General features: G+C 55.2%; 4 protein-coding genes, 3 long non-coding RNA genes, 1 other non-coding gene and 1 pseudogene across 8 annotated transcripts; 3 read left to right on the top strand and 6 right to left on the bottom strand.

The window, feature by feature from the left end:
• Window positions 1-5,499: 5,499 nt before the first annotated feature.
• On the top strand, window positions 5,500-5,618 carry LOC118611887 (annotated as a pseudogene).
• A 13,218-nt stretch (window positions 5,619-18,836) lies between these two features.
• On the bottom strand, window positions 18,837-23,042 carry SELENOW (selenoprotein W). The gene is made up of 6 exons (XM_016155436.2): window positions 22,929-23,042; window positions 21,538-21,562; window positions 21,385-21,438; window positions 21,146-21,220; window positions 20,951-21,049; window positions 18,837-19,221 (listed from the first exon to the last, which is right to left on the bottom strand). The coding sequence occupies exons 1-5, from the start codon at window positions 22,973-22,975 to the stop codon at window positions 20,969-20,971; spliced, it is 282 nt and encodes a 93-aa protein (XP_016010922.1). The 5' UTR covers window positions 22,976-23,042; the 3' UTR covers window positions 18,837-19,221; window positions 20,951-20,968.
• On the bottom strand, window positions 21,564-22,922 carry LOC118611380. The gene is made up of 2 exons (XR_004954291.1): window positions 22,563-22,922; window positions 21,564-22,465 (listed from the first exon to the last, which is right to left on the bottom strand). It is a non-coding gene; the product is annotated as an uncharacterized LOC118611380 (long non-coding RNA).
• A 9,518-nt stretch (window positions 23,043-32,560) lies between the features above and the next one.
• Window positions 32,561-40,636, bottom strand: NOP53 (NOP53 ribosome biogenesis factor). Its single transcript, XM_016155432.2, has 12 exons — window positions 40,387-40,636; window positions 39,905-39,969; window positions 38,331-38,439; window positions 37,492-37,691; window positions 37,241-37,311; window positions 36,295-36,390; window positions 34,697-34,801; window positions 34,393-34,605; window positions 33,804-33,979; window positions 33,590-33,656; window positions 32,991-33,067; window positions 32,561-32,906 (listed from the first exon to the last, which is right to left on the bottom strand). Exons 1-12 carry the CDS (start codon window positions 40,608-40,610, stop codon window positions 32,846-32,848), a joined length of 1,464 nt encoding a protein of 487 aa, XP_016010918.2. The 5' UTR covers window positions 40,611-40,636; the 3' UTR covers window positions 32,561-32,845.
• Window positions 33,442-33,550, bottom strand: LOC118611559. Its single transcript, XR_004954517.1, has one exon. It is a non-coding gene; the product is annotated as a small nucleolar RNA SNORD23 (small nucleolar RNA).
• Window positions 40,637-42,086: 1,450 nt separating the features above from the next.
• On the bottom strand, window positions 42,087-57,452 carry EHD2 (EH domain containing 2). The gene is made up of 6 exons (XM_016155400.2): window positions 57,322-57,452; window positions 54,853-55,320; window positions 54,233-54,330; window positions 50,687-51,099; window positions 45,438-45,602; window positions 42,087-43,882 (listed from the first exon to the last, which is right to left on the bottom strand). The coding sequence occupies exons 2-6, from the start codon at window positions 55,254-55,256 to the stop codon at window positions 43,331-43,333; spliced, it is 1,632 nt and encodes a 543-aa protein (XP_016010886.1). The 5' UTR covers window positions 55,257-55,320; window positions 57,322-57,452; the 3' UTR covers window positions 42,087-43,330.
• LOC118611379 lies at window positions 51,050-51,715 on the top strand. The gene is made up of 2 exons (XR_004954290.1): window positions 51,050-51,123; window positions 51,444-51,715. It is a non-coding gene; the product is annotated as an uncharacterized LOC118611379 (long non-coding RNA).
• Window positions 57,453-58,076: 624 nt separating the features above from the next.
• Window positions 58,077-60,117, top strand: LOC118611378. The gene is made up of 3 exons (XR_004954289.1): window positions 58,077-58,205; window positions 58,330-58,442; window positions 59,725-60,117. It is a non-coding gene; the product is annotated as an uncharacterized LOC118611378 (long non-coding RNA).
• Window positions 60,118-61,340: 1,223 nt separating this feature from the next.
• BICRA (BRD4 interacting chromatin remodeling complex associated protein) lies at window positions 61,341-130,640 on the bottom strand. The gene is made up of 15 exons (XM_016155399.2): window positions 130,502-130,640; window positions 82,667-82,767; window positions 81,072-81,117; window positions 80,947-80,989; window positions 79,197-79,262; window positions 75,344-77,299; window positions 74,651-74,827; window positions 67,294-67,926; window positions 66,994-67,174; window positions 66,660-66,769; window positions 65,614-65,675; window positions 64,351-64,499; window positions 64,164-64,258; window positions 63,871-63,973; window positions 61,341-63,341 (listed from the first exon to the last, which is right to left on the bottom strand). Exons 3-15 carry the CDS (start codon window positions 81,110-81,112, stop codon window positions 62,236-62,238), a joined length of 4,722 nt encoding a protein of 1,573 aa, XP_016010885.2. The 5' UTR covers window positions 81,113-81,117; window positions 82,667-82,767; window positions 130,502-130,640; the 3' UTR covers window positions 61,341-62,235.
• Window positions 130,641-139,986: the final 9,346 nt, after the last annotated feature.

The raw sequence follows: 139,986 nt of genomic DNA, 5'->3' as shown, positions 1-139,986 counted from the left end.
CTTGGTTCAAGAAACCTCTGTTGTCAGAACCGGCTGGGATAGAGATAGATAAAGAGATAGACAGGTGGACAGTGTCAGGACATGTGGATGGATGGTCGCGTCCATGGACAGACGCGTACATAGTCTGAAAAATGGAAGTAGATAATTTGGGAGCAGGAGGGAAGATCGTGGTGGGCATGAAAGTAGAGAATGTATATGGAATGGAGCGATAGGGTCCCTAGAGGCTTCTAGGGGATAGAGAGCAGTGTCCTGTCCACCCAGCCTGTTGTCCCCGTGGAGGACAGGTGATCATAGTTTCTCACAGCAGAGGGAGGACAATGGGTTGGGAGGCTGCAGTCAGCTGAGACCTTGGCTAATAATTATAAAGCACTTAGAAGAATGCCTGGCACGTAAGAAAAATGTTTGAGTCTTTCCCTCTCCCCCTCCCTCCCTTTGTCCCCCTCCCTCTCTCCCTCCCATGACCTTTAATATGCTTTTTTGTTAGCCTCCCCTATTTCTGCATCTGTCTGTCTTTCCTACCTCTTATCTAGCTTTCATTTTCTAATTCTCAAACACGTTCTCCCTCTTTCCCTCCCTTTTCTTCTCTCTCTCTCCACCCTCTCGCGGTCTTACATGTATAATTTTTGTTTGTTTGCCTCTATTTCTCTATCTATCTGTCTTCCTACCTCTCCCTCTCTTTCATCTTCTCTCTCCCTTTGTGGTCTGGGGACACTATCTCTCCTCCAGGCCCTGGGCTATCTGGCCCTGGTTCATCCCTCCATCCAAGGCCAGGGGTAGGGGTGAGGGGCGGCCGAAGGGGGCTGTCACTTCGAACAGTGGTTTTCAAAGTGTGTCCCACCTCCCTGTTCAGACTGACAGAATCAGCATCTCCTGGGAACCTGGACCCCACCCTGGACCTAGTGAATCAGAAACTCTGGGGGTAAGGCCCCATAATCTGAGTTTTAACAAGTCTTCAGGGGATTCTGACGCCTCCTAGAATTTGAAAATTGTGGGCTGTGAGGTGCTAGGGAGGAAGGCTGATTTTCCCAGGGTGGAGGCCAGGCAGAGCTCCAGTGACTTTGCCCGAGGACACAAACCCTGGAGACAAGGGTGGGTTCTCCCCACTGCTGTGACAGAGGACAGATGTCGGCTCCCAGGTGGGTGGGGGCAGACAATTCAATTGTCTGGGTGGGGAAAACCAGGCCTGGCTGGGGAGAATGACATGGCCCAAGGTCAGGCAGCTGACAACTGATAAGGGCGGCAGAGGTTTCCAGTTCTCATTGAGGTCAAGGGAGTTTCCTAAATACAAGAGAAAAGCCGTCCCTGACCTCCGGGCACCGGCCTGGCAAGGACGGCCAAGCCTCGGTGCCCTCCCGCAGGGTGTGGAGGGACACAAGACACAAAGGGACGAGGTCAGTCGTGTAATCACGTCCAAACGAACACGGAAAGAAACACAAACCATGGAAGAAACCAACGTCCCCCATCCAGACTGACACAAGTGACACTTTCTATATAAATCACCATCTAGCCTCTTTCCATCCTCCTCACCTTCTAGATAAGATACCCAAGCATGGAATTACCCCTACTTTTTGACAACAAATAAACCGGAACAAAGTTACTTTTCTTTCTTTTTTTTTTTTAAATTGTGATAAACTATAGGGATCATAAAGTTTACCATTTTCGCCCTTTTGACGAAAGTGCACAGTTCAGTGGCATTACAAAGCCATGCCGTTCACAGTGCCGTGCGGTCATCGTCCTCGTCCTTGTCCTTTCCAGGGCTTTCTCCATCATCCCACGTTGAAACTCTGTGCCCACTAAACAGTGATTCCCTCCCTTCCCTCCTCCCCCGAATCACTGGTCACCGCAAATCTACTCTCTGTCTCTAAGGGTTTGCCTATTCTAGATAGTTCATAAGAGTGGAATCATGCAATATCTGTCATTTTTTGGTCTGGCTTATTTCATTTAGTGTAACTTTCTAGGTTTATGAACCTCCTTCCCATTTTTTAAATAATTTTAAAAATTTTTTAAATTATAGTGGGCATACAACATTTTATTAGTGTCAGGTGTACAAAGTACTCATTAGACATTTATGTAACTTACACAGCGGTCCCCAGGTGAAGCCAGTACCCATCTGACACCATTCATAGTTCTTACAATATTACTGACTATGTTCCTTCTGCTGTACTTTACATCCCCGGGGCTATTTTGTAACTACCCATTTGTACTTCTCAATCCCTTCACTTTTTTCATTCTCCCAAACCCTCTCCCCTCTGGCCACCATCCAAATGTTCTCTGGGTCTGAGTTTCTTCGTTTTGTTTGTTTTGTTCTTTAGATTCCAGGTGTAAGTGAAATCATGTGGAATTTGTCTTTCTCTGTCTCACTCCACTCAGCACAGTACCCTCCAGGTTCATCCATGTTGTTGCAGATGGCAAGATTTCATTCTCTTTTTTAATGGCTGAGTAATATTCCATTGTATATGTATACTTCTTCTTTATCCATCCGCCCATCGATGGACACTCAGAATGCCTTCATATCTTGGCTACTGTAAATAATGCTGTAATGAACATATAGATTCGCACGCCCCTCCAAAGCAGTGTTTTGGGTTTCTTGGGATAAATACCCAGAAGTGGGATGACTGGGTCCTTCTTTGTCTCTTTTTATAGCCTTTGTTTTAAAGTTTACTTTGTCTGGCATAAGTATTGATACCCTGGCTCTTTTGTTTATTTCCATTTTCATAAAACATCTTTTCTCATCCCTTTACTTTCGGTCTGTATATCTTTCGATCTGAAGTGACTCTTTTGTAGGTAATATACGTAAGGGTCTTGTTTCTTATCCATTTAGCCACACTAACTTTTAATTGGAGTGTTTAATTCATTTATATTTGAAGTAAGTATTGATAGATATGTAGTTATTGCTATTTTATTATTCATATGTTTTTATCTTTTTTTCTTCTTCCTCTTCTTAAAAAAGTCCCTCTAATATTTCCCATGATACTGGTTTGATAGTGACAAATTCCTTTAGCTTTTTCTTGTCTGGGAAGCTCTTTACCTGTTCTTCGATTCTAAATGATAGCTTTGTTGGGTAGAGCAATCCTGGTTATCAGTCCTTGCTTTTCATCATTTTGAATATTTCCTACCATTCTCTTCTGGCCTGCAAAGTTTCTGTTGAAAAATCAGCTGACAGTATTATGAGAGCTCACTTGCAGGTAACTAACTATTTTTCTCTTGCTGCTTTTAAGATTCTCTCTTTGCCTTTAACATGGGCCTCTTTGGGTCCATCTTGTTTGGGACTCTACACTTTCTGGATTTATATATCTATTTCCTTTGCCAGGTTAAAGAAGTTTCCCATAATTATTTCTTGAAATAGGTATTTAATTCCTTACTCCCTCTCTTCTCCCCCTGGTATCCCTATAATACAAATGTTGGTAAACTTGATGTTGTCCCAGAAGCCCTTTAAACTATTCTCATTTTTTTTTGGCGGGGAGGGGGATTCTTTTTTCTTGTTACTGCTCTAATTGGGTGTTTTCTGCTACTTTATCTTCTAAATCACTGATTTGATCCACTGCGTCATTTAATCTACTGTTGAGTCCTCCTAAAGTATACTTCATTTTGGTTACTATATTCTTCATTTCTGACTGGTTCTTTTTCATGTCTTCCATCTCTTTGTTAAAGTTCTCACTGAGTTCATCTACTCTTCCCCTAAGTTCATTGAGTATCCTTATAGCCAGTGTTTTGAACTCTACATCTGGTAGGTTGTCTGTCTCCAATTTATTTAGTTCTTTTTCTAGAGCTTTGTTTTGTACTTTCTCTGTCTCCCAATACTGGCTACCTCCCTGTGTTTGTTTCTATGTATTAGGTAGGGCTGTTATATCTCCTGGTCTTAGTAGAATTGCCTTATGTAGTATGTGTCCTTTGAGGCCTGGTGGCACAATCCCCCTGGTCACCTGAGCCGGGTGCTCCAGGTGTGTCCTTTATATGGGTTGTGTGTGACTTCTTGTTGTAGTTGAGCTTTGGTTGCTGAAAACTCAGATATAGCAGCCACCTGCGTGTTTACACGTCAATGGGAGGGATTGACCCTCGGGCTGACTGGTCGTGAGGACTAGCCAGTGACTACAGTGGAGGAGCTGCTGTACAAGGCTGACCCTACAGAGCAGAACTCATTTTAGCAGGGCTCTGGTGCCTGACCAGTCTGCCCTTTGGGTATGTCATCCTCGAATATGGCCCAGGTTGTGCTCTGGCCCAGACTGAAGCTGGCCACAGGACAGGCTGGTCCCAGGGCCTCCTGCGAAAGGCTCTGCTGGAGGTCAAGTTCAGCTGCAGCCTGCGCCCTTCCTTGGGCCACCTGGCATGAGCCACCAAGCAATCCATAGATGGCCACTACCTGTGCTGGGCTTGGATGTGCCTCTAGAGGCCAAGCTGCTAACTGAGGCCAGCTGCTGCTAGGGTTTGCCTTGGGGCTGCTCAGCAACAGGGCACGCCAAGGCCAGATGCTGCTTGTTTAGGTTTTGCAAACATTTGAAAGATTTTAGGAAAGTCCATGGCATGAGACAAGACAGGCTATTTGTATGGAAAAGCCACTGGAAGTGGCTTGGGAGGGTCCACAAGTTGGGTGGGGCGGGGTATCAGGGAATCACCTGGGTGGAGCGACCTGTGCTGCCAGGTTGATGGAGACTCAGATATGGCAGCCACCTGCATCTGCTTGCCGGGAGAGAGGAGGGCTCAACAAAGGAATAACACCCTCTACCGGCACTTCTGTCTGGAAGAAAGCCACCCCTCCAGTGCTCTCCCTGAAGCCAAGCAAATCAGTTCCTCCCCGTGTATCGTGGCACCTTTCGAGCAGCTGCCCCAGCGCTGGAACTCAGAATGAGTGAGTCTGTCAGCATGTAAGTACATGTGCAGGCCCTTTCAAAGGAATGTCTGCAACTCCAGCAGCCCTTCATCTCACTCGACCACAATCTCTGCTGGTTTCCACAGCCAGAAGTTGTGGGGACCTCTCTTCCTGGCACTGGAACTCTGGGTTTGGGAGCCTGGTGTGGGATTGGGACCCCTTGCTCTTCTAGGAGGACCTCTGAATCCGAGATATTTCTCCCGATTCTCAACTGCCACACGTGGATGTGGGACTAGCCCCTTCCATGTCTCTGCCCCCTCTTACCGGTCTTGAGGCGACCTCTTCTGTGTGTCCCTGGTTGTAGGATATCTGTTCAGCTAGACTTCAGGCGACTCTCAATGGTAGCTGTTCTGTAGTTTAGTTGTAATTTTGATGTGGTTGTGAGAGGAGGCGCGCACAGCATTTACCTAATCTGCCATGTTGACCGGAAGCCTCCCTTTCTCTTTTTTAAAGCTGAATGATACTCCATTGTAGGGATGGACCACATTCTGTTTCTCCACTCATCCATCAAAGGACACTTACATTGTTTCCACTCTTTGTCTATTGTAAACAATGCTGCTATGAATATGACTGTATAATATTTCTTTATATCCCTGATTACAATACGTTTGGGTGTAAAAGTCAATCTTTAAGTCTATGGCCATGCTACCCTGAACAAGCCCAATTCCATCTGATCTTGAAAGCTAAGAAGAGTTAGGCCTGGTTAGTACTTGGATGGGAGACCACCTAGAAAGACCAGGTTTCAAAGGCATAAAAAAAATTAAAAAATAAAGGATTGTAAACTGAAAAGTTCCTTGCAATCTGTGAGGTCAACCAAGGGTTGTCACCCCTTAAAAAAAAAAAAAAAAAAGTCGATCTTTAAACCTTCCCAAGAATCATCTCATACAAGCTCAAACATATATAGATCCTTTCAAACACCCTTTTCTGGTTACACCCCTAGAATTTTGGTGGTCCTTGTCTCCATCATTACAATGAAAAAATAAACCAAACTTTTCTCAACTACCAGTGTCCTCCTGATGGTCTTTGGCTGAAGGACATGGGCCAATATCACCAAATGTGTCCAAAATACACTTTAAAAGCATGAAAAGCCAGGCTCCCCATCTCCTCACCCACTAATCCCAGGCATGGTTCATTTTCTCATCTTTGCCAAACTAATCAGCAAGATGCTACACTTAACTTCCTTCAAAAATCACAGAGAGGGTGGCCTCCGCTCACATCTTATAGACCTAGGAAATGGCTAGATTGTCCCCTGTTGACAGCAAGGACATCGGCAGTCTTGGTGACCGCTATGTTCCCAGAGGCCCAAGAAGCAGAAAAAAATGTCCAATTATGGCAGCTAGGAAGTGGCAGCTCAGAGAGCGAGCTGAATCTGCTGACGACGTCTCTATGCTTCGTTTCTTTATGTGTTTGATCACCTAGTTCATGGTCACTCTCATTGGTTATAATAAAAGTCCCCTGGAGATGAGCCTCGTAAGTTGTACTCTCCCCCGACCCAGTCCCCAGCACCCTAGACAAGCGAGGAGTCCAGTCTGACGTTTAGACGCGGGTCCGTGCAGCTCCGAGGGGCTGAACTCAGTGACCAGTGACACAGAGACCAGACCCAGTTCATTCATTCACAAGGGAACTAGGCAGCAGTCCCCCTGCACCCCATCTCCCCTCCAGCATGTAGGAAAACCACCGGGACACCAAACCATGGGCAGGGCCAGTGTGTCTGAGCGCTCCCCATGTCCAGGACCAAGGAGGCAACTTGGAGAATGGACCGAATGGGCAAGAGTGGCCTCTGGGGCCCAGGAGGAGTCTGCTGGATGGCTGGGGCAGGAGAGGATGGTGGCGGGGCAGGGAGGTGGGAGAGGAGGCGCTCCCACGACTGGGGAGGAATAGGGTGACCCTTGGGCACTGGCTGGCCCTCTGGCCGGAACTCTCTCCTGAGATGAAACCCCCCCCCATGGAGGCAATGCCTGGTCCCCCTGATAGAGTTCCCTTAGGACGTGGCCAAGGCTGTCTTGCCAGCTGGGAGGTGTCCCAGCCCCCAGCACAGGGCCAGAGTGCAGTAGCTGCTCAATGAAAGGATTAATCCATTATTGCTTCTCCAGCAGGGGGCGGGGCTTAGGGTGGGCTCAGGGAGGGTGGGTCCCGACACCCTTAGGGTGCGCCTGGTGGGTTCAGCCTGGAGGTGGTATTAAGCCCCAGATCTTGCAGGCAGAGACGCAAACGCAGGGGGCAGAGCAGGAGTGAGGATGCAGGACCCCGGACCCTCCATGGGTGAGTCCGGGCCGACCCTCAGGGGTTGGGGCCAACGGTGCGGCCAGCGGGTGGGATCATGGCTGAGGTGGCGGGCTTCTGGGCATCCAGGGGAGTTCGCGGGCGTGCGGGAAGACTTCATAAGTTTGGGGATGGCCTTAACACTTGGGGGGCGAGGTGAGCAGAGGAGAGGGCCTGGCGCACAGTGCCGGCTCCAAGCGTCAGGGTGGCTTCCGCCATTAGATGGTGGGTGGTGGAGACCGACCTGGGCCACCATCCTGCATGAGCCCGAGGCGCCCGCCCTACCTGCCTTCCCGGTTGTCGGGTAGGGCGTTAACCGGCTCATACTGCGCTGTTATCAGGCCCGATTCAAAGAGGTGGACGCTGAGGCCCAGACAAGTACAGGTACAGGGGCCGGAGCCAGAGCTGGAGGCCGGCGGCAGCTGGTTCAGACGCTTCGCCGCTATCCACAGCGCTGCCTCTCGCCCTCCGGCCTGCGCCCCCACTTGCTCCAGAGGGCATGGCGGGCTGGGGCCTGTCATGGGGCTCCTCTGACCCTGTTTTCCCCTCCGCGGGCCCCCACACCTCCCCAGGACGGCCGCGGAGACGGCGGCAAGAGCGCACGGTGTACAGCGCGGCGCAGCGCGCGGAGCTGGAGCAGTTCTTCGCGGAGAACCAGTACCCGACGTACCAGGAGCGCGAGACGCTGGCGGCCCGGCTCAGCCTCCAGGAGCACCAAGTGCAGGTCTGTCGTGCCCCGGCCATCGCCAGCCGCGCGCCGCGCGCGGCACTGACCATGGGCCACCTCCGTGCCCTCGCGCGCTGAGCTGTGGCTGGGGAGACCCAGGCCGGGGTGCCGTGCCGCCCGGGGTCCCACCACTAGTACAGGGTCCCCCCAGGGCCGATTCAGGGATGAACTCCGAGTCTACTCCTACCCTGCAGACTGCAAGCGGCCAACATGCTCTGGGCCAGACGGACACCCCTGGATCTCCGCAAGCCCAGACCTCAAGGCCTGTGCGACTCCGGGGACCGTGCCCGGCAGACCCCTTTTTAGCTCCTAGTCATCCCCGCCGCGCCCCTCCTGCGTTCTGTACCTCCCCTGAGGCCTCCGGAGTCCCGGGGCCTCTGTATTTGTAGTCCGCGGGAGACGTGGGGGTCCCGTCCTTCTCAGCTGAGCGGCCTCACATCTGGGCAGAAGCGGTGCTCCAGACCCCTCCCCTCCTCACGCTTTCTGTCTCACCCCTCTCTTCCGCAGGTGTGGTTCAAGAACCGGCGCGCCAAACACTCCAGGCTGCTGGGCCAGCCCAGGTGTCAAGGCCCAGGAGCCCACGCTGCGCCCCAGAACCCCAGAGCCTGCGCCCCTGCTCCTGCCGCTATGGGCCCTGTGTTCCCCAGCGGCTCCGCGTTCCCCGGGGGCTCCGCGTTCCCCGGGGGCTCCACGTTCCCCGGGGGCTCCGTGTTCCCGGGGGGCTCCGCGTTCCCTGGGGGCTCCGCGTTCCCTGGGGGCTCTGCGTTCCCCGGGGGTCCAGGTTTCTGCAGCCCCCCTGCACCCAGCTCTCTTGGAGTCGTCCCAGCCCCAGAGTCCAGCGTCTCCAGCTGCAGCCAGGCCTGGTGGGCCCCTGCGCAGGACTCCCTGATGGTCCCGCCGGCCCCGGCCCCGGCCCCTGTCCCCGCCCCGGCTCCAGTGTGGCCTCAGGGCCCCTACGCCCCAGATTTTTCGCCAGACCCTGCTGTGCTCCCTAGTTTCCCAGAGCTGATGTCACCCCAAAACTTCTTGGAGGAACCCTCCTCCTGCTCCACGTCCGCGTACCAAGAGGGAGATGACCCAGCAGATGAGGCCATGGGCCCCACGACATCACTGGGTTTATAGGGGATTCTGTCCCCGCAAAGCCCTGCAGATGCCGCGGGGCTGGGGGACCGAGGGGACCTTCGCCAGCCTGGACGCCCACGCGGGTGCGGGAAGCGGTAGCCGGTGGGTCTGCGCGGCGGGTCACCCTCTCGCGCGTGAACGCGCCTCCACGTATCGGAGCTGCGACGGGGGCTTTTGCTGCGTTCGCTGCATGGCCACCATGCGTCACAGTGCTCTGAATGTCCCCGCCCTGTTATTTAGGGTGCACCAGCGTATTTCTGTGGGTTCTTAGGTCTAGGAGTGGAACTGGGGCTCCCGGCGGATGTCTCGCGTTGGTAGTGCTGCCCGCGACCTTTCTAAGCGTCATAGACCAGCCTGGTGCGCCCGGCAGCCTCCCGTCGGCGCCCGAGCAACATTTGAGACCCTGAGATCCTTCGGTGTTTGCAAATCTGCTGACTCGTGTTGCGGCTTTCTTGTATTTTTAATGTTCATTTCCCTGGCGATTGAGAAATTAAACCCTTCTCAGGTTTAATCCAACATTGAATACTGGCGTGTTCATTTGTTAACCCATTTTTCTTTAGTCGAATTTATTCTTATAGTCTCTTGGTAACGGACATGTTGCAAACTTTTTTCTCATTTGTACTTTTCATAGGTGGAGTTTCATTTTAATGTCTGTGCTTCTCTTTGTCTGTTGTTATGGGCCAGTTTGTTTGTTTTTCATTTCCATCACTGGTGAACTGACACGCTGTGAAACAGTCAAATTATTAATAAAAGTTAAAAATGACTTCCACGGATAAGCCCCATTTTCAGATTGACATAAAAGTCGGTAAGAGCTGATGGTCAACGTGTCTGCTTGTTTTGTTGCAAACCACAAATGGCTCATAGATGACATGCTTCTGAGGTCCCCAGCCTGCTGCTTTGAGTATAGCTCAATTTTGTGTTTTCTTTTTAGTTTTACTTTCCTCCTTGTGTTAATGCTCTCTTTTCTTTCTTTTTTGAATAATCTTTAAAGATGTCCTTTTGTTATGTCAAAGATTTTTGTTCTCTAAAATCTTTATAGTTTTATCTTTCATCTTTAGGATTTTAGTACATCTAGAATCGCACACAATGTGAGGCAAGGGTTTGGGTTATTTTGATTTTGTTTTGTTTTTCTCAAGGATTTCCAACTGTCAGTTTCATGGAGAGGCTGGTCATTTGTCATAGATCAAGGGTCTATTAACATGTAGTTCGGTGTGGGCAGTGTCTATATTTTGGGTCCATGGTCTCTACAGCCTTCATTAAGCACATGCTCTGTCTCCTGTCTCCAGCTTTTTCTGCCGCCCTCTGCGTCCATCCTGGTCCCCGGGGCCCCCCACAGCCGGTTCTCTGACCCTGTCCTGGTCCCATTTAGCAAATGCTCCAATCCTCTTAGGCCGGGCCAGCCTCAGCAAAATATAGGGAGAATTAGCAGGGATTTGGAGGGACATGTGACAGGCTGCGGTTGGAGGGGATGGGACACAATTGCCAGGATATGATGAGACCCCTCCCGCTTACATCAGAGAGACCCTGGTAAGAAAATACACAGGAAAACACAGGGAGACCCCGCAAGGAGGCAGGGACAGGGAGAGAGAAAGAACACGGGGCAGAGAGAGGAGAGGTTGGGAGAGGGGATTAGGAAGAAGGGGGAACAGGCATCAAAATTTCTCGCTTTCAGAACCAGAAAAGTAGGGTGTCCCTAGCACGGGTCACTCTCCGTGGGACGGCAGCTGTCCTACGTGCTCTAATATACTTACCAAAGGTCCTTTAAGGCTGGCAGCCTAATCCCTTGCCTACAGAAGTTCACACCAAACCTCAGAGCACTCAAGTGCCTTTGCAAAAACAGCAAGGGTCAGCGCTGTTTTAGAACTGGGCTGCGGAGCTAGAGGGCCCAGCCCTTCAGCCCTTTGCTCTGGCACATTGTACTTGAGCCCACCCGCTTCTGGGACTATTCAGAGACGTCCATGGGGCTTTGGGTAACTACGGCATCTCTGCGCATGTGGGTTCACACAGGGAGTGTGCCATTTACAGTCTCAGCACAGAGCCTGATTTACGGAAGTACTGAGTAAATGGTCTTAATATGCTGCCATTTAGGTAACGCCCCTCCCACTTCACCCTGCATCTCTTCCCACCTGCTGTCTGTGTAGACCCAGGCTTCCTTCCTTCTCCTCCTCTGGTCTCCCTCCCCCAGTCCCAGCAGGTTTCCTTGGCCTTGACCTAATCTGACTCACCACCCCGCCCCCACCCTCAGGCCAGGCCAGCTCTGTAGAATCTCAGCCAGTTGAGAGGGGAGCTGAAGGGGACAAGGGACATGAGGGCAGATGATGGCAAAACCCTTCTCCAGCCCCTGCTCACCTCTTCTCATGCCCCCTTGGTGGCCGTGAGACTTCGTGCTGTCAGGATCTCTGGGATCCCCTGCCCCATGTATGACCCAGGGAGAGAAGAAGAGGCTGCATTATCTCCCTCTCTGTGATTTAGTGACTGTGGCTAAAGATATTCAGAGACCTCTTGGTTGCCTTTGTGTTTTTAATCAAAAATTGAAGTCTATCTGCCTCCAAACCCATCGGATTGCAGCTATCAAATATACGTGGCTTTTCGTATGTCCATCGTACCTCGAGAGAGTGGTTTTTTAAAAAGCATGCCATTAGCCAGCTCGGCGGGAATACATCAGTCTGAATTGGACTCTTTTATGGTGAAACAGTTTGTATCAATGTTTTCCACACTCATTGCAAGCACTGGCTTTAAAATACATACGCCAGATGCCCCTGGGTGTTTAGGAGGCTTTTTTTTTTTCCTCATGTTGTCTTTTTCTTAAATAAAGTGTTTTACTTCCAAAAAAAGTTTCGAACCCTCCTTTTTTTCTTCTCTTTTGGCTGCATTCAGCTCTCCACCTAGATCTCTTCTCTGGGAAGGAGAATAGGATGGAAATTTATGTTTCGTATTGCATTCATTTCCTTTCGTGCACTTCGAATTTCTTGCCATAGAAGTGGTTTTTTAAATCTTTAAAAAATTGTATTGTAGATAAGATAAAGCTATAATGCTTGTAGCTGACATAGGAAAAACCCTGTGGAATACAACACACACACACACACACACACACACACACGTACACACTGAAACTGATAAATGAAATTTGGAAGATCCCAAGATGCAAAATCAATCAACAAATATTAATTGTATTTCTATATAATAGCAATGAAAAACTGTAAAGGAATATCTTAAAAATAATACTATTTATAATAGCATTGAAAAACATAAAATACCTGGGGAGAAAACCAGTGTAAAGTGTGCACAATGTTGACAATTATCAATGCATTGCTGAGAGAAATTACAGGAGACCTACATGAATAGAAAGGCATCCCATATTCATGGATTTTTCTTCCTAAATCTGTCTGTTCAATGCAATGTCAATGAAAATCTCAGCAAGCTTCTTTGAAGAAATTGTCAAGATGATGCAGAAATTAAATGGCGATGCAGAAGATCTAGAATAGCCAAAACAATCTCAAAAAAAAAAAAAAAGTGGAGAATTTGTGTTACCTAATTTTGAGATTTAATATAAAGCTACAGCAGTCAAGAAAGTGTGTTATGGGCATAAGAGTCAGCAAATAAGTCAATGGAACAGAAGAAAATAGCCAGAAATAAAATCGACTTGTTTTGAACAAAGCATCAAGTCGATTCAATGCGGGGGGGGGGGGGGGGCGGGGCGGGGAGCATAACAATGGTACTGAAATGATTGGAAGTTTATTTGTAGGGAAAAATGACCCTTGACACCCACCTCATTCCAAAGGAAAAGCTAGAACCAGGAAGCTTCTAGAAGCATCTGTACATTACCCATAGTAAAGGATTTTTTGGTCTCTTTCTCTGCCTCTGTGTCTCTACATCCCTCTGCCCGTTGCATCCCTTCAATGTCTTCTTGTCTAGGCTCCCGGTCTCCATCTGCCTGTCGTCTCCTCCCAGGTTCCCATCTTCTTCTTGATCTGTTTCCTGACCCTCCCCCTCCTATTTTCCTTTCTCCATCTTGGACTCTCATCTCTTGCTCTGTGTATCTCTCTCACCACGAATTTGGACAAGAACCCACAGCAGCAGGTGTCTGCTTTGTGACCTGGGGCAAGACACTACGCCTCTCTGAGCTGTAAAGTAAGGATTGAAACATATACCAGGCTGCGCGTAGTGACCTCTTTCCAAAGACTACGGCACAGAAAGGAGAACAAACGAGTAACTTTGTCGTAGAGAAACCCAACAAATTCTACCTTGGCCAGGTGGTCAAGTATATATCCTTGACAAGGTGTGATGAAAATCGCGCTTCCTCCCCCAAACCCTTAACACCCACAGAATCATGAGAAAAACATCAGACAGATTCCAGTAGAGGGATATCCCACAAAACACCTGAGTGGCCCCACTCAACGCTGTCAGGGTTGTCAACAAAATAAATTTAAAAAAAGAGGAAAGCCTGAGAAGCTTCCACAACCAAGAGGAGCCTGAGGAGCCACAACGACTAAGTGTAACATTGTGTCCTGGATGTGAGCCTGGAACAGAAGAGAGACACGAGCTAAAAACAAAGGCAACCTGACTAAACAAAAGACATTGGTTCATAATTAACGTATTAGCAATGGGTTCATTCATTGTAACCCATGGACCAGACTGACGTATGGTGTGGATAATGGAGGAAACTGGGTGCTGGATGTATGGGAATTCTCGCCTCTGTTTTTCTGCCAATCTGAAATCTTCCTAAAACATCAAGTCTAGTCTTTGAAGAAATTAAAATGATTCAGTGGAACTGTGAAAAAGCTGTGTGGGAAAGCTTCGTGTTTTTCTTTCATCAAGTGCCCTCACGTACACGCGGCGTGGGAAGAGTCGACGGAGCCCAGCACCTGCAGCGCTCCGCACAATGGCAAGCACACACTGCGAACAACTTGGACGGCTTCTCTGCCGACCCTCTCATTCTCACACCTCTTCAGTATGTTTTATCTTATGTTTAAATGTCCGTCTGCGGGCCACGTATATTCTGTTAACTGTCATGGTGGGAAGCACAGTCCCCTCTTCCATTACCTGTCCCCTCCCTCTGTTGCCCCCACCTTCTGCTCACCCCCTTCTCTCTGGCCCCGGCTCCATCTCCCGCTCCCTTTGCTGCCCCCTTGTGGCCGTCCTGGCCCCTGGGCCTTTCTGCAACTGGTTCTCTGACCTGGCCCTGGTCCCATTTAGCAAATGCTCCAATCCTCTTAGACCCGGCCAGCCTCAGAAGAGCAGAGAGAGAATTAGATCAGAGTTGGGGAGAGAAGGGACACATGACAGGTTATGGAGGAAGAGGAGGGTGGGCAGACAGAACACGGTGACACCCCTGGGAGTTGCCAGGATGTAACGAAAGCCTCCCCTGCTTATCTGACAGATCCAGTAGGGACGGGACACAGGTGCCCTGAGGATGGGGTACAGAGAGAAGACGGAGGGGCGGGAAGAGGGAGAGATCAAGGGGCAGAGGCCCCGAAGGATTAGAATGAGTCTCTCTCTGTCTGGCCCGCTGAGGGACCAGAGACTTTGTTATCTCTCATCCAGATTTCTAGGGGCACAGATCATTGTCAATAAATCTCATTTCCTTCTCAAAGGAACCCAATTTTTTTGGTGAAAAGACCGACTCTAGGTCTAAGGCAGGAAATATCGAGACGAGCCTGGAGCATCTTGTCACACCGAAAACACGAGGCTCTCAGGTTTCCGGAGTGTGTCCCTGGTCTCGGGGGGGAAGCTGAAGAAACCAAAGGGGGATCGTTTTGAGCTTCAAAAATACAATATCTGCAATGGGTTGAAAGATGTCAACCATGTGAACACCCGAGGGTTCAAAAAAGGGACTTAAAAGAACTAGCGAGTGCAGCAGGCAGACGTCACTAAATCGGGGAGAATCCCGCATTTCTCCCACCTTCCCTGCGCACACTATAAAGGTCAACAAACAGCTAAAGAGAGACGTGTCTCCCTTGCGGAAGAGTTACACCCAGAAAATAAAGAATACGGAATCAAGAACTCTTTTTTTGCATTTCCTGTGAAATAAGGGTAAGTCTAGTCCGGTGCTGACCAATGGAACTTTCTAGAATGATGGAAAGGAATATCCTGTATCTGGCCTGTTCAATATGGTAGCCACTGGAAACAATCTGGTGGCTATCGGGTATTTAAAATGTGGCCGTGGAAATGAATTTTTCATTTGCTGTTATTTTAATTCATTTAACTAGCCACATGCAGCTAGTGGTCATCCTATTGGACTGTGCAGGTGGATGTTCACCCTCGGGCCTGTGACTCTGAGTCCTAGCTGCACACTGGAATAATGTGCCGTAGGGAGACTTCAAAAACAGAGCAGCTCAGGGTGTGTAAAGCAGCTTTATTCGCAGTGGCTAAAACCTGAAAGGAACCAAGACATCCTTCAGTTGAAGATAAACAATCTAGGGTCATTCCAGAAACGAGAACATTATTCAGCGCCAAAACCCATGAACGATCAAGCCATGGAAGACGCGGAAGAACCTTAAATGCGTGTTACTAAGGGAAAGACGCCAATCCAAAAAGGCTGCCTACGGTATGATTCCAACTCTATGACCTTCTCGTAAAAGCACAGCTACGGACACAGGAGAAAGATCAGTGGTTGTAGGGGTGAGGGGGACGGGGCAAGCAGCAGAACACGGGGGCTTTTCAGGGCAGTGAAACTACCCCGTTTGATACCATAATGGTGAACACACGTCACTACACGTTTGTCCAAACCCGTAGAATGGGGAAGCCAGGAGAGAGAACCTGAATGGAAATGACAGCTTTTGCGTGATAACGGGGTGTCAGTGTGACCTCAGGGATTGCAACTAACTGTACTCCTCTGGTGGGGATGTGGTTGGTTGTGGGGAGCACAGCTGTGAGGAGCACGTGGGGCAAACGCAGTGCGTCCTTCTCGTGTGGGATGGCACCCAGACACGCCAACTGCAAAAAGACGTCTCCGTCATCATCATGGAAGGCCGAGTACTGAGCACTGCATGATTGTCAGGAGTGACTACTAATTTCGCTAAAAGCATCAACATCCTTGCAGTCATGTGAAAATGAAAATTAACCCAAAAGAACGGAAAATAAAAACTTGTTTGTGGATGTTCATAGCAGCCCTATTCACAGTCACCCAGTTGTGGAGACAAGCCAGACAAGCCCGTCAACTGATGACTCGACCAACAAATGTCCACACAAAAGAATATTATCCCATCATAAAATGAATGAAGCACTGACACACGCTATGACGCGGACAAACCTTGAAAACATCCTGCCAAGGGAAAGAAGCCAGACACCCCAGTCCACACGTTTCAGATTCTGTTTTTACGAAGTATCTGGAATAGGCGAATCCTGCAGAGCCAGAAAGGGACGTAATGGCAGCTTAATGGGTGAAGTTTTTTTTTGTTCGTTTTTTTTTTTTTTTGAGTGATGAAATGTTCTATAACTATGAAGTGGTGATATTTGCACAACACTGAGAATGTACTAAATGCTTCCGAATCAATCATACACTTCAAAGTGGTTCAACTGGTACATTTTATGTTACGTGGATTTTACCTTGATTTTTAAAAAATATGTCAGGACAGGCACAAAAGGAGAGGGTGCTGGCCGGGTACCTTCTTCCTTCCTGCTTTGAACATGGATGCAATGCCTGGAGCTGCAACGGCCACCTTGCCACCGTGAGCCAAAATACCAAGCAGATGAAAAGCCAACGAACTAAAGAAAGGCGAGAGAATGAAAAGATAGAAAAAGTCTGAAACTTTGATTACACTGTTGAGCTGACTACCAACCTCAAGATTCTTAACAATAAATGTCCTTGAAGTTCAAAATATTTTTTAAAAGGTGGGAGGAGCTGCCTGCCACGAGGCGCTGCTCGGCAGTCACTGAGGGGTTGGACTAAGGGGAGAGAGGGACTCGGTGTTTGCCCTGGGTAGTAAAGAAAAGCAGTTTGGAAGACTTCTTCACGCTACGAAGGCTTCGAGGGTAAAATCCCCCATTTTGTGCATGACCTTGGCCATGCCCAGTCCCAGCCTGGTGTTCCGTCCACCCCCCACCCTCACCCCTTTGCCTCCTTCCTCCACCAAATCTTCACCCAGAGGTGCGGTCAATTGTCTTGAGGTCCCATAGCCAGCAAAGAGAGAATTAGGAAAAGAGAGATTTATTTTTCCCTCTTCTGTACATCTTTGAAAAGTGTCATGTCAATAAGCCAAAAGACGGTGACTCCCTTGACTATACTAAATCTCAGTGACCGGAAGTGATTCCTGGGATGGTATTTTGCTTCCTTGTGACCAGAGATGATACAGGAAGTTCTCACCGTCGGCCACATGGTGTCGCTGTTGGAAAAGAAGGCACTGTGCAGCCTGGTTCCAGGCTGAGTGAAGTTCTTGCTGAGCTCTCTTTGCTTGAAGGTGTAAATTACCTTAAAATTAGGATTGTGGCGCTTTCTTTCTCCACCACACACAAGGTAAAATTAAAACAAAGGGACGGTGGCAGATATCACTAGAGCTCTCCCCCACTCCTGAACACAGGATCTCCGACAAATGAAATTTCGATCCCGTTTGTGATTTGAACGGACTTTTTCGGGACGGGTAGATGCACACGAGATGTAAATGGCCCTCCGTTAAAGAGCTTCTGAAAGCTCTATTCCTACTTTTGAAATGTTTTCATTTGTTAATAGCCACCAGGACTCATCGTTTATAAAGTGGATTATAAGGGAGGTTTTCCAAACCCCGCTTGCCCCACGCTTGCCCCACCTTCGTGGTTTAGTGTCAGCTGTAGGGGGGTGAAATGTCACCATGTTATTCTGAGCAGTGACCGGCTGAGGTTTGTCTGCACGGAAGCAGGACGGAAGCGGCCAGGTGCCCATGGCAGCGACAGACTTGCCCCATGAAATATTAACGGCTGGGCCTGTGAGACTTCCAATGCAGAACACCAGTGTGGACACTGGCGTGGCCCTAGCGGCCACCCCACAGTGATGACTCGACGTGGTGGCCAATGCCTACATGCCCCTTAGGGTTCATAGCTGGACGTCCCTCCGGCTTGCCGGAAGGGGCTAACCACACCCCAGAAATCCCTAATTCAGCTGACAAGGGCTAAAAACTCTCTTAGGATCCAAGTGCCCATGACACTGGGCTCAGACGTGTGACACAGCAGGTGCGAGGCTCAGTGACAAGCACGGAGCCTCAAAAGGCCTCCACTGTGCTCTCATCACCGTGAGGACACGTCCAGCCAAGGCTGGTGGCCTCAGGCACCACCTTGTGCAGACGGCGAGCGCTCAGAGAAAGAAAGCCAAGTGCCTTGTCAGTTTCTAGCCCTGGAGGTTCTCGGGTGTCACTTCCGCCAGTCTCTGTTGGTGGCACCACCAGCCCAGCTGGAGGCAGACAGACCCCAATCCCCACAGGAGCAGTACCACTAGGGGACAAGTTAGAGCCCCTCCCTCCAATTTGTATATCGAAGCCCTGCCAAGAACTCAGATGTCGCTGGAGACAGGTTTTCGAGGCCGCCTGACTGGTGTCTCATGCATAAGCAGAGGAAAACTGGACATGCACTGGCCACCAGGGTACTTATGCAGACACCATGTGATGACACAGCGAGGTGGTGGCCATCCACCTGCCAAGCAGAGGCCTGGAGCAACCACACCCGCCGACACCTGCAGCCTCCAGACTGCTCGTCACAGCAGCCCAAGCAGCCTGATGTGGGAGACGCGCGGCCACAGCGAGACTCATCTGAACAAAGTCTGGGTGCCCGGGTCTCGTTTGAATTTGCATCGTGCTGCAGTCACGCATGTCTGGGAGGCTGCTTTTCTGGACAGAGGCAGGAGCAAGAGGGGGCGTTCCGGGGGGGTGAATGGACACACGTAGACATGTGTACGTTTGGTTAAACTCATCCCATGTTTATTGAATTGTGAACCATTGCAAATATGGCTGAAATCTGCACCTCACTCACCCGGGTCCCTGTCCTGGCTGCCCCCTGGGAAGGGAGTCTGGAGCAGGACCACCCACACAGCAGAGGGGAGACGGGAGAAATGGGGGAATGCAGGGCAGTGGTGACGGGGGTGGGGGGTTGTGGAGCAGTGGGCAAAGGTAGATTCGGGGGAAGACACACGCACTCACACACAGGCAAAGACCGGGCCACGATCTCGGCCCCGCCTGGCGGCTGCAAGAACATCAGAGAGAGACCGGCATCCAGGAGACGTTTCAGTCCGTCCCGTCATGGAGCAGCCGCGGAGGGGGACTGGGCCGAGGCCACTGGGCTGCATGGGCAAAGGGGAGGAGGCGGGTCAGAGTGCAGCTGGGGCCTGTGACGAAGGGAACAGCGGCAAGAGGGAGACAGGGAAATGCAATCCCGGGGAGAAACTGAGGCACAGGGAATGTGGGAGGCCCATGGGGGAAAAGTTCTAGCCCAACAAGGCAAGGTGGACCGAGACTAAGTTCTCCTGAATTTGTCATGAGGTCTGGTGACAGTCCTGCCATGGGAGCCCCCAGCTGGCTTACAGAAAGCCTGACCCAGTAGCCCCGGGGGGAGGTCAAGGTCGGTTCCCGGAGAAGCCCACAGCCCAAACTGGTTTCTCTGACACCCCCATCAGCCTGCTCCAACTCAGACCCCTTCGCTGGTCACCTTTTGATTAGGGAGGACTCACCTCGCCCTAGGACAGGTCCATCTTTGGCCCTAGCTAATTAAGAGTGACTTCAAACCCCCTGGAATGTCCTGCCTGTGTCTGGGTTGACCTGGTTGATCATCTGTGCCCACAGTGAGATGAATGAGGGGGGGCCTTGGTCCTGAGGTGGCAGCTCTTGACCTCCAGAGGTGCTGGAGGCCCGGATAAGCCACAGCCACATGACCGAACTCCAACAAAAATGCCAGAGGCCACAACTCGGGTGACCTGCGCTGGCTGGCGACGCTCTGTGCTGTGACACACCACGGCTGGGAGGAACTGAGTGCTCTCTGCACGGCTTCACTGGGAGATACCCTGAAGGCTCACTTCCTGCCTCCCCTGCCCCCTCCCACGACCTACTTCAGTCTCCACCCCTTCACTGCGATAAACCATAAGCACGGGTGTAACAGCTGTGCCCGATTCCAGGTGGTCGGGGGACCCCAGAAAGTACACTCACAAAACACACAAGGAATCCCTCCCCTATCCCCTCCCCTTTCTCTCATGTCGATCCCGTTTTTGCGTCTGTTGGATGCGATCGCCCACAGACTGCTCTGGAACCCCTGAACCCTGTGCGGATTTCAGCAGCCACCAGAGTTACTGACGGTCTGGCAGTGACACGTGGTGTTTATGCGAGCGATGGGCGACATCTGAGTCACTGAGAATTCGCGTCCCGTGAGTGTGGCACCCCTAACCCTACCCCCACCCCCCCTTACAGCAACAGTCCACAATTCATTCAGCTCCTGCAGCTCTAGAACTACACGATTCTTGATTTTTCTTTCAGTGTGGGGAGAATCACTTCTTTTCAGACCCGCGCACGAGGCATGACGTTTGTATGTCTGCTCTGCATCCACAGAAATTTGCATGCTCGATTTCACACTGAACGTAACCTCACTCTGGTCTAGCAAAGCGCTCTCAGAAATGGAACTTGATTTTAAAAGCATCTGAGCCCCGTTTCTGGTGCAAAGCATGCTGAGGGGAGGTGCCTAGGTAGTACCCTGGGCTAGATGCTCGGTTCTAGAACACGGTGTAGTGGAACCTGGCACTCAAGTCTGGGGCATGGGAGACAGTGCTTTAGGCTCTCAAGGGTCAGGAGCCAGGATGGGGGACTCTGGGCAGGGCTAGTGCCCAGTGCCCAGTTCCAGGACAGGTTGACTTTGGGGCTGATCTAGAATACACCAGCTTGACAACTGGCTCAAAAGGTGCTGACGAGCTACAAGGTGAGTCTTGCTACTTGTTCTGGAATGCACTGGGTGGATCGAGCACTCAGGTTTGGCAGACATTAGGACTAGAAGCCAGCTCCGGTCTTCGGGAGCTGGGCACCCCTCACCTCTGCCTCCAGGGCACCTCAGTCCTGAGCTAAGGCAGCTTTGATGGCGGCCACCAGCTTCAGAAACTTGCTTTCCGTGTCCACGTAGCCATCGCCTCTCTGGGGACGGGAGGGAGAGGGAAAGAGTGAGCTGGGCCCAAGACACCCACCCGGCCCCTGCCCCCTGCAAGCCCCAAACGAGGAGGTGACACGAACCTTCTTGGAATGGACCAACTTCCCTGCCACCATCACTTCGAAGAACCCGGTAACGTGGGGAGTCCCCTCGCCACACTGGGGAGAGGGAGAGAAGCTGCAGGGGCTCAGATGCCCTGTGGGGACACGGCCCTTTCCCAGGGGAGGGCCAAGCCCAGCAGAGGGTGGAGCCGGCCCACATCGCCCCCACTGCCATCCAGAGACTAACCGCCATTTGACTCCTTCCCCGTCCCCACACTCACGATGTCCAGGCGTCCAGGGAACTCATCTTCTAACTTCTTCTTGAGTTGAAGATACTGAAAAGGGCGGGAGGTCACAACGGCAGTCAGCGGGGTCCCGCCAGCTAGCCCTCCTCCCCCATCCTCCAGGAGGGCCTTGGCTGCCACTCTGCTTACCTTGGACTTGTAGCCTCAAGCGCCACTGGCAGGAGAGAGTCCAGGAACACAGGGCCAGGGAGAGGGAGCCGGTGGGGACCGGGGAGACACAAAGAGGGACACAGATGGTAAAACCATGCAGGGAACAGACACCCACGGGAGAGAGGAAAAAAACAGTGTTGGGGAGTGGCACGGAGAAGGGGGAACAGGGACACAGGAAGGAAGTGGACAGCCACACAAGGGAATGCAACACAAAGCAAGGGACACGCGAGACAGAGGTGGACACAGGAAAAGGGGGGAACAAGGAGACCACGAGTAAGAGGCAGAGAAAGGGAGGGAATCGGAGAGCTGGGTTAGGATGAGAATTGCAGAAACAGCACCCCATGCCCCCGGGGATGCACACCCCCAACCCACTGCAGCGGAGGAGTCCAAGAGATGAAATCTAACGCGCCCCCAGCCCCCACGGCAGGCTATTCTGGGACTGGAATCTAGTGCACAGGCCTCTCGGCGTCTCAAAACGTCACTCCCCCTCCACCCCCTCTGCTTTGCCGAGCAGGCATTTTTAAGGCTGGGACAGATCTGAACCTGTCAAACCCCGCCCACCCCACCCCGCACCCCGCCGCGCCCGCGGCCATTTCACAGACACTGCGGCCGGCGGGCCTAGATTCGCATTAGCCCTGTGACCTGCCCCAACTCCCTGCCTCAAGTTTCCTCGCCTGGAAGACAGAGGCAAAATTCCCCTCCCTCGAGCGGTTTCTGGGAGGGACGACGCACTGAACACGGATGTACCCGGCACCGAGACGCCGGGCGCCTGTGCGTGCCGGGGGACAAGGCAGTCAACGAGAGCACGTCCCCTGCCTTCCTGGGGCTTCTCCACTCTAGCGGGGACGCGGATCGAGCGCGTTAAACACCGTTGGGATCACTCTCTCCCCTTCTACAGGTGGGGAAACTGAGGCCAGAGAAGAGTAGGGTCAGTAGCGAAGGGCATCCACTGTATTCATTCCTTTCCAAACCCCTCCCCGCCCCACTCTAGAATATTCTCGAACCTTCTCGACTCTCGGTCTCCACCCCGCGACTGTGATAGTTCACGGCGCCTGGGTAGGGGACACCTAAGCGTGGGCGGCGGTCCCTGTCCCCTCACCAGCGCGACCCCACCCGCTCCTCACACGGAGCGCGGAGTCGAGAGGTTTCGAATGGCCACGCCCGAGTCTCGGGGCCAGCTCTGAGATGTCCAGGAGCTACAAAAGGCGTGGAGGGGGGTCGACGCCCTCGATTCCGCGGCCCCTCCTCGCCCACACCACGCGCACGGGAGTCCTGGCCTCGCGAGGGGTCCCCGTGGCGCGTGCCTGACGCCCCCAGCCCCACCCGGACGGAGGGTGGGTCCGAGCCGGGGCCCCCGGCGTTCCGCTCACCAGTAAACGACTCGGACCGCGAGAGCCATGACCCGCGAGCGCAGCATCCGCGGGAGCGCGGACACCGACCGGCCTCGGCCTCGGACGCGCGGCCTCTGCGCCCTGCGCCCTGCGCCCGCTCCCCGCCCCGCGCTCGGCGATCCGCGGCACGAACCACCATCGCGGGGCGGTGGAGGGAGAAGGGCTCGCAGCGAGGGAGAAGGGCTCGCCCCTGGGCCCCGCAGCCCGCCCCTCGGAGACACCCCCCCGCCCAAACGCCCATTCTCTCCCCGCGGTGGGCTAGGGGTCGTCCCAACAGAGGTGGCCTCCGGAGAAGCCCCGCGAGTACCCCCCTCGATTCCCCTCTACGGGCCGGAATGGTACGGCCCGATGGGGCGGGGCGCCGGGCCTACAGCTCCCGGCTGGAGACCGGTTGCTAAGGCCGTTGCTCAGCGCGGGCGGGGAGGGGGCGGCGCTTGGGCCCCTTCCCTTCCCTGTACGAGGCCGAAGGCCCGCGGCCGAGCGGGTGCGGGGCACGCAGGGTTTGGTGAGTGCGCCGGGGCCCCCAGCATCGCCGTCGCAACCTCTCTTTTTGCCCCTTCCAGCCCTCTTGAGGGGAGCGGTTGGAGAAAAATGCGGGAAGCTGGCGGCTGAGATAAGGGGCTAGGGCGCGGATCCGTCTCTCTGAGCCTCAGTTTCCCCGTCTGGAAGACGGGTGTGATGGCCTTCAAGGACTATATATGTACTGCGCACCTGCCTGCCGTCCAAGTTCTGGGGAGACAGTGATACGAAATAGATCAGGTCCTTGCCTTCGTGGGAATGGTCAGGCTGGTGAGGATAAGGTCCAGGAAGCAACGTGAAAAATAGCCCTCCCGCTGGGGTTCGATGTGAGCATTAAACGCGTTCATACACGTGGACAGGACTAGAATGGTGTCTGGCACCTGGGGACAGAGGGCTCCATAAAAATTAGCTCTGTCCAAGGTCTTACTGCCCCAGCTTCTGTCTTCGCCTCCCTGGTGCTCACCTGCCATACCCCTGACATCTCAGGGCAGGTGGTAGACAAGGGTCAAGCCCCACTCCACCCATGCTGCTGCTGTGCCCTCTGACCCTGGTGGTCTCAGAGCCCTTAACACAGGGTTGGGGCAGACAGCGTCCCTTAAGTGGAGGTCTCAGCTTCCAGAGCAGGCAGAGCACAGACCCAAACCTTAGCCTTATCTGCTCTCTGTCCCTGCCTGGTCCCATTGTCCCTTGTCTCAGTGCCCTAGCCTCTTGGAACCACTAGGGTCTCGTCAGAGATGTTGCCCACTGTCCTGCCTCTGAGCCTTTGCACGTGCTGTATCTGTCCTTCCTGCTGAATCCTGTTCGCCCTCCAGGAATTGGCTCCAACGTATTATAGGGAAATTTTTTGTCCTCAGTGGCGACCTGCCTTTTCTGTAGTACACCTGTATTTGTCTGCTAGGCTGTGGTCTAGCAACCAAGTGGCATAGACCACAGAAACCTATCTCAGTGCTGGAAGCCCGAACTCCTAGATGGAGATGTCAGCAGAGTCGTTTCCTTCTGTGGGTTGCAAGCAAGACTCTGTTCCATACGTCTAGCTTCCGGTGCTTTGCTGGCAATCTCTGACACTCTTCCCCATGTGTGTGTAACTGTGTCCAAATTCCCCCCTTTCATAAGGACACCAGTCCTGTAGGAGTAGGGCCACCCTACTTCATTCAGTGTGACCTCATCTTAACTAATTACATCTGCACTGACCCTGTTTCTAAATAGGCCACATTCTGAGGTCCTGGGGGTTAGGGTTTCAACATATGGATTTTGCGGGGGGACAGAATTCAGAGTTATCTGGTTCTGTGGGATCTTTTTGACAACTCCAAAAGTTGTAAATAAAGGATGGCAGTGCAAAATAATTCTCTACGGAGAATGGATTCTCAAATGGATTCTCTCTGGCAGGGAACAACCTTCTCCCCCATCTCCGTCCATTTGAGCTGATATAACAAAATGCCACAGGGTGGGTGGCTGACAACAAAAATTTATTACTCGCAGTTCTGGAGGCTGGACGTCCAAGATCAAGGAGCTAGCATGGTCAGGCGAGGGCTCACTTTGTGGTTAGTAGCCGGCACCTTGCTGCGTCCTCACATGGCGGAAGGAGGAAAGGGTCATTCTGTGTCATAACAGCACTGACCTCAGTGGTGAGGGCGCCACCCTCACGACCTAACTGCCTCCCAAGGCCATGCCTCCTAACACCGTCACATTTGGGGGTGAGGGTTTCAACATATGAATTAGGGGGGACACAGACATTTAGGCCACAGGACCCCCAAATGTTTTGCCTCCCTCTGCACATTCTCTTCAATATTCCTAATCTGTAAATGTGTCTTCTTTGATATCCTTTGAGTTGGTCGTAACCCCTCACTCACCAGGGTTAAGTCAAAGCCTTTTCACACACACTCACTTTTAGAACCATATGTGTCATGATTTTCCCTTTTGTTCCAAAAAGTGTAAGAATACTGTCCTCTAGGATGCCCTTCCCAAACCCCCCGGGTTGGGTCAGTGTCCCTTTGGGCCCCCCCATCACTGTTTCAGCCACCCTGGTCATCACAGGTCCGGTGCCCCATGTCTGGTGACGTTCCCAGCACACCCAGCAAGTGGCCGGGCACTGGGCAGAAGCTCAGAAGAGGTTTTGCTGACCAGCTTAGGCCTGAGAACTTGCCAGGGGCCTCGAGAGAAAAGGGATATTCCCCTTCTGCCACTGGAAACAAAGGGGTCTCTGTTGTCTGGAAATGGGAAATTAGTAGTGGCTTCTGGGCGAGGTCTCTCTCTCTCTTTCTCTGTCTGTCTATCTTATACACACACACACACACACACACACACACACAGCCAGGGGCAGAACAGTTCACCTCGAGATCCACACAATTACAAGCAGACCACACACTACAAAATTCAGTCACGGGCATCGATACACAATGGCACAGTTGCACACACAGACAGGATCATTACTGCCCCCCGGCGTGCCCCCTCCCCACGGCAACACACAGCAACACACAACTTGCAACTCCACTTGCCCCCAAGAGACACGGCTGCACAATAATACAGTAACAATGTCACGCAGTCATGCCAAGGGGACAAGACACACAATGAGACTACACAACCACATTGCTAGGCTTGGAGGCAGGCATTGGCGCACACAGCGCAGCTACGCGCGCGCACGCACATGCACGCTCCGCATCCTATGTAACTTACTTATGATGATGTTTTGATGTCGTTAGCTGTCTCCACCGGTTAGGATGTGCCCTGCATGTTTTCCTGTGTTGTCCCACTCCCTGGTATGTGCCCAGCATCTAAAGCAACGCGTGGTACGTGGCAGGAATTCAGTAAATGCTGGTCAGAGAAATACATCTTTAAGAAAACACGTAGTAAGTTTATTGTCAAGTAGCTTATATCAAGCGCTACCATCGTGAACGTCATTAATTTTCGCAAAAAAAAAAAAAAGGCTTCAAAACAACATGCCATTTATTTGAATGTTCACAAACATTTTAGACAATTGAATCATGTAAAAACCATATGAGAAACAGGAAGGCAGGCATTTGTTAGCACCAGAGTTCTTATCTTCCTCTCCCGGAGATAATTCTTATCTCTTTCTAGGGAAGTACCAGGCGCTTAGCATTCAGGCAAAGTTGGCGGGGAGGGGGGTTCATTTCCTTCCAGCCTGGCCCTTAGCTGGTAAGAAGCCGATTTGCATCCTTAAAAGGGAAAAGCATATTTCTGATTTAAAAGTAGTACTTATGGGCTCTTCTTCCACTAGGGACAGATTTGTCCAAAGTCCACTCAAGTTCCCATCAGGTCTCTTCCACTTGCAAGAGGCGCACTGTCCCCTGGCCGCCATGCAGACACATGTAGGCGGCAAGAATGGGCGGGGCCCATGGTGAACACGGTATCTGCGGGAGCTAGGGCAAGCATGGGTGGGCGCGGGCACGCGGAGGAACACGGCACCTGCAGGAGCCTGGGAGCGTCGACTGGTGCTGGCGACAGGGGTACTCACTCAGATGTCACCTCCTCAGTGAGACCTTCCTCGACTGCCTTTTTTTTTTTTTTAATTTACTTTTTTTATATACAGTAGAGTTCACAAATCTTAAGTGTACAGCTCGGTCAATTTTTCATATATTTAACACCATTTAACCACTACCCAGAGCACAATATAGATCATTTCGTCCTCCCAGTCAATTTCTCCACGAGCCTCACAACTGTCCTGACCTGTATCACCCTACATTAGCTCGGCCAGTTCTAGAACTTCATAGAAACAGAATCATACAGCATGCACTCTGGATGGGTGGGTGGGTGGGTGGATGGATGGATGGATGGATGGATGGATGGATGGACGGATGGATGGATGGGTAGACCGATGGATAGGCAGACCCATTGAGGAATGAATGGGATGGAATGAGTCTTGCCAGCCCTTAGGGGTTCTGGGTAAGGGATTCTGGGGGAAAGGCTCAGGGCAGGGGAAGGGGAGTGGGGGAGTCAGGGGTGACGCCTGACACCCCTTACCCACAGCAAGGTGACAAGGACCTGTAGTGCAACTGTCTGAACTTTCCGGCCTCCCTCCCACCATGACCTACCCATGCCCGTCATGGGCAAGGAGCCCTGTCCAGCCGGTCATCAACCTTTAACTCCCCACTCTGTCCTCCAGTCCCGGACCCCATGCGCCTCCCATTCCCCCACCCGGACAGGCCCGAGTGGGGGCGGTTTGTGACCAGTGCCGACATGTTCGTCGAGTCTCATAGACGGAGCCGAAGCTTCAAGCCCCAACCTGCAGCTCCAAGACCCCCAGGAGCCCCTCTGGGCAGACCTAAGCAGGCTCCCCTCGGACCTCTCCCCACCCGGGTCCAGTTGCCATCCCGCCTACCGCAGTTTGGCCCCCGGAGGGGTCCTGAGCGAGGGTCGGTGAGTTAGCCACTCAGGGACCGCCCAGGTCGGCTGGCCCCGGACGTGGCTCTTGGCGCCCCCTGGCGGCCACCGTCTCTCCCGCATCTGTACCCGCTTCCCCTCGAACTTGGGGGATCCTGCATTTGGCCGTCTACACCGGGAGCGCTAATGCTCACGCAGGACCGCAGGCGGCGCCACGAGGCTGCTCCCCTCACGGTCACTCGGGGGTCCCCCGCCCTGCATCCTCCGGGGTAGGTGGCATTCGTCTAGCCCCTGGCGTGCCCTCCTGGCCGCCCCTCCGACCTCCTGGAGGTGCTTCCGGCTTGTGGGGTGGGGGTGCAGGCGGGAGTGGCTCATCCACCGCCCCGGCCCGCCCCCCACCAATTCCGGCCGCACGCTCCTGCCGTCCCGTCGCTGCCCCACCTCAGGTCCCTCAACCCTCTCTTCTCCACCTCCCCACCTCTTCTCTCCTCCCCGCTTTTGTCTACACTCGGCACCCGCTCCCAGTGCCTCAGAGGGCCCCAACCCCACGCGCGACCACCCCAGTCTCTCCGTGTCCAGTCCCCTGAGCTCCAGCTGCTGTGTCTCGCCCGATCTAGGAGGGTCATTCCCCTTGTCGGTGCTACAAGGTCCTCAGCTGTGAAAAGGTGGTCACAATGACATCTGGCCCACTAGAACCAGAACAAGGACCTGGGACAGAGAGAGCTTACTACATGTGGAAAAAGCACGAATTTTAAACATGACATTATCCTTAAAGGGAAGGGAGGAGTCTACGACATGACCTGCTGGACTTAGTGTCCTTCCAGCGTCCAGGGCATCAGTCATCACCCTCCCCCATGAACATGTGGGACAGGTACTGGACGAAGGGGTGGAGGTGCCCTCCGTTGTCTGTCTGGGCTCCTGTCTCATTTGCCTAAGGCTGGCCTCTCTGAGTCGACGGTCCCCAACCTTTGGGACACCAGGGAACAGAGCTCCCAGGAGAACCTAACTCCTGAGGATCTGAGGTGGAGCTGAGGCGGTGATGCTGGCGCTGGGGAGCGGCTGTGAACATGGCCCACCTCCTGCTGTGCGGCCTGGTTCCTGACAGGCCAGGGGCTGGCACCCGTCTGCGGCCCAGGGTTTGGGGACCTCTGCTCTAAGTGGAATGGAGAAAGTCCTGGCTGTCCCCCTGGATCACCTCTGCCACCCACCTCTCTGGAGGGACAGTAACTGCTGGAAAGGCATCTAAGAAGTGCAATGGCTGCTCCAGCCTCTGAGTGAGTGGAGGTCGGCCAAGCCCACCAGCATCCCCCAAAATGAAGATTGGGGAGGAGATGAAGGGACAGAAGAGCGGATATAGGAAGAGATTAACAAGCCACCAGCATTCACCATGTGGGTGTGGTCCGTTGACTCTTGTGTGATCCTCCCAGGTGCCCCTTCTGTGTCCATGTTGACATGTTTTAAACTAGTCTGCAGTCTACTGTTATGCCATTTCCCCATTTAACAGTTCTCTGAGACAGCGTATTTCCCCAGATCAGTAAAAATCCTTTTGAAAGCCGTAGTTGTCTTATATGGTGGTGAAATATCCCAAGGACAGACACCCCACTTGGAAAAGCCCATTTCTTACTGCTCTATCTTTGGACAGTTTCTGATCTTCCAAACAGTTCAGTAGCAGACATCTTTGCATGTGAGGGGGAATCTGTCCACAATTTAAAAAGTTTTCTCCATTATAGAAAAGTTGGAGAAGCTGGGAAAAGTCACAGGAAGGAGAAAGCAGCTCTCAAAAGCCCCTGCCCCAGAGACCTCGGGCGTGGGGTCAGTGTGACAAGCCCTGGAGTGTTTGCTTTTTTTCCACGAAGCATCAGGACATAAACACTTCCGGGTTCTTACACGTGAGCCCCAGCCCTGGGGTAGCGGTGGCGGAGGTCGCCCTCCCCCGAGTGGCCGGGCCTGCCCCCAAAACCATTACTGCGTTTCCTCCCATTCTACACGGCACTCTGTGGGACCTGCTCCTGCATCATGCTTCCCCCGTTTCCGGCCACTTCCTTTGGGCACAGTCCCAGGGGTGCAATCAGTGCACCAGAAGGTAAGTCTTTGTGCAGGGCCTTTGGCACGAATTGCAAGTTTCCACACTTTTTTTTTTTTTTTGAAAGCCATTTTTATTTTTTTCCTAACATTGTTTTAATAGCACATGCTCATCTAGGGTCTACTCTCTGCCAGGCCCTGTTCTAAGCGTCCATGTGCAGATTTAGTCCTTGTGATACGCAGGGAGGTGGGCGCTATCATCATGTCCACGTGAAGCACAGAGAGGGCAAGTACCCTTCACAAGGTCACATGGCCAGGAAGAGTCGGGATCTGACCCTGGTCCGGGCACTTCTCCATCCCACGCTGCTGCCCAAAGACAGCCGCCATCTTTTCAACAGCCGAGTCATGCTCACATGAATAAGTGTCCCAGCCATGCCCCAGCTGGTGGGTGGTCTAACTTGTTTTACTTCGCTATCAGAAGCAGATCTAGGTTTTGTAGTACCCGACTTTACATCTTGGGGGAAAATGTCACAAATTGCAAAGGAGGGTAGAGGGCCTTGGAAGGAACCGGCACAAATAAGTGGCCCAAAGCTCAAGTTCCGTTAGCATCACTTAATCTCAAATGTGCCTTTTCCATAATAATTATTAGGAACAAATTTTAAATGGTGAAGCCGTTTCCCACATACCCCATCACCTAGATCCGCGTTTCACTGCACTTGTTTTTGACGCATCCGGTACCTGTCCGTCCCCCATCCAGCCAGAGATCCCATTGTTTTCTGCATTTCAGAGGAAATTGCAGGCATCAGTTCGGCTTGCAAACCGTTTAACTGGATGGAGTTCAGCATTTTAAATATTTCTTTTGCTGTAAAATTAGATGTGACATGCAATTGCATGCACACGTGCCTTTGTCACAGAGCCTGTTTTTTTTGCACACACGGGAAGAGACGCATTTCCCCAGGCAATAAAGCAGTGTGAATTTCCTGAGGACCCTGCCTCACGTCCAGGCTGCAAAACTCGCCCTTGAGTGGCTGTGACTGCCCCGCCCCATTCTCGTATTTGATGGATGCTCCGATGGCCATCTCGGGCACTGAGCTTCTGCCCTTCCAGCAGGTTCCTTCAAGATCATTGGGTCAGAGGCCAAGGCATAAGGCTCTTTAGCAGACCCCGAGTGGCTTTTATTTTCACCTTGATCTGCTGTCTCCTACACCCTATTTTCTTATTTTCCTTTTTTTGTTTTAAGACGGTGGAGGGGAGTACAGTTCCTTAAAGTCATGATGTTTTATGGATTGTGGGGGTGAGGGGGAGGCTCTGACGTTAGTCTCTCCCTTCATCCATTCCTCTCATAAATTACTTGCTCTAGTTTTATAAACATCTTGTCCTGAAGAAACCTTCCCAAAGCTGCAATAAAAAACACAGAAAGACTAACTGAGAATTAGAAACACTGAATACTACTTCTGACAAAATATACCCTCTACAAAATCAAAAGGACTAGCTTGGGAGAAATGCTTGTTAACATGTATGATGGACTTCAGATTCATAACAAATAAAGGGCTGCTATGAATAAATAAGGAAAACCCTAACAGCCCAGGAGAATGGTCAAAAGGTCTGAACCCCCACAGAAGAGGAAAATTCCAGTGACCATAAACTCGATCTCACTGGCAACCAGGTACAGTAAACACAGGGGAATCACCTGGTATGGGAGCCCTGGGCGCATGAGTGGGTTCCCACGTTGCTGGGGAACAGAAATCGGCATGGCCCACATGGAGGACAATTTGGCTGAATATGTCAAATGACCCCTCAGAGACACTGTCCCTTTATACTCCCCCACCCCCGAGATTCACTTCCAGGTTCTTGTTCTACAGACACATATGAAATGACATGAGTACAGCTATGCATTCCAGTGTCACCAGGAGGCACAACACAGGCCTGGCTGAGTGAAACTAGTACTGGTATAGTGCGAGCCTACGCAGCTGTGAAAAAGAACAAGGAAGCACCCTGCACAGACACCGGAAGTCTAAAATGCACTGAAAAGCAAGTCAGAAACCACATGGTGGTACCTTCTATTCAGGACACAGAAAAGTTAGAACAATTCTGTTTTTGCATAGACGTGTAAGCACTTTAATGGAATCACACAGTACGTTACAGTATCCTTCACCCCAGACCATTGACAGCCACCTCTGTGGAGGGGACTGAGTGTGAACGAGGACAAAAATCAAGGGTGACAGTCCTGGTTTTTGGTATCTTTGTGCGCCATATCAACAACTTCTAATGAGGACAGTCCTTTATTATTTGTAGAATTAAGGATTCAAAAAATAGTAAATAGGTGTGGGGGAGGGGGAGACAGCCACCCCTCTGACGTGCTTGTTTTCTGGCCTTTAAAATGGGATAAACTGCAGTCATGGGGGCGGAGTGACTCCGTCTGCAAGCACAGAAGGCGCTCAGCCAATGTCAGCCGCTGCCACCACCAAAGTGACAGTGCTGTCATTGAGACCTGCCTCTCCGTCACGTGGGGCCAAAAGCAGTGGCTATACCCCTAACAGAGACCTCACTTCCTCTTCCCTCCCCTCCCCCAACCAGCCCACCAACCGTTCCCCTCTGCACTCTGGGGACACTCTGCCTCTGCGGGGCGGCCCTCTGCCACACCTGGTTTTGGTGGAGATGAAGGTTCTGGAAACTACATCCTTGTGCGCTAGAGGGGACAACACATGAAGAGTCACACGCCAGGCCCAGGCTCTGGTCAGAAGGTGCTTTATTGAGGGGTAGGGGCTCTGACATCCAGTGGCAGCTATGACCTGGGGACAGAGGGAGGGACCGACTGTGGATGAGGACACTTGCCCATTTGACACTGTCCTTTGGTTTGGGCCTTTCCATTTCCATTTGGGGACCCTTAGCCTCAACTCTGGGTTCAGGGGCATCAGGTGGGCTGCCCCTCCGCCACCCAAGCAATGCTGGTCGCCAGGCCTGGGTTGGGCCCAGAGACCCAGTGGACACCAGCAGACAGGGAAAGGGGGCGTCGCTCACTGGATCTCTCGGAATGCCCGCTTCTCCACGAGCTTCACTTTGTACTTGCGCTTGAACCTGGAGGGAAGGCGAGCAGTCAGTGCCTAGCGGGCTGTGGTGCGCAGGTCCCCCACCCCAATCCCCTCAGCAGCCCGGCCTCACCTGGCTCTCTCCCGGGGCTCGATCATGTTCCTTCTCTGGAAGCTCTTGAAACGGTCACGGAGGATGTTGCCCTCGGGCTGCGGGACATAGGAGGGGGACTCAGGAGGGGCCTCGGCGGGTCGCAGGGCTCAGTCCCCTGCAAGCTCCCCACCAGCAAAGACCCCACTGCCCCTGCGCTCGCGGGTGACAGGTGCCAACCCAGGGGCTGTGTCTCAGCTGAGTTTAGAGAAGGCGTAGGAAGGAGGCTGGTGAGAGTGGGGAAGGCTGGGCGGCCACGGCTGGAGCCCCGGAAGGTTCTGAGTGGAGAAGAAACGATTTATCCTCAGCTCTAGAACAGGTGGGGACCAGGAGCCGCAACACCTGGCTGGGGCGCAAGACCCTCTGAGGGTCACAGGTTCAAGCTTCACATCACCTGGCTCCTGGCCCCAGGGATCCCCATCCCGGGACCCCGTGCCCTCAGCCCCCGGCAGCAGCCCAACCGGCCAAGCCAGGGGCAGCCATGGTGTCGCCCACAGCCCCTGAGGGGCACGGGGAGCAAGGATGGGTGTCATCACTGGGCACAGGGCTCCCCACAGCACATCACTGCGGGTGGCAAGTACCTTCAGGGTCCTGAGCGAGTCCGGCAGCTCGGAGCTGAGCTGCACGTCGATGTCGGGGGCCTGATACCTGGGGAAGATGGGCAGGTATTCAATCCACTTGGCCGAGGGCAGAGCGCAAAGGCCCCTGGGGTGGGGGTGGGGGCGTTTTCGAGAACAGGGGTTCTGGAACTGGGACAGGGGACCGGGCCCCGCCCCCGTCCCTCGCAGGCCTCACTTGAGCCGCCCCAGCCTGCGGGGCTTGTCAGCCTCTGCCAGCCGCCGAGCCCGCCGCCGCTCCCGCCGCCGCGCCAGCTCTGCCAGCCGCTGAGCCACCTGGGCCTTGATCCCACGCAGTCTGAAGAGCTCCTGGCGCCGCAGCCGGGCAGCCCGCACCGCGGCCTGCTCTACACGCTGTGGGATGGCGGAGTCGGGCTCAGCCAGCGCCATCTGGACCCACGGGGCCCGCTCTCCTCCCGGGGCCCCTCCTACACCGCCCCCCACCCACCCACGGGGCCTGTCCCGGCCCCCTGATCTAGTCACATCCAGGTAGCGGCTGTTTCTCCCCATCTGTGTTTTTCACAATCTTCCTCATGCGTCTGGTCGTCAGGAGCCCACACATCCCACCCCTAAGCAAACCCCAGAGCAGCAGGACTAGCGTGTGCCCCCCTACAGCCCCTGACCCCAGAACGGTGCCTGGAGGGTGCTGGGAAAGTCAGCCAGCACACCATCTGCAGATTCCAAAGGGTATACAAAAGCAGGTAGCAGCGATGACAGAAATCAGGCTACGGGGGCAGGGAGGGCAGACCCGAGCCCACAGGGCTCACCAGCATCCGGGCAGCCTTCTCCCGCCGCCGCTGCTGCTCTGTCTTCTTGTCCACAGCGGCCAGACGGGCAGGCGTGGCCGGAGCCTCAGTTCCTCCATCCTGGTCTCCTCCGGCCTCGGGCCCCCTGTCCTGGCCCCTGCCCGGCTCCCCGTCCTTGTCCTCCTCATCTGACTCCTCTAGCAGCCCTTGACACATCTCCTTGAAGGTTGACTCCTGCAGGAGGGAGTGTGCGTCAGGGGCCAGGTGAGGGGCCTGGCTGGGGGCAGGCCCTGGGAAGGAGGGAGGGTGGGCCGGGGTGGCTTACCTGTGTGGCGGCCTGCTCCGCAGTGGGCAGGGCCAGCTGCCGCTCCAGCTTCTCTGCCTCCTTCTGCCGCTGCAGCTCGACCTCATGGGCTTCCCAGAGCAGGGTCTGGGGGGAGCGCGGGGTGAGGTAAGGACCAATGCCCTGGGGGGCTTCCCCTGGGGCTTATAGACCTGGCCCTCGTCTCCCATCTGCCCGTCCTCAGTGCCTGTCATCTGCCTGGTTCCCCAGCTGCAGCCTCACCCCACACTCCCCAGTGGTCAGAGAACTTTCTAACTCTTAACCCCCAGTGGCCCTGCTGGTTTCCTTAAAGGAGCAATTCCCAACCTTTGTGGCACCAGGGACTGGCGCTCCTATGAGAACCTAATGCCTGAGGATCTGAGGCGGAGCTGAGGCGGTGATGCTGGTGCTGGGGAGCGGCTGCAGATACAGATGAAGCTTCACTGGCCCACCTGTCGCTCACCTGCTCTGTGGCATGGTTCCTAACAGGCCATGGACTGATACCAGTCTATGGCCCGGGGATCAGGGGCCCCTGCTGTAAAAGACAGCCTGGTCTCCAAACACCATTTTCATTTATATGAAACGCTCAAAAATGTCAAATCCATAGAAACAAGAGATAGAACGATAGCTGCCTAAGACAGGAAATGGGGACTCTGGGAAAGGGGGTGACAGCTGACGGACATGAGGTTTCTCTCTGGGGTGATGAAAACATTCCAAAATCATCATAATAACCGCACAGCTGTGACTCCACTAAAACCCACTGAGGCGTCCTGTAAGAGGGCGGATCACGTGGCATGGGGACTGTACGTCCATGAAGTATTAAATAAATGAAAAGACCGACTGCCTCGGTTCCTCCGTCTTCCCAGCACCCTTGCCACGTCAGTCCCAGGAGACAGACAGCAGCAGTCAGTGGGTTTTGATGCTGGTGCAGACATGGCCTGTGGGAGGGCCACGCCTGGCCAGCCGAGACTCTCTAATTGTGTACACAGTAGCACCACGCGCGTCCCGCATCTACTCGATGACCTTGATTTCTCTCTGGGAACCTGTGCTCCCTGAGGGCAGGGGGTTTGTCCTCCGTTCATGACACCTGTGCTCAACAAACATCAGCAGAACAAAGTGACTCCCACCGCAGGCTTTTCCCACTGCTAAACTGCCTTCGGCCTCGGAGAAGCCTCACCTGGTCACACGGTTTGCTAATTAATAGTTTGTCATGTCGCCTTGTGTCTACGTCCTGCTGGCCCTGAAAGGCGTCACGGTCTCCCTCGCCTCTGGGCCTCTGCACACATTGCTCCCCTGCCCAAAACACCCATTCCCGCCTTCCCACAGCAAACATCCCTCAGTCTCAGCTCTGATGTCCCCAACTCTGGGAAGCCCTCCCTGACTCCCAGGGCTGGGTTTGGTGACCTTTCTGAGTTCTACCATCCTGGTCCTGCCTACTCCAGGTTGTCACTATCTGGGAACACGTCTGTCCCCACCACTGGACCATCAGTCCCAAGAGGGCAGGCCCGGGAACGTCTAGGACATTCCAAAGTCCCTACCTCTGGATGGGCACAGAAAAAGCACCTGGCAAGGGCACACCGACCCAGGCCTGGGGCGTGTACCTGGTGGTCCTCTAAGGTCGGGTTGTAGGAGGCACCGGCGGGCATCACCTCCACGGCGGGCACCTGTGAGGGCTTGACGTGGAGACGTGGTGGCCGCTGGAGGAGGAGACCGAGGCAGGTCAGGTCCAGGGGCCTGAGGCCCGTGCTCACACTGTCATGAGCTGCAGGGGGATGGGGTGGGGGGGAGGCTGCGGGCAGCCCACAGCCTCGGAACCCTGGTGGCCTGAGTGACACCCCCAGGACAGTGAGCCCCTCTGCCCACCCTTCCTCAAGAGTGCCTGTGGCCCCCACGGTGAGCAGCAATGTGGGATGCTGGCAAAGTCGTGTGGTACGGGGGGGCCTAGGTTTTCGTCACCGCAGCCTGTCTCAGACCCACAGCAGCATCTGTCAGATGCGTCATGGCCGACAGACTTCCGGCCAGACCCCGCTGGTCAGAATCAACATCGTAATGACAGCCTGGTACCGCGAGGTCCAGGCAGCACCGGCCGGTAGTGCCTCCCCCCACCCTGGACCTTCCGCGTCCCTTCCGTCTGGCCTCTCCCCAGCCAAGGCCCTCCGCCTCCAGCAGAAGCTGGGGGTCCCCTGGACACCCCTGCCTTCGTCCTCCCTCACACCGACTCCAGTCCCGCTGCTTCTGCCCAGGGACTTAGTCTTGGGTCGTCTCCCAGCCATGTCAACCCCGCCTCCTCGGAGCAGCCACCCCGGCCATCACCCGCCCTGGCAGACACTGTGGGATGAAACTCCGAGACCTGGATGTGCTCCCTCCAGCACCGCCCGCCGCCCGCCCCCGTGCCAGACTCCCCCAGGTTCCCGCCCTGCTCCGCCTGCCTCCAGCATGTGAGCTCTGGGTCACAGGACAGGCAGGCACTGGAACCGAGGCGCTGCGGCCCCACTGCCCCTGGCCCCTCCTCTGACCCTGTCGCCTGGACACCCGCTGGACACTCACCTTCACACCTTTCTTCTTGGTCTGCTCCAGGAAGAACGCATCCTGGCCAGCCAGGGGCCGCTCCAGCGGGTCTGTAAAGGCAGTGAGGGTGGCTGCTGGGGGCTGTGTGGCGTGGGGGAGGGCCGCGGCCTTGAGGGTATCCCCGAGCCCACCCCCTCCATGACTGGCGCTGAGGCAGGAGAGACCACGGTGCGGCTGCGGTGCCCCACCTGCACGACCGCCCAGCCCCGGGTGACAGCAGTGGCACTCACTGTCCTCGGCCCAGAGATCGTAGAAGGGCCGCGCAGCGGCGTCTGGGGGCCCAGGCCGGGCTCCGCCTGCAGGAGGGCGGAGGAGTCGGGCCTGCGCCCTGCGCACCGCCCGTGGCAGCTCGCCCCGCTCTGCCAGCTTCTGCCATCGCTGCTCCTTCCGCCTGAGCTTCTTGGCGTTGGGGACCTGGTGGGCGAGGATGCTGGAATGGGGAGAAGTGGTGAAGGTGAAGCAGGTGAGACAGAAGCCAGAGAAGGGCCCAGCTCCTCCCACCCGAGCACCCCAGCCCTGCCCGCTCCCCCTGTGGCACCTCCTCCCCACACACCCTTCACGTGGCAACTACCTCCAGGCTCTCCCACCCCCACTGGGCCCGGCAGGTCCAGAGAGTGTCTCCCTAGGTCCAGGTGCTACCCAGGCCTCTCCCCCGAACCCCAGACCCAACCACACAGTGGCCTGGGGGTCCCCGTCCTTAGTCTCCCAGGCTACAGGAGTCTCGCACACCTCAACACTGATGTCGGCATCCCACCCCTTCAGGGGCCAGGCACTGAGCCCGCCTGATCAGCCTCCTGACGACGGCTCGTACCCGTCCCCTCCTCTCCATCCCCAGGCCGCATCCTCACCTGCCTCAGCCACAGCCCCCATCCCCCCACACTCTCCAATCCACTCTCCAAAGCCCGAACCTGACCCCGGCCCTCCCCTCCCAGTGCCCCTCACCTAGACCCCTTCCCTCTCCCTCGCCAGCACTTCCTTTAGAACCAGGAAGTGAGTGGGGCTGCTGCACGCAGGGCACCAGGCCTGAGTGCAGAGAGAAAGAAGGGTCCGTGGGTAGTGGGACACTCACTCTTTGGGGGCAGGGATCCGGGATGTGTTCTCCAGGAGGACCTCAACCCGAAGGGGCTTCTTGAGAAGCAGCGACCTCTTCTGGCCTTTGGTCCTTGTCTTGTTCAGCTCTGGAGGTGGAAGAAAGGAGAGGCCTAAGGCCTCAGGCCTCCTCACACCCCAAGGCCGACTCTGCACTCCACTCCTTATACCTCCGTTGGAGCCATCAGACCCTTATCCAGCAGACTCAGAGTCTCCAGGCTGACTCCGGGTTCCCATCTGAGGACAGAAGCCTCTAAGGACGGGGACCAGGGTGCCTAGGCTCTGACCTGGTACCACACGCATGTCGTGGGCCATCTGGAAGCAACCTTGTGCTGGGAACAGAGTCGGACCCACAGCCTCGCATACCAAGGGCCTCCAGACAAAAAACCAGCGGCACTGACAAACGGAGAGCAGGTGGCCAGCAACACTGCGGCCCAGGGAGCTGAACTCAGGGCCAAGATGGACGAATCTCAGCACAAGGGTTTCTGCCTTTTATTTCTAATCTCTGTGCTTCCCAAATGAGACCACCGATGCCCACCTCACAGAGCTGTCTGGGAACGCAACTATTTCAAGAGTACAAAACACAGTGATCTCCTGCGAAAATGCGTAATTGCTATTATATGCCTTAGGAAAAAAATATCCAAAGTAGAATTTATAAACGGCCTCTGCTGTTCCTCAAAGACTTCCTAGTGACCAGAGGCTTTCAATACTTCCTTATCTGTTCACCATGGCTGGTCCCTGAGTTACCCTTTCTGTCTATGGCCCAGGTCTACTGACCTCTGTGAAAGTCGAGCTCTTTAATAAACCCTTCTTATCTGCTCAAAATCTCCTGTGTCTAAAAACAAAGCCTCTCTTTTTTTGCTCACTGAAATGGGTCCACTCGCTTTGGTTAAAACATGTCCCTTAACTGATCTCATAAGTGATTGTTAACAGTGTCCTGTTATTACAGCAGCTTGCCACTTGCTTATTAGTGCTAATATCTTTCTCATTAAAGCAGCTCCCTTAGGTTGTTCTCTATCTCCTTGTCAAAACAGGCTGCCTAGCCTTAGTCTGGTCTTCCAGATAGTGACGTAAACCCCAACAATCCCTGACCTCTCCGGTTGTTTCAGCATGTTCCAACCCTGCATTTTGGCAAATTACGACAAGCAGGTTAAGACAAGTTTCTCATCCACTTGTTAAAGTGGATCCTCTGCTTCTTATTAAAGCATTTTATTAACTAAAACTGGCTGAATTCCTTACAGCAGGTCCTTGACTTGCTTTTCTGAAAATTAATGAGACCTATTATTTTATGACTTATCTAATCATCAAGGCAGACCCAGGCTGGCTTTTCAGTGCATTGAAATCTCTGATACCTCACAAGGAAAATCTGATTTAAGTTAGTCTCTAGCCTACTTTCTGTTCATTCCAGGTTCTCTTCTTTATAGTAAGGCCCCTTTTTAGCAGATGTTTGCCATCTAAGCCATGGATGGCATTAACACAAATCCTCTCAGAGGCGGAGGTAGGCTAGATGACAACCAACCATCACCCTGTAACACTATGAAAGCCCTTCCTCACCCTTCTCCTTGGCGCCGGTGTCCACGAAGAAGAGTTTTTCATCGGGGGCCTCTGATATCAAGCCACTGAGAAATGAAAACGCAGAATGTCAGCTACAGATGTTGAGGAGGGAGCCAGATGCGGCTGAAGGACTAGGCTTAACCTCTCAGGCCCCAGCTTTCCTCCCATGCTCATTCAAGTATCTCTTACCGGCATGGGGTCCCTCAAGGCTAAGGCCTCTCCCTTCAGTACTAGAAAATTACAATACTCGCCGTTTACCTGAATTCTAATTTAACTGGGCATCCTGTGTCTGGCAACTCTACCAAGTCCCCCAGCCACCCACCAAGAGACAACCGCCCACGCTCTCGGCTTCGCCTAGACTACCCTGGACAGGCGCACCCAGACCCCCTCCCATTCCTCGCTAAAGTCCTCCCGAAGAAGGCTCGGCCTTGCACTCGGCCACACACATGTAACCCAACTGCCGATTGTCCCTCCCCGAATACCCGCTTGTGCGCTCCTGCAGCCGCACGTCCTCTAGGAACTGATCAACCTCCAGTCCCAGAGGCTCCTGAGCGAGCCGCCGCCAGCCCCGCTTCTTATTTCTTGGACCTCGCCGCCGCCGTCTCAGTGCCGGGTCTACCGAAGTGGGCCGCAGCCCTAGGAAGCCGGAATCGGCCTCGCTTTTCGAGCCGAGCTTGTCGCTCCCACCACTGCTTCCCGCCGCCATCTTGTTAGAGGAAGAATGCGGCTACTGGCAGCGGAAATCCGGTTTGAGGCATGCGCGCGCAGACCTCCCGCCCACTTCCGAGACCCACTTCCGCTGGCTGCCATCTTGGTAAAGTGGCTGGAGAGGCAAAGGGGCGGGAAGTCAGCCATCTTGATAAGGGGTAAATGGCTCCACCCTTCTTTGCGGATCCCCGGTGGCGGCGGGATTTAGGTTGATGACTCTAACCCTCTACAAACCTTTCTCGACCTCCCAGGAATATTTTTTAACTCTGAATGTTAGTTTTTTATTTTTTTATTTGCTGATAATCCAGTTTCTTAAAAAAAGAGTCCGTCAGTGGCAGATTTAACGCAAGACACATTCCAGTCTCAGAATGGTTGGCGTCTTAATGTTCCAATCCTGGAATTATGGAAATCAGGGAGTTTTCGGGATGTCGAGGTTGGAAGCGCAGAAATTTATATGCGACGAACGTTAGTGGCACACACTGTCGGGACGCGCGAAGCGCAGCCCCAATCATTAGCCTTGAGCCAGCTAGGTGCTGCCTCAGTTTCCTCGTCTGAAATGGGGATGATGACGATGCATGTGCCATAGAGCTTTTGCTGAAGACTAAACGAGATAACATAGGTATAGAAAGCATTTGTGAGTGTGCCTGGCATCTAGACGTTAGCTATGGCGACTGCCTCGCCCCTGAGACTCCGTTTCAGAATCAACTAAATCTTAACTGTTTACGGATAAGGAAGGAAGCTCGGAGGCCCTCGGGCGCTGGCAACCATCCATGGGGATCCAGGGCCTCGGAAAGGAGAGCAGAGAGGGAAGGCGCCACGCAGGGAGGGAGTCACCCAGCGGAACTGCGCAGAGCATTGGGAAGGTGACCGACCCTGGGTTGTGGCCCCGGAGACTTGAGCACCCATAGCCTCGGACAGGGTTTGAGGCCACAGCTGCCGAGTGTCCGCCAGGGGGCGCCGGAAGCCGCGAGGGCGGGGAGCTCGCGTCCCGCGTCCCGGGGCGCCGTGGGTGCGGTCTTGGGTGTGTGTCCGCTGCATAGCGAAGGCCGAGAGTCCTCTGGGCGTGAGCAGCGCCACCTCTCGCCATCGGGGAGCCCGTCTGTCCGTGGAGCGACGTGTCAAGAGTCGTGTACCCAGGTTGCACGTTGTGCCCGAGCTCGCGCGCACACAGCCCCGCGCCCCAGGGCTCGGTTCCCAGGCCCCCGCGGAGGGCGGGCGGAGCGAGGGATGTCCCGGAGGGAGGGCCCCAGAGTAACTTTTCTTTGGAAAATATGTCGGTCTGGCCCCCAGCCCAGGCCTGAGTCATCAGGCTCCGCGGCATTGAGTCACGGCCTCCAACCCCCCCTCCCCCCGCCCCGGAGAGCTGGAAGGGGACCCTCCTGAAGCCTGCCCTGGGCTCTCCTTCGCCGGGGGGTCGGGGGCAGAGCGAGCCCCCCAACACACACACACACACCCATCCCAAGACAGCCTGGTCCCACGTGGAAAGAAGCCTTGCCTTTATTCGCTCAGTGGGGCCGCTACTCCGTTCACGGGCCCCTCCCAGGCGCGGGGTGGGGGCGGGCATCGGTGAGCGTGGGAATCCCAGCCAGTGTCCTGGCGGGGGCATCGTCCCCACCTAGTTTCCTCTTACCCTGTCCTTCCCATGGGGTCCCCACCAGGGTGAAACACTCATATATGGTGACGACAGGACAGGGGGTGGGGTGCGAGGTCCTTATAGAGAGGGACAGAGAGGGCCGTAGCACCAAGAGCCCATCCCCCCACGGCATCCCTGAAGAGGGGATCGAAATAAAGCCCTGGGGTCTTTTATATCTGGTAGGGGCTCCACGGGGAGGCCTGGCCCCTGCCGCCTACCATTCTGATGCCCAGGAATGGGGAGGAGGGGGCCGTACTGGACTTTCAATCAGGGACAGGTGGGCAGAGGGCAGAAATACCTCCAAGTGGGCAGTTTGGGGGGAGCAAAGATCAAAGGGGCTTTTCTGTTCCCTAAAGGTCGTTCTTAGATAAAGGTGTGCAACCAGGGCTGGGGGAGGGGCCACAGGGGGTTCCACCTGAGAAAGTAGGAGGAGGTTGTGTCTCCCCTGGAGCCCCCAGTGGTCCTGAGGCTAGATGACGTGAAGGGGAGGTCCTTGCCTGGGTGGTCAGGAGGAAGCGGGGCAGGGGGGGGTCCCTGTTAGTAATTTCAACCAAGCAGCTGCTCATTTACAGGGAGAGGCGGGGTCCCCGCCCGCAGTCGGGGGCGGGGTGGGACGGTTAGGGCTGGGCGTGCATCTGTGCGTGCTCGGTGATGTATGTGCTCTCTCCTGAGACGCTGGCTCCCCCAGGGCAGGCATGCGTCTGGTTTGCTCTCTGCTGGAATCCCCAGCGCCTAGAACGAGCCCTCGACACCAAACATAGTAGGTGCTCAATAAATACTTGAATGACTGATGCATGGGTGGATGCCTGTGTGTGTGTGTGTGTGTGTGTGTGTGTGTGTTAGTATTGGTGTGACGTGCCCAGGTGTATGCGAGGGGAGAGGTGCGGAGGGCGGGCGAGAAGTCTGGCCTCTCCCCTGGTCCCCTCCGCCTGGTGGTGTGGGGGGGTAGAAAGACCCCCCCCCCCCCGACAGCTGAGAAGGTGGACAGGCGGGTTGCGTGTGGGCCAGGGTGGGGACGCGTGTGTGGCTGGCCGAAGCTGGGGAGCCCCATGGGGCAGCGGGGGGCCGGTGGCGGTGACAGTGGCTCACTCAGCGGAGCCCTTGTGGCGCCGTTTCGAGGGGGGCACTAGGCGGCGGGGCAGGTTGGCGGGCAGCCCGTGGCCCTCGAGCTTGGCCTCAATGAGGTGGCTGGCCAGCGCGAACTCCTCGTCGTCCAGCATGCCGTCCCGGTCCACGTCGCTCAGCTTCCAGATGCGGCCGAGCACAGAGTTGGGCAGCTTGGTGGCCACCATCCAGCTCTTGGCCTTACTGCCGCTCAGCTTGCCGTCCGCCGGCGCCAGGTTGTAGAAGATCTCGTCGTACTTGGACTTGTCCTTGGTCACCACCCACTCGGCCTCGTCGTCCGAGCCCTCCTCGCCGTCCTCTAGGGCCTCATCGGGGCCCCGCTCCACGAACGGGCCCATGTGGGTGCCCTCGAAGGCGCCGCCCTGCACGCGGGCCTCAGTGCTCTCCAGCTCCTCCTGCCGCAGCAGGGGCATGAGCCTGGCGATGTCGTGGGTCAGCATCTCATCGAGGACCTCCAGCAGCTTTGGCTTCAGCGAGTGGAACTTGGTGAAGTCATGAGCCATCAGCAGCTCCTGTTGGGGAAGGGGAGGCACCAGGAAGTCAGGGGACACCGCCCCTGAGGCCCAGGCCCGTTGGTGGCACCAGGACACCTGGGCTGCTCAGGTGGCAGCTATTCACCGAGAGCTGCAGGCATATTTGAATGTTTGCTTGGACCCTGCTTGGACAACAATGTCCCACGGGCCCCCACCCCCCAGAGCCGGGTGTGCCCTAGGATCAACGGACGGCAGGGAGCCCCCGGGGACCTCCGATGAGTCAGAGCAGCGGCCGTCTGCCAGCTGGTACAGAAGGATTTCAACATTTTGACATCAGCTCCAGCTGTGCCGGAGCCGCGGAGCAGAGCCGGTGCTCAGCCCTGCCCACCCCCAGGCACCATTGCTGTGATGCAAGCTCAAGAAAATCCACTTCCTGCCCCTCCGTTAGCGGCCACCCCACCACAGGGAAAGGGCCAGGGGCTCACTGCCAAACATGGGGCGAGCCCCCAGATGGAAGGAGCATTAGGAGAACCCGGGGCGACCTCCACGCCACCCCCACACCCTCTTCTGCTAGGGCAGCAGCTGTGGGGCTGGGTTTGTGGTACGCCACTCCTCACATGGGCAGCTACAAGTCCCCTGTGCTGGCAGAGTCGCAGCAAAGACTGAGCCATGTCATGGCACCATGTTAATTTCCAGAGCCAAGGCAGAGAAGCCTGCCGAGCGTGACCACAGAGATGGAGGTCTGATGGTGAAGGCTGCCGGCGTTCCCGCCCAGCTCTGCCACTGGTTCATCCCAAGCCCGGACCTGCGAGGAGCCTCTCAGTGGTCTCCCAAGATCCATTTGTCCCTTCTTCCCTGGTACTGGAATCCCACAACGTTACCTGGGCTCCAGGCCACTTAGGGGAAAGACTACACTTCCCAGCTTCCCTTGCAGCCAGCAATACCACATGACTAAGTTCTGGCCAACTGGACGTTAACACAGGTTGGTTGCATGGACTATTCTAGAACTAACTGCCTTGTTCAATGGCGTGGCCACACGTAGTTATTTAAATTGAAATGACTTAGAATTAAATAAAAGCAAACATTTCAGTTCTAATGTGGCCAGTGGTCACCATATTGGACAGCACAGCATAGAATTCTTTCGTTGTCTTACAGAGTACCATTGGACAGCGCCGTTTTAGAAAATGTCCTTAAAGAGAGTGACAGTCCCATCAGCGCCTTCACACCTCGTCTTGCTGGCTAGAATGCAGACACGAGGGCCGGAGTTGGCGCAGCCATCCTGTGCCGTGAGGGTTCCTGGGACTGGAGGCCAGGAATGGGGGAGACAGGTGACTGGGTCCTTGGCTCTGTCAAGAACCAAACCAGCCCCGGTCTACTTTCTGGGACTTTTTTGAAGGAGAGACATAAACTATCCCAACTAAGCCACAGTGGCTTGGGGTTTTCCCTCCCTTCTCCCAACTTAGAAAACCACGCTCCCAGGGAACCAGTGGCGGGAGGTGCTTTCTGGAACCCGCCATCCATCCATCTCTCCCTGGGCTCACCGAAGCCAGCCTTCTCAGCACCCCTTGTGCCCCGCTCCCCGGGGGCCTCCCACCTGCATCTTCTGGCAGTCGGGAAAGTCGCCCGGAGAGATGTGGTGCTCCAGCTGGATCTTGGCGAAGATGACGGGCAGCTTGAGGATCAGCTGCTTCTTCTTGTTCTCCTTCCCAAACACGGAGGGCATCTCCTTCTTCAGGTAGCTGATGATGTACGCGTGGACCTACGGGAGGAAGTTCTCGCCTGAGCCTGCCTCACGGTCCCCCGGCTGGCTCGTTAGAATACAGGTTCCCAGGCCTCCCGTCCAGGGCTGCTGGTATGCTGGGTCCAAGGCAGGGCCTGGGAATTTGCATTTTGATCCATTTACAGGCGAGCCGCTGCCACAGGTAGAAGGGTTCCTCCTCTCTTCTAGGCCATCTCGGCCCCTCCCGTGGCTTAAGCACCCTACAGCCCCATCTACTCCCTGGTCTGCATACCAGCCGAGGCCTCTCCCCAGAGCTCAGGGCACAAGGCTGACCGCTTGCTCAACATTCCTGCACTGCTTCGTCTTAGGCAGCACTCAGGGGACTCTGGGCCCAGTTCCCGGAACTGTGCCCACCTCTCAGCCGTGCCCACCTCTCCCTCCCCAGGGGAGACCAAAATCTGGAAGTCACTCCCAGTTTCATTTTTCTCACTCCCTACTGGCAGTGAGTCCTTTTCTCTTGCCTCCTGAGCTTCTTTTTCTCTTCTCCCTGCCTCAGGGGCCACCACCATCTGTCCCAGCCACCACCCCCAGTCCTGGCCACCACCAGCTCTTGCCTGGGGAGACACATTGGTCACCCACAGGTCTCCTGGCTCTTCTCCCTACAATCCCTTCTCCATGCATCAGCAGGCAGAAGTTTTATGTTCATTTTTTTTTTCTTTCAAGGAACAAACACCAGACCATGAGACACTGCTCCAAAGTCTCCATCTGCTTCTGACGCAGCAATTCTTACCACAGCTGACGAGGCCCTACAGTTGTGGTTCTCAAAATACGGTCCGGGGAACCCCAGGGGGTCCTGAGGGGCCCCAAAGGGGTCTGTCTGCACCATCAAAAGTATTTGGATAATAACATTAAGATCCTCTTTGTCTTTTTTACTCTCATTTTTCTTTCGAGTGGACAGTGGAGTTTTTTAAGGCTATGACATGAGAGAGATTTGCAGAAGTGGAAAACAGGCTTACTGTCCTTCCCAATATTTTTTTTTGTTTGGAAAATAGTTAATTCTCCTAAAACATGTTACTTAGGTTGACCTAGGCTTATTGTTACTTTAAGTGACCTTATAATATTAATCATCACTGATATTTATTGATATAAATTAACGTTGCCAACAACCTGCTGATAACCTTTATAATAAACTACTACTTATTCATAATCATGTAATTACTAGTTGTCAGTTAATTAGGAGATAAATATTAGACGTTCCCTTCATTCTAACCTGTCACGCGATCGCTATAGACAGATTTTCTCCATGGACATACCAAACCCTTTGGGGTCGTTGGCCATTTTTAAGGGTGCGGAGGGACCCCGAGACCGGAAGCTTGGAGAAGCATCGCTCTGCACGATTTGGCCTCTGCTGTTCTGTCGCACTCACTGCTCCAGCTTCCTCACCTGCCTTCCTCAGTCCATCAGCAGACCGACCCTTGCCCGCCTCAGGACCTTTGCACGTGCTCCTCTGCTTGGCGCTCTGCACTGGTCAGCCCACTGCTGGCTCCCTCAGCTCCCATCTGACAGAGGCCTTCCCGTGGGAAGCAGGTGTCCCCAGCCATCACCACCCGGTTACTTTCTATCGTCACCTTCCTTGTTTTGTTCACAACGTTTATCAGAATTCGCCATTATTTTAGTGTTGTCTATCAGTTCACTTATTCTATGTCCTTCCATTGGAGCGTGAGTTCCAGGAGGGCTGGGACCTCATTTGTTCCCTCTGTCATCGGCACCATGAACAACTCGAGAAATATTTGCAGAGTAAACCAATGAACTCAGGAATCTTTGAGCCACAATCTCATGAGTTATCAAAAAACAAACAAGGAGAGGGAAATAACGAGCATAATCTGTCCTATTTTTTTTTTTAAATAGAAAGCTCAATAATTCAAGGTATACACTTAAAGAGAAACAGACTATAACTGGAAGAAAGCACTAGAAACTGTTCGTGGGGCTGCTTTTAGGGGTGAGCCCCTGAGAGCTGGTGGGGTCAGGGGCGGGAGGGAGCACATGCCACAGAACATAAATGCTTTAACGCTCTTACGTGTTCGATTAAAAGCACTTGCTTAATGACTCGTAAGTTTAGAATGCCAAACATTTTAGTGGTCTGGCTGGTTCTGAATTCTGTCTCCTCGGTTAAGCCTGTTCCTGCCTCAGGGCCTTTGCACTGGCTGTCCCCCCTGCCTGGGGTGGTCTCCCCCCAAGATCTCCCATCGATGCTCCCCGCTTCCGCTCTTCCCGGTGTCTGCTCCAATATTGGACATCCTCCCCAATGTCCCTGAAATGGTCCCTCGCTAGTCTCTCATTGCTTTGCTTCATTTTTCTTCATAGTCCTTATCACGTTCAATAGAATATTATACATTAATATCCACTTCTCCATTAGAAAGTAATTCTACAAGAAGAGAAACTTTAGCCAGTTGGCTCCGCGCTGTGTCCCCAGGGCCTAGAACAGTGGGGACGGGCGTGGTAGACACTTAGTAACTGTTACATGTCATTGGGCCACTCAGAGCAGCTGAGCATGAAGGTTCAGGGCATGTGGCCTTGTTAGACTCACACCCTCCCAAGACCTTGGCCTCAAGGATCACAGCACGGTGACATCGCCTCTCGCAGCAGCTCTCACTTCAAGCCAAGGGCAGAGCCGGAGGACTCACTCACACCCCACATCCTACGGAGGGGCAGCTACCGAGAGTCAGGAAAGGCCTTGAGCCCCTGGAAGGGAGCGTGGGGGGAGGCGAACGGTCTGGACCAACTGCGGCAGAACCGTACGTGGGGGATGAGCAGGTGACATGGGCCAGGGGAGGGACAGCGAGGCTTGGTCACGGTGGACCCCGTGCCCTGAGCGGCACTGGGGAACCATGACTGGATCTGCAGGCCCAAGTTGTCTGTAGGTGTGGGGGGGCCAATCAGGACAGGGGTGTGGCCAGGCTGGTGGCCTCGACAGGGAGAGGGCCCAATGGGGAGAAGGGGGCGGGGCTTAAGGGCGGCTCCTCGGGGACCCAGAAGAGGGAAGGCCGGAGGGCGCTGATGACTTTTCCAGAGAGGAAACGGGGGAAGGTGACAGGAAGAGATAAGGGGGGAGCGCGGGGTGGGCCGGGGCGCGGGTCCCGGGCTCCCGGGTTTGTCCGTGTTTCCGGAGCCGCCCCCTGTCCGGAGGGGGACTCCAGGTGTCCGGGCCGACCCCGCCCCTCGCTCTCGCGACCCCTGTGCTCCAGCTCCCGCCACTGAGAGAGAGAGAGAGAGAGAGAGAGAGAAAAGAAGGGAGAGAGGGAGAAGGGGGAAAGGAGAGAATGAATGAGGGGGAGAAGGACAGAGAAAGGGAGAGAGAAAAGGGGTGGGGGAGGAGAGAGGAAGAGAAAGAAAGAGAAAAAATAAGAGGGAGAGAGAAAATGAGAAAGGTAGAAATAAGGAGGGCGCCAGCCAGCCAGATGGTCCTGAGTGGGGCAGGGGAGGAGAGAGAGGTGGATTCTGACGGTTCCAGTCCACACCGGGCGGGGCCACTCCCTCCCAAGGAGGATTCCTGGGGTGGGGGTGGGGGCTCTGACTCACCCCCTTCTCCCTGCTCCTTAAACCAACACCTCGGCCTCCTCCACCTCCCATAACCTCCGGGCCTCCTTGCCCGCCCAGCTTCCTGCCACCCTCCCCCATGAATGTTCCATTTCAGCCTCCAAAATCGCTCTGGAACCAGTGCTCTCCTCCTCCTCCACAAGGCCCCATCCTGATTCCGGCTCCTCCTGGCTCCTGGGTCCCCAGGCCCCACCCCTTCGGTCTGCGGCCGTGGCCCCCTGCCCTTGAATGCACCCTCCAGAAGGCAGGTCCAGTCCCGTGACGTCCCTCCCCTGTCCTGAGCCCTTCTCAGGGCAAAGCCGGGGTCCTGGCCACAGCCCTGGGTGGCCCGACCGGTGCCCACCACCGCAGCCTCAGATTTGGTTGCCCGCCCTGCCTACAGCAGGTTCCACTGACATCTTCCCTCCACCTTGGACCTGCCATGCTCTTATCTCCAGTTCCTGTGCCTACTGCTCCCTCTGTTTAGAATCCCTGCCCTTCTGTCCTCTTCATTCTCCAGTTTGCAGCTCGGGTGCCCTCTCCTCCAAGAAGCCCTCTCTGATTCCCTCTGGGCCACCAGTCTCAGCCTTGACCACACCGGGTCGTCACTGTCTGGGCATGGTTCCGTCTCCTCCCCTGAACTGCCTTAGTCACTGCTGCATCCCCTGCAGCAGCTGGCACAGGGCCGGACACAGAGGAGATTTTGCTGAATGCAACCGTTTGTTCGGTGTCGTTAGTTCAATAAATATTTACTAGGCATCGACTCTGTTCCAGGCTCTGGGGCTGCGGCAGGGAACAAGCTCAGAGAAAGATGGCAGCTTCTGTGGAGCTGAAACGTGGGCGGTGGAGACAGGCAGTCAACGCAGAAGCCCAATGAACGGATCATATGAGGCTAGGAAGTAACGACCACTATGACCATTACGGAAGAAAACTACAGCAGGGGTCTGGTAGGACTGGGGGGCAGGGCGCTTAGAGTCATCAAAAGGGAAGGCAGGCAGGGATGACATTTGAGCAAAGGCAGGAAAGAGGTAATGAGCGAAGCACCTGGGCAGCCAGGTGGGAGGAGACAAGAAGGGGGAGGTCTCCAGGAAGCAGCAAGAGCAAGTGCAAAGGCCCTGAGGCAGAACCCAGGAGGCCTGCGAGACCTGCAGTGAATAATGGAAAGGGCGTGGAAGATGAGGACAGGAAAGGCAGGGTTTGGGGTGGGGGTGGAAGGGGTCCCCTGTGGCTCGCAGGGAGGGCATGCTGTTTGCCCAGTGAGAGGGGAGTCCTGGGTGGGACACGCTACAAGCCAATGGTTGCGAGGTGATGAATACGGGAATAACAGGGCGGAGGAGAGGAGACAGAAGCCGAGGTGGAGGACGGATTCTCCCCCAGGCCTCACTGCGCCCGCGCGGGGATCTAACTCTCTTGGATTCTGAGACAACTTACTAATCAGAGCTGACACGTCCGTGACCAGCAGCCAGATAAGAAGGGTCAGAAGAGCGCCGGAGCTGCCCGCGCCCGCGCCTCACTCCTGCCCCCCGCCGGCCCCCGGGGCTGCTCACCCGCACCAGCCGGGCGCGCTTCACCAGGTCGTTGAGCTTGCGCAGCGCGGCGTGGCGCGGCAGGCCCTGGATGTCGCGGAAGAGGTCCTGCTCCTCCAGCTCGAACAGGCGCCGGTTGTCAGGCACGAGGAGCGGCTGGGACCAGAAGGAGCCGATGTAGACGCGCAGCACCTCGGGCGTGCCCACCACCTTGCCCAGCGCCCACATGAGCGCCCCGTACACGCGCATCAACTGCTGCGTCTCCACCATGTCGGCCTTGTTGAGCACCACGCGGATCTTGTCCTCGTGGCCGCGCAGGGCGCCGATGGCCTCGGAGAACTCATCCGAGATCTCCAGCTTGTGCGCGTCGAAAAGCAGGATGATGAGGTCCACGCGCTCGGCAAACCATCGCAGCACCGCGGGGAAGTCGTAGCCTGGGAGAAGGCGACGGGACGGAGGTCAGCCGCCCCCTACACCCCCCACCCCCGGCCATCCGGGCACCCATTCTTAAGGGTCCATATCGGACTGTCCAGGTGCTCAGGTGGGTAACTATCAAACGCCTTGCCTAGGAGAAACAGCCATGCCCCGGCGCACCCCACTGCTCTGGCTTCGCAGCCCCCAGAACAACCCCCATCCATCTGTCCCGAGTCCCTCAAGCCATCTGGGCACAGTGGGCAATCACCTCTCCCTTTTCCACGCGTTCACTCTGCACATACCAGCGGTGTGCACTGGGCTGCATACATACGGGTTGTTAAAATACTTAACTGTTTCCTAACAGGCTCTCCAAGCTCCTATGGGACCCCGCGGACCTCAAGTGCCTCCAGAACCCCCCAGACCTGTCTGATCGCCCCACAATCCAGCAACGAGGGAGCTATGTACGCTCTTGCCACAGCAGATGTTAAACATTTTTAATTTATTTAACAATATTTATCGAGAGCTTTCCATGTGCAAGGCCCTGTCCAGGACACTGGGGTAACACCGAGGACATGTGGACAAGGCCCTGGCCTTTGTAAGGTCCCCATCTCAATGACTGGCTCCCGGGTTCGTTCATTCATTCATTCGTTCGTTCATTCATTCATTCCTTTCACCCTTCATTTCCTCATTCGTTCATTCATTCCCACCATTCGCTCCTGAGGGAGGCTTGGGAGAGCAGAGAGGTCAGTCAGGAGGACCTGGGTTTGAGTCTCGGCTCTGCCCCCATCAGCCGTGTGACCTTAGGCAAGAAGAAAACCTCTCTGAACCTGTTTCCTCTTCCGTAAAATGGAAACCATAATAGAAAATAACCCACAGGACTGTTGTGACGATTCAAAGGATATAAATAAGCTAATGTATATAAAGAGCTTAAAACAGTGCCTGGCACTGAACTAGACACTTAAGTGGGTGACTTTGGGGCTCCTTGTGGCCACCCGGGATTGCACAGGACGGGTGAGGGACACTGTTCAGGGGGAGGCTGGGCCAGGTCACTAGAGGGACAGCAACTGGGCTCCCTCCCTCCCTCCGCAGCGTCCACGCAAACACACACGCCAGCCAGGATCTGGAAAGTGTGTCTCACGCAGGAGGGAAGGAGTCAGGGAGGAAGGGCGGGAGGGAGGGTGAGTCAGCGTGGGAACGCGAGACACGGCAGAGCAGGGCCTGGGCGCATGCGCCCTCGCGCAGGCCACGCTGCCATGGTCACTGCGGCGCGTACACAGTCTGCTGTGCACCACACTCTGCCTATAGCGCTTCCAACGTTGTACCGTTTCATTTTAACCCTCGGTGCAACCTATGAGGCGGATACTATCATTATCCCCATTTCACGAAAGAGGAAACCGAGGCACGAAAAGGCCAAGGAACTTTTGCCTGAGGTCCTAGAGTTTAAAAACAGCAAAGCCCAGATTTGACCGCGTCAGAGGGCCCCATTCTGTGACAATCACACACGTGCATGTTCACAGAGATGACACACAGAAGCAGCCACACACGCCACCAATGCGCACACATGCGCGTGCACACACACAGGTGTGAGCCCAGTAGCACACACCTGGTCACACACAAGATTCAGAACCCCCGGACACACCCGTGCTCACGATCTAGGACCTACACAGATATTCACAGTGACACAATTACACAGACACTATGAGACCCACGCAAAGTCCCAGACACCAGCACGCACACACAAGCACACAGCTGCACACAGAGACACCATCGCATGCATCAGCAAAGTCCCCTCAGTCCTACGCAGTCCTACACAGCCACACGATGTCGCACAGAGGTACCGCCACAAGCCCAGTCCCAATGTGAACAGACAGACCCACACACCCAGTCTCTCACACACAGACTCACAGCCTTAGAGTCACACTCATAATTACACACTTTCTCAGATGCACTAAATTACACGCTTACACACAAAAGATTCCCTTGCACACACACACTCATGCTCGTGTTTCACAATACAACCACACACAGAGACACAATCCATGGCGCTCAACCCCATAAAGTCCCCCACAGTCCTTCGGAGGCACACAAAGTCACAGCCAGCCACAGCCGCAGACACTCCCAGATACACACACACACATACACACACACACACACGCGCGCACAGCCACACCGACAGCGGGACAGGCTCTCTCTGCCTCTACTCCCTCTACCAGGGAAGGAAACCAGTTCCCACCACGCCCTCCCCTCCACCCCCAGGGCTCCTGGGGCCCCCCAACCGGCAGGCCTGGGGACCCCGTTCCTTCCCGCTCTCCCGGACCCCGCCCCCTGGCTGAGGGCGCCCTGCCCAGCCGCCTCCGCAGCTGCCCCTGCCTTTCTCCCCGCGGGGAACGGGGAACGCACCAGGGCGGCAGCAACCCTCAGGCCCTTGCCCCGCCCCGCACCCAGCCTCCCGGTCCCCTCTGGCGCACACTGCAGCCTCCTTTGCCCCAGTTCCTGGCCTTCGGGTCGCGGGGCGGGGACAGCAATGCTGGGGTGAGGGTGCGGGGCAGATGCTGAGCAGAGTGGGGCAGCGGTGGGGGCCGCACTCTGAAGGCCCTGCTGGAATTCGGCCCCCCTCCCCTGCACAGCTGTTTATAAATTCCAGGCCCGGCCTTGGCCCCCGCCCAGATCCCCCTCTCAGCCCGTGCTCAGCCCCATCTGCGGCCCAGACCCAGCCAGGAGCTTGCAGTGCCCAGGGCCTCCCTGCCCGACTCTGCCTCCTCTCTGGGCTGGAGTCTCTGTCCTTTAGCCTCGCCCTGCGAATCTGTCTCTGACTTTGTGTATGGCTCCGTGTCTCTCTCTCCTGATCTCTTCCGCCGTCTTTCGGGCCCAGACGTGCAGCTGCAGCTTGCTCACACGTGTTCTCCCGCCGCCTCCCCACCAGCAAGTGTGCCAGCTCGGAGAATCACAGCCTCCCCGCAGCTCCGGGCAGCTGGCACAGGGGCAGTCTTAGCGGAGGGTGGGGCCTCCTCCCTGAGACTCAGGGGGATCCAGGCGCCTGGACCCCTTCAGACGCAGGAGTCCAGGCCCCCAGTCCCCGACTCTCTCCTCAGACCCAGGGGTCCAGGCCCCCGGCCCCTCCCTGCTCAGACCCAGCTGTCCAGCCTCACTCACCGCGGCTCACTCTCTGCTTGGCCCCTGACAGGATGCCTGGGGTGTCGATGATGCTGATGCTCTCCAGGACCTGGTTGGGGAGCTGGGCGCACATGAATCTGGGCAGAGGAAAGGGTAGGGTCAGTGCGGGAAGAGGCAGGGGGAGAGGACACACAAGGCGGGAAACCGGGACTGCACAGAGGGCGACTCAGGTCCAGGGGACCGAGGACTTGGAAGTGAAAAGGGGGATCAGGACAGAGAATAGAAACCATAAAAGAATCAGAGCTGATGCTCACTGAGCACATGCTTCGCTTCAGGTGCTGCTCTGAACACTTTATGAGCATTAATTCACGTAGTCCTCCCAACGACCCTATAGAGTAGGGATTACGGTCACCCCCGTTTTCCAGATGAGGGTAAGAAAGGCGCAGAGAGCTTAAGTCACGTGACCAAGGCCACTCAGCTGGACAGGAGTGGAACCCAGGCAGGCCTGCTCCTCTGGCAGGAGAGCAAGGGCTGGACGGGGGCAGGGTCGGGCAGAGAGAAGAAGGGAGTTGGGGCTGACGAGGAAAGATGAGGACGGAAGGGACAGAGACGGGGGCCAGGAACAGGCAGACGCCTCTTCCCAGCTCTCAGCCGCACACCTGTTGAGGAAGGTATTTCCAAAGGGGTTGAGTTTTCGAAAGGGCTTGTCCGGGTCCACGACGAGGGCGTTGCCCGGCACGGTGCCCTCGGTCTCACCGTGCATGACGGCCACGAAGCAGTCAGTGGTGGGCTCAGGCCCCACGCGGGAGCCCGGCACCTCCTGCTCCAGCAGGTACTGGATGAAGCTGGTTTTGCCCGTGCTGTACTGGCCGGCCACCAGCACCATGGGCTTGCCGTCGAAGTCAGCATCCTCCAGGGCCGGCGAGTGGAAGGCCCCAAACCGGTAGTGCTCCTCCAGGGGCAGCAGCTTGGTGCGGTACAGCTCCTTGAGGGCTGAGGTGACCGTGCGGATGGCCTCGGGCTGCTGGCCCCGTGCCCCGCCTCGCTTCAGCCAGCTGAACATGGTGGCTGCACGCTCCCTGCTGGGTTCGCTGCGGGGGGACGCTCAGGGAGAGGGCTGCCTTTGCCTGTGGGAGGAGGAGAGGGTGTTGACGGGAGATTGCCTGGTGGAGGAGGAGAAGGGAAGGTGCTCAGGGTGGAACGCACGGGAAGAGGAAGAGGACGACAGTGGCGTGGGTAGAGGACGAGAACACAGAGCTCCGACGGGGGCTGGCAGGAGGGGATGGCTGAAGGAGGAAGAAGGTGATTATCGCAGCTGGAAGAAGACAGATTAGCGGAAGAATGACTGAAGAAGGGGAGCTGGTGGTGGAAAAATAAGGGATGGACACAGGGAAGGATGCAGAAGCTGCCCGGAAGAGATGTGGTCCATTCTTCTCCTTCCTTCCCCTCTTCCATCATTTCACACGTTGTTACTGAAGTCATCCATGTGTCTGGAGCTATGGACCCAGAAAGATGTCAGAGACCAGCTCCGACCCACTTAGAGACCCCAGTGAGGAGAGGGCCTGGGTACCAAACGGTTACGGAAGCCTAGAAAATACCAGGCAGTGGAGCTGTAGGCACCAGGCATAATGAACTGGGCTGCAGGAACAGCAAAACTCGAGATGGGCTGATTTTCGAGCTGCTTCCTGAAAAGTGGGCATGACAGGGCACTTGGGCAGAGAGGATGGCGCAAGGGCCTGGAGCTGTGAAACGTGGACAGGGTGGCTGGACACAGGGGCACGAGGAGGAGGGGTGAGAAATAAAGGTGAAGAGTTGCCCAGGTCATGAGGGACCTTGGACGTTCGCAAAAATAATAACGACATTTATGATCACCGCATGTGAGACACTGCTCTACCTCATTCGATCTTCGTAGAGTAGGGCTATCATTATCCCCACTTTTCCAACAAGGAAATGGAGGCCCCAGAAGACTGCCCAAAGTGCTAGAATGTGCTCGAGCTGAAACTTCAGGCAACCTGACCTCAGAGTCCTATGTCTAAGGAGTTAGGGAGGGAAAGAACTACCAACCCAGTAGCAGTGAGCACCCCCAGCACCCACACGGTGTTCTCTATATTCCCTTACTTGCCTTTCATTCTCTGTAGGATCTGTACTGATGTCCCCTCCTTCATTCCCGATACCAGTCTTTTGTGCTTTGCTTTTTCCCCCCTTTGATCAGCCTAACCAGATGCTTATAATTTTACTGATCTTTTCACAGAACTAGCTTTGGGTCAGATTGGAGGCTCAAAATATTTTCCACTAAAAGGAACCAGGGCTCCTTAGGGAAACGGCTGATTCTGGGGCTGGATGGAGCAGGGAAAGAACAAGTGAGCCTGGATCGACAGTGGGGAAGTGCTCAAAGATGGATGGGACATGTCACAGGGACGCAGGACCCAGCGTGATGGGACTCCCACTGGCCGAAGATGGGACGATTTGAGCATCAAAAATAACCACAAATCAGAGATTAAAGATCTACAAAATCATAATGATTCCAAGAAAGAAAAAGGGAAAGGACTCAGGGCAGGAGAGCAGGAGAGAGAAAGAAGAGGCAGGAATGGGACTTGGGATGTGGCGTGGGGAGGGGCCTCTGTCCGGGGCCCAGGCGGGGAGGACATCTCTGGGGGACATGTCCAGGGGACATCTCTGGAAGGATGCTTGCGGTGGGCGGCTGGCGATGGGGTTGGTGAGGTAGGAGAGGAGCTTTCAGGTGGGAGGGGGACCAAGTAGGACAGAGATAGATGAGGGCGGTGGAGGGAGACCGCGAGGAGGGGATCCCCCCAGGAGGAGATCCTCCCCTAGCTGAAGGGGTAGGGAGGGGAGTTGGGAGAGACTAGTGGAGTCTGGGGGAGTGGGGGAGGCTGCGCAAGACTGGAAGGGATGCGGAGAGCGGGGGGACACGGTTAAGGACTGACGGGGGCCGCGGGGAGTGGAGGAGACAGGTTCGGGAGAGACTAGGGACACCAGGGCGATCCTTCCCCACCGCGCGGTGGGCACTGAGGGTCCTGGGCGAGCTGGAGACTAATCGGGAGACAGGGCGGACTCTGGGGCTCCGCGGGCGGGTTAGGAGGCGACAGCGGCGGTCGCGGGCCACTCACCGGTGGGGGCACGCGGGCGGCGGGACAGGATGGCCGGCTGGGCGGGGGTCCCGCGGGGATCCGAGGCGCCCGCAGAGCGGCCTGTGCGAGCAGTCCCGTCCGGAGCTGTCTGAGCCGCAGCCGGGTGGGGCCTGGAGCCGGGAGGAGGGAAGGGAGGGGCGGGGGGCGGGGGCAGGACAAGGGCCCCCCCTCCCCAAACCGGGCCTTGGCCTCGGGCGCCCCCTGGTGGGCAGTGGGAGGGCGCCTTCGTGAGCAGGGAGAGCGGGGACTTTCACTCCTGGGTTCAAATCCCGCCTCGACCTCAGGCCCTGGGCCCTGTCATAACAGGGGAATAACGGTAACAACAACAACAATAATAAATTTAAAGACTTGAGTTCACGAAAGTCCTTAGCTCACACACCTCCTGGCACCTCTCTCGCCCAAGGTAAAAGCCAAAAGCAGGGGACCCGCAAGGCCCTGCAGGGTCTGCTTGCGCCCCTGTCCCCTCTGCTCCCACCTCCTTCCCTCTCCCCCTCACTCACTGCCCTCCAGTCACTCTGGAGCCCTGGCTGTTCCTCCAACACACTGACGACCCTCCAACCTTAGGGCCTCTGCCCTTGCTGTTCCCTCCACCCTAGAGGAATGGCCTGCTCCCTCCTCTCCTGCAGGGCACCGCTCAAACGCCACCTCCTCCGAGAAGCCCTCCCCGGTTTCTGTTTTAACACGGCACCTGCCATCCAGCCGTTATGGTTGCTTTGTTCTTCTCCACAGTTCCTGTCATCACTCTACATAGTCCACACTTCTCTGCTTAAGTGACTGTCACAACAACAGACTCTCACAAGGGCAGAGCGGTTCTCTGCGGTGTCCCTGGCCTAGGGCAGCGCCTGACCCACGGAAGCGGCTTGGTAAGGACTTGTCGAATGAACCCCTAACACGCACTGAGCACTTCCTATGTGCAAACACCGCTCAAAGCTCTCTGAATTCTCAGACAATCCCTGAGAAGTAGGTATGATTATTCGTGTTTGACAGGCGGGACAACTGTGAATTCGGAAAACCCAGAGAAATCAGTCAGAGCCGAGCGCCACGCCCGACCCGTAGCAGGTGCTTCAGAAACATCAGCCCTGATAATCCGTCCGCACGGGGTCAGTGAGTGGACGCTTTCTCCCGGTGGGGGACCCAGAGCAGATGAGGCCAGCGGCCGGTCCCAGGCGTGCTGCTCGCTTGCTGGAGAACCATGGGAAGCAACTCTGCCTCTCTGAGCCTCAGTTTCCCCACCCGTCTTACTTTACAGAACCACTTCCCTTGGGTCTTTGCTGGAATGGCACCCCCCTCAGTGCACCCCACCTACCCTGACACCCCCTCCCGCCCCTACCACACCTCTCCCCTGTGCTAACTCTTATCGCCATTGGCCGGAATATATCTGTTACTCATTTTACTTCTTTTTTTAAAAAGTGATTTTTATTTATTTCTAATCTTACCTATTTTAAATGTTTCCTCTGGTAAATCTTTAACTGGTTAAATGTAATCATGTACATAATCGGGGTGATATATATGTAAATAAAAGGCCGGGGACTTGGTGATAACAAACATTATTATCCCGTGAGCCAGGATCCGTTCTAAAAGCTTAGTGTGGACCATCTTCCCTTCCCTTGGGAGGTGAGTTTCTGTTCTTCTTGTTGTTATTAATCCCTTTCTCAGATGGAGAAGTTGAGGCATAAGGAAGCACAGTCTCCAGTCCCAGGAGTAAAGGACAGAAAGTCCACCCCAGGGTTTGTCCACCTGCCGCATCCTCAGGTGAAATTCAGGACGGTCCGTGGACTTGGACCAGGAAAAATAAATGACATCTGGCTGGACCTTACGCTGAAAGTCAAGGTGTCCTTTCCCTCCCAAATGTGAGCCAAAAGACACAGTAGCATTAGCAGGACCCATGTCATTGTCACCGAGAGGAATTACTGACATTTTCATCACATTTCAGGTGCTTCGATGATTTCTAGTAACCGGTCACTCATCACCAATCAGAGCCAGCGCTAGCTCTGTGTAATTGCGAGCAGCTCCTGTTATCACGTCACCAGCTTGTGGGTTTTTAAATAAGCAGATAACTGTATTTCAGTGTAATTAGCCCCCTTGTAATCCTGTGGGTTTTAGTTTATGCATTTGATGACATTATTCTAGGAAGAGGACCCTGGTCACCACTATCCTGCCTCATTAAATACCTAGGGCTGCTGTCTCGTCTCACTGTCCCCCTGCTCGCTGAATCAGGGACTCTGGGTGTCATTCAGCTTCCCTGAAAGTCTTGCAGCCTCTGGAGACTCCACCCCAAGGCACAAGCTCAGATTATTTTCCCTTTAGAATTTTTTAAATTTTTATTTTTTTTCAGTTACACTTCACTTTTGTTCAGATTTTTTTCCTTTTTTTCCTTTCTAGCTCCCTCCTTCCCCATCTGTCAAAACTGGATGGAGAAATTCTGGCACATCCTACAACGTGGATGAACCTCAGAGACATTGTCAAGTGTAATAAGCCAGCCCCAGAAGAACGAATACTACATGATTCCACTCCTATGAGGCACTTAGAGCCATCAAAGTCAAAGAGACGGGAAGGAAAATGGTGGCTGCCTGTCCCTGGGGAGGAGGAATCGGAGGTATTGTTTAATGGCACAGAGTTTCAGTTTTGCAAGATTAAACATGTTCTGTAGGTGGATGGTGGTGATGGTTACACAATGTGAATGTACCTAATGCCACTGAACGGTATACTTAAAAACAGCTAAAATGGCAAAGTTTATGTTATGTATATTTTACCACAATTAAAAAAAAAAAAAAAGGTACAGAAGGCAGCCAGTGAGCCTGGTAGTTCCTCGCTGAACTCTGGACTCTGCCAGTCCTGCTGTTCCCAGGTGACTTGGGCCCTGAGGTCACCGTTCTGGGCCTCTCACTTTTTCCAGATGGCTCAGCGCCCACAGTGAGCGCCCCTCAAACGTTGCTCATCATGTTTGAGGTGGCGTGCAGCCAGCCTTCCAGAAATGAGGCCCCAAGCCGGTGGAAAGCACCGGCAAACTGTTTTTTGCGTGACCAAGTTGGGTCTTCCTTGGGGCATGTGGGGATCCAAGGACGTTATGAACTGCCACTGCCCATCAGGTTTATATTGCACAAGGCAGAAGTCGGTGTAGAGCTAGGCAAGGGGGTAGTCCATCTCTGAGACCCTATGTATCAGCTTCTCCAACACAAAACCCCCCAGGGGCCTGCGGAGAAACGGCGCATCTCTTGGGTCCACTCCCCAGCGCCCACCTGGACTACGGCAGGCGTCTCCTGCTGAGCGGGATTCCGCCGTGTTCCCCGCGCGGCCGCCAGAGGGCACCTGAGAAGCCCTTCCTCTCACAGCACTCAGCTCAGAACCTTCCAGTGGCTCCCGCCTTTTTCAGAGTAAGAGCTAAGTCATAACCGGGGAGCACAAGGTCCTGAACACGTTAGGCCCCCTTTGTTCCCTCTGACTTTGCCTTTCTCCGTCTGACCTGCGGTGCCCATGCGTGGTGCTTAATGCTGTCTAGTTCCTAAGCACAAAAAAGGCCCTAACGTGCCTTAGAGGAAAATTGCGCGTGTTGGATGAGCTTTCTTCAGGTGTCACAGTGGTGTTGGCCTTGAATGCGTCAGCCTTGAATGAATGAATACATCTCAATAAGGTTTCTTGAAACAGAAACACATAATTGTGCAATCGTGGGGAAAACAGAAGAATCACGGAGGAAACTAAGTCAATGAATAAACCAAACGGAAACAGACCCGTAGATACAGATAATAAGCTGATGGTTGCCAAAGGGGTGGGAGCTGGGAATGAAAAAATAAATAAGAGGACCTGCTCTTTGGTTCACCGTCTGCCTCCTCCACTAACATGCACCCCCCCACGTTGCACCCCTTTGCCTTGAACAGGGCCTAGCACCCAGTAGGTGCTCAAGACTTTATGCGGAATAAGCTTTCCCCATGCCGCTCCCCAGACCCCCGGACTCCAAGTCCCCAAAAGACCCAAAAGCAATGGGGCTGAAGGGACGTCAGTAGTTTTAAAAAAAAGGATCGGTTTTTAATTTACAAGAGTTCTAAATGTACAGAATTCTTTTTAAAAAAATCGTTATACACAATAAATACAGTACAAAAAAATTTATCTTACAGTACGTTTTGTCTCCGAGATTTCAAAATGTGGCGCGGGTGGCTGGAGGCAGGAAGAACAGAGGGAAGACTGGGGAGGGCGCCCTGGGAGGAAGACCCGAGTTTCCCGCTTTGGAGGTGCTCGGATTTCAGTCGAGGGACAGGAGGGTTCGAAATCTCTCTTACTTTTTCTCACTCGAGCACACACACAGGGACACAGGACAAGGAGCTGGACACACACACAGGGATGACAAGTGCCCTCGCGCACGCTCCCAGGCGCGCGCGGGTCCCGGGATGCGCGGGCTCAGGCGCCTCTTCCCTGCGTTTCCTTTTACGGCCTGTGGGGGGCGGCCGGGAGAGGCAGAGCGCGGCTCCAAGGACCCTCCCCGCTGGGAGCGCGCTCCGGGAATGGAGCCCCGCGGCCAGAGACGAGGGGTCCCGAACACGCGTGAGCAGTGGGAACAACCAGGGTGCCTCTGTCCCTGGCAAGAATGCGTGTCCCCCAGGAGTAGGGGGGGGAGTGTGGCAAGAAGTGGGAAGAAATGGGAAATGACACACCAGGATTACCCCCTCCTCTGGTGGGGGACAGTTTACATTAGAGCCTCCTCCCCTAAACCCACGATCCCCACCCAACCGCCCAGCTGAAGCGGGAGGTGGGGGAGGAGGCCTTTGTGACTCAATAACTTAGGCAAGAAAAACTCAGGGGATCCCGGCTCGTGTCCCCCAGGAGGCAGAGGCCAGATGCCCAGCCGCCCCCGGCGTCCGCGCAGAGCAAGGGGACGGGGAAGGGACGGCCAGCCCGGTGTTATCTGTTCAACGTCCTGGCGCCGAGGCCGCCGTTGTGGCTGGAGGGCGGGTAGGCGTCCGGCCTGTGCATGGGTGATGGGGAGGCGGGCGTGACAGCCGCCGGCGGCGCATGGGGGTACGGGGGTGCGGGTGTCCGGCCCGGGGCCTGCTGGAGGTTGAGGATGCTGTCGATGGCACTCTGGAGGTGCTCCGTGAGGGTGTCGTCCTGTGGGCTGTCGCTGGAGAAGCTGGCCTGGTCCACGTCAGGTGACTCAGACTTGCGCCTCTTGGCGGGGGGCAGCGAGGACGCGTCCCATCCCGCGTCCCTGCTGGCGCTGGCCTGGCCGGTGCTGGCCGCGGCCTCGGGCGGGGCCCCCTTCAGCATGCGCTGGTACAGCTCGTCCTCCACGGCCGCCAGCTCGCGAATCAGCCCGCTGGTGGCTTCATCCACTTTGGTGGGGAGTGGCGCTGGGCTGCCGCCCCGGGGCCGGGCCGTCACGGCGCCCTCGGCCGCCCCGCTGCCCAGGGCCTCCACGTTCTCGCGGTACGTCTTTCTCAGGGGCAGGCGGGGGCAGTGTGGGGCTGCTGCCGGTGGTTTGCGGTCCGCCGTGGCTGGCGGCGGGTGGTCCACGGTGCCGTTCATCTGGCCAGTGGGCTGGGGGGCCGGTGGGGGCCGGGGCGGGGGCTCGGCAGCCTTAAGGGCGGTGGGGGGAGGTGGCGGGGGCTGGTGCACCGGGTCCAGTGCCGTGTTGTGCACGACTTTGCTGAGCCCAGCTTCCTGTTTGATCTTGAGCTTGAGGCCTATGCGGCTTCGGGCCTCATAGGTCTTGATGGGTGGGCGGTTGCGGGAGGGCATCGGGCCGTCCTCGTCGGCGTCCAGGGAGGAGGTGGCGGAGGATGAGGAAGACGATGAGGACAGTGAGGAGGACGCCCGGGCCCAGGTCACGGACGGGGAGCCGCCCGCCCCGCCGTGCCGGATCACCAGCTTGGTAGGCAGATGTAGAGGGGGCTGGCTGGGCGCCCCGGAAGCTGAGGGCGGTGGCGGGCCGTGGCTGGGAAGCCGATGTCCCTCGGAAGAGGCTGTGACAGGTAGGCCGAGAGAGCGCGAGGAAGACACGTACTCATCTGTAGACCCAGGGGACCGGAAAAACCCACCTGGGTTAGGGAATGCGCAGGGCGCCTGCGCAGAACAGAGCTACGCGGAGCGGCTGTGTACTGAGCACCTACCATCTGTCAGGCCCTGGACTAAGCCTCTAACTCCTTGAGGCCGGGGACATACTGCTGGGTGCGACCCTTCTCAGCAATTCCCAAATCCCTGTAACTTGCGGCAGGAGAGGGGGGCGGGGCACCTGGAGTGGACACCACCCTACATTTTGCAATCTGGGCACCCTGTTTGCTGCACCCTAGTCCTGGGTCTGCTATCCCCCGGGGGGTAGCAGAACGCCTCTTCCATGCCAGGTTCCAGGCGGCGAAAGGGAGGCGAGGTCAGCTTGCATAAATTGGGGAAGCCAGGCTACTGCAGGACGGCGGGGCTTGGGCGCCGCCTAGCGGTAGAGGAGGGTGAGGCCACAGCCCCTGCTCCCAAGTCTAATTCTGGGGCCTGACTAGGAGCGGGGGACACCTTTTGTTCCCCTCTCCCCACCTCCCTTCTCACCAGGCTTCTCCTTGGCCAGCTGTTTGTCCAAGGCAAGGGTGGTCTTCTCCTCCTGAATGAACATTCGATCGATCATCACCATCTCCGCTGAGGGGCTCACTCTCTGCAGGGGGAGTGAAGACAGGCAAGTGGAGAAGCTGGGAGGGGATGAGGGGGGATGCGAGTAACCCGGATGGAAGGGCACTGATTCCGGACTATCCTTCTTGTGATCTGACCACCAGCCTCCCTGCCTCCCTCCCTCCCTGTGCAGGGGAAGGGCAGAGTCCCCGAGACGAGGGTGATGGCCACCCTACCCGGGACTCCTCCAGGAGCAGGAGGCGGTATTTGTTGAGCATGGCCTGGGTGCGTTTCAGCAGCTGCGTGGAGACCGTCTCAAACTCCTCGTCCACTGCGGAACAAGCCCGGTCCAGACTGAGCGGAGCGCCTCGCCACCCACCCCCACACCGCAGGCCCAGATGGGGCGTCCCGGTGAGGCCTCACCTCTGTGGTAGTCGTTGGGGGAGGGGAGGGCACCCTGGTAGACATGGTAGGGCAGGAGGCGGTGCAGGGCGTCCTCGAAGGAGGGGAAGGCCGTCTTGTAGTCTGGGCGCAGGACGGAGCCCTGATGTTTGTGTAAGTGCTCCAGGAAACTGTGGTTGAGTGGGAGGGAACCACATATGTGGAGCTGGTGGTCAGGTCCCGAGACCACAGTCTGGACCCTGAGCCCCAGGCCCTCGTGCAGACAATGGCCCCACGAGCCAGCACTTCCCAAACATGACTGGTGTGTGCAGTCCCTGCTCGCTGTCACTGAGCCTCTGGTGACAACCAAGGGAAGTGGCTGCTAACATTATGCCCAGTTCACAGATGAGAAAGCCGAAGTTTGGAGAGACGAAGCGCCCGACTCAGAGCACACACTGGAGGCAGAGCTGCGCGTCAGACGCCCGTCCGAAACTCAAGCTCTGTGCTATACCGTCTCCCGCCACCAGGGGTCAGTATGGCCCTACGCTGCCTGCGGCCAACAGCCGCCTTGGGCCTTGGGGAGGGGTGGCCTTGGGGAGGGGTGGCCGGGTGGGTAGGCTGATTGGCTGGTGGGTAAAATGCTGTTCTCCTGTCAGGCTTTCTGCCTGTAGCAATACAGTGAGTTATGTCTGTCTCTACGGTGATGGACGCCCCGTCAAAGGGTGCTGGTCCCAGCCCTCCGCAGAGGACCACAGGACCCCCTACAGCACGGTAGCACCTGGTCTGTTTTGAGTTTCCAGAACCTAGCACAGGACTGGGCCCTGGTCAGCACTTTGGTGGGAGGAGGGCAGAAAAGAGGAAGACAATGCAGCAGGCACCCAATATTTTCCTATCCACCCAACCTTCCACATCTCCACCTACCCACCCACCCACTCAGGTCCCCATTCGTCCAGCCACCACCCATCCTATGCCACCAAGCACCAACGGCCAGCCCTGTCCGGAGTGCTGAAGGCGTGGCAGTGACCCTTGAAGCTCTCAGCCCAGCACATGCCACATGAGTGCCCTTCACAGTCCCCTCGACCCCTCCTCGCCATTGGCCCATTGTTACTGCCACCCCCACCCCAAAGATGCTGAAGGCGTGCAGGGAAACGGCTCTGAACCCACTGGGCTCACAGGTGGAGCAGGGATCTGTGCTGGGGCCTGCCAGACCCAGCCCCCGCTTCTGAAGAGTGGTCCTCACATCCCCGCCTGGGCCTCCAGGAGGGCAGAGGGCGTGGGAAACCAGGACTGGGTGCTGCCACTCACCAGGCTTCCTTGCTGGGCTGAAGTGGGGGTGGTTTCTTCAGGCTGCTCAACTTGCTCTCATACTGTGGGGGGAGAAAGGCGAGTGAGGAGGACCACACGGAGAAGCCTTCCTCCCTCGGTGCCCTACCTGACCCCCCCATTGCATCCTCAGATAGGGACAAAGATGAGAGGGGGTGCCATCTGCCCAGACGGGGTATTGGCCCAGCTGCCAGACCACCTGCCTATCATGCTCGTCCTGTGGAGCAGGCCTGGGCTGGGGCTCACAGCAGGAGGGTGACAGGCCTGAGCCCCAGTGTCCTCAGCCGGGGTCCCCTCAGCCCCTTTTCTCACACGTGGGTCCCTCGGGCTCAGCCTCCACCCGCTTTCTGGTCCAGACACCAGACAAACTTCTGTCCCCCTCCCTGGTCTCCAGATGGTGTCTCGCTGTCGGTGCCTGGCGCCCGGCTTGCTCAGACTTCCTTCCCAGCCGACCCCTTGCCTGCTCGGACCTCTCCATCCTCCCCCCTCCCTTTCGCCAGCTTCCCTCTGGCCTCCTGGGAACGCTGTCTCCTCTCTGAGTGTCTCCCAACCTCTGGGGCCCTGCCACCTCCAACAGCCTGTCATGGAGCTGACATGTCCGTGTCCCCATCCCCCAGTTCTGACAGGTGGTCTCTGCCTCATCTCTCTCCCCCCTCCCCCGTCTCCCCTGCTCCCTTCTCCTGCATCTCTTGCCTGTCTCACCTCATGTGTCCTGAGCTGACATCTGACATTGTCATCCCATGCCTCCGCCGTCCTCCTATGGTCTCCTCACCTGTTCCTGCCCACAGTGACTGTCACTGGGTCTCAGGCCACCTTGTCTCTCGTCACCCTGTTGTCTTGGTGTCTGTGGGTCTCTGTCCAACTGTCTTGATGTCCTGCCTGGACTGTCCTGTTTCACCCACCACCTGGATTTGCGCCACCTGTCCACCCCAGATCGCCTGCCTGTCAGCCACCCCTGCCCCACAGCCCCGCCCCAGTCCCTGGCTGTGTTGCTGCAGCCCTAGTCCCCCACTCTGGGGGCCCCTTACCTGCAGCCCGGAGGACTTCCCAGGCACAGATGCAGCAGCCTTGGCCACGCTCAGGGTCGGGAGGTTGCTGGCAAAAGCTTTGCTCTCGGCAGGAAGCAGAGTAGGGAGGCCTGGGGGCAGGGCGGGGGACAGACAGGGCTCAGAGGTCACTGGTACAGAGGACCCCTCCCCCACAGGACCCCTAGGCCTGCAGCCCCTCCTCTGGTTGGTTCTCTGGCCTGGGCAGCCTGGCCACCCTGGAGCAGTGGCCCTCGCACTGGGGTGCCCCTCTGGTCCACGCTCAGGCCCCGCCCACTTCAGGCCCCCTCTCCTGCACCGGCTACCTCTCCCCTACCTGCGGTGGCCATGGGAGCTGGGGCAGGGGGATGGCTGGGGGCGGCGGGAGTCCCGGATGGGGCCTGCCCGCCGACCAGCACGGAGGCGGTGGGGCTGGCGAGAGGCCCCAGGCTGGCGGAGGTCTGGGGGGCTGCGGGAGGCCCCGCGGCCTTGCTCTGGAGGAGGATTCCGGACGGCACCTGAGGAGGGGACAGGTGGTTGTGAGGTGGGGGCCACACGTGGGAGTGGGCCGGCAGGCAGCAGGGCTGGGGCGAGGCGCTGCGGGGGGGCGGCCGGGGGACGGGCCCTGCTGCTTTACCTGGTGGAATCTCTCCAGAAGAGCCTTAGGCTGGGGCAGCGCTGGGAAGGGCGCGGTCACCATCTGGAAGGTCCTAGGCGGCGGTGGGGGTGGCGCTGCGGGCTCGGGGACCAGGTGGAGGGCTGGAGGGGGCGTAGGGGACTTGTGGGGCCCCTGGCCGGGCGGGAACTGGAGCTGGAAGTCGGGGGGCGTGGGGGCTGGCAGTCTGGTGGACGACTCGGAGGACGCCACGGCGGAGGAGGTGGAAGCCGGGGGGAGGTGGGGGGCGGGGGGCAGCGGCCCCTCGGGGGGCTGGGACGGCGGCCGCAGAGGAGGCTGGGGCGGGCCTGGTGCGATGGGGGCAGGGGTGCTGGCAGGTGGGGGGACGCCCAGCTGGTTCTGGATCACAAAGATGCCAGGCAGAGTGGGGGTGACCTGGGGTGGGGGGCAGGGGTGCAGGGCGGGCTCCGAGGGTGGGCGGGACAAGCTCTGGGGCTGGGAGGGCGGGCGGGAGTGGGGCCGGGATGGGGGGCGGGAAGGGGGCCGGGCCGGGTGTGGGGAGGGCAGGTGGGGGCTGTCTCCCAGAGGGGCCTGGTGAGGTAGTGACGGGGATGAGGAGGGGCCTGGGCCCTTCAGTGGAGCGGCTGCTGGAATCTGGGCAGGGGAGGGAGGGAGAGCAGAGGGGGCAGGGGTCAGAACCAACCTTGGCCCCCACTGCCCCGAGACACTGGGGATCCCAGCCAGCCCCCCTTCTTAGCCGCCCCTGTCCTGGAGAACCCGCCCGCCTCGTTTCTCAGCACCCGACCCTGCCTGACGCCTGCACCTGTCCCCCACCCACCTCATCACCCCCAAACCTCTGCCCTCTGCCCTCAGCCCCCATGTGCCCACCTCCCCACCTCCCAGACGAAGGCGAGGGCAGTAGCAGGGGAAGCAGCAGGCGACACCACACCAGCTGCCCAGCAGGGGGCGCAGGGCAGGGAGCAGGAGCACAGCAAGCAGCGAGGTGGGGGGGGGGGGGGGCTGTGCCGGGAGGGCGCCCGGCACCAGCCCAGGCCGCGGGCCTGACTGCCCCGCCACCCAAGGAAGTGAGGCACCGGCACAGACACTGTCAGCTGCGCGAGGGTCGATGGCGGTGGCAGGCATGGTGGGGACCGGGGGACCAGGGAGCCAGGGATGCGGATGGCAACGGAGGGGCGGGGCGTCGAACCCTGGGCCCCTTCTATGTGCCCAGGGCCTGTACCTTGTGTGCCGTATGGCCAGGGCTGCTCACCTAGGGGCCCTGTGAGCCTGCAGGTGTGGGCGTGTGTGTGTGCACACGTGCAGGTGTGTGCATATGCATGTGAGTGTGTGTGCACGTGTGTGCACATGTGTCAGACTCATACATGAGATCTGGGCACTAGTTCTGTTACACGGACACGGTGACCCTGCCTAAGACACGCCTCGGTCAGAGCACCTCGCCACCTGCCCTCCCCTTCCCTAGAGGTCACCTCCCCCAGAGCCGAGCCCAGGGGACTCGCCCGAGCCCATCTGGCACTGCTGGGCCCCAAAGATGAGCTCTGCTCTGAGCATGCAAAGAAGCTGGCCCGTGGCTTCGCAGTCCTGGCTGGCTTTCAGCCTCTGAGCCCCTGGACCCTCCTCCCAGCATCCCTTCTGAGTTTGTCCCTGAATAACTGCAAAACAAAGACCAACTGCTCACTCAACCCGTTTGTCCCCAAAAGCCTGCCACCCCTAACGACAGGCCAGAGGGGTGGTGTCTGGGCCCTTGCTCACAGGGCTATCCACCAAGTAGTATTTATAAGAGAGAAAACAGGAAAACAACCCAAAGAGCCCACAGCAAGGGGGCAGCCGAGTGAGCAAGGACAAAGAGGTGGCCCGCCCCACACTGCCCCACACGCCTGCTTCTGAGCCCCGAGGGGTGGCCAGCACAGCGCTAACACGCTAGCGAAGTGAGGAGGCCGACGAATTATGCAGTTGTTTGTCAAATGCCTAAACTGCATTATGGACAGTGGGTGAGACAACATTACTGTCTCCATGCTAAACCTGCTGAATTTGAACATGTCTACTATGGTTAAATGAGAGAACGGGCTGAAATACTCAACTAAAATATTAAACGGTAAAGGAGTATGATGTTTGCAACTTATTCTCAAACGGTTCAGAAGAAAAATGCTATTGAGACAGCTAAGGATAAAGGGACTGGAGCAAAGCAGCTACCACAGGAACATCTGGTGTGGCAGCCAGCTCCCCAGACAGCCCCATGACCCCGCCTCCTCATATTCGGTCTCCTCTGACACTGTACCAGGGTTGGGCAGAAGTGATCACATGCCACTTCCAAGGTTAAGTTATAAAAGAGGCTGTGGCTTCTATCAGGGGAACCCCCTCTCTGTTTCTGTGGGACACTCGCTCTGAGGGACGACGGTCTATGCAGTGTGCTGTGACCTACCCTTTGGAGAGGCCTACGTGGGGGCAGCTGAGGCCTCCCGCCAACAGCACATGAGTGTGACATCCTGGGAGCAGACTCTCCAGCCCAGCAAGCCTTCAGATGACTGCGGCCCTGGGTGGTGTCTTGGCTCGGTGACAGAAGGCAAGCCAGAACCCTGCAGTCAAGTTGCCTCCAGACTCCTTCCTTAGAAACTATCTGAGATAATGTCTGCTGTTTTAAGCGGCTACATTTGGGGGTAATTTGTTACACAGCGATACATAACTAATACATCTCATTAAAAAGTAAAGAATTCCCATGAGTTCTCAGTATTATTCTTGTAACTTTGCTATATGTTTATAACTGTCTTAAGTTTAAAAATACCCCCAAATTTTGACACGTACACACACACAAACAAACAAGTCAAAAACCAAATGCTATACTGGAAGAAATATTTGCAAATCATAGCACAAAGTTCATCTATCTCATATGTAAAGATCCTCTGGAAATCACTAAGGATAACAACCAATGAGGAGACAGGGGCAAAGGGTACGAGCAGCCAGTGCACAGAAAAGGAAGCACAAGAGGCTTGAGCATTTCGGGAGATGCTCGACCTCACTTGGAATGAAATACACATCGAAAGCACCTTGTGGAACCATTTCCACTCATCACACTAGGAAAAGGCCACGTGCCTCATAAAGACACGCCTGTGTGTTGCCGGTGGGGTCAACACGCACCACTGGCTCTGACTCCACAGGAAAGCGGCTTGGCAGTAACTGTCCAAACATAAATGCACGTTTGCTTTGATTCGGCAGCATGCAGGCTTCCAGGAAGTGACCAGACAGACATATCTGCTCACGTGGGAAGTGACACGTGACTGAGTTGTTTACTCAGCCCCGTGTGGCAGGCCAAAGCTTCCAGCATGACATGATCTAACGCACCTCGATACAGCAACTACTGGGGAAACACGGACTGAGGCCAGGACCCATCGCGGGTACCAAAATCCACGATGCTCAATCCCTTATATAAAACAGCACAGTATTTTCCTGCGACCAGCACACGTCCTCCCATACCCTTTAAGTCACGTCCAGATTATTTGTAATACCTGATACAAAGTAAACACTATGTGAACAGTTGCTATACGGTATCACTTAAGGACCAACTTTCTGGAAATTTGTTTTCCTGCATATTTTGATCCGCGGTTGGTTGGCTCCTTGGACACGGAACCCACAGATACGGAGGGCCGCCTGCAATGTGTTGGCTCCTGGGCAGAGATCGGGACCTGGTACGTGTACCAGGCTGTATGTGCACAAAGAACCGGATGGATGAACGGAAAAAGTTACTGAGGATGTCTGGACGTAGGTGTGGGTTGGCACACTTCCCCTTGTACTTTAAAACACTGCTCTTCGTTGACTGAGCCATGTGAATATACTACCTAATTTTAAAAATGAAAAAATATTTACATGGATGGGGAGGGGAGAGTAAAAAGGCGACAAGAAGACGTCACAGCTAAAGCGTCACGGGCACTTCTGCACAGTGGGATTACAGGCGATTCTGTATGTTTTCTAAGTTCTCTGAATGAGGACAAAATTATTTTTATAATCATTTTTGAAAACTACCGCACGAGTGGACCGTTTACCAAGAGATACCAATGGCCCGTGTGCAGGTGCAAGAGTCACTGAGGATGAGAGAGACAGGTGGCCCGGGGCGGCATCCTCTCGCCGGGCAGGTCTGCAGACCTGGGGCTGGCAAAGCTGCCGGAGCAGGTTCGTGCTTTCCAGAAAACGTCTTGAAGGCACCAATCCGCTCTGATCCTGCAATTCTGCCTCTAGAAACTCACCCTAAGTGTATTTGGACATATGTGTGCAAAGCCTGGTGTAAGAACATTTACGAGTGTTGCTTGTTAACGATTACACAGGCTGTCACCTTAAGCAGTCAGGAACAGGGGACTGAGAAGATAAATCATGCTGTGCCCGTCTAAGGAAATAAAGATATCGAAGGGTCAGCAAGCCACAAGCCCTCAGTCAAATCAGCCTGCCAGCCACCTGACCTACCATTTCGTATGGTCTACAAGCTAAGAGCAGTTTTCACATTTTTAAATTGTTGGGGAAAAAAATTAAGAGCATTTTGTGACTCCTGAATATATGAAATTCAAGCTTCAGTGTCCATCAATAAAGTTTTATTGGCACACGCCTGTGCTCATTCGTTTATGCACGGTCTGCAGCTGCTTTTGTGACCTACAGTGGTCCCCCCGTACCTGTGGCTTTGCCTTCCGCGGTTTCAGTTACCTGCAGTCAACTACGGTCGGAAACCATTAAATGGAAAATTCCAGAAAGAATTCGTAAGTTTTAAATTGCGTACTGTTCTGAGAACGTGATGCCATCTCGTGCCACCCCACTCCACCCCGCCTGGGACGTGAGCTGCCCCCTCGGCCGGCACGTGCACACTGGATCTGCCTGCCCCCATCCCCCGGCGGTCGCCCCGCGGCCATCTGAGTTCTCAGATGGATGGTGCCAGCGTGACCTTCCCTGTACTTAACCATGCCATAGTTACGTGTCTCTTACTATAGTATGCTGTTAGAATTGTTCTAGTTTATTATTAGTTACTGTCAATCGCTCACTATGCCTAATTTATAAGTTAGACTTTATCACAGGTTGTATAAGAAAAAACCATAGTATGTTCAGAGTCAGGTACTAGCCGTGGTTTCAGGCATCCACTGGGGGTCTTGGAACTTATCCCCCGGATAAGGAGGTGTTGCTGTGATGACAGGGACCTGCCAGGCTGAAGTGTCTACTCGCAGCGCTAGAGAAAGTCAGCCTGGCTTCTTTCACTCTGTAGGACTTCCATACCCAGCCCTGCCTGAGCACTTTGAGTACATTAAGTTATTCACCCCTCACAGCCACCGTGCGACACAGACGCCATCATCATCCTCCATTTACAGGCAAGGAAAACGAGGCGCAGAGAAGTGAGCGACTTGTCTAAGGTGGCAAGGCCTGTAAGTGGCAGAGTCGGGTTCCAGAGTCCCTGTTCCCATCACCACCCTACAGTTCTCCTGGACAGCTTTCAAACCGCAGCTGGTGCCCACAAGCCAGGGCTGTCCCCAAGCTCGCGGTGGTGTGCTCGGTGGGACGGCTGGCCCGGGGATGGAGGGCAGACGAGCACCTGGCTCACGGTGGGTGCCGAGGGCACACGTGGAAATGGCACAGGACGGATGAGCCGTGGCCTGCTCTCCAGCCACCACGGTGCTCGCAAGGGAGGACGCCACCACCCCCACGTCACGTCCAGGGACGGGGGCTCAAAGAGCAGAGCCACTGGCCGGAGGGACCTCACGTGTGTCACCCGCTCTAGGAAGCGCTTCCGTCTGGTCAGCCACAGGCCAGATGCCCCTCGTTGCCCCCCTACTCCTGCCTGCCTGCCTGTCTTTCCTGTGCAGGGACGACATGATGCCACCATAGCCCCATGTCCCCCTGGACTGGACCACGCTCTGCTCTGTAATGACAGTAGCTAAAATAATAATAGCAAATATTTACCAAATGCTTACCCTGTGCGATGCATGGATGGACTTGTTCACTCCTCCTAACAGACCCAGAAGAAACTATTAGACCCTTTTTCCAGATGAGGCTCTGGGGTTCCAGAGATGCGCTCAGGGTCAGCACGACCCGACTAAGCTCCCCATCCCGCGCCTGCTGATGGAACGAAGAAGCTGGCAGCTTGAAGTCACATGGTGATGAAATCGCACAAGAGTGAAATCATGCTGTGTAAGGCCGAAGGCGGGCCTGCCGTCTGTCTTTCCAGGCCTGGCTGGTGCTAGACCCTCCTGTTCCTCCCACCCCTACCTACCCGGCCGCTGGGCCATTTTGAACAAGTACAACGTCCTCCAGAACGAAAGGTGGCTGGGTCTCCCCAGCTTCTCATGGGCTCTTGATCCACGTGAGACAAAAGCTAATTTTCCTAATATGTGAGAAGCTTCCACAAATCAACAAGAAAATGACCAGTAACCCAAATTTTAAACTGGTAAAAGGTACGAACACTCAATTCTGTAGAAAATACAAATAGCTCTGACTCTATGAAAACCCGCCCAGCCTCGTTTCAAGGAAAAGAGACACAAATGAAAATAAACAAGGTACTACTTTCTCCCCACCAGAATGGCCACATTCTACTCAGCACTGAGGTTGTGGAAAAAGGCAGATTACTGATCAAGGTTAAACCAATTTATACTCCACAGAGAGCAATCGGCAATATGTCAAAGCTAGAAATCCACGTGCTCTTAAGACGCAGCGAATTCTTTTTTAAGAGCTTATCCTACAAAACGACATGTGCACAGCCTTGCTTTGCAGCCTTGCTTACAACAGCCCAAGACCGGAAGTGACCAAAACGCCCAACAAGGACCGATTAAATAAATCACAGAACATCCACACGATGGAACGCTACACAGTCGCACAAAGAATAGAGTGGTCTCCAAGATAAACTTTCAAATGATAAAAGCAAGGTGCAAAACTATGTGCGATCTATGCTACCATTTTCGTAAAAATAAAAGATCTCAGACATTTTCCTCATCTTCGCACGGAAAAGGAGGGCGAGCAACTGCTTGGGGGGAGTGGGGAGCAGGAGGCTAAGACTCAGGAGAGGGGCCTTCCATCTTTATCTTTTGAAATGTGAGCTATCTGAACGTTTTACTTATTCAGATATGAAAATGATCATTTTAGGAAATCATCAATTTCTTACTGTGTGTACCAATTTCCTGCTTAGAGTGGACGCACCCCAGCTGGCCCTGGCCCCAAGCATCCAGGACCATAGGGGGGATGCTCAGGAAACATCTGGGGAACAGAGGGAGAGCGGCCACCCGCCCCCAAGCCAGCAGGACAGAGAGGCAGGCAGGGCAGCAGGGGGGAGGCAGTAGGGGGGAGGGCAGCAGGGGCAAGGCTGGTCTGAGCTGGGATGGAGGCTGCGGGGTTCATCTACCTGGGGGGCTGGTGCTGGGGAGGCCTGGCCGTCAGGGGCCTGAGGGCCGAGGCCAGCTCCTTTGGCGACGGGGGTGGTCGGGGCTGGGTCTTGGGCGGGAGCCGGGGCGCTGACTATGACCGAGGCGGGCACGGAAAGGTGGGGGCCCTCGGCAGAGAGGGGCTGCTGGCTCCTCTCCTGAAATGGGCAGCCCACACAGGGTCACCAGGCCGCCCCACGACCTGCGGCCTCCCCACCCTGAGACCCGATGCCCACTGATGCTCCAGAGGAGAGGTGGTGGGAACCAGTGCGAGGGGCACCAAAAGGCGGGGAGAAGCCGGGGAGCTGCACCCCCGGGTCCGGGTCCCTGGGAGGCTGCACCTGGGTACCTTCCACTCTGTGCTGGGAGCTCAGTGTCTCCTGGCCCCGCTCCACCCTCCATCTTTCCCACCCCCTCCATCCCTCCCAGCCCCCCCGCAGAAGGGTAGTCTGTCGGTCCACCCGTCAGCCAGCCAGCCATCCGCTCTCCTCATCTGTCAGCTAGTCCTCTCCTCGTCTGTCTGTCCCTCTCCTGTGTCGATTCCTCTCCTTGTCAGTCAGTCAGTCCCTGTCACCCTTGGGCCTCCTCCTAGGAGACACCAGCACCCAGAGCAGCGGCGCCACGTCTGAGACACTCCCCTTCGTCCAGCGGCCCCCTCCCCCCGGCCCGGGTACCTGGGGCAGGAACATCTGCAGGGAGTCCTGAGTGAGGATGGCCGTGGCCGTGGCGGAGGGCGGCAGCACGATCTTCTCTGGGCTGGATGCCAGGCCCGGGCTGGGCTGGGGGGTGGTGGCCTGAGGCGGGGCAGTGGCCTGGGGCGTGGGGGCCTGTGGGGGGGGCTGCTGCGCCTGCGGCTGCTGGAGGCCTAAAGGCAGCGGGGTGCTGACGGTGGGGGAGGCCTGGGGGGCCGTCTGCACCGTGAGGACAGGCGCGGTCTCCCCGGGAGGGGCAGGGGTGGCCGGCTGCACCAGACCGTCAGGGGCGTTGAGCATGGCCACAGCGCTGGGGGGCAGGGTGACGCCCTGGAGGACGGTCGTGGCGGCAGGGCCAGTGGGTGCCGGCTGGCTCTGCGTGGGCAGGCTGCCCGCAGCCAGGGACACGGGCATCTGGAAGAGGGCCGGCTGGCCCACCTGGATGGGAGCGGCCGAGAGGATGTGGGCGGCACTGTGGGCCCCGGAGTGGGGGGCCAGCACGGGCCCCAAGCTCAGTGGGCCTGCCAGGTTCTGGTTGGTGAGGATGGGGTTGGCGATGAGCTGTCCGCCGGCGTGGGGGGCTGCGGCCGCCAGGATCTGCCCGCCCACATTGGCCGGCAGGGCCGAGAGAGACTGGGGCAACTGGACCGCGGACGCGCCGGGCAGCAGGAACTGGCTCTGGCCGGGCAGCATGTGCTGGGCGGGGATGACGATGCTGCTACCCTGGTTCAGCAGGTGCACACTCATGGGCTTGCTCAGGGTCCCGGGCGGCGGGGGCGGGGCCGCCCCTGTGCTGGTGGCGGGTGGTGGCTTGAACACGTTGGCCTGCAGGGCAGGCGCTGGGAAGCCCGACAGCACCACGTTCTGGCCGGCCTTGCCTGCGGCCATGAAAGTCAGGTTCTGGGGGGCCTTGGGCTGCTGCGGCAGGCCCCCCGCCTCGCCCTGGATGGTGAGCGTGGTGCCCGCGGGGGTGAACGGCTTGGGCGTCAGCTGGTAGAGCTTGGGGGGCAGCACGCCGGCCGGCTTGGGCTGGATGGGCGTGGGTGTGCGGTGTAGGATGACGTTGGGCGCGGGAACCAGCGGCGACGAGCCGAGGCCCGGGGCCACCGCCAGCGGCTGCCCCGAGGGTGCTCCGGTGGCCGCCCCGGTGGCCGCTCCTGTGCCTCCGAACACTGAGTTCCCATTGAGCGTGGTGGCCACGGCGGCCGGGAGGCTCTTCTGGATGACCAGGCCGGCCCCCTGGGGTGAGACGCCCGCTGATGCCAAGGTCACTGGCTCGGAGGGGCCAGCCGCCGAGGCCAGGTAGCCGCTGACTGGCACCTGCTTGGCCAGGAGCTGGGAGGCAGGCGGGTTAAGTGCCATGACAGGCTGGCCCACCACCTGGATGGGCGCCAGGCCGAGGGCGGCCGCCGTAGCTCCCCCAGGGCTGCCGTTGGGCAGGCCCGGGAGGCCCGGGATGGGCTGCAGAGTCACGCCGCCCAGGCCCACGGGCTGCAGGAAGGGCTGGACGCTCAGGGCCTTGCTGACCACGTCCTGCGGTGGCACCAGGGCTTGGTGGGCCAGCACGGTGGGGGGGGCCTGGAGTCCCAGCAGGTCCGTGCCACCTGGGAAGAGGGCCTGGGGCCCGGCAGCCACTGTGGCAGCCCCTCCGGCACCCGCTGGGCCCGCCGCACCATCCGCGGGCTGCAGGGTGGGCAGCTGGAAGGGGCCCAGGTCCAGTTCGGCCTCAGCTTCAAGCGTCTGCTCAGTGATGTTGGCCTCTTGGAGGCTTTGCTGGAGAATGTCGCAAGGCTGGTCGGCGCCCCCGCCGCCCCCGCCGCCACCCCCTGCCGCCGGTGAGCCCAGGATGTCATCCTCCAGGAAGTCCAGGTCCACGCTGGGGGCTGGCTGGCTGGGCTCCGGGTTCAAGTGGTTGCCAGAAGCTTCTTGCACGTGGAGCTGGAGGCCAAATAAGGTGGGGAGGAAAGAGCTGGGATTAGCAAAAGGCCGGGCTCAGGGCACGGCCGGGCAGAGAGCACTCGGTGGCACAGTCAGGGTGGCACAGTCAGAGAGAACACCCCACGTGGAAGTGGCTGGATCCAGGTTCAAAGTCCAGCTCCGCCCAGGCCTCGCCGTGCAACCCGGGCCTTGCTTAACCTCTTTGCCCATTTGTACACATCAATAGAACATAATAAAACCATTTTCAAATGGTCACACGGTCCCTTGATTCCCTTCTGCAATTCTAAAACCCGAAGTCTCTGAAAACCACAGATGTTTTTATAACTCTGGCAGCAAAATCCGCCCGGGGTGGATGTGGCACTCCTGGCAAAAGGCATAATTTACCAGCGTAACGTGACCCTTCTCACGTGTGACCATGGAAAGGCAAGCGCGTGTGCCATGTTCCATGTGGCATGCACACTCTGCGTCACTTGTCCGGAGTCTGACATGCACCTGGCCCCGAGGGTTTGTGATAAAAACCGTGATTCTGTTAAAAGCAACAGCAGCGGCAGCTGCCACTGACTGTGAGTCTCGCTTTGTGCCAAGTCTGCCGAACATGACGTTTCTTACGTGCTTCCCACGTATGACCCAGGACACGCATGTGTAAGTATGTGCATGCACACCTGAGCAAACATTCCACAAGTGATAATTACGTTTACGGCATGGAATCCCTACTGACAGTTGAACAGGGAGCCTCCTAGGAAGCTCGTGACATTCACTGACACCGTGTGCTCAGAACCCAAGCAGGGGCCTTACGGGCATTAAAAAATGATAGCAGTGATGAGAATAATGATCACAAAATAAGAATACAGGCTCATCATCATTACTGGTCTATAAATGTAAATAACATGAAATGCTGTTTATTTGTTGAGTTCTAGATTTAATAATTTATACTATGGAAGATAAATTATTCAGAATATATTATTACAGTTGTGAGAACTAAATGAAAATTACTGGAAAGGGCCTGGCATATAATAAGTGTTCAGTAAACGATAGTTACGATGAGGAAGGGGGAGGCGGAAGCAGTGGGGGAGCAGGGGGACCAACCACTCACAGTTACTAAAGGGTCCTGGCAGTCAGAGACAGTAGGTCCTCAGTACCTGCCCACTGCGGTCAGACACACAGTAGGTGCTTAATACACCCACCATGGTCAGATACACAGTAGGCGCTCGGTACCTGCCCACCGTGATCGGACACACAGTAGGTGCTCAACATGCCCACAGTGGTCAGGCACACAGTAGGTGCTCAGTACCCACCCACTGTGGTCAGACACACAGCAGATGCTGAGTACCTGCCCACTGCCGTCAGATACACAGTAGGAGCTCAGTACCTGCCCGCCGCGGTCAGACAAACAGTAAGTGCTTAATACACTCATCACAGTCAGATACACAGTAGGTGCTCAGTACCCACCCACTGTGGTCCCCAGTCTGGGCTTTGCTCATCACCCCAGGGCCTTTGTTTCCCAGATGAAGGCCGAGGGTTATCAGTTGGTCCCCTTCCTCCAGGTTACAGACTCACACATGGTGGAGCCAGACAGGCCCCACAGCCCGTTCCCCGGAGGTGACCCTGTGGATCTGCCTCAGCTCCCAGAACCGCTCTGTACCCACTGACTCCCGAGGCCCCAAGGTCAGGGCCCAAGACCCTCCCGTCCTTCCCGAGGGGCCTACGGGCACAGCTGGAGCTCCCACCTCCCCCCACAACGCGCAGGGAGCGCCTGGCATCTGCCCTGCAAAGTGGTTGAGGCGGGGACAGTGTGACCCCTCCCTCTGGCCTCTGGGGCTTCCTCCCGCGGGTTGCCGCTCAGGCGACTTGGGCCAGGACTGAGCCCACGGCTCTTGCACGCCAAGTGGCCACTTACCCCAGGACCGTCATAGAAGGCACTTTGGGCCTCCCCGGCGTTATCCAGGAGGTCGTCACCGTCGAGCTGCAACAAGACCCACCCCACCCAAGGTCAGAGGTCAGCTGGGCAGTGGGCCAGCCCACGCCCTGGAACAAAAACTGACTCGGGGTAAACAGGACGAAGAGACCAAGGGGTGGGGTGGGGCAGCAAGGTATCCTCAACGCTGAGCGCCTCTGCCCAGCCCCCAGCTGCTCTGGGCACCGCGCCTGCCTGCCCCAGCTTGGGACTTGGTCTCCGCGCCTTTGCCCTTCACAGCCTGGCGTGTGTGCCCCCTGCTCCCAACGGCTGTCTGTCTCCTCCGAGTCACTCCGGCACCTGGCACAGGTACAACTCACTGCCGGGCACTGGAAACGCCCGCGGCACCATCTCCGACCCTGCCGGGCCCATGGGATCTGGGAGCTCGTTCAGCACCGGGGACAGGGCCCAGCATCCATGCACGTGCCCAGGGAACGGTGGTCCCCAGCCAAGGTGGCCACCCCAGTCTCTCCCTCTAGCCGGATGTCCCTCCAGAATTCCAGACTAGTAAATCCAACAGCCCCTGGGCTTCTAGAATCCACCTCGGACTTCTGGTTGCAGAAAATAATACCACGACCCACTCAGGCCAAAATCTGGGAGGGGCTCCGGCCCTCTTCCTTGCCGCCTAGTCCACCAGCAAGGCTGGTTGCCTCTGCCTTCCAGAAAGGCCCAGAAGCCAGCGCCGGCCCCTTGGCCACACCTGCCCGCAGCCCAGGCACCCTCCTGCATTCCACATGGCGACACCTCTCCTCTTCAGAAACGGGGCTCCTTCACTCTCCCTGAGTGTGAGCCCACTTAGTGACTCGCTTCCAACAATCACGATCTCAAGGGAGTGAGAGTGTGTGACTCCGGAAACCGGGCCGTAAAAGGCACCAGGCCTCCTCCTGGCTGTCCCCCCGGGGAGCCGACCACCGGGTGGGAGGATGCTCAAGCCGCTCTAAGGGGATGCCCGTGTGGCGAGGGGCCGAGGCAACCAGCCACAGGGATGCGTCCTCATGGGAGCCCGTCTTTCACGCCCGGATGAGCCCTCAGGTGGCAGCAGCCCCAGCAGAGCCCGTGAGCCAGACGCCCCCACACTCCTGTGAAGCCGCTCCCCAACTCCTGACGCTGACGAACGTGAGGACACTAACCAGCGTGTCACTGCTGACCGTTGGGCACTCAGACAGGCGGCCCCGAGTGACGGACATGGCTCCTGAGCAGCTGGACGGACTGCTGCCCCCACCAGAGCTGCCCGCCACGATCACAGCCGCCCCTGAGCTCCTTGATCCGGGTCTTCCAGGCCGGGCCGCCCCAGCGACTGTCCACCCCGGCTGCCCCACCCGGCCCCACCGGCCTGCCTCCTGCCCCACACGAGCCACGGTTCTCCTTGTGCCTGCTCCTCCCCTGCCTGGAGCACTGTGAGCATCTCCCCTCCACCCTTCAGGTTCACCTTCAACACGACCTCCGTAGAGTGACCCTTCCCGACCGCGCTGGCTGTAGAAGGCCCTGTCCCCACCTCCACTCATTTTCTCTCAAAATCTTTTATTGCGTGAGTGACGCCATCATTTCTTCTCCTTCTTTCCTGGTTACTGGTTACCCTGCCGACCGAGGAGCTGGGTGTGTGGTGTGAGGAGATGGGCTCTGCCGCCCCTTCTGCCTGGCATCTCCCCATCCCACGGCCCCCACCTGGGATGGCCCCCCGGCCAGCACTCACCTTCTCGGATCCATGTAAGAAGTCGTTGAGGGCCTGAGGGTCACTGAAAGAGAGAAGGGAAGAGGCGCTGAGGAGGTGAGGGGTGCGCGAGGGAGGGTGGGGGGGCAGGGTGGCCCATCACTCACCAGATCACGTCTAGTAGGCATCTGCCATCCTCATCATCCATCGCCACTGGGGGAGAGGGCGGGAGACACGTTAGTCCCTTAGTCCCGGCAGTAGGCCAGGACCCGCCCATCAGGGACCACTCCCAGCCGGGCGAGGCGCGGGAGGGGGTCGGGGTCTCTGCTCCCTGGGGTCTGGGGCACGGGTGGGGGCGGGAGTGCGTCTCACGTCCTCCCCACAGAGCCTCTGGCCCAGGCACAGCTGCCTCTCCCTCCTCCCCTCCCACTCTCTCCCCAACATCTGATAACGACGCCGATGACCTCACCCGAGTGAGCCCAGATCACGCGCAGGCCCCGTGCCAAGTGCCTCGTACACACCTGACTCGTTTAGTCTGCCAGGTGTCCCCCACGAGGTGGGTCCTGTCACCCCCACTTTGCAGATGTGTAAATGGAGGCGTGGAGAGCATCGTCCTCCACGTCCCAGCTAGCAGGTGGCACCGGGGAGCCTGACCGCTGAGCCGGTGCTCTTCACCACACTGTCCCGCCCCCGAGCACAGCGCCTGGCCCCGGTGGGGTGGGGAGGTGGGATGGGGAAGGGGTCCATCCTACTAACGAACGGGTGGAGGCGATGGCCCAGGCTCCGGGCTCCCCTTGAAGGCGGGTGCAGTGTGTGTCCCCAGGAGGGACGTGGGGGGGGGGGCAGAGGGTGGGCGTGCGGGGTCAGAGCAGCCGCTGCAGCCAGGCTGAGCCCGTCGGCGTGACGAGGGCGCACAGCTGGTGTCTCCCAGGAGCTCGCGCTGTGCCAGGCATGGTCCACAGCCCCCGTGAAGCAAGAGGGACGTCCCCAGCCCCATTCCGCAGAGGAGGACACTGAAGTCCTCTGCATCCGCCCACTCACCGCCCACCAACTGCACCTTCCGTCTTCCATACACCCCTCGGTCCCTCCCAGCTGCCGTCGCCCAAACTGCCACAGAGACCTTTCCCATCTTCCCGCCCCCCAACTCGTCCTTTCCCCCGGGGATGCACGGGACGCGTGGAAATCCCACCAGTCCGCAGCGGAGAGTCTGCAGCCCACGGACATGGGGTTCCCACCCTCCTTTCTCTCTTTTCAGGGGTTGGGGGTGGAGCTGATGAAGGTGAAAGACCAGAGACATACACGTGGCCAAACACGTTCCCGGCACTTTCCCGGGTGCACGGGACACGCGCGTGTGTGCATGCTTCACGGGCCCCGGGGAACCAGCCTGGGCCCCGGCGGGGGCGGGCGTCCCCAGAGAGGCCCTCCTCGGCCCCCGCTGCACGGGCGACGGTGACAACGTGCCTCTACGTCCCCTTCTGCCTCTGCTTCCCTCTTCCTGTGTCACCAGGTCCTCGGCCTACAAGCCCTGCCCTCCCCGACCAGCCCACAGGGGGAAGGCCCAGCCAGGAGCCTAAAAGGCAAGGAATCTGGAGGAAGGGGGACGCGGGGGGGAAGAGCCTGCTCATGGCTGGCATAAAGGCAGGGGGTGGCCCGCACAAGCTGGACCGGGCTGCACGGGGACGCTGCAGAGCCAGCCTCTGCCCGGGAGGCGGGACGAGGGACAGCGGCCCCCCGGGATGCACGGGGCCCCTCTGCTGGTTACCTGCGCTACAAACGAATCATGAAGGGAAGGAGGGGTGGTCCACTCCAGGTCTACGCGGGGCCCCTGGCTGGGGACGTGGGGACTGTCCTTTTGGGGGCCAGCTGTGGAGAGAGAATGAGAGAGGAGTCGTGAGTGAGAAAGTCAGTGAAAAGGAGAAAGATGTGGCCAGAGAGAAAGGGGGTGGGGGCGGGGCAGGGAAGGACAGAAGAGACACTGTTAAAAGGGAAGTGAGAAAGGAGAGGTCAAAGGCAAGTCTAAAGCCGCAGGCCGCACATCACCACACACACGACGTGTGGCTACATCTGTGTGCACTGCTGTAGTGCAGGCAGACGTGGACACACACACACACACACACACGTGCGTGCGCGCACACACACCCCCCCCCCCACTACATGACGTCGTTTATCGGCCGGCTGTTCAATTTAGCAACACGGTCAACTCTGGCTGTCCTGGTCCTACGCCTTCTAAGGTCGCTGAGCACATGGCGTCACGGCTCCCAGAGAGCACGAGGGGTTGGGGCCCTACGAGCCTCTCGTCACAGAGCCGTGGACCCGCCGGTGCGGAATCGTTTACCTGTGTCTGTGTCAGGACACCGTGTGTAACAGACACTGCTGGTGCGGACACCGGGCACGCGGCTGTCAGCGCTGAGTGGACGCGCCCCTCTGCCAGGCCCGGCCCGGCCTCCGCGCTCCAGCCAGCGCTACTGGGTGGCCACAACGGGGACCTCGGCTGCACACACACGGTCGTCAAGGCTCTGTGCACGTGTGCAAGTGGCCGGAAAGTACGCAAGAACGGAGAGCTGGGGCTATGCGTGTGAGCAAGCGGGCCAGTCCGCCAACGTGATGCGGCGCCCCCCAGTGACGCCAGCGGGAGGCTGGGCGGGGTCTGCCGCGCTGTGCACCTGTCGACCCATGTTGCCCGCAGGTCCCCAGCCTAAGTCCAGAGTCCCCACCCTTAACCCCACAGAGGATGCTCACTGTGTTCTCTTTTAAAATCCGACACAAATATGTCAAAAATGTCAAGATAAGACGGAGCCGGGTGAGGTGTGCAGGCCTCTGTTGTCATTTAGGAATACCTGGGATGGCTCAGATTCCAAGAAGCGATAAAGAATGGCCTGGAAGAGAGAGGAGGACCGGCAGCATGGAGCGCCCCTCCACCCCCGCCAAGAGTCCTGGGCCCCAGAGAGACGTGGAAAGCGTCTGCCACGAGGCACTGGGATGAGGTCCTGCCCTGCGAGACGCCACGGGCACAGCCTGGAGGTGTTCACAAACCTCCACGGACCTTCGCCAGGTTTCTGGGGCTCACTCTGCAAACCTCAGGCCCCAGAATCGAACCAGGAGCGGTGCATCCTGGGCAGGCATCTCCAAACCCGTTCACGAGGTGGACGTCCAGTGGGAGGCTCCAGACCTCTCCGTGACAATTTTTACCGTTTTCCATTCCGATGGTAATGTCAGGATACATGAACAAAGCTCATCTGACTGATCTACATCATGGCCGGGTGTCGGTTACAAGGGCGTAGCGTTTGACAGCTCAAATTTGTGCACGTGGACACATGTAATTTCACCTTTAAAAACTAAAAGCCACAGGATCATCCTCATCCTCACTGAGTGGTAGTCGGCGAGGCACGGATGGCAAAGTGTGGATGATTGTTGAGGCTGAATGACAGGGGCTCTGCTTTACCACGGTGGTCTGGCTACTGTAACTACTTCTAAAGTTTCCACGATGAGCGGAGAACAACATGGCCGCATCGACTTCTGAAACACCCCCGTTCAGGTGCCCGGTTGGATCTGTCTCCCACTGCGGTGATGCCAAGAGGTCCCCCGTGCGGTGGCAGTTCTGGTGCTAGAGGCAGGGGTTCAAATCCCCGCTTCCCCAGTCCCGGGCTGGGTGACCTTGGCAAGTGACTTAACCTCTCTGGGTCTCGGGGTCTCATCTGTGAAATGGGCACAATCCCGATTGCCACATCTCACGGCCGGCGGAGACGCTGCCAGCACAGGGCCGGGCGCCTGTGTCAGTGCTGCCGGCCTCGACGTTACCACTCTGTGTGCCCTGCTGGACGTTGCTGGCTCCTGAGAAAAGGTCAGGGGTGCAGAGGCCTCTGGCTTCTGTCCTCTGCCCCCCAGTCCCCTCTCTGCAAGGTGCCACACTGATTCTTGGCACCTGCCCTGGATCTAGAAGGTCATAAATTGGGAGGGGGCCAACTTGCTCCGTTTTAAACGAATGCCCCAGATTCAGAGCAGCCGACACCTGCAGAGCTGCTGCTCGCTCTGCCGGGTGGGGAACGCGTGCACCAGGCTAATAAAAGCTTTTTGCCGGAGAGGTGGGTGGCGCTTGGGTTTGGGGAGACGGGGTCTCCATCCCGGTGCTGCCGCTCCCCAGCTGTGAGCTCCATGACAAGTCACGCGGCCCTCTGCGCCTCGCTTTCCTCATCTGGAAAATGGGGTGACCGCATGTTCCCCCTGGGACTGTTTCACATGAAGACCTTTAATCTGTATGTGCTTTTGCAAGCGACATGCACTCGTTTACACAGGTAGAGCTTGGGGATGTTATGGGGTCCGCTCCGGACCACCGCAAGGAAGCAGCGAGTCGCAGTCTCTCTGCTGGTGGCGGGTTTCACCTTCGATCTGCGGAAAACGCAGTGCAGTGAGGTGGGGTGTTCCTACGACCACCCGACTGCTGGTGTGAGCACTGTGCAGGGTGGCCACTCCCAGAGCTTTCTGGCCACCATCTGGCCAGAGGGGACACAAGTCCGGGGTCCCAGCTCTTCCACCTGCCGCCCGCCGCCATGTGTCACCCTTGAGCGTGTTTGGGAGAGTTCATATGTCACCCGCTTCGGCCGTGGGTGATGCACTGGATCCGACTCAAACTATCGCAGGCACAGAGTCTCCCTGATCCCTTCCAAGCCCCTGTCACTAACTCCATTGCTCAAGGGAGACCATCGAGGCCAACTAGAGCGGTGACGGGATGCCGAGGACCACACGCAGGGATGAAAGGTGCCCGCCGCCCCCGCGCCCCAGGCTGAGCAGGCGCCCCGCAGCTGTCACCCAGCAGGCAGCGGGAACCTTTAAGGACACACGAACCCACCAACTGTTGAGAAAGACAGTTGCAAAGAATGTGAGCACCGCCTAGGTGTCTGACGATGCTAAGGGATTACAGTTAAGATTCCACGTGCAATAATGGCATCGCGCATGTGTTATTTTTTTCCTTTAGAGTCTTTACCTTTTAAAAACACATCCTGAAACGTTTAAGGGTAAAATGACAGAATGTTTGTGACTTGCAGGGGGCACAGACGCCGATGTCGTCTGGTGTGATCACCACCAGCCACACACAGAGGGGTGCGTTCAAGTTCAAGTTAACGAAATGAAATTAGGACACAGGGTGAACAGACATTTTTCCAAAGAAGACACAGAAACAGCCATGAGCTCATGAGAAGATGACTGATACCACTACTCATCAGGGGAAGGGAGTGGGAACCAGATGCCACCTCACACCCGTCAGGATGCCTCCCAGCGAAACCCGGAAAAAACCCAAGTGCCGGCGAGGACGTGGGGACGCCAGCCCCAGTCCCCGCTGGTGCAGACACAAAACGACGCAGCTGCCGCGGAGAACGGTCTGCTGGTTCCTCAAAACATTAAAAATAGAACTGCCCCGTGATCCAGCAAGCCCACTCCTGCGTGCACATCCAAAGATCTGAAAGCCGCGTCTCCAAGAGGTATTTGCACACTCATGCTCACATCACACTCGTCCCAACAGGCAGGATGCAGAAATGGCACAAGTGTCCATTGGTGGATGGACGGAGAAACGAGACGTGGTGTGTGCAACGAAATGCTATTCAGGAAGGAAATTCTGACGCAGGTTGCGACACGACGACCCTTGAAGACATTAGGCTGAGTGGAATGAGCCAGTGACAGCAAAACGAGCCTGCACGGCTGCACTTCGCACGTCCCCTGACACAGACGGCAGAACGGTGGGTGCCAGGGGCTGGGGGGGGGGGGAGGTGGGGGCGGGGAGTTAGTGTTCATGGGTACGTGCGTTTCGGTTCTGCAAGATGAAAGGAATTCTGGAGATGGCTGGTGGTGACGGTTGCACAACCGTGTGACCGTACTTAACGTCACTGAAATATGCACTTAAAAATGGCTAACGTGGTAAATTTTACATTATGCATGTTTCACTACAATTAAAAAAAAACTGATAAAAAAACCAATTAGGAACAGTAAATACAAATATTTACATAAAAAAGCTAAATAAAATTAAACGTGACTTCTCAATCACACTGGCCTCATTTCAAGCGGTCAACAGCCACGAGTGGCTGGTGGCTGCCCTACGGGACAGCAGGACACGCACCACGTCCTTTATGGCAGTGGCTCTACTGGACGGTGTCAGTCAGTAAGAGTGTTGAAAAACCAAAATGGGGTAAAGCTGGCTGATTGGCAGGGGGAGGTCCCTGTTTTATGATTCTCTCTGCACACATTTGAAAATTTTCATAGTGAACATTTTTTAATTACAAAATACTTTAATGTCAAATGTCCTATGTCTGTTTGGTTGACATCGAAATGTCAGCCCCAACGAGAGCACGGATTTTGTTTTTTGTTTTTTTTTTCTCCCTGTGAGACACCCAGTGACTTCACAGCACATGACACGCAGTAGGAGCTCAATAAATATTCACAAAATGAATTTGCGGAGGAAGTTAAACAACCTGTTCATTCATTTGAGGAGTAGCCTGGTGGGAAGGGCATTTGCGAAGCTCCTACTATGTGTCCAGCATGGGCGCAGCTGAGGAGATACCCTAACGAGCACGAAGCAGACACAGCCCTTGATCTTGGGGAGCAGGCACTTGGTTCTCCACCGAGGGTGGCACTGGACACCCCTGTCCTGGACTCACATGGACCCGAAAGCTTTTGAAAAAGTGACTCCGGGGGGATATAATTTGTCTGCGGTGTCGCCAACCCCAAACTGTTCACATGGGAGCAGAAGCTTTGAGAGACATCGCAAGGCTCCGCCTGAGTCTCAAAATGAAGTGGACATGTGGACAGCGCCACAGCTGACCCGCAAAGGGCACACAAGTGAGGGGGACCGAGACTTTGCTACGGTAAGCCACTGAGATCAGGGGCTTACTTGTTACCGCACACCCCTCAGCTGAAGCTGATGCACCCCGAGAAGCCCGCGTGGCCCCAGTGCTTCCCCAGACTCAGGCCTTGTGGTGACCCCACACCCCCTGATCCCTCCCAGGCCCCCAGGGACGTGGGAACGACACTGGCCCATGTCTCACAGCTCAGGAAACAGACTCAGAAGGCTCAGGGCACTTGCCTCAAATCACGCTAAGGGGCCAGAATTCGAACTCGGATCCTGTGATTCTGTAAAACCTCATTCCTCCCCACCTGTTACGAAGAGCAGAAAAAGTGGGGCCTGAAACCCACAGGCAGCTTGAGAGCATAGCCGTGACGCAACAACAACAAAGTGTCCTTCCAGAAACTTGTGTGAATTCCTCCAGCGCTTGTAATGCAATCCGAGTTCTGCGCTGTCATCGGGAGCTGTGCAGAAGCCAGATGGCCTAGCAGGACACAGACTCAAAAGGCCCCATTAGCTCTGGACACAGGAAAATGTTATTTTTCCAGGACAAATTTTAGTTACCCTCGGGTTATACACGAGTCAAAATGAAAGTTGAAAAAAATAAAATAAAATAAACAAATGCAAAGTCGGCAGAACTGGATCATCTACTGATGGGAAATGGCAGGACGAGAAGGTCTGAGGCAAAGGCCGGATCTTGCTCTTCCGAACGCCTTCTCCCCAGCCCTCCCACCTCCCTCACGGAACCCAGATGCAGCTCCCGGGGGTAAAGGCAGACTTCGGAGTCAGCCTTTTGCAAACCATGGAGCACATCTCTGAGGGCTGTGAAATCAAATGAGCAAGTTGTGACCAGGATTTTTTTTTTTTTTTTTAATTAAATAGTCTGGAGTAAAATGGAAAAGAATAGAATAGAAAATATCAAAAAGCGCCATGCTTGGTGAGCCTGAGTATCAGTCTGTGACACTGGTTTCAACTATGTGTGTCTGTACGGCTACGTATTTCCTACTGTGGGTTGTGGCCAAAAGAGCTTTAAAGTAATTAGACTGAGCCAGCGGCACACCTGGGCCCTTCATCAGGCACCTTCTTCCCAGGCTTCTGTGGGGCTAGAGTGGCCACAGTTCTGCAGACAGCGAAAGCCAATGTTCCGCTTAGTGAGACTTCTGAGGAAGACTGTGGGTGACTCTGGGAAAACTATTCTTCCAGAATATAAAGATGGGGCTTCACTAGAGAGAAAGCCTTTTGCCCCCTGCGCCCACCTTTGAATACAGTTGAGAGGATGGGAGCTGAGGCAGCCATTTTGCAACCATGAGGCAACAAACCTGAGGGTGATAAGGCCCCATGCAGACAGAGGGTGACTGCTGAGAGAAAAAGACCAGGTTCTTAACAACTGCTCCTGCTCTGCCCACCTCCAGACTTCTTAACTCTTACAGTTTAAGCCCCTGTTAGGGTTTCCACTGTTTGCAGTCAAATACGACCCGACACAAATGAGCTGGCATTTCCACAGAGCTTTGCCACCCATCACAGGGCCTCTCACGGCCTCCCATGCTTCAAGGACTGTGCTCCGTGAACACACTGATTGATAAGAGAGGCCCAGCCACGTGGGAGAGGGCTGATGGTGAGGGGGTCTGAATAAAAGACCACTACAGTGATTGCTGAAGCTGCCAGAAACTCTTCTCCCTAGGCCCACGCTCTTTGCATCTTCTCCTATCAAGAGATGGGGTCTATTACCCAACCTGTGAACTTGGGCTGGTCTTGAATTTGGCCAACACTGTGGCAGAAATGACGGTGTGCATTTCTGGGCCTACACCTAAAGACGCCTGAGGACACCTGGCACGCTGCCACCCTGCCCAGCGCCCCGTGCAGCAGCCCAGGTTAGCCCACTGCAGGATGTGAGCACACGCCCATCACCTCCATCATCCCAGCCGACGGCCGAGCCCAGAAACAGAGCCACCTAGCTGACTCCTGGGCAGGACCAGAAGTCCCAGGCCCGGTCCAGATGAAAACCATGTGGGTCATGGTTTTGTTTTAAGCCACGTGGCGCACCATGTTTTCCATGGCTGTGACACTGCCTCTGACACTCCACAATCTCTCCCACTGTGATCCTGCTATTCCCCTTGAATCGAGAAAACAGTGCGACAGAAGTGCCGCCGTGTGCTTCTGAGGCTAGGTCACAAAAGGCAATTCGGTTTCTGCCTTGTGCACCAGCACGTTTAACCTGGAAGCCATCAGACAGAAGTCTGAGTACTCTGAGGCCACCACGCTAGGGAACATCAAAGCTAGTCACACGGAGAGACCACGCGTATGCAGTCTGGTTGACAGTCATCTTTAAGCCGTCCTGAGGTGCCGAGCATGGGTGCAGACGAGCCTTCTGTCCCCAGCCTTCTAGTCTAGTCTTCCCAGCCAAGACCCCAGACATCACGGAGCAGACACCCACTGTGTCAAACTCTGGCGGGCATAATGTAACTGTCGCTTTAAGCTGCTACACTGGGGTAACTTGTTAAATAGCAACAGTAGCCAGAACGGCCTCTAACTTTGGGGGTTGTCTGTTATGTAGCAGCTACAGCCCTCTCTAGAGACTAAGGCCCAACCTCGACCTCACACCTCTGACTCATGCAAGTCCTATCCATTCTGCTTCCCATCTCTCTCTGCTCCCCCACTGCATGACCACAACTCCCGCCCGGATCCAGGCCTCCCATCTCTCCCACCCACCAGTCCACCCAGCCTTAAGGTCTTCGAGCCCTTCCCCACCAAATGGTGAGGGAGCCTTCCTCCGAGGCCTTGGCGCGCAGTCCGCCCGCTCCAGGCCATGGGCGACGCCCACGCACCGCGACCCAGCGACTGAAGGGGCCACCTGGCCCAGCGAAGTGCAGAGCATGGCTGACTGCGCCGTGCTCTGCGCTTCGCACGCGTTTTAAACATTGCTTCCCCTGCATCCATTCATTCACTCACCAGTTTGCAAGCATCACTCAGCACCCCCTAGAGTCCTTCCCCATGCTGGGTGCTGAGACGTGGTGGTGGACAAGTGGATGTGCCTTCCCAGAGCCCAAGCCCACACACAAAGCCATCAATCACCATGTGCGAAGGGCACAGACAGCCGCCTCCCGCTGGCCGGGCTCCCTCCGGCCTCTCTCCTCCATGCCAGCTGCCCTGACCTGCCTGATCGCGAGGCTGACCCCTGCTTGGGAGCCCCCTGCGTGTCCAGGGTTTGGGGGTTCAGGCATGTGCAGGAGTCGTGATCTGTGCCCTATGCCCTCTGCTGCCTCTGCCACCTGCTGTCAGCCTCGTCCTCACTGTAGCCGAGGCCTGACGTGCTCACCCTGCCAGGCACTGTTCTAGCTGCTGCGTTCTGCATTGTTTCATTCTCATGGCAGTCCTGTGTGGCAGGTGCCGTTACCATCACGCGAGGAAACTGAGGTACAGAAAAGGGTTAGGCAACTTGCTCAAGGTCAGCAGTTAGCAGAAGGGCAGAGCCAGGACTGGAACCGAGGCCAACAGGCTCCCAAGCTCACGGGAGCTACACACCAGTGCCGGCCTAGCGAGCCCCCCACCCCACCCCGACCAGCACACTTCTCGCCATGTTCTCATGGGTCCCCACTGTCCTCTAGTAACCCACGGGGGTTCTCTTCCCCTTACGCTGTCCGCAAGTGCCATGGAGAAGTCAGTCCACTTCCCACACAGCTCGGTCTGATGGGCAAATCAGGTCATGCACTGTGGGGTGGACTCGTCATATGCAATGCCTAGAAGTCACGCTTCTATGATGTGCCTCTTTCTAAGGCACGTGTAGCACACTGAATGGTGACCTCTCAAAAAGATGTGCCCATGACCCACAGTCTATGGACATGCCTCCTCCGACTTGGAAAAAAGGATCTTTGCAGACGTACTCGAGATGAGATCATCCTCAATGATCTGTGTGAGCCCTAAATCAAATGACCAGTGACTTCTGAACGGACAGAAGAGAAAGCCACATGAAGACGGAGGTGGAGATGACAGCGACGCAGCCGCAAGCCCGGGATCACTGGAGCCGCCAAAAGGTAGAAAAGGCAAAGGGTTCTTCCCTGCGGCCCTCGGGGACAGCACAAAGCTGCCTGCCCTGCTTGCCGCCACCTTGCCTTTGGACTTCTGGCCTCCAGGACTGTGAGGGAGCATGTTCCTGTTATTTTAAGAACACCATGTTTGTTGTACTAGTTACGGCAGCCACAGGAAACTGACACAGGATATAAACTTATAAGATAGATGCCTGTTATCTGTACTGGGTGCATAATAAATGCTTCAACCAGCACGTACAGTTGCCGGGGTTGTTCACTGCACAAAGGAATCTAGTCGTGGGACCAAAGTCAGCCGATGTCCTGCCGACACCAGTGAGACCTAGGTAAGGCGTCGTCCACCTGGAGAGAGGCCTCCCTTCTCCTACACCACATAGAGGTGACTCTCTGGGACTGTGTCCGCCCAGAGGAGGCGCCTTTCATGATTCTGTGCAGAGGCTGGCTATGAAGCTGCCAGTAAGCTGTGCCTATTTCAAAGCCAGAGAAAGGAAACGGGAAAAATGCTGATTCCTCGCTCGGTCCCACCCTTTTAGGGAAAGGGAAAGAAAGAGCAATTAAAATCTGCACTATCTTCATTCTGAGTGATCTTTAGAGTTCTAAACTCATAGCATTAGCTTAACAACAGGAGAGTGTACCCTGTAAGACGTGGACCGCTCATAAAGGGACGATGTCTACCTCCTAAAAGTTTACACAGGCAGTTATACACCGGAACTGTTTTGTGCGTTTTTTTCTTTTCCTTTTTTGCTGTTCTAAATGCAGCTATGAAGCTGTGGGCTTGCCAAGAAAATCGGGTATCACAAAACGTTCTAGATTTTTTTCTTAGTACCAGTTGATAAAACATGGGGAGGCACTGAGGGCTGAAACAGGCAGTGGGGTGGGGGTGGGGTGGTGGGAACAAAAGGAGTGATCACGTTGCTGGGACACAGAGCCTCCCATGGACGGAATCAGGCAACAGAGACTGCTTCAAGTTCAAGTTCAGGGAAAGGATGGGACTAAGAGAAGCAAAGGAGAAACAAAAGCTCCCACAACACCCCATACATGCCTTACACCACTGGTTCCGAAACTTGAGCCAGAATCACCTGGAAGGCTTTTCAAGCAAAGACTTGGCTTCAGAACTGGCAGGTCTGGGGTGGAGCTGAGAACATGCGTCTCCAACAGGTTCCCAGGCGGTGCTGGAGCCGCTGCTCCAGAACCAGTGCCCAGAAGCTTCTGTCTCTCTAGTCTTCCTTCTGAGGCTCTTGCTCTTGTACCAGACACAAGCCTATAGGTCCTGGCCAGTGTCCAGGCCCCTGATAGAGTGGCCTCACGGGGTCCTTGGAGAGGAGGATCCAACAGCCATGGCTGGCCTGGGTCCTGATAAAGAGAACTAGGACTTGGCTGATTTGTCGACATGCCCTCCCAAGAGGATGAATTGTAGTGATTACAGGCCCTCTTTGCCAGAGACTTCCTCTCTCAAACTCCTTTGCAGCTAAGTGTGGACATGGGAAAGATGTTTATATTTGGACAAAGAGACAGAGCCTTACACCGCGAAGGTTATTTGCTTCTGCTCTTTCTTCCTGCTCTAAAGGCTGATGTGAAGCCCGATGCCAATGGCTGGTGCTCCAGCAGCCATTCTGCACTCCTGAGGGGAAGGTCCAGACAACAAAAGACAGACCTAGTGTTCTGGCAACACCGAGCTTGCCAAAATCCCTGGAATAGCCTTCTCCCAGAAGCCTTGTTCAGAAGAGAACTAAGAGCCTAGGTTAACTAAGGCTAAACATGCATCGAACTGTGTGACCCAGTGAGTCCACCCCAAGGCAGTAACAGAAGTGAAGAGTCTGTCCACTAAAACATCTGCACAAAAATTTCCACAGCGGCCTCATTCACAAAAGCCCCTAATCGAAAGTGGCACACGTGTCCATGGAGGGGTAAATGGATACACTGTGTTCTCTCTGAGCAAAAAAAGGGAATCGACTACTGATACGTTCAGGAGTCGAAGGAAGCCAGACACAAGACGTGTGGTCCCCTTTATGACAGAGAGAACAGCCAGGTTTGGTTGCCTCAAGGGGGCAGGTAGGTGCTGACCGGGAAGGTCCACGAGGGGATTTTCCGGAACGATGGAAATGTTCCATGTCTAGATGAGGGTGGCAGTCGCATAGGTCAAGTGTCAGAATTCATCAGGCTGTGCACATAAGATCTGTCTGTTCCTTTAATCGTTCATAAATTCTACCTCCGTAAAGTACAACCGGTGTGTTAAAAAAGAAACCTACACGGTCAGTCCTTGTTACTGGTGACAGTCATTTTCCAGAAGTTGCCACAGACACTGAATTGGAAACTAACAAGCTCTGTTGCTCCCGGGGAAACACACATTCCTGTGCGCCTGCGACCACAACATCTTCACCAACCGATCAACGTGTCACCGTGTTTTCTGTTTGTTTCCCTTCAAAGACATCTTATTTAATTTACATTGCTGATTTGTTCAAATTGAACACATGGCCAATGGCACTACAACTCACACCTGAATGAAGCTTCTGGAACATAGAGGCCACATGTGACCTTGCTGGGGGTGGGCACACAAGCCACGCGAATGTTTCACCTGCGAATGACCAGGAAAACACCTCCATTTTGAGATTACAAAGAAATTGCAGCAGGAAAATGAATTCGCAAATGTGGCCCAAATAATGAGAACTGACTGTGTAAAGGGAAATATTTTTCAAGATGAGAGAGAACATGCTCATCCTTTACCCAGAGATTTCACTTATGGGACTGTCTCGTGTAGATACGACCTGACACATCCAGAATTATACGTTTAAGAGGTTTATGGCAACGTGCGTAACAGAAGATACTGGAAAATACCCACTGGCCATCACTACAAAACAGATTAAATAAACAATGGCCCACCTGCCCAGGGGAATACTAGGCAGCAGTGAAAAAGAACGAGGTGCACGCATAGCCAATGAGCATGTGAAGAGATGTCCAGCAGCGCCAGCCATCAGGGCCATGCATTAACCCTGAGGCGAGACACCATGTCCCACCCACCAGGGTGGCTGCTGATCAAAACTACAGATGATGCGAGTGCTGGTGAGGACATGGAGAAGTGGGAACCCTCGCGCACTGCAGGCGGGAACGGGGAGCAGCATGGGCGGCTCCTCAGTCAGCTAAAAATAAGGTCGCCCTGTGACTCAACACTTTCCCTCTCAGTACACACCCAAGAGAAATGAAAACAGTCGTCCACACATAAACTATGCGCGGATGTTCACAGCAGCACTGTTCATAACAGCCGAAAGGCTCACAATCCAAATGTCCGTCAGTGGATAAATGGACACACGAATGTGGTGTGGCCATCTCGCCGGGTGTTATTCAGCCATAAATAGGGATCACGGTATGATGTGATGAACCTCGAAAACATCACACTGAGTCACAGAGGCCAGACAGACGGGGCCACACACTGTAGGGTCACGTCTTACGAAGTACCCAGAACAGAAAGGGCCAGAGACAGAAAGCAGAGGACGGGGGGCTGGGGGCTGCGGGGAGGGCGGCCTTCGAAGTGGCTGTTCACAGGCACTGTTTCTTTGTGGGGGGATGACAGTGCTTCGGAATGAGATGGTGGTGACGTCTGCACGGCCCGTGAGTGCACCAGCCGCCGCGGGATCGCACGCTCCAGGTGGCGGAGCTGATGGCAGGTGGACTGCAGCCCTGCGGCGTGTAGTGGCGTTTTGGTCAGCGACAGACCACGTACGCCGTGGGGGTCCCACGAGGGACAACGGTGCCAAAAATTCCTGCCACTGCGGCACACTGAATGGCTCAGCGTTTGGGGTGACACCGGGGCCAACGTAAAACCCCATGCACAGCGTCACGGGAGTCGTAGGAGCACAGCAAGTCTTCGCACGACACTGCTCTGTTGTCAAGTCAAGGAGACGCCATCAGAGCTCAGCTCTCGCCTCCAGCCCTCAGCCCACGAGCGAACTATCTCTGCTGCATGTCGTTTTGCTAGAAGTCCCAGAAGCTATCGACGGGGCTCGGTGAGGGTTTACTGTGCTCTGCGGTGTTTGCAAAACCACCTCTCGCTTCTCAGAACATGTCCCCGTCGTTAAGCGGTGCGTGACTGCCTATGTCTGTACAGGTTTTTTATAAAAACGAGGATATTCTCTATACGCTGAGAGGGAAAGACAGGACCCAAACTATTTCCTCCGTGAAAGAGTAAAATGCAGAATAGCGTGTATAAAATGTTACCATCAATTTAAAAAGAGGGTGGAGGAGAAGTGAGGCCGTCCGCTCTCTATCCAGCGAACTCTGAGAAGAATCCACAAGGCACCCAACACACTGATTACCTAGGGCGGAGACCCCGCGGCCAGGAACAAAGACAGACGGAAACCTTTCGCTGTATATTTTTTAAAAGAATTTTTGGCTTTTCAGCCATGTGAATGCTATTCTAAAAACAAAAACAAAAACAAAAACAAAACAAATCGTAAATATAAAAAATGTTGTTAAAAAAAAAATGGAAGCAGAATTTAAGCTATCGTTGGACGGGTGGACTGTTCTCCTCGCGCCAACGTTGGGGGGACCCTGGGAGGCTGGGCGTCCACCAGCACCAGACCACCCACCCCTCTGCCGCCTCTTTCCTGTGGTGGAAACGCTTTTCTTCCTGGATTCCGCAGGATCCTTTCTGATTGCACCAGTTCGCCCGAGGATGCGGGTCGGGAGCAGCCCGCGTTCCGTCGAGGGCAGGCCTGGAGCCAGCCCGCCGGGGTTTGCCATGTTTTGCCATGTTGCAGAGCAGGGCCAGCTCCTGGGATCAGCTAACTGCTTCCTCCATCTCTTAACCACCCACCCTGCAAACAACACCTCCTCGGACCCTCTCCGGCCAGGGGAGAGGTGCTAACGGGCCCCCCGCTGCCTTCCAGCCTCAGTTCTGGGCAGGCCAAGGAGATCCAGTTCATTGAAGGTCCTGTCATTCTCCTCCTCTGACTGCGCCACTAATGGAAGCAAAGTAGGGAGACGCGGCACGGACGACAGACGTCCTGTTCTCCTGGAGGTCGGGCCGGGAACAAAGACAAACAACACCGCAGAGTGGATGGCGGCGAGCAGGACGGAGGAGGGTGGCACGGGAACGGGGCTGGGACGGCTGGGGGTGCACTTTTAGCCGATGTGGTCAGAACAGCCTCCCGGAGGTGAGTTGGGGCGGATGGTCGGGCGGTAAGGGGAGGAGCGATGGGGTCACATGGGGGCCCGCAGGACGCCAGGACGAGGTGAGGTCAGACAGACAAGGGCTACAGCGGGGATGTGGGCTTGGAGGCTCTGCGCAGGGCCAGGGACAGCTGACGGGTCCCCATAGGACCCCCCAGCTGCTGAGAGGACATGCAGGAGGCGGGAACGGAGCAGGGAACCCGAGAGGAGACGACGGAAAAGAGGAAAGAGGTGGACCCCAGGATCTCAGAGGGCCCCGGGTCTGTGGCCTGGTGGCCAGCCAGGCTGAGGGAAAGAGCAGAGCCAAGAGCCCTCGGGGGCCCGCATGGGGAGGCGGGCAGGGCGGCCCCCGCCGGGCAGCCGGACAGGACGCAAAAGGCAGGCGTGCCCTCACCCAAGCCCGTTCAGCCCAGCACCTTCTGTGAAAGCCGTTTCTTGCTGAGGAATTCTGATGGTCCCAACGCCACTAATTACCTAATTAAGAGAGGGGGTAACCCTGCAACCCAGGACAGACTGGGGGAGGGGTCCTGCTCAGAGAAAGAGAAACAGCTGCAAGCCATAAATGCGCCAGACCTCAGAGCCTTCCCCTCATGCTGCGTCCTGTCTGAGTCTGTCTGGACCTCAAAGTCTAAACAGTTTCCTCTGACTTTGAATCCTTAATCTAGCCTGGGTGCCTGGTGTGAAGGAGGGACCGGTTTCAACTACCTCCACAGGAGCAACTGCTTGTCCCAGCACCAGCTCTGTCTACTACAGGTCTCGCCTTTCCTACCCATCCAGCCAAAGGCCACTCCGGCCCCACACCAGATGTCCACGCACGCCTGGCTCCCGGCCCATCCACTGGTAGAATGTCAGTTCCCACTTATTTCCTTGTTTTAGAACGCAAACAGATCAGCTGAGCAGGCGACCCACGTGTGGACTGACACTGCAGAAGGTGACCAGTGAGGGGTCTTGGAAGGCCGCAAGTCAGGGACCGCGATGTCACTCTGCTCGAGGATGCATCCCCATTCTTCCCCATCCAAGTAAGTTGACTTAGACATTGACTTAGACATACTATCAATGTTTAACTAAACTAATCCTCACGAAAGAGACAGAGGGAGTAAAAAAGTGCTCATGAAGAAACCAAAAGATTAGAGATGATAACTGTGCAGACACAAAAGGTCACACATCATACGATTCCACACATCTGAAATGCCCAGCAGAGGGTAATCTACAGAGAAAGCAGGTCAGGGGTCGCCAGGGGCGTGGGGAGGAGAAACGAGGCCGGTGACCGCTTCATGGCTACGGGTCTCCTTTGGGGCAATAAAAATGGTCTAGTGGATGGGGAGGTGGAAAACTGGACAGAACATTGTGAATGTACTAAAAGCTGCTGAATTGCACAATTTAAAATAGTTATTTTTATGTTATGTAAATTTTGCCTCAAAAAAAGGAAAAAGTTAATGCAAGCAGAAAGTAAATGTCCAGATGATGGTTTTATTTCTACTGCAGGTTCCTTCTAAACCATATTACGAAGGGCAGTCAGTGAAATTTTCAACAGAATTGGCAAAAAGTTGGCTGAAATAGTGTAATTGCTGAGAAATTACTCGAAATATAGATTTTAGCTTTCATCATCAGTGATGACCATCGGTAAATAGAATGTTATTTTCAATGTCCGATTTTTTAATTAAGCCCTTCCTCACCTGTCTTAATTAAATTCACACTTGGAAGTAAGTTGGATAATGCACCGAGGTGCCATCGTGTATGTACAGTCTCACCGGAACCGGGTGACAGCGAAGAGCCTGGACGTCGGAACCAGACCCCCCAGGTTCAGACCCCACCGCAGCCACTGAACTGATGTGTGACCCCAGGAGAGTTGCCACAACCTCATGCTTCAGTTTCCTTCTCTGTTTAACAGAGGATCACAAGCAGTGCCACCTCACGGAGTTTTGAGAATTAAAACGAGTTCACACACATACACACACGGGCACATGCTAACTCTTTACTGCCAGGAACATAGGATCAAAAGTATTGTGTCCTTGGCCAGTTGATCAAGGCTAATGCCAATGGCAACAAGTCATGGTGACAGTATGTACCTCTGGTGTGACACGATGAGAAGGACACGTGACCCCTATAGTTTTCTTGCCCAAACTCCTAAGCCCTGTCCAGTCATAAAAAAAGCGCCGACCAGATCCCCAGTGAGGCACAGTCCCCAAAACCCCTGGCCAGGGCTCCTCAAAACCATCACAATCATCGAAAGCAAGGAAAGCCTGAAAAACTGTCACAGCCAGGAGGGGCCTGGGAGACAGGACGATTAACTGTAAGACAACCCCCTGGACGGGGACCAGAAGAAGAAGAAAAAGAAAAAGGACGATTGAGAAACACCGAGGAAATCAGAGGAGATTCTGGAGATGGCTGATCAGAAATGCACCTTGCTGGTTTCCTGGTTGTGACCAACAGGCGACAGTCATTAAAAGGGTGGCATTACGGACAACTGGGAACAGGGCATATAAGAACTGTGGGCTATTTCTGCAATTCTTCTGTAAATGTAAAACTGTTCCAAAAAAAAAGTTTATACATATTTTTAAAACTTTGACAGTCTTCAGTGAACATAGAAAACGTCTTGGGGACGCAGCTCTGCGCCCAGGGGTCTGTCTGAAGGGGCAGGCACGCCGCAGGGAGGTGCCTGTCCCCGGGCTCCCAGAGGCCAGCAAGCCCTGCGCCGCCCTGGCGTGGCCCTACCGGGCTCTGTTCACTGCCCTCATCCTGCCCTCTCCTCTCCTCTGACAGCCTCATCCCCATGGGGCAGACAATGACATCCTGTGAGCACTCAACGCAGAGCCCTCCTGGGGCCCCTGCCCCGCCTCAACCCCTCACCCTCACCCCCTGGAGCCCTGGCCTCCCTGCCACGGCCCACTCCTGCCCCCGTCCCCTCAGGACCTGCCCCCTGGGGCCCTTCCTCACTCAGAGTAAAGCCCAAGTCCTCACCACAGCCCAGGCCCCGGACCACCCTGTTCTCATGCCAAGCACACGCGGACCTCGGGACCTTTGCACAGGGCTCACCCGCCTTCGCTTCCTGCTGTCACTGGCACCAGGGCCCAGAGACCACCGACTCCGCCCGTAGCTCAGCCCCCACCCCCTGCAGCTCCGACTCCTCCTCCTTTACTTTTCCTCAAAGGTCTGATTAAGATCGCAGGCTGTAAACGCATTTTATCTTATCTACTGCCTGTCCGGTCAGGAGGGGGTAAGCCCAGGTCTGGTCTGGTCTGTTCCCTTTGTGTAAACACTGACGGAATGACTGAGGGACAATTCTCAGTGAACAGTGTAGGTGCCTGACCCCAGGCCAACCAGGACTGGGGGAGGCCATGGGTGGGGGTGGGGGAGACCCATGGGCCTGGGCTCAAAACGGGGGACCAGACACTCGATGGGACTGAGGCCCAGGGACCCAGAGGGAAACCGTCAATGGGAGGTGAGAGAGGAGGGGAAAGGTCATTGGGGCGGGCGGTGAAACTGGGCCTCCGTACAGAAGATCGTCAGAGAAGGGGACACTGACGGGGCAGACGCCGCACGGGAAGGAGCAGTTCAGACAGAGAGCGAGAGGCAGAGGGACAGGAACGGGAAAGATGGGCAGCCGCCATCGGACTTACTGCCCCGGCCCGCCCTGCACATCGACCCGGGAGGCAGTTACTCTAGTCGTCCATAGCTGCAGCCCCTGCCCACTCACGCCCGGAGCCACCCCCAAACCGAGACGACCGTCTCTGGGTGGAAGCGCAGAACGCCCCCCTGGAGGGTAGCACCGCCCTGTGAGCCCTGTCCAGCCCGAAGGGTGCCCCGCACAGTGGGCAGGACCACTGGGCAGCCGCCTCCGCTGCACCGATGACACAATGTCTGGCTCACGGGCGCCAGGCAGGAGAACATTTCTCAAGACCACAGAGCAAGAGCTGAAGAGCTAAAGCCAGTGGCAGGGACTGCGGTAACCCGGGAGGGGCTCCAGAACACACAACGTAGGGGGCACGTCCCTCAATACCTACCCGGCATCGCACCGGGCCTGGGGCCGCCCCCCCCTCATAATTCCCCCCTATTAAGAATGGGGTAGATGTCGACCAAGAGACACGTTCTGGAATGTTCACGGCACCCTTGGACAAGAGAATGCATAAATACATCAAGGTACAGCCACACGATGGAATACTACATAGCAATGAAAAAAAATACACCAAGTATGGACACACACAACATAGAAGAACCTCAAAACACGATGTGTGCGAACCTGGACGCCACTGTGGGATTCCACGTGCCAAGTGCAAACCCAGGCAACGCAAACCTATGGCCTTGGACTCAGGGTGGTGGTTCCCGGAGGGAGTGGGGACGCGGGGGGTTGGAGGACTGGGAGGGACATGAGGCACCTTCAGGGCAGTGGTAATATTCCTGTTTTTTATTAATCTGGGAGCTGGCGACATGGGTGTGTCCGCTGTGCGAAATATAACCAGCTGGACGCTTACGACGTGTACACTTTTCTGTGTGTTGTCACTTAACAAAAAGTAAATCAAAAAGGGGAGAAAACGACAGATGAGAATAACTGTCACGCTCACCGACTGCTGCTGGAGTGGAGATGGGGTGGCTGTGTGGGAAGAAGCCGGCAGTTCCTCAGAAAGGTCAACACAGTGACCCTTATTCCCAAGAGAAACGAAAACGCATGTCCACGTGAATGTGCGTATACCTGTGTCCACAGCAACACCAATCACTACAGTCAGAAGGTGCAAACAACCCAAATGCCCATCAACTGATGAGTACAGAAACGAAATGTGGTCCATCTACCCAGCGGAATATTAGTCAGCCATGAAAAGGAACGAAGCACTGATGCACATTACAATGTGGACACTCGAAACGCCACTCTGAGAGAAAGAGGCCAGGCACAAAAGACCACATGTTGTACAATTCTGGTTATAGGAAATGTCCAGAATAGACAAATCTGGAGACGGAAAGCAGATCAGTGGTCACCAAGCTGGCATGGTTGGGGGCGGGGGGTGATGGCTAGGGGGCAAAGGGTGTCTTTTTGGGGTGATGAAAATGTTCTAAAATTGATTACAATGACAGTTACACATTTCTAGGCATGTCCTAAACCAGAGAACTGTACACTTTAAACGGGTGGACTGGATGGTATGTGGATTAAATCTCGATAAAGCTGCTTAGAAAAAGACTATGGAAGAGTGTTACTTTACCAGCGCCAGATGGAACGTATGAGGCTTTATACTTTGCCGTGTGAATCTCCTAGTTCACAATTATTTAAAAAAAAAAAAAAAAAGGAAAAGTAGCACATAGCACTGACCACCCCGAGGCAGCTGATTATCCCCATTTTCCTGAATGAAACTGAAGCAACACCCCTGCCCCCTAAGTAAACCCTGGACCGGTGCACCCAGGAGCCCGACTCGCAGCCGTTCTGTGGCTGGGTCCTCCCAAGACCCTGTTTTGTTGTGGGAGGCAGAAGCACGGGAGCTGGGCGGGGGCGGCTGGGACAGGCCTTCCAGCCCTCCCCGGGCCTCTGCTCAGCAGACGCCTCTTTCTGTTTCGCTGGGATCACTCATTCACTCACTCACTCAAAATCAATGGAACATTCCCCAAAACCCAGACTGGGCCCGAACCTGTCTAGCAGCCCACTCGCTGGTCTCCCCACCCTCACCCAGCCTAGTCTTCCCAGGGATCTGGTTGAAAACTGAGTCTGTCCGTTTTCCGCTATGCTCAGAACCCCAGCTGGATTCCTGTTGTACTCAGGGGAAAAGCCCAGTCCTCGCTGTGGCCCATGGCCCACGAGATCAGCCACCATGCCTTCTGCCCTCAGCCACCACTCTCTGCCCTGTCCTCACTCAGCTCCCGTCATGTGGCCCTGCCTCAGGGCCTTTGCACCACCATTCCCAGGACGCTGTGCCCCGGCCCCTCACCTCCTTACCATCTCCATCCAGATGTCACCTCCACCCTCCTGCACCCCGGTCCCCCTCTGCCCACTTGCTGTCATGTGACACAGCGAATACTTCACTGGCCCGTCTTGGTTACAGCCTCTGAAGTGGATGTTTGAGAAATACTCACTACGCACTGGGTAACCATGCACACTGCACAACCGTGCACACTCAGAGCCGTGCAGATGCGTGACCCAAAGTTTCTGGCAATGGTAGGGTCAGGAGAGGGGACATCTGTTTTCAGCTCCACAAGAGAGCCACACACTTCGTCTGGAGGGCACAGTCAAACAACCAGGCGAACTCTCCAGATGTGGCCAGGACGCTGGCCGCACACACCCGGGCAGCCTGGGTTCAGGACTGCGGTGACACCAGGCCCCCGTCTGACCCTGGGCAGGTCATGTCTCCCTGTGCCTCAGTTTCCACTTCTGACAGGAGCCATAACACCTCCACAGGGCTGGTACAGGGATTCATGAATTAACATGTGCAAAGTACGTGACCCAGGGCTCATGAGTGTGTTAGAGAAGCGTGTGCCATTCCCATAAGTAGCTGTTGTTCCCAAACCCCCAGAGGCTCGGGCCTTGAAAAAGTCAAACACCGCGGAAGACTTTTAGGCACAATGCGCTTCCGCCTGGTGGGTTAGGGGGGGCAGCCGACACCCCCAGCTTTGGGATTGAAGATCTGGGAGTAGACCCAGTCCTGCTCATCCTGAGGACCCTGGCTCTGAGTCCTCCTCAAACCCCTGCCCCGGGACAGTGGAGGACACTGGTGTCCACACAGTGGAACAGAAACCCAGGATCGGGGGGCACAAGCCCTCAGCGGGTATTCCCCACTGACAATGTACCCGCCTGGCCTGTCCCCCAAACGCCCCTGGACTGAGCTTGACCACCCTTGGCTCTCAAAACACATCAGTCTTGTCGACCGTCCAAAACTGAATGCCCAGAGGGGGAGGGGAAAAGCAAACCGATGGGGAGGATGGGTGCCAAACGCTACTAAGGCTGCGCTGGCCGCGGCGACGGAATTCCAGTCCCCTGTGCGTTGGCGGCATTTCTGGACCTCAGAACAACCCAGTCTCCTCTCCCCTCCGCTCCTCTTGTTCCCTCTAATGATCCCACATCATATTTTTCATGTTAAGAGACTGTATGTTTCTTTTACTTTTTATCAAACTCATGAAACGTGCACATGTTGTAAGTGCAACAGATTTTCACAAATGACACGTCAGCCCCTGAACGGGAACAAGAAGGTCATCAGCCCACCGGAGTGCGCCTTTGCAAGGAGGAACCTCCACAAGGTCAAGGGAGAGAGTTCTGGAAATCCCAGCTGCGATGGGTCACCTGCACACCTGCCTCTCACCGAGAGGAATCAGCGGTCAAACCCAAACTGACAGAGACGTTCTACACAATGACTGGCCTGGACCCTTCTCAACGGCCACTGGCACGAAACACGAAGACAGACAGAAAAGACACTGCCGACTAAAGGAAGAGACACGACAAGTAAACGCAACGTGTGATCTCAGATCAGGTCTTATACTGAGGGTGCAGGGACCTAGCTATCAAGAACCCTATTAGGACGACTGACAAAATCGGGATATAGGGACCGTACCAGGTGACAGTGCCATGTGAGGTGCATCTGGTGACTGTCCCAAGGTTACGTAACATCACCCTCGTTCTTTGGAAATACACACCGAAGTGTCAAAGGCCAAGAAAGCGAGTGGCATTCAGTTCCTGCTCGCGAACGGTTAGAAGGAGCAAACAGAGCCGCGTTCAGGTGTGACTGGAACCGGCCTGTTTTCCAGACGAGGAAGCTGAGACTCCCCCACAGAAACCTTTCTGCTCCATTGACCCATAGGATGAGAAAAGGAGAATGAAAAAAGGAAACGTGGTAAAATGCTAAAAGCTGGTGAACTGGATAAAGGGTTTTCTATGTTATTTTTGCCACTTTTCTAGAAATTTGAAAAAATTTCAAAATACAAAGTTGGGTCGGCTCTGGGCCACGCTGCCTGAGTTGGCCCCTAGCTCAGTGCCCTCCCAGCTGTGAGCAACCAGCTCACAGGTCAGCGGTGTCCCGCCGGTCACGGTCACGCATGCGCATGCCTCACAGCCGACCGGGTTCGCTGCGGCTGAGATGTTCCCGGCTTCAGCCACTCAGGAGCCAGTGAGTCCACGCCCCTAACTCATCAGCCACTCAGGAGCCAGTGAGTCCACGCCCCTAACTCATCAGCCACTCAGGAGCCAGTGAGTCCACGCCCCTAACTCATCAGCCACTCAGGAGCCAGTGAGTCCACACGCCTCACTCATCAGCCACTCAGGAGCCAGTGAGTCCACGCGCTTCATTCATCAGGCCACCAATATTAGCTGTTGCCCCCACCGTGAGGAAACCAAACCACACACATTTATGCCCCGTGTTCCCCAGCTGATGCCCAAAGCCAAAGGACACAGCTTCTCCTCCGCCTGCCTGTCCAGGGCCACCTGGGGGGGCGGGGTCTTGTCCCTGTTCATTTGTCACGGCCTATCTGGCACCAGGTCACTTGGCGACAGCACCATGAGTGGCCCCAAGGACACTGGGACCACGTCCTACATCCCAGGAAGCAGGTGCCTCTTCACGGCCTGGACGGAGCCCTGTGGTGCAGCAGGAGTCACATTAAAATCCGTGCCTTTAACCATCAGGAGCAGGAAAATGGAGCCCCAGATACACTGGGGTTGGTTTAAACAGTTACTTTCATAGGCCACATTTTAGAATCCGGGAACAATGCTTTTTTCAAAAGAATCTGGATTTCTGGCTTTTCTTGAAAAAAGTGGACTGCCTGACCTACAGTAAGAACTGAGCACCAACGGACCCCTTCTGACAGGACGTGGGCTCCCCGGCTGCCCTTGGCTCGTCCCCCCATAAGCGGCCTAAGCGCTCACACCGTATCTGGCCTACATGTCCAGCCTCCCAGCAACACCTGGGTCGGCAACCCTGACTTTCTGCTGTATCGAGACCTTGAGCCAATGGTTTCCATCTGCGAGTCTGTTTCCTCATCTGGGAACTGGGCCGGTCACGCCTGAACCCTTGCAGGACTGACTTGCGGAGAAAACCAGACCATCACGGGAAGCGGCTGGTAGGGAGGCGGCCTCTGTCACCCCTGGTCCCCATCCACTGTGTCCCGAGTCAAGGGTTATTTCTGGAAAGAGCAAAGGGGCCAGGCTTTCATGTCACTGTACAGCCAGAGCTCCAGAGCACGGGGCGCCCCAGGAATGGGTGAACAAAGCGTGCCCTAGCCGTGCAACAGAGCACTACTCAGCAGTAAAAGGGAATGACGCTCCGACCCACGCTGCCACACGGACGAACCCTGAGACTGTCACGCTGAGTTTAAAGAAGCCAGACACATGAGACCACATCATGTATGGTTCCACTCACGTGAAACACTCAGAATGGGCCAATCCACGGAGCAGAATGTGGACTAGAGGCTGTCAGTGACAGGCTGGAGGCAAGGACAGGGCTGTGATCACTAAGAACTGTGGGGTTTCTTTTTGGGGTGATGAAATATTCTAAGATAGATTGTGACGATGTCATACAACTCCATGAATATGCTAAGAACTACTGAATCACACACCTCTGATGGGTGAATCGTACGGTATGTGAATTATAGCTCATGGATTAGAGCTCGTTTTAAGAAAAGCATGGGAGGAAGATCGAATGGGAGCAGGGGTGTCAGGTGCTTACAGAGGAGAAGCGACAGTAAGGGCCATCTGAGCTGGGGTGCGTGTCAGCGGGGAACCACCTCGGCATCACACTAGCTAGGGCCTCAGTCCTGGCCCGCCACTTGGGAAAGCCAACAAGATCTCTAAAAAGTTCCCGGCATAGTGCCTTTGCCAACTTTCTGGAACATACCTTCTGCAAATAATGAGAATTGACTGCAAATTAGCAAATCACAGATTGAGAGGAAATGTTCACAGAACATATATCAGATAAAGGATGTGAGTCCAGAATATGTAAAGAAATCCTACAACTCAGTAATAAGAAGACAAATGACTCAATTTAAAAACGAATAAAAGCAGGTCTACAAATGGCCCATAAGCCAACGAGATCTTCAACGCCTTTTGTCATCAGGGAAATTAAAATCAGGACCAGAATGAGAGACCGATATACACCCATTCAAAGGTCTAAAATGAAGGACGACCGCAGCAAGTGGTGGTGAGGGTGTGGAGCAACTGGAACTCCCACCAGCGCTGGGCATCACGGAAAACACTTTGAAACACAGTCTGACAGTTTCTAATAAACATGTCCTTGGCAGACCCAGCCACTTCTCTCCTAGGTATTTCCCCAGGAGAAATGACAGCTTATGTCCACGCAAAGCTCAGTACGTGGACGCTCACAGCTGCTTCCTTTGGAATGGACACACTGGAAAACCCTAAAAGTCCACCAGCAGGTGAACGGACAAGTGAGTTGTGACCTATCCACAGTGGACCACAGCTCAGCAACAGACGAAATGAACCATGATACATGCAACGTAGGTGAATCTCAAAATGATTATGCTGAGTGGCAGACACAAAAAGATACATGCTGTGCAATTCTATTTATATCAAACTCTGGAAAAGACAACTCAAACTTATAGAAAGCAGATGACATTGCCCGAGCCAGGAGGTAGGATGAGGGACCCTTTTTTCGGTGATGGAAACATTTTGTGCCTCGACAGGGGTGGTGGTTACACACATTTGTCAAAATGCACTCAACAGTACTCTTAAAATGGATGTATCACGTTGTACATAAATTATATCTCAATAAAGTTCATTATAGATTAAAAAAAAAACAACTGACTCCAGACTGCCAGGTTCAAACCGTGACCTGGGGCAAGAGCCTCTGTCTTCCTGCCTTGGGGCCTTTGCATTTGCTGGTCTCTGCCAGGAAGGTCCCTCAGCAGATGGCCCCAGGCTTACCCTTCACCTTCCTCAGCTCTTCGCTCGAACGTCACTTCTCCCAGTCGGGGTAGGTTAAAACTGCTGCTTGTGCCAGCGGCCCCATCCTGGGTCACCCCATCAGCCAATCAGCTCCCCAAGGCAGAGGATGCTATCTAGTCCCCGTCATATCCTCCTCCCAGGAAAGGGTATGGCACACACCAGACAGCACCCAACTGCATTGCAAAGACCCTCAAAAAGCGTCCAACAAAGAAGGAGACAGCCCAAGGAAAGATGGAATGAAATGAGCCTGACAACTGTCCTAGGAAGGAACTGAGGCTCAGAGAGGTGAAGGTGCTGGCTCCTGGTCACACAGCCAATCACAAGCAGAGCTGGGCTTCCATGGACAACCTGATACCATTAACTACGCAGCCCAGGAGGGGCATGGGTCTCAAACCACCAGGAAACCCAGGTTTCATACCTCGAATAATTAAGGCAAGAGGGATGGGAGGTCTCTGTATAGGAAGGCTACGTGATCCCCAGTCTTCACAAGAATAAGAAACCAGGGCCAGAAAAACAGTCGGGGAAGGAGAGTATTCAAGGGACAAATGAAAGGCAAAGCAGTCAAAAACAATGGCCCCGGTCCCCATGTGTAAAGACAGATCTGAATTTAAAATGCACACCCCCGGGGAGAAGATGCTCAGTGTCCTCAGCAATCGGGAAATGCAAATCAAAACCATAATGAGATTCTGCCTCACACCCACCAGGATGGTTATAATAAAAAGAGACACTGGCGTCCTCACGCCTCGCTGGTGGGCACATGACACAGTGTGGCCCCTGTAGAAGGCAGCCAGCCGTTCCTCAGTGAGTTAAGCTGAAGTTACTGTCGGACCCAGCCGACCCTCCCCCACGCACGCACACAGAGGAAATGAAGATGCACGGCCACACGCAAGTCAAAACGCATGGCCATGTGCAAGCTCATCCGTGAATGTCCACAGCGGCATTATCCCTCAGAGCCCCAAAGTGGAAATAACACGCAGGTCCACTGACTTTGAGCGGATGACAAGGGAACACTATGCGGTCATAGAAAGGTACAAGGCTGCGACCCCTGAGGACATGATGCTGAGTTAAAGAAGTCAGACACCAAGGACCTCGTATGGGGCCACCCCATTGACATGACACATCCTGAACAGGCGAATCCACAAGGACGGAGGGTCAGTTCGTGGCTGCCAGGGGCTGAGCATGCCCTCGAGAAGGAAGGGCGGGGAGTGAGGGACTGCCCAGGCACAGGGTCTGTGGGGCAGTGGCAGTGAGCTGGAGCCAGATGGTGGCACATCCCTGTGAACATGCCCAAACTGGCAAGCTGTACGCTTTGAGCGAATTTTATGGTATGTGAAGTACATCGCGATAGAAAAATACAATAAAAAAGCACATTCCTTGATGGTACCAAACAGCCGTGACTTGTTGGTTTGATAACATCACAATGTGGTTATACAAAAAAACGCCCGTTTTTGTTTCTTAAATACATACTTAAGTACGTAAGATTCAAATGGCAGGAGATATGGGGTTCGCTTTAAAATACTTCAACGACAACACAAAAGATCGGTTAAGACAAGTGCAGCCAAATCTCCATCTATGTGGGACTCGTGGATAACAGGGGTCATTCTGCTGTTTCTTACTTTTGTGTATATTTGGAAATTTTCATTATTTTTTTTAATGCACGCGCCCTTTGTCCCAGCAATTCCATCTCTGGGTTTTTAACTTACAGCTTCACTCACATTCACACAAATCAACGGCTGCCCATGGTTACTCATTGCAACCTTGTTTGTGACAGCCTGGAGCTAACCAAGTGTCCAGCAAAGGGGACTGGGTCCAGCCAGTGAAGGCGTCCAGCGGAATACTATGCAGCTGTGACAGACACTGAACCTAATAAAGTTATAACCTCCTAGATATGGTAAAAGGAAAAAGCAAAGGGCGGAATGGTGTTAAAATATCATCATTAGTGCCTTATAAACTCTGTGTATGTGTGTATGTGTGTGTGTGTGTGTGTGTGTGTGTGTGTGTGTGTGAGAGAGAGAGAGAGAGAGAGAGAGAGAGAGAGAGAGAGAGAGATGCTTACGCATGCACAGAACACCTTGCTAGAAAGAGGCTTAAAAACTAACCGTCTGACCTCTGGGACGAGGACATGGGTGTTGTTGGTTCGGAGTCAGGGAAAGGAGAGAGGTCTTTCACTAGAAATCTTTGATACGAGTTTGGAGCATGTGTTTCCTGTTCCAAAAACATAAAACACATAAGTTTTTAAAAGTCCCCAAGAAAAGCCATTTCCTAGGTGAGGCCCTGTCCCCACACTTCTCCCCTGGGGCTGGATGAGCAGGAGCAGGCTGTCCCTCCGGCTCCCTCCCCGGGAGCCAGGAGCCTGCTCAGGGTCCCCCGGAAATGACCTCCAGACTCCTACTCCCTCGGCTAAGGCTGGGGAGGAGGAAAAACATCCCGATAGAACAGGAGGGAAGAAGAGAAAGGAGAAAAGACAGGGGAGGAGGAGAAGGCTCTGTGCCCGCAGGAATAAAGGAAGAACAGGACTGGGCAGGGGTGGCTGAAAAGGCTACCTTGGCGGAAGAAATGGCCAAGTAGCTTTACTCATAATTGACAAAAAGTATAAACAACACAAATGTCTATCGACCGACAAGTGGATGAACCAAATGTGGTACATCCGTCCGCTGGGGTGTTTATCCAGCCAGGAAAAGCAGCACGCACTGACCTCTGCCATGACATGGGTGCAGCTGAAAACGTCACAGTCCATGAAAGAGGCCAGACACAGAAGACCACACGTCCCACGACCCCATTCCCACGGGGTTGCAAGACAGGCGCCCGGGAGGCAGGAAGCAGACTGCGGCCACCAAGGGCTGGATGCGGCGGGGACAGGGTGACTGCACGTGGACAGCAGGTTTCCACATGGGCGGTGAATGTTCTGGAACTACACAGAAGTGTCGGCCACAGAACTCTGCAAATACCTCAAAACCTACCGAGTCGTCCACTTCAAATGGGTGAATCTGGGTCTGTGAATTATGCCTTGACAACGCCTTTTAAAATGGGAAGTAAGGGGAAGAAGGGAAGAAGCTGGTCATGTTGCACTCCCCACCCCGCCCCCCGCCAAATCTTACTCCCAGTGTCACCTCCCGGGGTGCACATTCACTCAGAGGCTCCTCTCAGCACGCCTATGCCCCCAAATGCACAGAGGCCGATCGAGACTAGCAGAGCCATCCTGCCTGCACTTCTTGGGTCCCCTGCACGCACTACCACATGGGCCCAAGTCGTCCTGGGCGGCCTCCCTCCTGGACCCACGACGGGCTGGTGTCAGGGTGCATGAGGGTTGCATGAGCCTTCGTTCTCATATTCCATCCGCCACTTGCCCCCTAGCCCCTCAAAGCCAAAACCTGGCAAGAAGACACGGAACCACAAAGCGGTGTGAAACGTGCTGGGTCTGTGTCATTTCCTAAGTGTGTGGAGTACCGATTCCAGAAGCATCGGTACCTCTGTACTTCACAAAACAGAAACCTCTTGGGGGCGCGATGAGGCGGGTAAAGGGGGTCAAATACATGGAGACTAGACTTTGGGTGGAGAGCACGCACTGGCACGCAGATGTCATACAAGTGGTACAGCTGAAATTTATGATGCTATTAACCAGTGTCGCCCAAATAAATCTAATCAAATAAAAAACCAGAGAAACCCTTATACTTCAATAAAAATCCAAAGACACACAGAATAACACACACACACGGAAACCATTCCTGAGGGTCCCATGGGTCAGGCGCAGAGGGTCCCCCCAACCCCCATGCCTGTGGCATCTTGGGTGGTTAACCGATTAAGAGGTGAGATTCAGGACTGCCCTGAGGGGTGGAGGAGAGAAGACCCTGCACCGTGTTAAACAATTCTTTTGTGAAAATAATCTACAGACATATGAGCGGCTTCAGGCAACCAAACCATGGAGCCCAGAGCACTCCTGGGAAGGGCCCTCCAGGCTCCATCTCTCCCAGCTTCCTAGCCCCGTCCTGCCCTAGCCCAGCACCCTGTCCTTGGTCTGGGGAAACCGCTTTCCCGCTGGGGAGGGGAAAAACCCAAATCAAAAGGCTTTGATCCATTCACTTGCCAAACATTCAGTGCGCACCTACTATGCCCTAGAACAAGGGCATAGTAGGTGCGCACTGAAGCCTCATAGAACAACACACCATGTAGCACAGGGATGATGGGGGAAAGGTTCGATTTTAAAATGGGGTGGTCAGTAGAGGTGATGCTGAAGCAGAGACAGGGATAAAGCGTGTGTGGTTGGGGGGCACCCCGGGCTGGGGACAGTAAGCATGAAGGCCCTGAGGCAGGAATGTCCTTGGTGGGCCCCCAGAACCACCAGATCATGATGCGGTGGGTGGAGGGCACTGGGAACGATGTCAGGGGGCTGTGTGTGTGTGTATGGGGGGGTGGACGTGGAGCTCAGTGGATTTGTCCTAAGTGTTCTAACCTTCGGTCATGCTTCCAGCCTCCATCATCCTCTCAGAATGGGGCTAGGACCCATAGGAAACTGAGGTGGCACTCTCAGGGGTCCAGGAGTTGCCCATGACAGTCCAAATTTTCTCAAATTTCCATTTTCATTTTCAGAGTTTTTCAAATTGTGGGTTGCAGTATTTTGAGCAGGAATGAAATCAATGTAGATCTCAACATTACTTAAAGAAATGAATAAAACAGAAGAATAAAATTTTAAAACATATTGCTGTATGACTCAGAGGTGGTCAAGCTAAGTAGCTAAGTGTTCCACAGAACTCTTGCTTCAGATGTGTATGTGTCCATCCATCCTGGGCCATGTCTTACCCAAGATTGCAAGGCAAAAAGTCAGAAAAACAGCTAACCCAGATGAGATGTCCCCTCCCCCTATATCTGAGTCATTCACACCCACTCCACCAGCCACATCAGCATCTGCAGATGCACACCCACCGTGCCAGACCGCTGTGTGTACCCCCAAACCATCTCCTCCCCCTCCTAGGTGCACTGTTGGACTACATTTCCCAGCATGCCTTGTAGCTGAGTGAGGCCACATGACTGAATTCTGGCCAATAGCATGTGGACAAAACTCACACCTGCTCTCCAGGCCTGGCACATGAGACATTCCTTCATGATTCCTCACCTACAGCAGACTCCAGACCCCGGGGAGGGCAGAGCCACATGGAGTCTGGTTTCCTCAGTGGATTCTTTCGCATGAGGTTGCCCAACAAGAAACACCCTTACTGATTATGACGTGTGCAAGAAAATTACCTTCACCTTGTTAACCCCTGAGAACAAAGGGCTGATTTGTTACAGCAACTAGCATGACCCATGCTAATGCACACACCTACCAGATGCAGGCTGGTCGGCTCAGCGGCCTGCTGACCGAAGAAGCTTTTGCAAGAGTTCCAGAAAGAGACAAGAGAATAGGGAACGGAGTCTCTGCAAGCAAGCCTCAGGGTTTAACAGGTGTGCCCAGCTCAGAGGAGCTGACAGCAAAGCAGCAGGGCCATGGCCAAGGCCAGAGATTTAGTGTCCCCAAAATGTCCTAAGCCATATCGAGTTCGTGTTTTGAAAAGAAACAAGTGCCACAATCAGGGCCAACCTGCATCTCCAGCCCAACACCACTCACGAATCCCTCCACGAGCCACCGGGCTTTCCCAGCGATGCTGCACAGCAGGCACCTCACCCCCACCTGACAGGCGGGGACGGCTGAAGCCTGTGGCTAACCCGACACCAGGAGCCGTGGTTCACAGCAGGCTTGCAGGCGTTTCAGTGCTTCGTTTGCACGTGGCCTCAGACGTGGGAGCTCAGAAGAGGCCGGCTGAGGGCAGGGACACCTGCTTCTTCTGCTGCAGCGCCTGGCACATGGCAGGTGTGCAGGAAGCATTCACTGAGTCAATGAATAGCTGTTTTTCCCCTTTTTACAGATGAGGCAATGAGGCTCAGAGAGGGCATGTCACTGATTCAAGGTCACCCAGCAAATGAGTGAGGGAACCAGGTTTCAGGCCAAGATTGGACCCCCAAGCAGCACCCTGCCTCCTGGGTCAGCCCGTTCCTTGTGCCCCCTCACACACACCTGGGGCCTGATCACACCAGCTTTGAAGCCTTGGGGCAGTGTTTCTGTTCTTCCCAACTTCCTCTTCCCACCTCGCCTCCCCACCACCCCCAATAATGCACTTTTTTTTTTTTGGCTCATTTACATACTTCTGAGTTCCTTATTCCCTAAATATTCATCTACTCAGCAATTAAGAATGGAGACACGTGGCTCTGTTCTAGAAGCTGGGGGGATGGCCGTGAACAAAACAAAAATTCCGTCCACTTACAGTTTTGATGAGTGAGGATGGAGACAAAAAAGAATAATAATATATTATGCTAAGTATTTACAAATATGTAACTTAAAAGTATGTGATTCCTATCTATTGAATAAAATTTAATATGCGTTATAAGTTACATTTATAAATGTCGAAATGGAAATGCTATTATGTATAGAATTCATAAAGATTAAAAATGTCTATAATATTATAAAACATTGATACATAGACAATCGCTGTAAATGGCATGTCAGAGGTGCTAAGTGCTTTGGAAAAGCAGTGGAGAAGGGTACGAGATTTGCAGTTTTACACAGTGATCAAGGCGGGCCTAGTGAAGAGGGGAGGGAAGGAGCATGCATCGGGGAAGAGCAGGTGCCCAGGCCCTGAGGTGCACACGAGGAGGGCGGCCAGTGTGGCCGAAGCCGAGCGAGCCAGGGGAGAGTGGTCAGTGGGAGATGAGGTGAGACAGAAAGTCGGCGTCCAGACCATGTGTTAAAAATAATTAACAGCTAAGAGGTCAAAATGACCCATCTGTCCCCTGGCTGATGAACAAAATTTGGTACATCCACACAGTGGGGTGTTATTCAGCCTCAGAAAGGAATGAAATTCTGGCACGTGCTACAATATCGATGAACCTGGAAAAAAACATTATGCTCGGTGAAATAGTCCGGACACGAAAGAACAAATATTGTATGATTCCACTCATACGAGGTACCTACACTACGCAAAGTCACAGAAACAAAGTAAATCAGGAGAAGAGAACAGGGAGCTGTTCTTTACCGGGTACCAGGTTCTGTTTGGGGTGATGAGGATTCTGGCAACGGACACAGGTGACAGTTGCACGACACTGTGGACGTACTTAGCGCCCCTGGATTGTACACTTAAAAGTGGTGAAAATGGTCAATTTCGTATTGTGAATATTTTACCACAATTTAAAAAAATAACGGCTAATACTCGTGGTGCATGAGGTAGCAGACAGTGTTCCAACAGCTGCCCAGGTCAGCTCACTGGGTCCTCCAACGACCCCCCCGGGAGGCGCCGTCCACACCAGCGCTGCCCGCAGGTGTGCTGTGAGCCCCACAGGCCACTCTAAATGCTCTGGTAGAGACAGTAGGTGACTCTACATATATTATCTTTAATAACGTATTAAACGTACACGAACACGAACACTTCCACATGCAGTCAATGTAAAAATATCATTAATGAGATGAGTTTACTTTTCCCCCCGCTTCATTCTAAATCTTTGAAACCCAGGGTGTATTTTGCGCTCACGGCTCCTCTGGTGCTCATGGGCCACATATGGTCAGTGGCTGCTGCATCTGGGCCACTGTAAGGGCTTGGCTTTCCCTCTGAGTGACAGGGGCTCTGGGAGGGCTCTGAGCAGGGGAGGTTACAACAGGGTCCCTCCGGCTTCGTGAGGAAAGCAGACTGTCCCAGGGGGAAGAGACTGTGACGGTCCAGGCAGGAGATGACAAAGCTGGACCTGGGTGGGGGCAGTGGAGGTGGGGACACGAGGCCAGGTTCTGGAGACATTCTCCAGGCGAAGCCGACAGGTGCACGAGAGAGAAAAAGAGGCATCCAACACAGCGACACGAATTCACTGCACACCGCTGGACTGTGTACTTCAACACGGTTAAGACGGTGAATTTTATGCTACGTATTGATTACCACAGAAAGAAAAATTGTAATTAAAATTGGAACGGAGTGAGGGATGGAGGATGATGTCAAAGTATCTGCCTAGCCAAGGTCCTGAGAGGACAGAGCTGCCGTTAACAGCGATAGTGACAGCCTGGAAAAGGGACTTTGATCTGCTTGTGCTTTGCTTTTGGGGATAAGAGGAAGGGGGAGCTCTGTGTTGGACACATTAAGTTTGAGGTGCCTATTACCAGCGGTCCCCAACCTTTTCAGCATCAGGGACCAGCGCTCCTATGAGAATCTAACGCCTGAGGACCTGAGGTGGAGCTGAGGCAGTGACACTGGCGCTGGGGAGCGGCCAGTATGGATGAAGTCTTGTTCACCCGCCGCTACTCACCTCCTGCTGTGCAGCCCGATTCCTAATAGGCCACGGACCAGTATCGGCCCACGGCCCGGTGGTTTGGGACCCCTGTAATTAGGCAACCCAGTGGAGAGTTTGGGGATCGGTTGCAGACCACATGCCAGTGAGGAAAATCTTGCCCTGGCCCATTCAGCCTTAACTCCTCTACTAGCCATCTACAGGGCCTGGCCTGTCTCGGTCCCCATGACGCTGCACCCGCCCATCAGCACATCCTCGCTCCCCCTCCCCCTCCTCATCACCAGCCATAGCCCAGAACAGACTCCAGGCTTGTGGGTTTTGGAGAATAGGTTTCCAGAAGCCTCGCTGCCCATGGCTACGGCCCACCCTGCTCCCTTACCTTTGATCCCACCAAGGCTTGATGGCACTGCTTGCCCTGAACCGTGCGGCGGGAGGGAGGGGGACCATGAGCAGTAACCACTGCTTGAAGGCGCCAAGTGGTGGGGGCAACATGCGGCCTGGGTGTGGGAAAAGGAGGGTAGAAGTTACGTGCACATGGGTCCCTGATCCTTTATTCAAGCCCCTTGACCCAAGATGTGTGCCAAAATGCAGACTTTTTCCAGACTTTGCAGGGCGATAGGGTGTGCACATGCCTACCAAAGAACAGCCCCCCTGCTGGCTGAGGCCGCCCCGTAATCAAACGCTAGTACCTCCACAGCCAAACACAGGAAAGTCACTCGGGGCGTGAGGAAGACAGACTATAAACAGCCAGTTCTGGGCAGGTCTGTTGCCCGAGTTGCTGAGTGGACCACCACGGATGCTGCTGGTGTTACTAGAGAGTGCGCCCTGCTTGCTGGTTCTGCTAAGTGTGGAAGGGTCTTCGGGTGCTGGGGCCTGCGTGGCGGATGAGGCTCACGCGCTCGCATCAGACAAACCGGCTTCCCATCCCAGCCTTGCAGCATCCTGACTCTGAGCGACTCACTTCAATTCTCTGGGGTCTCAGCCCTGGGCATAAGGAAGAACCTGGCTGTTGCCTACAGGCCTGAAGTTAATAATAATGACAACAAGAAAAGCAGTAATAGCCATAGCACCTAACCTTAACCTTGATCAAGCCTTACTAGGGTCCAGGAGGGCAGTGAGCTCCAGGCTGCCCGTGTGTCACTGACCGAAGCCTCGTCGCACTTCTGGAAGGCAGCTTCAGGTGCTATTCCCTCTTTCACCATGCGTCTGGAGCAGGCTGCCTAGGAAGGAATGAGCTGGGGCTCCAAGCCCAAGTTTGTCTGACGTGGGCCGTAAACACCGTCTAAGGCCTGGGTCCGGCCTGCCCCTGGGTCGGGTCGCCTCATTCCTGACGCCGATCCCCTCCTCCTACCATGGCGATAACTTAGTCCAACCATGAGCCTGTGCTGCCCTCGTGAAATCCACCCTGACAAGGCCCAAAAGGAGGCAGTCGCCCTACTCCACTGACAAGCCCCGCGCTGACGGGGAGCCAACACATGCGGTCCCTGGACCAACACAGTCCGCCTCCCAATCCCGCCAGTTCCCGGTCTCCTGGAAGAGCCACGCCCCCTTCCACCACCTGGAACGTCCCCTCACCTCCCCTGTCCCTTCCTCTGAAACCGGAACCTTCCTGAGCTCAGAGGCCAGCTCCAGAGGCTTTTGGGCTGAGAGACTTTTAAGCAGCAGGACCCAGGCTGATTCTTACCAGTGTCCCTAGGGTGTGGCACAGGCCTGGCACAGGGAGTCACTCACTAAATCCTGGCTGCCGTCCGCAAGGGGTGACAATGGCAAAGGCTTTGTGGAATGCAATTTGGCAGGGCCTACCCACATCTAAATGCACGCTTCCCTCGGCCTTAGCAAACCCTCTTCCAGGAATCTGGCTGGCAAGAATGCTCTTGCACAAGCAACGGGAGGTGTGGATACCAGCATGTCAGGCCAGGTCCCTCCCAGGCTCAAAAGCCCCCCACCCCCTGGGCTCCCATCTCACTGCAACTCAAAGCCCAAGTTTCAGTCTAGGCACAGAAAGGAAACTTGAGAGTGACAAAGAGGTAGTGTGAATCAGCCGCGGAGATAAGAGGGAACACTCAATTACTCAATTCATCTAAAAGAGGCAGGAAACGAGAAAAAAGGAACAGAGAACATAGGCGATAAACTGAAAGCAAATAGCAAGATGGAAGATTTAAATCTGGCCGCATCCATAACAACCAGGAACGGAGAACGGTCTAAAGCTGCCTGTGCACCATGCAACCCAACTGCTGGGCACGTGAAACACAACTGGTCCAGAGCGAGACGTGCTCTGGGTGGGAAACACAGACCGTACGACAACGTGGCGATGACGTGGAGAATGGGAGGAGATGTGGGAAACAGTTCAGCGCTGTGGAGAACAGCAGGTCCTCAGTTAGACACGAAGCTGCCACATGACATGGATTCCACTCCTAGGTCACATCTGAAAGAGCTGGAAGCAAGGACGCAAACACGTCTGCGTGTGCCAGCGTTCACGGCAGCACCACTCACGGCAGCCGCTGATGGGCGGATGGAGAAACAAAACGTGGTGTATGCGGACAGTGGAATATTATTCAGCCACGAAAAAGGATGAAGCAGGGATGCACGCTACGACACGGATGAGGCCTGGAGACACTGTGCCCAGTGAAATAAGCTAGACACAGAGGGCGGACTGCTGCATGACTCCACTTACATGAGGCACCTAGAGCAGGCAAGTCCACAGTCATGAAGTAGAGCAGACGGTTACCAGCAGGGGAAGGAGTGGGGTAGTCAGCGGGCTGAGCTTCTGTTTGGAACAATGAAGAAGCTCTAGAAATGAATAGTGGTGCTAGTCACACAACACTGCAGCTATATTTGTTACTAAGTTGTATAGTTAAAAATGGTTAGACTGGTAAATTTCATGTTATGTGCATTTAACCACAATAAAAAAACCGTAGAACGTCTCATGAATGATTTTTATGTAGATCACAGGCTGAAATGATAGTCTTTGGGTATACTAGGTTACAAAAAATATATACACATAAATTTTCTATTTCTACTGTGGCTACTAGAAAATTTTAAATAACATAAGTGGTTTGCATTTATTTCTATTGGACAGTACTGGTCTCAATATCTAATTGTCAGATAGAGGTTGCGAGACTTTGTGCTGTCTGTAAGAGACACACTTTAAATACAATGACACATGGGCTCACTGCAAAAACGAACCAAACTAAAAAACATCATAAGGTAGTGGTTAAATAAATTATGGACTACCGCTCAGCTGCTAAAACAATGGGGTTCTAGACCGCTGACATGGAAACAATTCTGAGACATCTGTTCAAGTTAAAAAGTAAAGGGTAGAAGAATTCATATAATATGTGAGATCAAGGGAAAAAATGCATGCACAGAAAAGGGGGGCTGAAAGAATACACCCCAAACTCCCCACAGAGGTGCCCTCTCCAGAGAAAGGGAAGACAGTGAAGACTTTCATAGTGTTGTGTGACTTTGTTATGTGTGTAATAATTAATACAGACCTGCCCTCGAATTGGCAAACCTGAAAGCTAAGAGCTAAGGAACCGATTTTAGCCAGAGCAGCTCTGGCGTCCGTTAGCTCTGCAACCATGTGGAAAGCACTCAACACATGATGACATTTGCAACTCAAATGTGTGGTCCTGCACCCAGGAGCAGCGGTGGCCTCACCTGGAGCCTGTCAGAAATACCAGGCCTCAGATCCACTGAATCAGAACCCACAGTTTAACAGGCTCCCCAAGGAGTCTGCATGCACATTCAGTTCTGAGAAACCGTTGGTCTCCAGGCTGGCCCAACTTGCCTGCACCAGGAAGAGACCAAGGGCTGGTTCCTGATGACAGCAGCGACAACAGTAAGAGTGCTCGACCAGCATTTACAAGGTGCTTCTGTGCTGCCTGACAACACATCACCTCAACCAAGCACCCCAACAATCCCAACAGGACCTAGTGTTGACCTACGACCCCACAGCTGCCATCTCGACCTCCAAAAGTCGCTAAAAACCATCCTTTCTTTTTCCTGACTCATGCGGGGGCAAGCCTGCCCTGCAAGGACCAGTGTCAACAGCCACTGGTCAGCAGCAGAAACGTCTCCTGCTGCAGCATCTCAGGCTGTCTGGGAGCTGCTGTAAACGCAGCACGTCTGTCAACATGTGCTGTCATCTGCTTCACTCCCAAGAGAAAGGCATCAATCAGGTCCTGTCACTGACAGGGAAGCTGAGGCTGACAGCAACAGGGTCCTCGCTCACGGTCCTGCAGCTGGCCTTGTGAACCCTGACCTCCGCAGCCCTCGCAGGTCTCACTCATACCCACCTGTCACCCACCCAGGCTCAGTCAGTGCTCACGCTCACAGGCACACCCGCTGTCTGCAGGAAGCTGGGGCGGCCATGGTCACGTTAATAAAGACACTAGAGAGGATAAAAGGGAAAGGAAGGGGCCCAGCCCTGAGCTGGATCCCAGGGCAAACGTGGGGGGGGGGCAGCCCCTAGACTGTGGGCTTTCTCATTCTGGCCCTTGTAACAAAGCAGCATCGAAGCTTTGTGGCTACAAGCCTGGGCTCTGAGGCCAGGCCACCACTTAGCAGCTGTGTGACTCTGAGCAAGTCACCTAACCGCTCTGAGCCCCAGTTTCCTTGTCTGTTGCATGGGGACACACCTTGTACTGACTCCCCGGGACCCCTCTGTGAGTAAATGGGTCAGTGCATGTGAAGGGCCTAGACCAGTGTCCTGGCCATGTCGGCCATCACCAGTGCTGCCACAGTCACAATCTGTGTACAGCTCCAGACCAGACCCACGAGCACCCCGAAATCCTTTGCCAGACTTTAGGAGAGCCAGTGTGCACGTCTCTGGGGAAAAGGTCCCTGGCCTCTGAGCAGATTCCCAAAGGACCTGAGACCTCTTGCCCCAAATTAAGAACCACCATGTGCTCTTAAGACCCCGTCCCCTACCCCACGCCCAGAAAGGGGGTGGGCCGGGTGGGGCCAGAACTGCGGAAGCTGGGAACACAATGGGGCCCCCACCCGCCGACCCACCTCCTGACCACCTCCTGTCTCACGCCTTCCTCTGCCTTCACACCCCTCTCCTCCTCCGCCTCCTACCTGTGAGAAAACATTCTTGGGGCCAACCTGGTACCGCCAGCCCTTCCTACCTCTTCTAGAACTTTCCTTCGCTCCTTTTCTCTCCTGAGCCACGAAGCCTGCTCAGATTCTAAAAAAACACTGGCGTGTGCTCGTCTCCTCCCTATCTGTGCAAAGGCCACCGGGCCCCTCATTTGTGCAACAAATACCGACTACGGGCTCATTGCGAGTCAGGTCGTGGGGAAGAATCCCAACCTGGGAATAACTGAGTGACATGAGGGAAGGCGGGCAGGGTCAGCGAGGAGGGCTTCCCTGAGGAGGTGGTATCCAAGCCAGAGGCCTGCAGTCCAGGGAGGAGCTGGGGAGATCACTGCTGGCTGAGGGCACAGCAAGGACAAAGTTGGGGAGGGAGGAAGAGGCTTGGTGGGTGAAGAAGACAACGTGAAATGTGGGAGACGAGGTTGAGGAGCTAAGCCCGGGCCAGACCAGAGGGGCTTTGCCTGGGAGGTGAGGGCATTAGGGAGCCACGGAGGGCCCTAGGGAGCCAAAGAGGGTAGCGAGGTTTTTATTTTAAATCTCTGGCTGCCAAGAGCTCTCATCTGCCTTCCTTCCTCCCTCCCCTCCACCCTGCTCCCCGCCTCCATCCACGATGCCGTCCTTCTCCATCCTTTTCCTTTGCAGGGCTCCTCACCGCACCCCAGTCTGTCTCTAACCCCTACCTACCCAGTAAGCTCAGGACCCCTTTGCTTCCAGAACAGCTGTGACCCGCCCAGGAGGCCCCACCCAGGCCCATTTAAGCTGAGGACTTTCTAGAAGCTCCCCTGCTTTGCTCCGGGGACACGGGCCGGCTGTTCCCTGATCTTCCTCCCTCTGTCCGTGCTACAAGTGGGCAGCTGCCGAGGCCTGTTCTCAGCCCTCTCCCGTCCCCTCCCTGAGGAATCATCCCCATCCCCGGAACTGCAGTCGTCACTGGGTGTCACCGACTCTCGCATGGAACCTTGTGGTTCATTCCCTCATTCCCCATCTCTCTCCTCTGCATCCCTCCACCAGACAAGAGGCTGCTACAGCTTTGCTCCCCGGGGTCTGTATTCCCCAAACCACAGGCACCTCTGCCACAACTCAGAAAGGGCAGCTGCGTCCACCTCATCACCCAGGCCATGGGAGTCATCTGGAGTTCCTCTTTCTCTACCTCCCATCAACAAAACCACGGCACCCCAGGTCCCAGCCCCAGTGTCCCAGGCCCTCCTTCCCCATGAAGCTTCAACAGGCCTTTGTGCAAAGCATCCCAAAGCCAGCCCCCGGAAGCCCCCTCCTCCAGGAAGCCCGCCCTGCCACCCCAGCACACCCCAGAAGTCAAGTCTCCTCCCAGCCTCCACTGGCCCAGCAGACTCAGATACAATCTCCTTAGCAGGGAGGATGGGTGTGTCCTTGGCTTGCCTCCTTCCCCTGTCCCTGAGGGCAGAGCTCTGACGCCAGGGACTCAGGAGGCTGGCTGGCTCTGTGGGCCTGACTTAACCAGTAGGATAAGCCTGGATTCAAATCCCTGCTTGCTAGCAGCCAGCTGTGCAGCCCTGGACAAGTCACTTCACCTCTGTGACAAGAAATGAGTAGCAAACGGGGCGTCTGGCCCTGGGGAATTTTAAACAAACCTCAGTGACCACACCCCATGGCCCACCATGGCTGGGTGAAGCAACAATCGGAACAACAAGCAGCGTGAGGGCCTAAAAGCAAGGAGCTGGCCCAAAAAGACACTGAAGGAGAAATAAAACCGGATCCCCTCAAGCAAAAATCCACAGCACAAAGCCAGGGTGCAGGAGGACAAGATGCACCCTAAGCACGAGAGGTGAGGGCCTGGGGAGGCCGCATGTACCCATACACACAGGTGTATGTGCGAACATTCTGGATCTTGAGGGAGTGTGGATTACACCGGTGGACATGTTTATCAGGAGTAGTGGAGACGGATGCTTAAAATCTGTGCATTTTATTGTACGTAAATTATACTGGCAGGAGGAGATGGGGAGGAATACACGCACACATCAAAACGCCCTGCGAGACGAGGGTGTACACAAAAGCATAAGGTCACTGGCACATTCTGGGGACAGAGGTAAGGCCTTTATGACAAGAGCTTGCTAAGCCAGGGAGGCCCGGTTTGAGAGTGCAAAGAGCTAAGAGCTTTTCCAGGGGTCCCCCACCCACCCACCCAACCTACAGGGCTCCAGGCCTGAGGATGGGTGGAGGGAGGTGACAGTCCAGCAAACTGTCACAACCATCCTGTGACAAAGGTGCTATGGGGGTCTGCCTGAGGGTAGGCAACACCCACCGTCTGGAAAAGGGGCTGAGGGGAGCTTCGACCCCGGACGTCCTGGGGGAACAGGCTGCAGAGGCCACCAGGGGCTCCCTCCAGGTTACGAGGGGCCATTAACAATGGTCCTACAGCCACAGACAGTCCCGCCTCTGTTCCCGAGGCTGCCAGGCTGGGACACAGGGGCATAGCAGGCTGGGAGGGGAGCCATCTACACATGGGGGCCTCCTCCCCCCCCACCCAGGCACTGAGAAGTACTCTGACAGGGTACTACGGGGGAGTGGCAGGAAGCCTGGCTGGGGCTCCCAGGGCATCAGCCCATCCTCGGACCCTCTTAATCCCAGAAAGAGCAAGTGGCTTCCCCGTCTCAGTGCACGCAGAAGAAAGAACGACATTGACAACACTGATGACACTGCCTTCTGCTGAGCGCTTACTCTGAGCCGGGCACTTGCTGTTCCACACGGGACCTCACTGGTGCCAGCATCACCGTCACCCCCGTACTTCCGGTTCTCCAACCTGGGATGAGACGCGGGAAGCACCCTGCCCCCAAGTCCAAGGTTGGAAGAGACAGAAAGAGGACTCAAATCTGGCGTTTGGTGGACCCAGTTACTCCTCACCTCCGGGGTCATCACGTCCATCCCCCTGCCACCAGGCAAGCTCTCCAACTCACCCTCTACAGGAAGGATTTATACATGGAACATCAGAACCTACGCCCACGAGGCCCCCATTCAGGCGTGAGTCCCCTAATCCCCAGGGTGCGAAGCCTGAGGTGGCTAAGACAGAGACCTCATCAGGGTCCCAAAGAAGGGAACGCAGATAAAGGACACCCAGGCTAAGCCGCTCCTTGCTGCCTGCTCTCCCCAGGCTGAGGAATGGGCCTCGTGCCTCCCTCACAGGACAGGGCAAGTCCTGGAGGTGGCAAAACAGCCTCCGGACCCCAGAAGTAATAATACCGCTGGTAACACCGAAAACACAGTTAAAGTGACAGGATGTCTGGAATTTGCCTAAAAGTACTCCAGCAAAAAAGAAAAAAAAAAAGTGCAAGGTGGGGGTGGGATAATAATGAACCAAAAAAGATCAGCAGAAAATTACCGAGGCTGGCAACAGGCATGTGGGGGCTGATTACGCTATCCTCTCGACTCCCGGTGGGTGCTTTAAAATGTCAACAAGTCAAAGTGATACTTGTATAAATATTAGCAAATAATAAATAAAGTGACCCTTCACTGTGCACCCCTCCAAGCCAGGCCCCATCTTAAAAAAGCTCTTCATATCGTCACTCATTTAAGCCTCGTAACCCCAGGAGAGAAGTTCTGTTACAGACGAGGAAACTGAGGCTGCAGGGCATCTGACTGCCCTCCATTTAGCATGCCGACACTGTCTGCCTGGGGTTTGGGGTAAGGACTGGGCTCTCTGATCTCGTGAAAGACCTTGCTGTGTCTTTTCATCATCACCATCATCATCACCATGACCATCACCACCGCCACTAACGTTTCTGAGCACCTGCTACATGCCAGGCACTGAACATCTGTGAGCGCCCCCGCGACGGGTCTCCTGTCATTCCCGTGCTTCTAGATGAGGAAACTGAGGCATGGGGCCAGGAAGCCCTGTCTGTTCCCAGGGTCAGGCCGCCGTGCCTGATGCCACAGCAGCCTGTTACATGCTGCCCGCTGTAAAATGCCAACACTGTTCCCATGTGCCTTTCCGGAAGACAATGGGGACCTTTCAGAGTGGAGGAGTCGGCCAGGGTCCCATAGGAGCACAGTGATCATAGTGCAAATGACAATGACATCAACTGCTGGTCCCCGCCTGCCCAGCTGGGGTGAGCACTGCCCCACACGGCCCTCCCAGCAGGCCCTGAGAGGGACCAAATGTGGGCCCATTTCTGACAAGAAAAATGAGACCCAGAAACGGGGTCACATGACCAGAGTCATGATGCAACGAAGTGGACAAGCCGGCATTCCCTTCACAGCCTGCCCACTTAGGGGGTTCATGGCCCCAGGAGGAAGAACTGACAAAGAATGACAGAGGACACCGCCATGGGCCGGACAGGCCACCTACAGAACCTTACGGTGTAAATCCTTACTGCAACCTTCCAAAAGGAGGAACTGAGATCAACCCATTCAACAGGGGAAAACGGAGGCCTGGGGCGGGCAAGCCTCTTGCCTGCAACACTGAGGCAGCACGTGGTGGAGCCAACAGAGGACCAGCTTCCTGAGCCCACAGGCTCGACCTCCACTTGATGCAGGCCACGGGCAGGCAGGAGGACAAGGCAAAGAGGTCACGAGAGGCAAAGACCCCAGTGAAGACGGGTCGGACGAACTGAACAAGAGCAGGGATGACTTCCTTCAAGATGTGGCTGCAAAGGGACCTCCTAGGTGACCACATGGCAAGCAGTAGGCTCCAGACCCGGCAGTCCGGCATCAGGGTTTATGTCACCGCATCTCCGTCCCCTGTGAGACATGCGGACACATGCCCTCCAGCTACCTGCAGCAGCTTCTGGAGACAGCGCCACATCCTCTTCAGGCCAAGGGGATTCACCCACACCGCGGACAACAGTGCAGCCAAGAAAGAGACAGGGGATCCCCTCCAGGTACTCCACGGAGGGGGTCTCCCGGGGAGCCGAAGCGAGAAAAGCCACACGCAGGGCAATGGGAAGAGCACGCTGCCATCTGCGCCGGATACTTGTGACACTATAAACACGGATGTCACAATGTGCATACGGGATGTCAGGACTGAGGAGCTGCCCCTCGGGAGGTGAGCTGGGAACACAGAGGTGCCAGGGAGGGCGGAGAGCAACACTCACTATTTTGAATTTGTCCCGCGTGCGTGTGCCACTTAGAAAAAGAGAGCGAGAGAGAGAGAGAGAGCAGAGAGCCGTTGCTTTCTCCTCCTCCTCAGAGCCTTCACAGACCACCCAGACAGAATACACGAATCCCACAGCAGCTAATCTGGCCCTGCAAACGACACCTCCAGCCTCCTCCTGGACTGGGTCCAGGTGTCATTACTGAGCCCCAGGGCCCTGGCACACAGTAGGCCCTCAGGAAGTTGCACTGGAAACAATTAAAGAAACAAAGGCACTCTCTCCTGCTTCTCCTGCCAACACATTCCCTCGCCACCATAAATACACAAATACACAAGACTAATTGTCACCAAACTAGAAATGTCTTAGAAAACATTCTCCCTCTCTCCCTTTGGGAAACTTGCATGTCACCGAGACACAAAGGCTTCAGTCAGCAGGGACAAAACTCTAATGGTGGTACTCCAGGGTGGGGGAGGATTCTAGTGAGGAATGAGGAGGAAATCCTTGGGGACAATTCGACCAAACATTTCCCGTGTGTCTCTAGTGTGACGCATCCTCCACTGAGGAGCCGACTCTCAGGCAGACCCTCCGCCCTCAGAGAGAGGGGACAGCCTAGGATGCGAACTGTGAATAGTGGTGGGCAAGTCATTCTGACGGGGGGGGGGGCGGCGTTTGTATTTGGACGCATAGTTCAGGTACCTATAAGTTTGGATATTTTCACCCCCCTTGAGGTCAGCTAAGGGGACCGTAATCACCCACCTCCACCTCTGGTAGATGGAGGACCCAAAAGGGGTCAGGGCCAGATAACCATGTCCCCCTGCCCCCTGCCTTTCGGGGCAGGAGAGGTAAAAGGCAGACCCTCAGCCGCCTTCCAGGCCCAGGCTGGCTAGAAAGGAATGCCATGTTTTCCTGTTTCCAATTAACTTCCCCCACCAGCAGTCCTCTGCATTCTCGGACCAGGAGTCCAGGCAGCCACCAGGGAGAGCGGGGAGGCTGGTGGGAGCTCAGCTGGTGGCTGGACCTGGGGCCTCAGGCCTTGGCGCTGACCCCTTGGCCCTTCCACAGCCTCTTGGAGGGGCGAAGGGGAAGAAGACCCCACATTCCAAGGGAAGGCTTGGGGGGACCCCGGAGTCCTCTGGGAAGGAAGTCAGGAGAAAGGGGGGTGGCGCATAGGCCTGTCCCTTTGGGCCCTACTCATGCTTCTCCCCCCCCCAAAAAAAATCCGTTCCTACTTTCAGGAAACATTCTGCTGAGAGACCTACAGCCCCACACCCCCCCGCCCCCCCCCTTGACCAGAATTATTATTATGCCCATCACCTAAAGAGAAGAGATGTTTGCACATCAAGGAGGGGACAGCAGCTCTGGGGCGGAGGCTCCCTCTAAATGTGTCTCCCAGCTCTGCTGACAAATACGGAGCCCCCTCTCCCACTGCCTCCAGACATGGAACGGGCCTCCCCCAGACTCAGCTTCTTCACCTGTGCCACTCCCTCACTGGGGGAGCGGGGCCCTCCCTAGCTCCTCTCCCTCAGCCCAGGCCCCCAAAGGTTCCTTCAGCACCAGTGAGTGCTGAAGGGGGAGTGTCACCAAAGTGAGCGACTCACAGCCAGCCCTCACCACCACAGGAGGTCCTCCAGGGTGGCTGCCCTCCATGATCACCCTGCAATGCCCAGCACCTGCCAGTCCTCCTCACCCCACACACAGGCCGATCCCATCTGCTGAACAAAAAAACTACCACGCTTGGATGTTTCCGCCGCCCTGAGGTCAGCTAAGGGAGCTGTGCTCGCCCCTCCCTGCAGAGGGGGAAACTGAGGACCAGGGTCACAGGGTGGCATAAGGAGTGATGCCCAGGGCGTGCGGAGAACGGGCAGGAAAGTTTGCTGTCAGCTGCGTCAGGGTGCCATGGGTGAGGGGGGTCACAGGGCAGAGTGATGCTGAAGGTCCCCAACAGCTCAGCCTCCCTCCCCACAGGCTGAGCAGCAGCAAGCCTGGGCAAGTCCCCAGCTCAGGTGGAGGACAATGACAGTGGGCTGGCTTCCCGGGGCCCCCCAGCCAGGCCTGAGGACCCCTTTGCCCTGACTCACACACCTCCAGCCTCAGCTCCCACAAGGACACCCTCTGCTTCAGCCCCAGGTGGAATGAGCCTCCCCTGGGCCCAGCTTCTAGGGGCTCCTTACCCAGTACACAGGGAAAATCTCTGACAGCACCATCCGTGTATGAACCACACCGAGACCCAGGTCAGCTGAAATCACAGGCAGCGAGTGCCAAGGAGGGGCATCAAGAACTAATGGCTTTGAGCTGAGTTGGAGAAACTTGAGTGGGTTACAGATTGGGGCTGTGTGACCCTGGGCAGGCCGCTCAACCTCTCTGAGCCTCCATGAGCCTGTCTGTGAAATGGGACTAAGAGTCTCTATTTCCTTCTCCACTTGTGGCCAGTGCATGATGCACTTAGCAGCAGCCAATCTATAATGCTCCCTGGGTAGGGAGATGCTATTTCCGGCTTCCAGGAGTGGGGGAGCTACCCACCAGAGTGGGGGAGGTCAACATGCCCCTTAAGTCCCAACTGACACCAGCGCATGGGAAGGGGTCAGTTCCTGATCTGTCACTTCCCCTGTTCTGCCAGCACCCCCGAGGTCAGAGTTGACTGGGCCCCCGTCCCTAGCCCCCCACCCCAGCTGAAAGCATGGAGCACTTGTCGCAAATCCCAGATGCTGGGGTCCTGGATGTTTCTACAAACTGTTTCCCTGACTGGCGCCCTCGGAGAGGAAGCGCCGACGCGCAGAACATCGCCCGGTCCTCGCTGTACTACAGGAGGGCTGTGTGACAAAAGGGGCCGACTGTCCGGACTGGAGTCTGGGCGAGAACCGCGGCCCCCCGTCTGGGAACACCGGAGGGCTGGGATCTGTCACCCGGGCCTCCCTCCGGGAGAGATGACACAGCGGCCTCTGACCCCACCTCCCGGGAAGTTGAGCTGCTCAGAACCACAAAGCAAAACAAAGGGGCGCGCAGAGGAAAGAGCCACGGTGCCTTCCGATCACCGCCGGCGCCCTCGCCCCAGCCAGAGCCCTCCCGCGGCGCCCAGCCCGCTGCCCCGCTGGCCGCGGACCAAAGCCTGGGCAGCCCCTGGTCCCTTGTCTCCCCGCGGCCGCCTATGACAGCAGCCGGGGAAGCAGCCGAGGGGCAGCCGGGGATGGGAAAACCAGATGGCTCCATCCCTCCTCCCTCCTCCTCCATCCCTCCCTCCGGGTGCCCGCGGCCTGGCCGCTCTCCGCAGGGGCCCGGCTCGCCCGAGCTCACCCCAGGGAAAGGGTTGCCTTTGTCTAAAGGTCACCACCCGAGCGCGGTGCCCGGGCTGGGCCTGGTGCCTTCCATTCCCAGGCCGAGGGGGTGGCGATGGGGGACCTCCCCAAATCCCGGGAGGTGACAAGGGTAAGGCTCACCTCCCTCCTCACTCCCCCCTCCCCGTCACGGCCCCCCTCCAGGACCTGCCAGCTCGAGGGGAGGGGGTCAGCGCCTCTCACTGCTGGGGGGTAGGGGACCAAGTCAACTCTTTTCATTGTTTAGGAGCGGTGGGGAGGGGGAGACCCGGTGGCCTCCTTCCGCATCCATCTCTGCCCCGCTCGCCGGAGGCCCCGTTTCTCCTCGGCGGCCCCCGGGAGGCATTTGGGTAGGGGGCGCAGGGGACGGGCGAGCGGGGGAGATGAAGGCTCGCCGCCTCCGGCCGGGAAATCACCATCCGCTGCCCCGCTGCCCTCTTCTTCCCCCAAAGGCGAAGAGCAGAGCGAGGGGAGGGGGCCTTGGGGCCGAGGGAGGGGGTCTCCCCTCCCCTCCCCCATGGAACGTTAGGTCTCGTTTTTCCGCTGCTCCATTGTATCCCCGGCAGCCGGCGGGAGGGCCGGGAGGCACCGGGCGCCGGGTTTGGGCAGGGGAGCCCGGGGCGGTGGGGGGGTCCCCGCTGGATCGGGGCGGCGGTGATGGTGGGAGAGACGCGGGGGGTGGCGGGGCTGCCAGGGGCGGTGGGCGCCGAGCAAAAAAAGAGGTAGCGGGCGCTGCGCCCCGGTTGGGGGGCTGAGTGTGTGAGTGTCGGGGGGGTGGGTTCGGCCCCGGCTCCGGCTCCCCCCACACACACCCTCGCCGCCAACCCCCACTCCCCCCTCGCTTTTGCGCCCTGTCACAGCCCCGACTCGCAGGTAGAGAGAGTTAAGAGATTTAAAGAGAAATTGCTACATTGTGAGAAACTCACCCTGATGTTTGAGCAGCCGTCGGCGCGGGGTCTCCGAGACGGCCCCGCACGGGCTGCACAGGGAGGACCCAGAAGGGGCCGGCCGGCCGGGCCGGTCAGCGCACTGCCTGATCGCATGGCGGCCGAGCGGCAGCCTCCGCCGGGCCCCCGCCGCTGCCCCGCGCGGCCCGGGCGCCCCGGCCCCGCGCCCGCTCCGCGGAGGACCCCTCGGGTTTGCAAAAAAAAAAAAAATTTTTTTTAATTAAATGCAAAAGAAAAAAATAAACCTTTGCAGGTTTTGTGTTCCGCCCCCCCTCCTCCTCCTCCGCCTCCTCCCTCCGCCCTCGCCGGGGGCGGGGCCCAGGAAGCCCCGCCCCGCTCCCGGCGAACCGGCCCGGCTCCCGCGCCGAGCGGCGGGTGCGTCAGCGAATGGGAGGCTGCGGACGGCCCGGGAGGGGACTCCCCCCCCCGCCCAGCTTCAGCACCGCCCCCTCCCCAGCCCCAGGCCGGGGGGTTTGGGGGCGCGCCTTCCAAGGCTCGCTCTAGTGGAGTCCTCGGGTTACCGCGAACGATCCTCCGGGTCCGGGGAAAGGCTAAAGGGATTCGCGCTCCCGGACCCCGGGCACCTGGCCCGGCTGGGGAGGGGTGGCCGTGCCCCTGGGGCGCGCCCCCGTTTCGGGGGAAGGTCGCCGGGCGGGAGGACGCGATGGTTCGAAAAGAGAGCGGAAGTCGAGGATGGAGAAAGAGAGGAGGCCCCGCTAATGGAACCGCGAAGGAGCCGGGAGTCGGAGCGAAAAGGGTGGAAGGCGGCGGGGGCTTTGGGGCGACTGGCGGGGCCCCTGAGCCGGCTTGGTCGCTCACCCGGGCCGGTCTTCGCGGAGCTGCGGCGGGCGCCGGGGACCGGACGCGGGTCCGTCCTGCCGCAGAGCCTCCTCGCGGCCCCTCGGGCCGCGCCGGTGGGATTCCCAGGAGCTCCAAGATGCCGCGGCGGTGCTGGGCACGTTTCCGCCGAACCTGGTGGCGAAAGCCTCGCGGGCGGGACACTGAGATTCACGCGTGGTGAGCACCTACTGTGCCCTGTGCCGGGCTGAGGGCCCGGCAGGGATCCAGGACAGCCGGTGCCTGCCCTCCGAGAGCGCACAGGCCAGGAGACTTATGTTCTGGTCTCTTCGTATCTTCTGTCTCTCTTAGTACCTTCATGCGCACAGAAGCTGCTTAGTAAATGTGTGTAGGATAAATAAGTGATTGAGACATATCTGTATTTTTTTTAGTATTTAGTATTTATCCCAGTATTTTGGTAGTATACTCATTATTTAAACGTTTTTCTCTTAAAAAAAAATAATTTGTTAAAGACCAAGGGGTTAAGGGCCGTAACTCCAGCCAGTGAGCCCTTGGTTCATATCCCGCCTGTCACTTTCCTGCTGTGTGACCTTGAGCAAATTACTTCACCCCTCTGTGCCTTCATTTTCTCATCTCTAATAGACCTGGCTTCGTAGGGTCGGTCTTAGGATGAAATAAGCCATCACGGAGAGAGAGCAGCACCTGGAAACATGTTCCAGATAAGTGCTGGCTGTTATTACTGATTTTTACATGAAAAGGAAACGATCGATTCTGGAAGTGAACACGTGCATTGCCCCAAACTTAATGTAAGAGTGGTACATCTGTAAACAGTGGTCATGCCCTGGAGGTCTGTGGCCCTCAGGGGAACAGCAGTAGACACACTTGGACTTGACTTCTGTGTAGCTTGCCCTCCCACTGGCTAAGATGAAGTACACCTTGAGTATTCCCTTAACTGGTGCCAAGCGCTACTGGGAAGACACCTGATAACCCCCATCTGCAGACCTTCAGTTACGCCCATCTTACAGTGCACAAAACTAAATTGGCTCTGAGAGGAAAAAGTGTTTTTGCCCAAGGTCACACAACCAGGAAGTGGGACCTGATCTGAGCTGGGCGGCACTTGTGTCTCTTGTCATAGCTGCCAGGTCCTTAGAGACTCAAAACTTGAGGACTGGCTAGCTCAGAGTTAGCAAGTTTGAAGCATGGGGAGATGACTGTCCAAGTTCATTCATACAGGAAATAATTGAATATCTAGTGTGTGCCAGAGATGTGGTAGTGACCAAAAGCTGCCTAGTTCCTACCCCTGCCCCCCAATAAACACAGTATCTGTTAGGGTACACACAATAAGCAAATGAAAGAGTAACAGGTTCAGAAAGGGTAAGGAACCATACTGAGGTCTTGTAGCTGAGGATCCAGACCCAGCTCTGTCAGTCCTCAGAGTCCAGACTTGGAGGACTACAGAGAGGTCGTGATGGGACAATGGACAGGGAAGCTCTTTTGGGACAGGGACAAAGCAGCATAGAGAGGTGATATATTAGGACCAAAGAAGATGCATCCATTCTTCCTCAACCAGCAGTTATGCTGCACCCCTGTGTTCGGCTGGGCTCCTGGCACAGGGTCCTTGCCTGCCAATTTGGGACTTAATCCATGTGAGTCACAATATTTCCTAACATAGGGCTGGGCAAGTGATGGACATCTCACAAATGTTTGCTGATCGATAAAGGGTTCCAAAAAAAAGTTTGCTGGGTGGCAAATGGCATCTCTTTTAGGCCCTTGCAGCCATTCAATAAGCATACACCGGACATTGGTCCTGGGGTTGTGAAAATCCTATGGTCTCAACGTGACTTTGGATTTCGAGGCCTGTTATCTTACACTTTAATGAACGGTTTGAACTATAATCATACAGCTAAAAAGGAACATCAGGAAAATCTGATGTTTGCTGTGGGAAGGTCCAGTACATTGGAGACTAACCTGCTCTGTCCCTGAGGCCTGATGCAACTTTCCGTATTAGCACACAGGACTCCAAGTCCTCCTTCCCCTCCTAATGCTTCAGCCAGGAGCGCCCCCCTCCCCACAAGTACAACATTTTCTACCCCATCCGCTCTTATTTTTAGTCCTCCCCACCCCCAGGTCTTTACTTCTGAGCCTTACACCTCTTACTCGCCCAGCAGGACCCTGATCAACGTCTAGCCTGATCACACTTTTTTTTTTTTTTTTTGGTTTGTGCCTCAGAAAGTCTAAACAACGCCCATCGTGGCTCCTCCCTCGCACTGGCAGCTGCAAAGTTCTTGAAAACTTTGCCAACCCAGCTCGTTTCTTTTGGGAGGATGCCGGTGCAATGGGTATTTTTAATTTACAGTCGAACAGCACCTTTACGATGCGTGCGTTTTTCCGTATGTATGTGACATTTCGATAACAAGGGGAACAAAACAAGAAAAAGCCTTGCCCAATCCTAAAACACCCCGTGCCACCCTCCAAGCTTCGTTCAGTGAGTCGTGAGGGGAGCAAGCTTCCATCAAAGATTTCTCCAGGATCCGGGTTTTAGCACCAGGCAGGAGAAAGGAAGGAAGACTCCAGAGGGCACTGAGTCCGGGGCGACCTCTGTTCTCTGACCGCGCCCTTGAAAATGGCTCATCCAACGGTAACGCGCTGTCCCAGCTCCCAGCCCTGCGCGCCCGCCGGTGCAGCCGAAACGGTGAGAGGCGACCAAATCAGGCAGCTGCGAGCCCAGCCCGGCTTCGGGTCCTCCGCGCGGCAAGTGCGGGGGGCGGGGCCTGGCTTCCCATTGGCTCAAGTCTGGGGGCGTGGCCACAACTCCAAACCGCCCCCCAACTCCGTAGGGTTAAATGCGGCTCGCACCGGCTCCGGGTATTATTCATCGAGGGGCGGGGCGTGGGTTTGTTTACACGCTGCCATTGGCTGGATTTGAATCGACCGGACTGCGGGCCGGCCACTGGGCGGGACTCCAGAGTGCCCCGGCTCGCGCCTGACAGCTCCTGCGAGGCAGGCCCGCTCTGGACGAGCCGCCGCTGGATCGCTGGGCCCCTGGGCATGCTGGTGCCCTCGGCGGTTGCGGACCCCGCGGGGTCGACAGGACGAGGCTTCCGCCCATTTCTTGTTAAACGCTTACTAAGGGATGAGGAGCATCGTTTTTGTTTTCATAAAAATGTATAAGGAGAAACAACCCGGAAACAACGGAGCTGTCTATCCATGGGGAGACTCGTTAAATAAGCTGTGGTCCTGCCCACAATGGGACATGAAATAGCCGAAACATGAACCGACACGGAATGAGCTATGCATCCAGTCAAGGGGGAAATGCAAAGAAAAGAGCAGAGTGTATAATTTAAAAGCTCCAGGACAGGGTGTGTGTGTGAAATACAAGCTTTTGCTTATTAAAAGCCAAGAATATCTTTGAAAGCAGAAAAAAAATGATAATGGCAATTGTCCGGGAGGGAGACAGGTTTGGTGGAGGGTAGATCTTTTTGTACCTTTCTGAGGTTTGAACTTTTTATCACCCATTCAGAGAAATTCATGACAATGTCAATAAAAATTTGAAGCTCTGATGACTTTCCATTGCACGTGTGTACCTCCTCACTACTGCCTCTAAGAAAAACTCTTGACTTGGTTATGGAAGTCACAGACCTGTGCCCCCTGCATCCTGCAATGGCTAGAGGGGGTGAGGACATGCCGGAAATTAGTTTCTTCACCTATTCATGCACCATGGCACCCAGATCCAGAGATTGGCCTTGTTTACTTGTTGCTTTAAGCGACTTAGTAATTACCTAAGAATTTAACATCCTAGCTCTGCAAGAGGGGCTGCTTCCTGAGGAGGCTTGGGGGGAAGCAGGAGGAGGAGACCCAAATCAGGCCCGCTTAGGAAAGAGAAGGGAAAGTCAAAACTTAGGAGAGGCCCCTTTTCTTAAAGGAAGCCGACTCCTGAGGAAAATGACGTGATGGGCAGAGGGGTGTGTTTTGTTTGGTTTTGAAGTTTATTATGACTCTGTTCTGGGAGACCTGGAGAAGAGGACTTCCTGCAGCTGAGTTTTGGCCTGTTAACAGATCATACTTGTAAAGACTTCCTCTGCGTAAGTGAGCTCCAGGGTTTGTGAAACATGGTTTAGATGACTATGAAAGTCACCCAGGCCCGGAGTGAAAATTTTCCTGGCTGCAAGACGATGGAGTCATATGGGACATTTAACCGAGCTGGCACCGCCAGTCATAGATAAACTCAGTGAATGTCGCAATGATCCTAGCAGGTAGGAGGTTCTAATATCCCCAGTTTACAGATCCAGAAGCTGAGTCACAGGGTGTTTACGAAATTGCCAAAATCGGGGCCACAGAGATTTCAGTTCAGGCAGCCCTGCTCAGTGTTCACAGTTTTAACTACCTGTTACACTTGCTGCTAAAAAGTGTGTGTTTTGTTGCATTGTTTTAAAAGCTATATGAAACTTAATCAGATTCTTGACAAAGGTGAACAATTATATATCTACTTTCTGCAGCAGAGGGTTTTTTAAAAAATAATAAATAAAAGAAAATAATTTCTGATAGCTTTTCCTAAAATTCTGTTTTGGGGAAAATTTTATGTTTTGAAGTACCTTTCACAGAGGAAAAGTTTCACCCTTGGCCCTCCTACCCTTCTCACCATTAAACGCTTATCTGATGCTTACTGTGTGCCAGACACACTTTTCAGCCTTCGATATACATTAGCTCATCGAATCACCCTGAAGTCAGAATTGTTATCATTCTCATTTCACAGATGGAGAAACTGCGGTACAGCGAAGTTAAATAACTGACCCAAGGTCCCACATCTCTCTCCAAAAAAAAAAAAAAAAAAAAAAAAAACAAGAGGAAGACCAAGAACGGCAGAAGAGGGACACAAAGGTGCCTAAAGTTGCAAAAGAGAAAAAAAGTGTGTGGGGTGGAGATTAAGATGAACCACACTGCAGTGGTGAGCGTGAGGTGGTTTTAGTGAGGTGGGTGAGGGAGCTGAGGTCAGCTCTTTAGTCATTAGGGAAATGCAAATCAAAACCACAATGAAAAACTACCTCCCACTCACTAGGATGGCAATAATGAAAACGGAGGAGGGGGGCGGATAAAAATATTGGAAGGATGTGGAGAAATCAGAACCCTCATACACTGTGGGGGTGGGGGTGGGGGGTAAATGAGTGCAGCCAATATGGAAAACAGTTTTGTGTTTCCTCACTAAGTTGCACATAGAATTACTATATGACCACTCCCAGGTATATACCCAAAATAATGAAAAACAGGTATTTAAACAATAACTTGTACACAAATGTTTACAGCAGCACTATTCAGAAGAGCCAAAAGGTGGAAACAACCAAAATATTCATCGATGGATGAATGAATAAACAAAATGTGGTCCATCCATACAATGGACTATTAATCAGCCATAAAAGAACAAAAAGTCCTAATTTGTGCTACGGGAACCTTGAAAACATGATGCTAGTGTAAGAGGCAGACACTTAAGGTCACACATTGTAGGATCTATTCATATGAAATGTCCAGAAGAGACAAATCTATAGAGAGGAAGCAGATCAGTGGCGGCCAAGGGCTTGAGGGGGGGAGGACGGAGGAGGGGAGGGGAAGGAATGAAGAATGACTGCCAGATGGACACAGGGTTTCTTTTTGGGGAGCTGGAAAAGTTCTGGAATTAGGTCGTAGTGAATGTTCTTGATTCCACCACATCATACATACACTTTGAAATGGTACATTTTATGTTATAAACATTTTTTAAAATGTAAAATTTAAAACATTTCAAGAAGGTCATGAGAAAGCAGAGGTGTTGATTACATACAATTTAGAAAATAATGCATATGACAGTGTACAAAAGGGAGGGGCCGGGGGAAAGAAAGAATGGGAGGTCTGGGAGGTGGCAGTGAGTGAGGTCCAGTCCATGCACCAGCTCTGGAGTGGTTACTGAGCTCTCACAGGTCTGTCCGGGATGCAGACCCAGCCCCCACCCCCCAGGGTAGACAGGGCTGGGAGAGGGCCGGGCGGGGGAGGGGGGGGGCGGTGCTGTGGGAGCCCAGAGCAGGTGTTTGACCCAGCCTGGGTTTGGGGAAAGCTTCCCAGAGGAGGGAGAGAAGGACAAAAAGCAGTCTGATAGGAAAAGCACAGGGAGAGCAGTGTTGATTTTCTGGGTCTACAGCAGACAGGCAGCCTGGAGCTTCTGAAGCGCAGGTTGACCTTGACGCTCCCTCCCCCTGCCCCTCGGCAGAACCCTCCTGTGGCTCTCTAGCGCCCTTGAGGGAGGCCACATTCCACAGCTTGGCATGGGGCCCTTCAACACCCACTCCCCGCACACCTGCTCCATGACCCGCCCTGTGCAGGCCAAGCTGGGGACACAGTGGTGACAAGACAGCCCCAGCCCTGTCCTTGGGGGGCTCACACCCCAGCGGGGGAGATAGACATAAAACAAAGCATCTCCCATGGTGTGACAGATGTGGCCTGGTAGCTGCTGTGGGAGGTCAAGTGGAGTTAAGCGGCCCTGGGGGGAAGGGGGGAGGGCTTCCCAACTTCTATAATTCCTAAAGGACTATTTCACAATTTTTGCTCCTCTAGTGTTTGTTCCTTTAATTTATTCTTTCAACCAACTTTGTTTTTCTTTTTTCTGAAACGGGTTCCCAGAGGACTCCCTTAGGCTCACCCTAAGCAGCAACAGTCATGAAGTCACGTGTGTGTTGGGCATGACCATCAAAAGAAGCCATCTGGAAATTATCGCCAATGCTGACTCTGGGGATTGGGGGGAACCTCCCAGAAGGAAGTGAATTGTAAGCTAAGACTTGTGAGGTGAGGAGAGTTAGTCAGACAAGGGTGGGGCGGAAGAGCAGGTGCAAAGGTCCAGGGGCAGCACCTAGGGACAAAGGCAGGCCTCCGTCAGGAGCCTGGTGAGAAAGGCTGGGAGAGGCCAAGGTGGTCCTGCAGTACGCCAGGGATTTGAGGGTTGATCCCAAGGGCAATCCATTGTCATCGAAGCGTTAGTTGTCATTGCTGTTACTTTTAATTGCTATACAAGTCACATACCATAAAACTCGCTCATTTAAAGTATACGATTCAATGGTTTTTCATATACTTTTAATGCCATGAAACCATCACCACTAGTCCTAGAACATTTTCATTATCCCAACAAGAAATCCTGTACCCATTAGGAGGTCACTCCCCATTTCCCACTCCCCACCAACTCTGGGCAACCACTCAGCTCCTTTCTATCTGTTTGAGACACTTCATGTAAATGGGATCGTACAGCACGTGGCTTCTTTTGTCTGGCTCCTTTTACTCAGCATAACGATAGCACGGATCAGACTTCATTCCTTTTTACGGCTGAATATTATTCTATCCTCTGGCTCTACCACATTCGGTCTACCTATTCACCAGCTGCTGATCAGTGGGTTGCTCCCACTCTTCGTCTATAATGAACAATGCTGCTGTGAACGTTCACGTACAAGCTTTCGTGTGGGCAGGCATAGAGGTTTTTATTTATCTTGGGTGGGTATGTAGGGGGTTTTTGTTTTGTTTTTTTTTTTGAAACAAGTCCAAATCTACAGAAAACTAGCAAGAATGGTGAAAAGAATTTCCCTTTGCTAGATTCACCAGTCAAAAATATGTCCTTTACCCCCAGTTCTTTTATCTCACTTTTCTGGACATTTGAGAGGGAGTTGCAGACGTTGTGTCCCTTGATCCCTATAAATGCTTCAGCATAGAGTCACAGGACAATGACATTCTCAAAAACCCCAGGACGGTTATCAAAATCAGGAAATGTAACACTGATACAACAATACTCTTGTTTAATCCACAAATTCAAACCTTACCGTTAGTCTCAGTAATGTTTTCGTAGCAGTGTTTTCCCCAGGCTGGGATCTCACCCCGATCATGTGTTGTGCCGAGTCATGTCGCCGAGGATCTCGGGAAGGGGGAGACTTGGTCAGCTTTACCCCTTCTTCGCATCCCTCTGGCTGACGTGGGGAGAAGGGGGAAGGCGGGGAGACCAGTGAGAGCTGGTGCTCACAGTCACAAAGAGAAACTGAGGAATCAGATGGATCTCAGTTCGAATTGTGGCCCAATGATTCAGTAACTGTGGCCTTGGACACGTAACTAAATCTCTCCGAGCCTCAGTTGTTTCAATGGGGCTGACACCTAGGGTCACATGCGGACCAGTGGCATGCTAACCGCACACCTGGCACTTTGGTGGATCCATTCCCCTACCTGTCATTATCATTTAGTCCCATCAGCTGCCAGGGCCCAGAGCAGCCCCACATGTTTCTGGTCTTCAGATGTGGTTGCCGTTTGGATCCTCACAACAAACTACCTCATAAGCAGGTGTTATTATCATCCCCACTTCAGAGAAGAGCTGTCTCAGTGCGTGCAGGCTGCTGTATCACGATACCATGGATGGGGTGGCTTATAAGCAGCAGAAATTTATTTGTTACAGCTCTGGAGATCGGAAGTCCAAGATGGAGAAGAAGCTGGCAGATTCGGTGTCTGGTGTGAGCCCCCTTCCTGGTTCCTAGACAGCTGTGTCCTCACGTGGCGGGAGGGAGCTCCTGGAGTCTTTTACAAAGGCCTAAAGCCATCACGAGGGCTCCACCTTAATGGCCTACCCACCTGCCTAAGGCCCCACCTCCCAAGACCATCACATTGGAGATTAGTTT

Source organism: Rousettus aegyptiacus, unplaced genomic scaffold (assembly GCF_014176215.1).
Source record: "Rousettus aegyptiacus isolate mRouAeg1 unplaced genomic scaffold, mRouAeg1.p scaffold_m13_p_14, whole genome shotgun sequence".
Classification (NCBI taxonomy): domain Eukaryota; kingdom Metazoa; phylum Chordata; class Mammalia; order Chiroptera; family Pteropodidae; genus Rousettus; species Rousettus aegyptiacus.
Note: the sequence above shows the minus strand (reverse complement) of the source record. Positions and strands in the feature narration are given on the sequence as shown.

What these genes read in the sequence shown, in the direction of transcription:
- BICRA (XM_016155399.2), bottom strand. Translation starts at nt 81,112, where the DNA reads ATGGATGATGAGGATGGCAGATGCCTACTAGACGTGATCTG. An exon ending in CCCCAGCACCAGCCCCCCAG is followed by an intron (nt 67,927 to 74,650) that starts GTAGATGAACCC and finishes TCCCCTGCCCAG; the next exon opens with ATTCCAGCAGCCGCTCCACT. An exon ending in CCCCAACGACTACCACAGAG is followed by an intron (nt 64,259 to 64,350) that starts GTGAGGCCTCAC and finishes CTTGTTCCGCAG; the next exon opens with TGGACGAGGAGTTTGAGACG.
- NOP53 (XM_016155432.2), bottom strand. Translation starts at nt 40,610, where the DNA reads ATGGCGGCGGGAAGCAGTGGTGGGAGCGACAAGCTCGGCTCGAAAAGC. An exon ending in AGAAGGCTGCCCGGATGCTG is followed by an intron (nt 33,980 to 34,392) that starts GTGAGCCCTGTG and finishes GCCATCCCACAG; the next exon opens with CGTGTAGAGCAGGCCGCGGT. An exon ending in ACTCGCTCAGGACCCTGAAG is followed by an intron (nt 33,068 to 33,589) that starts GTACTTGCCACC and finishes TATGTCCCGCAG; the next exon opens with CCCGAGGGCAACATCCTCCG.
- EHD2 (XM_016155400.2), bottom strand. Translation starts at nt 55,256, where the DNA reads ATGTTCAGCTGGCTGAAGCGAGGCGGGGCACGGGGCCAGCAGCCCGAG. An exon ending in CAAGCAGAGAGTGAGCCGCG is followed by an intron (nt 51,100 to 54,232) that starts GTGAGTGAGGCT and finishes GCCTTCTCCCAG; the next exon opens with GCTACGACTTCCCCGCGGTG. An exon ending in AGCGCGCCCGGCTGGTGCGG is followed by an intron (nt 45,603 to 50,686) that starts GTGAGCAGCCCC and finishes TTCCTCCCGTAG; the next exon opens with GTCCACGCGTACATCATCAG.